At 41.0% G+C, this 144,179-nt stretch overlaps 2 protein-coding genes across 4 annotated transcripts; one reads left to right on the top strand and one right to left on the bottom strand.

The window, feature by feature from the left end:
• Positions 1-41,336: 41,336 nt before the first annotated feature.
• On the bottom strand, positions 41,337-115,042 carry ERCC6 (ERCC excision repair 6, chromatin remodeling factor). 3 transcript variants are annotated; one of them, XM_025989770.2, is made up of 21 exons: positions 114,908-115,042; positions 109,478-109,928; positions 107,539-107,659; positions 105,315-105,426; positions 100,846-101,563; positions 85,454-85,579; positions 80,125-80,283; positions 72,957-73,092; positions 62,925-63,095; positions 62,302-62,478; positions 58,021-58,137; positions 54,164-54,259; positions 52,138-52,350; positions 51,589-51,699; positions 51,041-51,160; positions 50,457-50,551; positions 48,769-48,914; positions 47,985-48,683; positions 46,290-46,494; positions 45,629-45,707; positions 41,337-44,515 (listed from the first exon to the last, which is right to left on the bottom strand). In XM_025989770.2, exons 2-21 carry the CDS (start codon positions 109,912-109,914, stop codon positions 44,096-44,098), a joined length of 4,458 nt encoding a protein of 1,485 aa, XP_025845555.2. In that variant the 5' UTR covers positions 109,915-109,928; positions 114,908-115,042; the 3' UTR covers positions 41,337-44,095. The 3 variants fall into 3 exon arrangements, with proteins under 3 accessions (XP_025845555.2, XP_072595391.1, XP_025845562.2); XM_072739290.1 differs by having other exon boundaries at positions 105,315-105,693; positions 114,908-115,008; XM_025989777.2 differs by lacking the exon at positions 85,454-85,579.
• A 4,923-nt stretch (positions 115,043-119,965) lies between these two features.
• Positions 119,966-120,302, top strand: LOC112913177 (thymosin beta-4). The gene has a single exon (XM_025989787.2). It carries the CDS (start codon positions 120,042-120,044, stop codon positions 120,174-120,176), a length of 135 nt encoding a protein of 44 aa, XP_025845572.1. The 5' UTR covers positions 119,966-120,041; the 3' UTR covers positions 120,177-120,302.
• Positions 120,303-144,179: the final 23,877 nt, after the last annotated feature.

Consider the following 144,179-nt stretch of genomic DNA (forward strand, 5'->3'; position numbering starts at 1 on the left):
CATATTGAAAACTGCTCAAAAAATAAAGTCTATTTTTTAAACCAAAGGGGAAAAATGCTGAAAGCCATGCCCAGCACATAGCGATCACTCGGTAAATACCAGCTATGATGGTTCTACCCTCATTACTATCTATTACTGGCCTGCCACTAACAGCCCACTAGGGGACACATGCCTGGGGAGATCTTACCTGGTGCAGCTTTGAGTACTCATAGATGGCACAAACCTTTTCTGGTTGTCTCCAAGACGAGCCCACCTTGGGCCAAAGCAGCACCACCCTGGGGAAAGCATCTCTGTGGCTCCTCATCCTACCTATCTGCCAGTCTGCCATACTTGTTTCCTTATATTTTTTCCTCCTTCATGCTTCATTGTCAGATTTGTTGAGCTGCACTCAGTACACAGCTATGTGACTAGAAAACCTTTAAACTGGATCAAAGGTATTTTATTTGGCTAACAAATTTTTTTTAGGAATTCAAATGGATTCCCCTTAGACTGAGCATGTCAATCCTGCTTAGCCACAAGCACCACTATTCCACATTACTTTCCTCCGGGTCACTTTTTGCATTTGTGTGACTAGCCTGGTTCCTGCAGGCATCTGACTTTCCTTCCTGACATAGATTCTATCATAATTTTCAGATTAATAACGACTTCTTGTCAAGTGTTAGGATGGGAGGGGAGACAAAGTGCATAACCTCTGGAGTTCCTGGGTTTAATTCAGTCCAATTCAATAAACATATATCTAGTATTTACTCTGTGCTAGGTACAGAGGACACAAACCTAAGCTTTTGGCCTTGAGGGCAACCCCTAGAGTTTCTGGCTAGGAAAGGAGATGAGATGGCAGGGAGAAAGGAAACTGGCACTACCTGGTACCATACAAAAATCCACTGGATTCACTGGGCCTTCTCTCCACTGTCCTAGAGAGCACTCTGGAGGGGCAGCTCTCAGAATACAGCCTACCTTCAACTGGGGGAGGGATCCCCACATTCATGTATCCTCATGAAGCTTTAGATGGAGAATTATCCTTCCCCAGAGCCCACAGTCTCCCCCTCTGTCCACAGGGTTCCAGGGGTCTTGACAGGGCTCAGCATCAGCCTTCAGCCCCCTTCTTCCTAGTTCCAGATACAGTGAGAACATTGGAGGAGTAGCTCACACATCAGTCTGGGATATGTCCTATAGGTGCACCAACAGTTTCAATTTCTAAGATCCCAACATGCATGACTACTCTGATGGATCCACTGGAGTCATTGGCTTGGAGCAAAATCATTTAATAAACAGTTAGTTGGTAAGCTTAGCTGACTATTATTAAAAATGTAATAATGAATTGTGAATAAGAAAATGAAACCAATCCAAGAAAATCTCGAATAAGATACAGCCAAAAATAGAAGAAAGATCGTAGTCTCCAAGCCTGCATTATCTCACCAATAAACCTAGGAAAAATAACTTTCAAGGTCAGCTCTTTGGTGCAAAACAATTCTCCAGAAGAATGAAATAACAGAGCTGTAGAATGTGGAGACTGGGAGCAGAGAGAGAACAACGTGCAGTTAGCAACCAGGAGAAGCATGACTGGAGGCCAAACCTCCCAGCCTAAGCCCAGCGTTGTTTGCTACACTCTTTTTAATAAGACATGCTTCTCTTGAAACAAAAAATACAGTCAATTGCCCATGCTAAGTGCTCAATAAATGTGCAGAATTTAATTGAAATGACTATTGAAGAAATGAAATAAGTTTGCTACATGAATGATTAGTAAACATAATGAATGCCTTCCAATTTCTAATAGACTTGAATTATGTAAACACCTCCAGTGGGAGGGGAGAGTTTTTGATCAGGTGGACTGGTAGTCAAATTTGGCTTCTCCCTAAACCCCTCCTTTCCTTGTCTACAAACTGGGATTGACAATGCCTGCCCTGTGGTTATCTGTCCCAGCCATCAGTAGCTCCACCCCCTGTTCCCTCCCCCCTACCCCCCCCACACACACAAAGTCCACACTTGACAAGTGTGACTTCTCTGTGATAGCTTTGCAAACCTGGATTTGTTGTCAGACCCACCCTCTTCCCTTCGACCAGCCCACTCCCGTCCACGATTAGAACCCACCCCTCCCGGGCCCTGTCCCCAACCTGCCGCCCCATTTTTCTACGTGAACTGTCTGGTTCTCTCTTTGTGAGTTGGTTTGCCATCACCTTGCCTAGCATGACCAGGCCACCTATGTACACACATGTACATTTCTCTGCACACGCCAGTAAGGCACTCACTGCCTCCTCTTTCTCTTGCTGGCCTCAGCTTCATCCAGCAGCAGACTCTCAGAGTATATTTAAATCCCAACATAAATATTTATTGAGCGAAATTGACTGATGTCTGAGCAAGGCCAGTGCTGGCAGTGCCCTCTCAGCTTTGGTGCCATGTAGCCTACAGCACCCCACAGGCCAGCCAGGTCAGGGGCAAAGCTCAGCACCACATACTGAGCCACACTAGAAGCCTCACTGTTCACCTGTCTATTCATTACTTTTTTAAAAATTTAAATTCAATTAGCCAACATATAGTACATCATTAGTTTCAGATGTAGAGTTCAATAATTCATCAGTTGCACATAATACCCAGTGCTCATCACATCATGTGCCCTCCTTAATGCCCCTCACCTAGTTGTCCCATCCCCCACCCACCTTCATTCATTTCTTTGTTCATCCCACAGATAACTATGGAGTACCAGTTTTGGGCCAAGTAACCTTCAGGGAATGTACCTGTAAACAAAATTCCAGAGACTCAGGAGATTAGTGTGTCAGGAAAGCCTCTCCTAACCATTGTAGCAGAGTTTGCCAAAGCCAGGTCTCCAGGCTTTGCACCCCTGGAGAGGACTACCCTCACAGCCCCCCAGCAGCTTGGCCCAGGAAGTCCCGGCCAGAAGGAATGAGCTTGGGGAGCTGCAGGAGGGCAGCTGAAGCAAGGGATGGACAAGACCTCACCTTTGCTGGGAAGGTGGAAGTCCCCAGCACAGCCCCCCAGATGTCCATCCTGTCCATCCCAAACATTCTGTTCTCCTTCACATTCCTTCAACAGATGCTCGCTGAAAATCTTGTTTCTGCCAGCCTTATGCTAGAGGCAAAAGAAAAGAGATGTCTTTTCTTTCACTGTTCTTTTTTTTTTAAGATTTTATTTATTCACGACAGACACAGAGAGAGAGAGAGAGAGAGAGAGAGAGAGGCAGAGACACAGGCAGAGGGAGAAGCAGGCTCCATGCAGGGAGCCCGACATGGGACTCCATCCCTGGCCTCCAGGATCACACCCCGGGCTGAAGGCGGTGCTAAACCACTGGGCGACCGGGGCTGCCCTCTTTCACTGTTCTTAAAACCTTTATTATGTGTGTGTGTTGTTGTTTTGTTTTGTATTTGCTAATATTGTCTCTCCAAGGTGATGCCATGAAGGTAGAGAAGAGGTCAGCCTGGGCTCATCATGATATGCTCAACACTTAGCCCAATGCCTCTTACCTAGTAGACATGCAGTAGAGATCTGTTGGGTGCATAAGTGAATAAGGCAAGATCTGTGGGCTCAAGTCTAGAGGGCATAGACATGAACAGTCATTTGGCAATCAATGCCTCTCCCTGCAGTGCAGTCTTATGTCCTTCGATGCTCTCTGGGACAAGTTGGGACATAAATAAGTACATGAATCAAGAGCCAATCAATCATCTCATCTCTCTTGTATCTCTTACCAAATGATGCTGCAAACCTCTCAGCAGTCACAGCGGTCACCTCCAAGATGGTCATAAGTGACTTATAGTTTGCAGAGCAAGGTGGACACATAGTCCAGTCTTGCAAGAAAAGCTACAGCTCTATGAGAGCACTGTCTGAGGCTGCTTTGCCAAGCTTCACTCACACCATTCCAGAGCCTTCTGTCTCCCCACTGTACATTCTTAAGTAGTATAAGGGATATGGCATTCTAGATACAAAATCCCTGTTGCTGCTTTCCAGATCTCGAGTCATCTGATCTTTTTGAACATCAATCTCTCCATTGATAAGAGAAGAGAAATGATTCCCATCTCATTTATGGGGACGCCTGGTTGGCTCAGTTGAGCCCCTCCCTTCAGCCCAGGGCATGATCCTGGGATCAAGTCCCACATCAGGCTCCCGCATGGAGCCTGCTTCTCCCTCTGCCTATGTCTCTGCCTCTCTGTGTGTGTGTGTGTGTCTCTGTGTCTCTCATGAATAAATAAATAAAATCTTAAAAATAAGTCGTTTATGAAGCAGTAAAATGCTCTGTGGATATGGTGGTAGCAGCACAGGTGGTCTCCCTTTCATAATAAAGCTAAAGGGGGGGGCAGGAGAGTGAGTCACAGCCTTGCCCTCCTGCTCCTCTGTCAAAATCCCACCATGCTTTTGCCATTTTCTGGTATGCCCATTCCCTCCATCTCCTCCCTTCCCCCCTCCCACTCCCTTTCCTCCCCTCCCCATCCCCACAAATCCTGCCTCCACCTGGCTAAGCCTATGCTAAACTCCGCCCTGCCTGTCCAAGTGTGGCCTACCTCCTTCCCTCTCTGCTGCAGAGTGGTTAGGTAGGGGAGATGAAGGTGGGGGAATGGGTTTAGGGGAGGGGAACCCTCATTTCTTACTTGATGCAGTTTGTTCACCAGGCTATCACTATAAGAGTTTTTCTGTTTGACCAGAATTGATATTGGCTTTATTTTACATTATTTAAAATATGAAAACAACTCTACAGAACCCAACTGGCCAAGGTCCAGCCCCTGCCCCTTTGTAGCATCTTGCCCCTTCACACAATGGTGATTTCTGTCTGACTTCGGAAGGCATCTGACTCTACAGCCCCTGGATAGATTTTTAAAAATAGCGGGCTTATGGCTGACTTGCCTTTTATTGTGCTCTTCAGAAAAAGTTGTCTAAAGGAAAAATCAATCGATCAATAAATTAAATGTTAAAATGTTTTTTTTAAATAGCACATAAGACAATAAACTAAAACCATCAATAATGTCACAACCTAAAGATAACCATTATTAACATGTTACTATATGGTTTACGATATTTTACATGAATTTCTTGCACGCATACTTTTTAAGGGAAAAAAATGGGATCATACCATTACCGGTTTTTTAGTTTCTTATTCACTTAGCAAGAGATTGTGAATATCTTAGCACGTCCTTGAATGTTTCACAATATTCTTAGAGGTTCTAAACATAGTTGGGACATATGTCCAGGTACTATACTGGAGACCTCAAATAGTGGCTGAAACAAGACAGTTTATTTCCCTTTTATGTGGACATCCAGTCTGGTATGGTGGCTGGGCTCCAGGAGGTGGTAAGGTTTTCCTTAATGTGCCTTTTCCACCATGCCTTGAGTGCAGCTCTTGCCTTGATGGCCCAGGAGGACCCCTCCCCATATCTGCAGTGCAGCCACCAGGGAGAATAAGTAATACATCCTTCGTGGGAGGGCCAGGGTCTGCAGGCTGCACCTGTTACCTCTGCTCTCACCCCATGAGCCAGAACTATGGCCACACCTGGCTGATCGGAGACTTAGAAACAGTTTTTATTTTGACATCCATGTGCCAGATAAATACTGTAGGCTCTATCATTATGGGGAATAGATATTGGGGAACAACTGTCAACGTATTGCCACTATCTTATTTGGGGGACTATTGTGGGATATCCACACCTATTGTCATTTTCTCAACATAAATTTTCAGTAGACAAACTGTTTTGATCAAACAATAGGGATATTTATGTTTCATAAGCATCATTCAAACTTCTTCCCATTTCTGCGAAAGGTCAAACTTACTTAAATGTTTTTCTTTGTGGCTTCCCTTTTGCCTTGAGCACCCTTCAGGTCTCCATTGTTTAAAAGGGGACCAGCCTGCATGGGTGTTAAACATCAGTGAGCACAGCCCCCAACTGAAAACTACATCCATTCACTCCCTTTAATCAGAGGTAGCAAAGTTGGAGCCAGGCCAGGTCTCAGGGACAGTCTGGAATGTCAGATACTCCTGGTGAGAAGTCCTGGGCCAGGGGATGGAAGTTTGGGTGGAGCCCCTGATCCCCTGGACAGGCTTTTAGGAGAAGAGCGTGGTTGGGGACAGAGGTGCCAATCAGGAAACCCTAGGCAAAAGGACAGTGGGATGTGGGCTAGAAAACTATGCAGGCAAACTGTACAGGGCATAGCTCCTTCCTCTTCAGCAGGAAATACCACTGAATCAGCTTCCTGGCCCATTGGCGATGAGCCCCTCCCAAAGCCTCTCAGCCCCAGCCTGACCGGTGGTCTTCCCACTCTTGTCTTTGCCCTTCTCTCTGTCTGAGAAGGCTTCAGGCCCTGACCCGCATTTCATCCACCCTCAGCTCAAAGTCATCTCTTCAAGAGCAGATTTCCAGGGCCACCACAACCTTATTCTCCCCAACTCTCTACCCATCCCCTGTTTTAACTTCCTTTTTTAGCCATCAATACCTTCTCACAAATTTTAATGGTATGTGCTTAGCGTCTCCCTGCTAGCATGCAAACCTAATACGCATCCAGTGTCTAGAACGGTACCTGTCACACAGCATTTTGCTGACTGAAGAGCCCCAGCTCATTCCCAGCCTGGACCAGCTTCCAACAGCTCCTGGTCCCCTGGAGTACCCCCAGGCAAGACACTCCACCACCAGAAGAGTTTGTTGCCCCTGAGAAATGCACCTTCTTGCTACAAAGACAACTTCTCCTTAATTATCCTGCTAATTATAAGCCCTGTAGTCCCTGCTCTGCACCGCCACCACTGCAAAACTCATATCCTTATGAAATCCAGGATAAACAAATCCAATATATTTTGTTTTAATTATTGCTGTTTAATGGGCCATAATCAAACTATGGTGAGGGTGCACAAAAAGAGATCATTTAGAGAAGGCGCCGGTGCAGAGCTGCTGGTGAGTGAGGTCCTTGCTGTTCAGATTTCATTTACTGTAATCCCGGCTGCCTCCTGGTGCCCAGAAACCCATCACTTATTCATCCCTCTTTGCTTCTGGCTCTGAGCCCACCACTCCAGCAGGATGTCCGCCCTCATGGAGAGCAATCATAAACCCAGGGACCACAGGGATAGTGGAAGTTCCCCATGGCCCAGGTGCCTGGATGTGTCACCCCATATTCACAGAGGCAGTGAGCAACTTTCAAAATAATTTCTGACAGGCTAACAAGCCACACACAAAAGATGTCTTTTTCTATCTTCTCTCTTTCTCCCTCTTTTTCAATGATTTTATGGGGTTAAACAGTTTGCCATACCTATATTGCTTATATTGTATTGTATTTCTTTTGGGGTTCTTTTTTTAGGGGGGGTCTTCTCACTCTGTGCTTGTTTTTCTGTTGGAAGTTTCATAATTTTTACTGGAGGATTAATGATTTGTAAGAGCTTAATGCAATTAAGATTTTACTCTTCTGTTTGGCATCCACTTTGCAAATGTTTTTCTTGGTTTAACATGCGCAAGTGGTGTTGTGTTCACTCCCCCAACAATCTCGACCAATCTCTCTGCATTTTGGCCTTGGTGAGGGCAGAGGTTGTCTCTCAACAGCCCACATCACCACACACAATGCATCAAGTCATGGGCAGGCAGCACCCTCACTTCTCAGAGGCCCAAGAAGGGAGACTCCCCTCCTCTCCAGCCCCCAGGAGGACCCCAGTCTAGCTCCTATCACCCCTCCTCCATCCTACACTCCCCCATCTGGCTTTTCCAGCCTTAGGAAGTGGAAACAGTCTATTCTAGTCCCACATTCAGGCTCCTGATTCCATTGAATCTTCGTTTCTGCTTAGGAGGAGATGGGGGGCAGGGGGAATCATGGGAAACAGTGAGAGAATGAAGGGGAAGGGAAATATCCAGACAAAGGACACTGAGGAGCCCTCAATGCACCTTGCATGATGGCTTGTCCTCACTGTGCATACTCATGGAAAGACTCCCCCACACTGTGCAGCCAGTCAGCAAATGGAAGAGTGGAGCCCCCTTTCAGCTCTTGCTGTCTCACAGGAAAGTGTTTGAGGGTGATATTGTGGGGCACCGAGGCCTTATGAGACCCTAGGCTCTACAGAGCCACACTAGCCCTCAAGCTGGAATCCTGGGAAGAAGGGCAAGGCCCCCTCACACAAGATTTCCAGGGGGCAGCCTGACACTGGTCCTGAGCACACAAACACTTGGGGGGCACAACACAAGACAAGTTGAGGACTTGTTTGGCTCCTAACTATAAATAGGGGATTATTTGAAGACAGTGGGTGTTGTGTGTGCTGCCATCTAACCAATCAATAATCTGGACCAGGCTAGAGGGGCCGAGACATGCCCCCAGGTGTCCTGCTGTCTGGGCACCAGTGTGATGCAGTAGCACCAGGCTCAGGAGGTCTGCTAAGGAGTCCATGCCTTTGTGTCCTGCAGATGGCCAGTGCTCCCAGACTCCTTCCTGAGCAGCCGTGTTTTCGCTGCAGGATCATGAGGCTTCTGTCTGAGGTGGGGTTCAAGGACACTGGTGGCTGACAGACTCACAGAAGGTGGGATAGGAGGCTAAAACCAGGGCAGCCTGGGTGGCTCAGCGGTTTAGCACTGCCTTCGGCCCAGGGTGTGATCCTGGAGACCCAGGATCAGGTCCCAGGTCAGGCTCCCTGCATGGAAACTGTTTCTCCCTCTGCCCATGTCTCTGCCTCTCTTTCTCCCTGTGTCTTTCATGAATACATAAGTGAAATCTAAAAAAAAAAAAAAAAGGGAAGCTAAAACCACAGAACTGTGTAGAGACTGAGCTGGGGCAGGGTGAGGCACTGCCAGTAGCCCCCAACCCCATCTTGATTGACTGGTAGGAAAGTAGCCAGGGCTGGACACCTGGCTCTGCAGCTCAGGAGCTACACCCTGTCTCCAGCAGGCCCAGCAGGCAGGACTGCTTGGGGGGTGTGAGGGTGATTGGGAGAGTGGGGAGGGACCAAGCCCAGGGGGTCTGAGTACTCCTTCCACAGCACCCACTCCCCTCTCACCTTTGAGAGCTCCTGTTCATTCCTCTAGACCCATAGTTTTCAACTGGGACGACTTTACTCCCAGGAGACATTTAGAAACGTCTGGAGATGTTTCTGGTTGTCACAACCTGTTGGGGTGAGGAGTTGCTACTGGCATCTAGTGGGAGACCAAAGATACTGTTAAACTTCCTGCAATGCAGAGGACTCCCACACACACGACCAAGAATCACCCATCTGGCCCCAAATGTCAACAGTACTGAAGTGAGAAACCCTGCTCTAGACCCAGCTTGCTCATCCATCCATCCATTCATCCAGCACATATCCATTGATCGAGTGCCAACTGTGTACAGCCTTAATGGCCACTCTGCTGACATGCCTCCCTTACCCCAGAAACACATAGGCCCTGTCTCTTTCTCCTCTCCACCCCATTATGTCCCCCACACCTTCCTTAAGTAGCAGACATGTCCCAAAAGCCAGCTCTGTGCCAGGCTTGGTCCTGCCGAAGAGGGTCCAGTGAAACCTGTTCCTAGATGCTCCCAGCCTGGCTAATCACCATCTCCTCTGCCACCTTTTATGTGAATAGTGTTTATTTCATCTCCTTCACTACAGTCTCTTTACTTTTTATTTTCTTACTGTGCATTTACTCCTTGAGAGATGAGGCATTCCCCCACTCTTTCTGGATAAGGATGCTGCTATTCAGAAAACTTGGAGGACTCTCTTAAAGTCACACAGCCAGCTGGCCAGGGGCAGAGCCGGGTCCAAACATAGGACTTTAACCACATTCTCGGTGTGCAAAGGACCAGAAGCCAACCGCCTTCATCTTTAGGTCTGCAGGACACAGAAATAATCCTTGAATGGGATGTTAAGTTGATGTGGGAACCCCAGAGGTCACTAGAACCTCATCTGTACCAGGAAGGAGCCCACAACAGGTTGTAAACAAGGCCTAGAGATGTCCCTGTAACCCCGGCCCTCCTTGCTTCCCCTGCCAAGATACGTATCTCCTCTGGTCAGTGTTCATGCTGCCCAAATCAGAGAGCACATCAGCTTTGTTTTAAAAATAGTTGTTTCTTCTCTCACTAATACCTTCACTGTAGAAAAGGTAGAAAACATAAGTGAGAAGAAAACAAAAATTGCACAAGATCTCACTACCCAATTTTGTAACCAATTTTTTTATCCAGTGATGTTGTGAACATCTCGCTATGAACATCATTTTCAATATCTTCTCCACAATTTAGACAGAAAAATGGATGGATGGATGGTGGATAGGTGGGTAGATGGATGGAGGAAGGAAGGAAAGAAGGCAGGAAGGCAGGAAGGAAGGAAGGGAGGGAGGAAGGAAGGAAAGGAGGGAGGAAGGGAGAAAGGTAGAAGGGATGGAGAGGAGAGGAGGGAAGGAGGAAGGAAATTCTTCCATTCACCAGTTCCTCATAGATGGACATTTAGTTCATACCTATTCTTAAATTTTCAAATAAATGGTTTCTCCTGGATAACATACTAAAGAATTTTCTGGCAGGAGTTTCTTCTTTCTTCTTTACTTTCCCTTTATCTAAGCTGCAACATACATTTACAATGGACCACAGAGAAGACTTACTTCTCTCTTTTCACAACCTGATTGACAGTGGTAGCTTACCAGGAGGCAAGGTTCTTGTTCCGATTTCATTAAACCTCTGGTGATCTCACCTGGGATCCAGGTGAGTGTGTCAAGAAGAGAGAGGATCAGAGACATCTGCTTTACCCCCACTCTGTCTCAGCTGCACAGGGATGCAGGTGCCCTTGGTGTGTTGGCTGTGCAAGGTCTCAGCTGTTCCACGACCTACTTCCCTAAGCTTCATAAACACTTTGCTGACCCACCTTCTAAGGCTGACTGCCCCTCCCATCCACTGTCCAGCCAGCTGGGGGAGGGGAAGGCCCCAAACTAAGACTTAGGACGCAAGCAGTGGGGGAGATGAGGAAGGCAGGGAAGACATGAAACTCTTCCTCCTGCTTCCTCCAGACATGGCCTTGCAAGAAGAATGACTACAGAAGCTTCCAGTTCATTAATTATTGATTCAGTACTATCAAGGGCTGACTCTGTGCCCAGCCTGTGTGGTCCACAGGGACCCAGCAGTGAATGACCCTACAGGAGAGGATGACACAAGCAATAACAGCCACTGCCAGAATGAAACCAGCTACCCTTTCCTCCCCAGGCAGTACCATTCCCAAGTCCTTGGCTAATCTTAGTGAGGTCAGTCAAGATTTAACTTCACCTTGCAAGTGGATAAACCAAGGCTTAAGGAGAATCTATGCCTCATCTGTCACAAAGGGAATTCAATGCATTCTTAGACAAGATCTGGTGCTCTAGGCTTCCAAGTGGATTTTTTTCTTCCCATACCTGCTTCCTGCTCCTACTACTCAATAGAGCCAAGTTTGTACCAGGGTGAAGCCCCAGGAGGAACTGCCACCCACCCCTGCCTTCCTGGCAACCACAATTCTCCACCAACATGTCTGCATACTGCCACAGCACACTGTGTCTTCTGCTCATTGAAGTAGAGGAAGCTGACAGCATTGAGCTTGTTGGAGACAGGAGGGGCTGGAGATGTTGGGGCTCATCTTATAGTGGGAGAGGAAGAACATGAAGGAGGTGTGATTAGAAGAATTGATCCTGTGTCCCAGTGGATCGACACACTGTCTCTTGCAGTAGTTGACCTGATAGCTGGAGGGCAGGATGACCCAGGCCCTACTAGCGGATATCCTGGAGTCCACTTAGAGGATGTGCTTCTGGCAGGCCACTGGCCCCCTCAAGCTGTCTCTTACACTCTGTAGCCACCGAGGTGGCCGATGGTGATGAGAGAAGGTGGCTTCTGCTGGGAAACCCCCAGAGCTGTGGAGGCATGTTCACCTAGCCCTGGCCTGAGCCTCACCTCCCTGCACCTGACCCTCAGCCTCTCTCTCTGTTCCCCAAGGGCAGTAAGTACAGGTAGGGCTTTACCTGTAACCAAGACTCTTATTGCCTGTCTAGTGCTGGCCCACCTCTTGCCTGCTGGGCAGCTATAAGCAACAGTCAAGAGTCATACATGATCCATGTATTTTATCCACATGCTGGAGTCCAAATGGATAGAAGTTAAATAGGATTTTCCCACAGCCATACCACCTGGGTTCAAATTCTGGCTCCAGTTCTTACTAGCTGAACAGTGTTTTGTGTCTCAGTTTCCCCCACTGTATAATAGCAATCATGATAGCATACACCTCATAGGCCTGCTGAGAACATTAAAGTCATTTGACTTGGTATGGATGAGCTTAATTAAATAATTCATTCAGCCCTATAAGACCCCAAACTGACCTCAGTTTCTGTAAAAGGAAATGAAGGTTAGAGTGGATGACTAGATTAACCAAGTCATCAGAAGGTAAATGGCAGAGCTAGAATTTGTACCCATGTTCTTAACTACTACATTATACAGCGGCCTCCTGGTGCCTCACTTTCAGACACGTAAAATGCAGACAGCACCACCTCTTGGCAGAGTTTTCATGCTGATATGATCAAAGAGGGGATATTGAAGGGCCTTGTAAATGCACAGTGCTGCCCACGCACTGTGGCCAGGCAGCATAACAGTGCTGCCTGCTTGATGCCGGGGCTCTGTGTTGCCCTTGGGCCGGGCCTCCTTCCTAGCTCACCAAGGCACCTTCCTGTCTGATGTCTCCCCTGCCTGTCACAGGGGCCCTGCGACACCCAATGCACTGTCAACAGAGCCTCTTGCTTACTCAGGCTGAGTGTGGTTCGTCCTCACCAGCCAGCAGGGCCAGGCAGTCTCCCTGAGAAGCTTCTTACCCCTATTGTTGATGTAGAAAACCCATTCCCTTTCCTGTCCCACTCCTGGTCAATCTTGCCTTACCTACACTTCGGCTTGTGGTCAGGACCAGAAAGCTCCAGGCTAAGGCTTTTCCTCTGAATCCAGGCAGTCACCAGGCAACACCATCCAAGTGCCAGGGGCCAAACAGGTAGGGGTTAAACAAGATGGTCCTTCAGCCACACTGCCTGGGTACAAATTCTGACTCTGACTCTCATTAGCGGAGTGATTTTTTTTTTTAATGGTTAACATTTACTGGGAACTTACTATGTGCCAGACACTTGATATTTTATTAGCATTATCTGAAACCAATCTTCCCAATAGCCTCAGAAGTAGGAACTATATTCATCACCATTTTGTATATAAGGAACTGAAATTTACAAGGTATGTAGAGACAAGTAAAAAGTCCTTAATATGTACCAATTTCCCTAAGACCAACCAAGAGAGCAAGTCATGGTTTTCTGCTTAAACAGACCTAAGCCAGATGTGTATGATTTTAATGGAAAGACAACCCCAATAAACCATTTATCTTTGAAGATGAACAATGGAAGATACCTTAAATTCATGCAATCCTACATCCAACACACAAAATTAGGAAAGCAGAGCTCAGCATCCATGGCCACCATTACAGGCTTGAATTACTGTAGCACCAAGCAGCTTTGCCTCACTGAATAGTATTTTGTGCCTCAGTTTCTCCATCTGTGCAATAGCAACAAAAATGGTAAAAACCTTAAAGGTCTACTGAGAGCATTAACTCATATGACTTGGTATAAATGAGCTATTTTCCTTAGCCTTATCCAACTTTCCCATGAGCTGGGCATTCTCAGTATTAGTGTTTTGGGGGGTGTACTCCAAAGTGCCCTTTGGTGTTTAAAAATAAGTCCATGAAAAAATAATCTGGGGCTTTTCTGGCTTCACTGATTCATATTCCCATGTGATACGGGGACGCCTGGGTGGCTCAGCAGTTGAGGGCCTCCCTTTGGCTCAGGTTGTGATCCCGGGGTCCTGGGATTGAATCCACATCGGGCTCCCCACATGGTGCCTGCTTCTCCCTCCACCTCTCTGCCTCTATCTCACTCTGTCATGAATAAATAAATAAATAAATAATAAATAAATAAATAAATAAATAAATAAATAAAATCTTTTTAAAAAATAAAATAAAGTATGATACAACAAATCCTGGGTTTACTATTGACTCTTTCTATAAACTGTCTCATATTAGTAACCCAAAATTTATTTTTTTTAAGATTTTATTTATTTGTTTGACAGAGAGAGAAAGAGAGCACAGGCAGGGGGAGCAGGAGAAGTGGACTTCCCATTGAGCAGGGAGTCCAGTGTGGGACTCAATCCCCAGGACTCTGGAATCATGGCCTAAGCTGAAGGCAGATGCTTAATGAACTGAACCACCCAGGCACCCCCCAAAATTTATTTTAACTGAGCACTTTAAAGCACTGTCACAGGTGCATCTGGGTGGTTCAATGCTTCAGCGTTTGCCTTCAGTCCTGAGATCAAGTCCTGCATCAGGCTCCCTGCAGGGAGCCTGCTTTTCCTTCTGCCTATGTCTCTGTTTCTCTCTCTCATGAATAAATAAAAATAAATAAGATCTTTAAAAAATAAAGTAAATAAAGCATTACCATAAGCCCATTATCTTTCTGTTCACGAGGACAGACTTAATACAGAAGAAAAACAATACTCCAATAGCAATGAGCACATATAGTAAGTACTTGGTTTCTAAATAGCATTCCCCCACTAAAACAGAAGCCAGATTGCAAATGCTATGTAACTTTGAAGTTATTTCAGAATAAAAAGTAAAAAATAAAAGGGAGAAAGAGAGGGATGCCTGAATGGTTCAGTCACTTGAGTGTGCCTGACCCTTGATTTCAGCTCATGTCATGATCTCAGAGTTGTGAGATCAAGCCCCACATCAGCCCTGCTCATGTTCATGTGTGTGCATGAGACAGAAAGAGAGAGAAACAAGAGAGAGAAGCAGAACTCCTCAGAGAAGTGGCTGATTCCAGCTCACGCAGGGAAAGTATACTATAAGCCTGAACCATCTTGCTGTGCCAGGAGGTAAGGAATTAGCCAAAAATGATGGGAATATATCAAAAGGCCACAAGAGCTCGCTTAAAGCAGCTTCTGGCCAAGACTGGGAATATCTGAGCATCAAAATAAACGAGGATACTAATGGATTATAATCTACTGAACAAAATAAAATTCTATGAGTCCATTCTGCTGTAAATAAATACATAAGGAGTGACAGCTCTTCCTTCCAGTAATGCCAATAATAAATGTAGAGGGAATGGCAGAGTTAGACCTTCTTCTGGCAACCATCAGAGTAATCATGGACTCAGGCAAACACATTAATGAAGGTTAAAAATATTGGGCAAAAGTTTGATGAAAAACAGCTGCATAATCTCAAAGAATTTCTTCACATACAAATTACTAACTAAGCTCAAAGAGAGGAAAGAAAGAGTAATGCAGAGTGGAGGAGCCCACTGTCCCAAGGTGGTCGAGGTCAGCATGACTCACACAAGGGCCAGAGGCTCCTTGTGCCTGCCTGTGCCATGCACTGAGGGGACACCACACCACCTCTGCTAACAGTGCTTCACCAACCCTAACTGTGAGGAAGCACACCACAGGCCCCAATAGAGAAGTTCTGCAGAGTTCAGGCTGGGGAGGCTATGAAGGCAGAGGAAAAATGGGACTTCCCAGTTGAAGGAAATTAAAAGGCTGGAGAACCCCAGGCAGTGTGTGGTCCTGGACAGGCAGGCAGGAGGAGCTGCAGGGAACAGTGTGGGACAACTGACAAAATTTTAAGATGGACTTTGTATCAGGTGATGGTAACATATCAATAGGAAATTTCTCGACCTTGATGCATATCCTGCAAATAACTGAGATATTTTTCTTTCCTTGGGAAAACCACACTGAAATATTTAGGGGTAAAGGGTCATGAGTCTGCAACTTACTCTCACATGTTCAGGAGCAAAAGTGTGTGTGTGTGTGTGTGTGTGTGTGTGTGTGTATGTGTGTGTGTGTGTGTGTGGAGTGCACATATGCAAACGGGGCAAAAATATAAACACTTGGTGAATCTGGGTCAAAGGCACATGGGAGTTTTCTGCCACTCTCATAACTTTTCAGTTAGTTGGAAATTATTTCAAAATAAAAATATTTTTAAATTAAAGGTTATTGTGTGCTGACTCGGATCCTCTGCTTCGGGCTCCCCTGAAAGAGTGAAAAGAGGGCACTGGCCAACAGGCACCCTGCAGCTCTGCAGCCGTGCTCGACCTCTAGGGAGCTTGAGCACCCCACCTGGGGACTGAAGCCAGAGGAGCCCGGGCTTTGGGTTGGAGAGGGCTGGAGGAGAAGCATCTGAGACAAGGCATCCAGAGGAGTGGGAGTAGTGCCGGCACATCATAAGCACTCAACGGTGCTGCATCCTGTGCCCCCCCAAGCCCCTCCTTCCAAGAGAGTTGAGGCTCTGCCCCTTTATTGTCCAGGGGACATCCAGCACCAGCCAGGGTCAGAGGCAGGTCCCAGGCTGAAAGGAGGCTCCCTTGCTCCAACCCTGGGGTCAATCTCAGGACTTCACAATCTAACACGTGCTAACATGGCAACCCCATAGTGAGCGGTGCTCAATTCCTGAAAGAGGAGAAAAGCTGCCCTTGGAGCTATTAAGAGATAAGACCCAGATGCCAGGAAATGCCACAGCACTGACCACCAGGGAGCTGGCCTCCTCATTTCTGGGAAAGTTAAGGGCCACTGACCTGGAAATCCTTCCAAGAAACTAATCCAGAATGAGAGGGGAGAAAAAAAAACCTTTGTGCCTGGAAATGCCCATCAGTATTACTTGTAACACAAGATGCTAATGATGACCCATCTACCTGATACAATATTATGTGACCAAGAGAATTCTTAACATGAGAAAATAAGTTAGTGAAGACATCAAATGAAAATATAGTTATAAAATATAATCTGCTGTAAAAGTCATGAGAGAAAAAGACTGGATGTGACTACACCTAGTTAATAGTTGCCCATAGAAGTATGATTATGGATATTGTTACTAGTTCTTCACATTTTTCATATCTTCCAAAGTTCCTCCAGTGAGCATATGTCTCCTTGTTACCTATGAAATAAAGTTTAGTCCATTCTCCTCATTCCAGGCCTTCTACGATTACTTCTAACCCACCACCACCACTCACGTCCCCGTGCAGCCCTCCCTATCCTTCTCCTAGAATACCTTTCCTTTCCTGCCTAGCAGCACCTATGCACATCTCAGGGCCAGTGTAGATGGCAGGGACTGCTACAGGGACACTGCCTGATAGAAAGCCATGGAATGAATGAGTACAGTATGCCAGCCTTGACAACAGCTCCCTTGGATTCCTGTGGCAATCCATCCACCTGTCTCTTGAGACTCTTACCAGGACATTGGTTTGTCCTGTGTCTTGATCATTGAGAGCCCATCTCCCCTAGGATTAGGGTCTCTGAGAACAGAGTCTTTACCCTTAGAGAATGGATTAATGGTACACACGGTTGGCACCCCATAAGCATGACCAAATGAGAAAGGAAGAAGGAGAGAGGGGGAATAAGGATGGAAAAGAAAGGTGCACTTGGGAATTTGCCAAATTCACCTCAGAAACAGAGTGCCTACCCTGTGCCACCTTGATTCCTGCTCCTGAAGATGCCCACCCTGTCTTTCAAGAGACCCTCCATGGCTTCTTTCCCCCTACAGGCTCCCCACAGGCCTCCCCAGTCAACCAGAGAGCAGGCCATTCCCTCAGGTAGGCTTCAGACCAGGAACTTCCGTCCCAACCTGACTCTGGGCCCATGGGCTGTGGGCAACCTCAGAGCTCGGGGAAATTTATTTGGATAGGCCAAGGCTGGTTGTCCCTTTACAGACATGCTCTCTCCAACTCAACTGGGATGAGTGCAGAGAAGCTTGCAGTCTCCTAACCTATCACTGGTGGGTGGCTTCCCCAAAAGCCCCACTCGCCCTGTGATAATTGCTCTACTACACTTGCTCCTCTCATGACTACATCCAGGCCACACACTTTCATAAGGAAACCCTCACAGAACCTCTCACCCAGCCCTAGAGTGCTACGTAAGGGGGATCCTGGAAGTCAGCCTGGGCGCCCTCTTCTCCATCCTATCCCTCACCCAACTACCTCACCTCAAGCTCCAGAGAAAGGGAAACACACTCAGCCTCTCAGCTCTTCCCAAGAGCTCAGCACAAGTGCTACTCACTGCACTGTTGAGCAAAACAAACGACCATAAGGATACCTTTAGTTCAGTCTTCTGGAGGTTCCCTTGGCTTCTCCATGCACAGTCAGCCCTCATTTGGGGATATAATCAAACCAATATAATCAAACCAAACCAAGTTTCTGGGCCCTGGGTTTCCCTTACAACCCTCACCACTAGCCCAGCCAAGGTCATGAGATCCAGCCCGAGTGCCACAGGAAATGGGACTGCAGACACCACGTCCTTTCTCTGTCCTCCAAGCACACTCAGCTCACATTGGCGGAGGCCCATGGGTATATGAAATAGATGCTGAAACTGTGTTGGGGCCACTCACTTGAAGGAGTATATCATGTGTGGTTGGAGGAGATGAAAGTGTCTCAGAGCAATGGGACTCTTCTGTCTTTCTTTTATTTTTTAACAAAGAAATATATGTATATGTTTTAAAAGTCAAATACTTTTCTAAAGCTGGTCATTAACCAAATGTATGCTATGCCTTGACTGCGGTGGGAATACATAGGTATACATATGGTTCTTAAATGATTAATCCTTACTTGCGTGTTCCTAATGCATAAAGAGGCATCAAAAATGGAAGCTCCATGTGCAAGGACAGAGCTGGCTGGTTGATGACCTTCCTGGGGAACCCCCACTATTTGGAGTCCCCTTCATCCTGAAGGATCTAAAAAGTGGGGTCTTTTCTCTTGGCCACTCAGTTTTTCCAGAAGAATCTGCCAATTTCCTGACTAGGGGATGAAATCTGGCTACTGGGATTCTGGGCCCAGGATGTAGAAGGTGGCTTGGCTCTCACCATCTCTACAGTCATCAACTTGATTTCTATCTTGCTGATGCCTCTGTACTCCCACTCTCTGCTGTGCCTGGTGCCCAAAGCCCACAACTCCTCCAGTTCATTTCTGCAGATGGTCAACATTCCTATACTTCCTGGGTAGCAGAAGGGATCTGGCATTTCCAGACTTGGAAGAGATTCTGCTGCATTCAGCCTCCAACCAGCCCTTGTGCTTCTAACTCTGAGGCTCTCTGGCCATCCTCAGCATATTGTCTTCCTCCCCCTTCAACTTTATTCTGCTAAATCACTTACCCTCCCTCATCTACATTGTCTTTTGAAAATATGTCTCAAAATGCTTGATGACCCAAGTGCCTGGGTGTGTGGGATAGCCAGGATTCAGCTCTGTCTTTGGAATGGCAACTCTTACTCATCATAGAACAGGCAGAGGAAATGGCAGCATGGGGCAAAGTTGCTGCACTGATGTTCAATGGTGCTGCTGAAAGGAGGCTCTAAAAAGAGGGAAAGTCACTCACTTCCTGTATCCTCAAATTCGTCATCCTTCTGTTAAGAAAACCTACATGCAAAAAAAAAAAAAAAAAGAAAAAGAAAACCTACATGCAGGCTGTGAGGACCAAGAGAGTGAAGGGACATCAATGATGAATGAAGAATGGTGAGTGGAGGTGGATGAAAGGTGGCAAATGGAAGTGGAGGTGATGGTGGTGGATGGTGAGTGAAGGTGTGTGGTGGATGGTAAATGGAAGTGAATTAAGGTGGAGTGGAAGTGGATAGTAGATAGTGAATGGAGGTGGATGGTGGTAGATGGTGAATGGAGGTGAATGGGAGATGGCGAATGGAGGCTGGGAAGCTCTTTCCTATCTCTGAGCAAAGGAAAGACTTTTTCACATTCCTATAATTTTCATATCCACCTTCTAAGAATTTTTTGCTCCAATCCATTTAAAAGAGTAGGGATTTGGGGATAACTCTCAGAGAGCCTGGTATGAAGGAACAGAAAGAAGATTATATTCTATATTCTATATCCTAGGATATGTATCCTATAACTAGGATAACTATACCCATCTACCCTAGAGGATAAGTTCCAAAATAACTAATCCCCAGAACTTTGCTCTAACCCCTAATTAGGTCCTAGGGATATATCTGGTTGTTATCTTCCAAAATATAGAGAGAGTAGGTGGCTCTCAAAGTGAGGTCCTCAGTCAGAAGCCTCAGCACCACCTAGGATCTTGTTAGAAAAGCAGATTCTAGGCCCCACCCTAAGTCTACTGAATCAGGAACTCTAGGGGTGGGGCCCAGCACTCTGATTTAAGGAGCCTTCCAGGACATAGTGATACCCACCCATGTTTCAGAACCACTGATCTCTAACATGCACACAAATCATAGAGATCTTATTAAAATGCAGGTTCTGAGGCCTGAGGCCCTGTGCAGAATTCTATCAAGTTCCTGGGTGATGCCAATGCTGCTGGCCCAAAACTTCACTTTGACTAGGATGGCTCTCAAAAATATAATCTGAGCCACAGATTGAATCATAAATTTTCTAGTAGCCACATATTTTTAAAATAAAAGGACATAAATTAATTTAGCTAAATGATGTTTTCTTTTTAAAAAATACTTTAAAACATTATTATTTCAACATGTAATCTATATAAAAATGCTCTGAAATATTTTATATTATTTTTACATTGTTTCCATATTTACATTCTTTTTCATATTGTTTTTGAAGTCTTTTTAGCTTGAAGCACATCTCAGTGGACACTGGACTGGCTACATCTCAAGTGTTCCATAGCCACATTTGCCTGGTGACTATATCTTATAAAGTGTAGCTATAGATGCTTTTCCCACAATCCCACCCACACTTCCTCCTCTAAGGATCCACCCTGGGATGAAGACGTGTGTCCACAAGTCACTTTACTGATGACTTCCCTGTGGGACTGTCCCTCATTAGAGCGAGTGTGCATTTCACTTCACTATTGATTTAATATTTAAAAAAGATTCATACTTGTATTTGGAACATTTCTGTTGCTCATCAGAGATAATTATTCCTATGCATTAACATCCCGCAGAGAGACAGGAGAAAACTCATGGTGCCCGCTCAAGCCAGAGAGCTGGAACTGAGACCACTGCACAAAGCTAGGATTTGCAGCAATGTGGGGCCTACGGTGAAAGGGGAACAAGGAAAAGTCTGCCCAGCAGCATAAATGAGACCAGGGTAGCTGGGATGTGCACAGGGGTCTAAAGTCCGGGGCAGGCTGGGGAAGAGGGAAGATTCTCCCCAGGGAAAGTAAAAACCTAAGCTTACATCACACATAGGTTTGTAGTCCCCAGGTACACAATCAGGGAAATGTGGAAATCCCTAAACTGAAAAATTAACATGAGAATTGGTTATGATTGGGTGAAACCCTAGGCATTCTAGAGGAAAACAAAAGCAAAACCAACGGGATGAGCACTGGGTGTTGTTATTCGATATGTTGGCAAATTGAACACCAATAAAAAATAAATTTATTTAAAAAAAGGAGTAATTTCCCAGCCCGAAGATTCCCACAGTCAATAAAAACAAATGAGGGGGGATCCCTGGGTGGCGCAGCGGTTTGGCGCCTGCCTTTGGCCCAGGGCGCGATCCTGGAGACCCTGGATCGAATCCCACATCGGGCTCCCGGTGTATGGAGCCTGCTTCTCCCTCTGCCTGTGTCTCTGCCTCTCTCTCTTTCTCTCTGTATGACTATCATAAATAAAAAAAAAAAAAAAAAAAAAAAGAGGGCAGCCCCGGTGGTACAGCGGTTTAGCGCCGCCTACAGCCCACAGTGTGCTCCTGGGCACCTGGGTTCGAGTCCCACATCGGGCTCCCTGCATGGAGCCTGCTTCTCCCTCTGCCTGTGTTTCTGCCTCTCTCTCTCTCTCTCCCTCTCTCTCTCTCTCTGTCTCTACGAATGAATAAATAAAATTTTAAAAAATGTTTAAAAAAATAAAAAAAAACAAATGAAACTCCTGCTATGTAGTTAGTCCCAATTTAAGAATTCCAAAATATACAGGGAATAAGACATGATGAGTAAAAATTAGTAGGAATGTCAAACAAGAGGATTAGCCTCCCCACCCCCACCAAACTTGAATGAGTAAACCATTAAAAAGTTTATATGTCGGGATCCCTGGGTGGCGCAGCGGTTTAGCGCCTGCCTTTGGCCCAGGGCGCGATCCTGGAGACCCGGGATCAAATCCCACGTCGGGCTCCCGGTGCATGGAGCCTGCTTCTCCCTCTGCCTGTGTCTCTGCCTCTCTCTCTGTGTGTGACTATCATAAATAAATAAAAATTTAAAAAAAAGATCTTATAAAAAAAAGTTTATATGTCAGACTATTTTAAATGATTAAAGAGATTAGAACCCTGTGAGAACAAGGAACTTTGAAAAGATCAGCTAAGGAAAAGAAAACAAAATAAAAGATTTATAGATGTAAGTCACTGAAATTAACAACTCAATAAGTTAAAGAGCAAGTTAAATCCTTCTGAGGGGAGAATGAATGAGGGGGTGGCGGCCAATCTGAGGAAATCACCAGGCATGCATCACAGCAAGAGAAACAGATGAAACCCTCTGAGGAGTTCAAGACTTAGAGACTAGGATGGGAGAAGCCGACACACATAGATAAGCATTCAGGAAGGAAAGCATGCGGAGGAGGGAGGAAAGGCAATTTTTGAGAAGTTCATCATTTTTAAGAAATTATAAAAAATGATCACTCCTCAGATTGAGGAAGCGCAGTAGTCCTTAAAAACAAAAATTTAAAAAGAACTCATGGTTATATCTCACTAAAAAACATTTGAGAAGAAAAGACAAAAGAAAACCTATAGAGCAACCAGAGAGAAAAGACCAATGACATTGCAAGGCAATGATTATCTTTTTTTTAATATATTAATTTTTTATTGGTGTTCAATTTACCAACATACAGAAAAACACCCAGTGTTCATCCCGTCAAGTGCCCCCCTCAGTGCCCGTCACCCATTCACCCCCACCCCCCGCCCTCCTCCCCTTCCACCACCCCTAGTTCGTTTCCCAGAGTTAGGAGTCTTTATGTTCTGTCTCCCTTTCTGATATTTCCCACACATTTCTTCTCCCTTCCCTTCTATTCCCTTTCACTATTATTTATATTCCCCAAATGAATGAGACCATACACTGTTTGTCCTTCTCTGATTGACTTACTTCACTCAGCATAATACCCTCCAGTTCCATGCACGTTGAAGCAAATGGTGGGTATTCGTAATTTCTAATGGCTGAGGAATATTCCATTGTATACATAGACCACATCTTCTTTATCCATTCAGCTTTCGATGGACACCGAGGCTCTTCCACAGTTTGGCTATTGTGGACATTGCTGCTAGAAACATCGGGGTGCAGGTGTCCCGGCGTTTCATTGCATCTGTATCTTTGGGGTAAATCCCCAACAGAGCAATTGCTGGGTCGTAGGGCAGGTCTCTTTTTAACTCTTTGAGGAACCTCCACACAGTTTTCCAGAGTGGCTGCACCAGTTCACATTCCCACCAACGGTGTAAGAGGGTTCCCTTTTCTCCGCATCTTCTCCAACATTTGTTGTTTCCAGGCAATGATTATCTAATGGCAGGGATCTAAAGAGCATGAGAAGAAGCCAGAAGACAAGAAAAGGATATCTTTTCTTGAAGAGGATATCTTCAATACACTGCAAACACATACTTGTTAACCAAGCATCCCATGCTCAGCTGAAGAACCATCCCAGAGTGAGGTGAAACGGTAATTTTTATTCAAGCAGAGTATGCCATTTACACTCATTCACTTGCTCCCTCAGAGAGGACTATTTAGGGATGTGCTTCCAAAGCAAAAAACTGGATCTAGAAGTAAGGAGAGAGATGTTTCCAGCAATAATAAAGAAAGAAATGAGTGAACTCTATGTACATGTAAAGGAGCATAAACTATACAAAGCAACACTATGCTCGGTGGGCATCACTGGAAAGAAGGCAGACCTGAAAGCAAGACAAGGTTCATGCAAGTCAAGGAAGAGATACAATAACAGTTCAAGGGTCCTGGGGTGCTTTTATTTTTCAGAAAAAGGATAAAAATGCTGATTTTTTTTAGAATGCATATTTAACTTTTTTTTTTTTTTTGCATATTTAACTTTTAAAGAATAGCATTAAACTGTATAACTTCCAAGTAAATAAAAGTTATAGGGAATAACAAAAAAAAAAGTTAAAGAGAAAAAAAACAATTCACAGAAGATAGAGGACAAAAATGAAGTTGAGGACTGAAACTAAGCATAATAATAATAAATCCCAAAAAAAGATAGAAGTAAATATAGATTTATTAGCAATCTCAGTTATAAACTGACTATATTTTCCCACTGAAATACAACAATTTCAGATGGACTTTTTAATACAGCTATACGCTATTTTATAAGAGATGCAATATTAAAATACAAGGAAGATGAAAGAATCATGAAACAAGAGCCCAACTCAAGACATTATTTAAAAGAATAACAGGGTAAAACTCCAAAACTCCAAAAGAAAATGACTTTAAAACCATGTTCATTTGAGGAAATAAGTGAAATCGAATCTCTATCTCAGTCCATACATAAAAATGAATTCCAGATGGATTAAGTACTCAAATGGCAAAGTAAAATTTTTAGCAGAAATTATAAATAAACATCTTCCTGAATTTACAGTAATTAAAGATTTTTTTAACAGGAGACAGCAAGCACTGGCATTAAAATTTTTATAAGTTTGACTGTATCAAACTAAGAATTTATGTTCATCAACAAACACCTTAAAGAGAAAGACAAGTTACAGAGTAGGAGAGCAAATTTGCAACATGTATAACCTACACCAGATTAGCATCAAGGATATGAAGAACCCCTACGAATTAATGAGATCAAACAATCCAATAAAAATGAGCAGGAGAAAAAAAAAAGAAAGAAAACACATATTGAGAAATGTTCAATATCATTTGTGAATCAACGATCAAGGGAAAATCAAATTAAGATTGGGAGAACAGTGCCTGGATGGCTCAGTCCAAAGAGCATGTGACTTTTTTTTTTTTTTTTTTTTTTTAGGATTTTATTTATTTATGAGAGAGACACAGAGAGAGAAGCAGAGACATAGGCAGAGGGAGAAGCAGGTTCCATTCAGGAAGCCTGATGCAGGACTTGATCCCGGCACTCCCGGATCACGCCCTGAGTGAAAGGCAGATATTCTCAACCGCTGACCCACCCAGGCATCCCAGCATGTGACTCAATCTCGGGGTTGTGAGTCTGGGGTATGGAGATTATTTAAACAAATAAAACTTAAAAAGAAAAAGATTAAGGGGAGATTTTACACTCATTTGATCCACAAAGACTAAGAAGTCAATAGCATTGGCTGTTGAAAAGGGTATGAATCAACAGGATTTCTTATACTTTGCTTGAAAGGGTGATTTTTGGAACAATTGATGTAATTGCATTCCTGGTTATGTCCACTAAAATATGTCCAAGAGATGGTCTTACTCATGTAATACCAGAGAGCATATATCAGAATGTTGATAGCCATTGTGTTTATAATAAAAAGACGGAAATAACTGAATGCCTTTTAATAAATGAATAAATTATGGAATATTCATCAAATGGCGTATCATACAATGGTGAAATTGAAGAAGTACAGCTATATGCAGCAACATGGATGAGACATAGCAGCATAATCCTGACTTTAAAAAAACAAGTCCCAGGGGCACCTATGTGGTTCAGTCATTAAACATCCAACTCTTGATTTTGGCTCAGGTCGTGATCTCAGGGTCATGAGATCAAGCCCCATGTTGGGCTCCACACTGAGCATGGAACCTACTTAAGATTGTCTCTCCCTCTCCCTCTGCCCCCTCCCCTGACTCCTGACACTTACCATATGCTGCTCTCTCTAAAAAAGCAAACAAACAAAAAAACAAGTCCTGGAATATTATGTACTGCAAGATGCCCCCCCTTTTTTTTACAGTAAGAGCACCTATAAATAAACAATGTACTTTTAAAAATACACACAAATACAGAAGGAAAAGAAGGAAAAGTACAAGATCCAGAAGAGTGGTAGTCAGTTGGAGGAGACAGCTGAGGGAAGTAGGAGGAATAAATGGGTAGATGTGGACTATTGGAGTTGTCCTTTCCCTCATGTCAAGCAGTGGGCTCCCACACGGTTATTATGACATACATAAACACAATAAAACAGGCCATGACAGGATAATGATGAGCATCCTGAGCCAAGAATTCTCACTTATCCAATTCTGAGCACCTGAGGTCCATTAGAAAGCTAATAACATAGTAATCAAAGAAATAATAGAGAGAATGACAAAATCTAAAAGCTGGTTCTTCGAAGAGTCTAATAAAAGAGACAAACCTCCAGAATGGTAGTGAGATAAAAGGAGGAAAAACAAAAAAACAATCTTAGAAATATAAAGGAACACAATCAGTCAAAATGGAAATAATCATGTGAAAATAAGATGAGTAAGTTTTTGCCAATAAACTTGAAAATCTGGATAAAGTGAAACATTTTCTACAGAAATATAACAATAAAAGTAACATAAAAGGAATGAAAATGCAGAATATATTTGTATCTATTTCTTTAAGTAGAATCAATAGTTGAAACTATTCCACAAATACAGACATACATAGTAAAACAGGTGGGTTCTTCCAAAATTTCTAGGAATAGATAACCTTATGCAAATTTCTCCAAAGAACTGAAAGAGCAGGAAACCTCTCCTAACTCAATATATGTTCTAAATGAGAATAGTACATAAATGGAAAGTCTTACGCCAGATTCGTTTATGAACACAGATGCAATACCCTACATAAAATAGCGGCAAACAGAATCTAACAGTATATTCAAAAATAGTAGCAAAGTAGGATTTATCACAGGAACATAATGACAGCAGAGCAGTTTGCTTTATCATATGAAAAGATCGAGGGAAGAAATAAAATAACAATCATTGATTGTGATAATACTCAACATCCATCTGTGATTAGGATCCATATGGAAAAAGATAGAATTAGATTCCTAGCTCACATCCTCCACAAAACAAGTGATTTTTTTTGAAGACATGAATATGAAAAATAAAACTTTAAATGAAAATACAGATGATTTTTATAACTTTGGGGAGAGGGAATGATTTTATAAACATAGCATAATATACTCAAACTGTAAATAAAGAGACTGATAGCTGAAAACTTCTCTGATAAGAGATACATCATACAAAGTAAAAACACAAGCCATTCAGAGGCAACTTTTGTAACATACCAATAAAAGATATCTAGACTATGTAAGTCCTAAAATCAGTAAGAAAAGGGTAATAGAAATAAGCAAATGATATAAATAGGCAATTCACAGAAAAGGAACTTGATGAACAGTATCTTGAGCAAACAAAAAGTTGTTCAATCTTTCTAGTAAAGGGAGAGATGAAAATAAAACAATGAGATACAATTTCAATATCTGTCCATTTAAAATACATTTTATTTATTTTTTTTAATTAATTTTTATTGGTGTTCAATTTACCAACATACAGAAAAACACCCAGTGCTCATCCCGTCAAGTGTCCACCTCAGTGCCCGTCACCCATTCCCCTCCAACACCCGCCCTCCTCCCCTTCCACCACCCCTAGTCCGTTTCCCCGAGTTAGGAGTCTTTATGTTCTGTCTCCCTTCCTGATATTTCCCAACATTTCTTCTCCCTTCCTTTATATTCCCTTTCACTATTATTTATATTCCCCAAATGAATGAGAACATACACTGCTTGTCCTTCTCCGATTGACTTATTTCACTCAGCATAATACCCTCCAGTTCCATCCACGTTGAAGCAAATGGTGGGTATTTGTCGTTTCTAATCGCTGAGTAATATTCCATTGTATACATAAACCACATCTTCTTTATCCATTCATCTTTCGATGGACACCGAGGCTCCTTCCACAGTTTGGCTATTGTGGCCATTGCTGATAGAAACATCGGGGTGCAGGTGTCCCGACGTTTCGTTGCATCTGAATCTTTGGGGTAAATCCCCAACAGTGCAATTGCTGGGTCGTAGGGCAGGTCTATTTTTAACTCTTTGAGGAACCTCCACACAGTTTTCCAGAGTGGCTGCACCAGTTCACATTCCCACCAACAGTGTAAGAGGGTTCCCTTTTCTCCGCATCCTCTCCAACATTTGTTGTTTCCTGCCTTGTTAATTTTCCCCATTCTCACTGGTGTGAGGTGGTATCTCATTGTGGTTTTGATTTGTATTGTGAAAATGTCAATGTTACCCAGGGCAATTTACACATTTAATGCAATCCCTATCAAAATACCATGGACTTTCTTCAGAGAGTTAGAACAAATTATTTTAAGATTTGTGTGGAATCAGAAAAGACCCCGAATAGCCAGGGGAATTTTAAAAAAGAAAACCATAGCTGGGGGCATCACAATGCCAGATTTCAGGTTGTACTACAAAGCTGTGGTCATCAAGACAGTGTGGTACTGGCACAAAAATAGACACATAGATCAATGGAACAGAATAGAGAACCCAGAAGTGGACCCTGAAATGTATGGTCATCTAATATTCGATAAAGGAGGAAAGACTATCCATTGGAAGAAAGACAGTCTCTTCAATAAATGGTGTTGGGAAAATTGGACATCCACATGCAGAAGAATGAAACTGGACCACTCTCTTTCACCATACACAAAGATAAACTCAAAATGGATGAGAGATCTAAATGTGAGACAAGAGTCCATCAAAATCCTAGAGGAGAACACAGGCAACACCCTTTTTGAACTCGGCCACAGTAACTTCTTGCAAGATACATCCACAAAGGCAAAAGAAACAAAAGCAAAAATGAACTATTGGGACTTCATCAAGATAAGAAGCTTTTGCACAGCAAAGGATACAGTCAAAAAAACTAAAAGACAACCTACAGAATGGGAGAGGATATTTGCAAACGACATATCAGATAAAGGGCTAGTTTCCAAAATCTATAAAGAACTTATTAAACTCAACACCAAAGAAACAAACAATCCAATCATGAAATGGGCAAAAGACATGAAGAGAAATCTCACAGAGGAAGACATGGACATGGCCAACATGCACATGAGAAAATGCTCTGCATCACTTGCCATCAGGGAAATACAAATAAAATACATTTTAAATATGTGTTGCCACTTAACTAGATTTATTCAATGAACATAGGTAAATGTCCAAAAATGTAAGTTTTTCGCCATGGCACAATCCTACAACAAAACCACTCACAGTGATTCAACTGCCTTGGCATTTGATAAGTGAATTTGTTGATGACTGGCAAAAATGACCCCAAGGCCACATAATGAAGAGTCTCAACTCAGAATTCCTGAGTATGCAGGTCAAGGGAGGAGGTTGCCGCTGGTTAGATATGACATTATTTGCCTATTTTTCATTTAGGAATTTGCTACAACAAATAAAATATGTACCTCCTTTGAGTTACAAGAAAAGAGATTACTTAGCACCATTCTGTAACCATGAAATGAAGAAATTTTCTATGATTAAAAGAACAAAGTCTTTAAAAAGAATATTAATCATTTCTATGTGCTCATCATAGAAGCTCTATTTCTGAATTTAAAACATTACTCAGTATTTGCTTAAGAATCACATTTTGGCAATATGGCTTTGTCATATTAAAGTTCTACTAGAAAAACTAAGACATCTTTTAATGCTGTTTTAACATCAAAGTAAAAACAAATAAAATAGATACCCTTTTTGGATGTATAAATGTCTTCTAAACCTAACAAGTATTGGCAAGGGTGAAGCTCTCATAAAGTGCTGGTGGAAGAGTAAATCAGTATGACTATAGGGAGCACTTTGTTAGTTCATAAGACAAACTGAAAATACAACCCCACAACTAGACGTCTGTCTTGGAAAAGCCCTTGCATTTGTGCACAAGGAATCAGGGACTATGCTGTTCACAGTATTATTCCTGATTATAGCAAAAAATGCCTATCAGTAAGGAATTAGATCACAATGGAATATTATGCAACAGTTAAGATGAACAAACGAGCAATGCATGACCAACACGGACCTAATCTCAAGAGCATAGTGTGTGAAAAAGTAAGTTGCACAAAATATGCACAGAATGACACTATTCTGTTTAATATTTTTTCTAAAAAAAATACTCTATTAGTGTATGGCTAGATATATAATCAAAGAATAAAAATATGTTTGGAATAACATATGCCAACTTTAGAAGATTAATACATCAACATCAGGTATCTAGTTACTTCAGGGAGAGGAAGTGAAAAGGAATTGAGATGGTAGGTTCCTTTTGTCACATTTATTTCTTTAAGAAAAAAAGATCTAAAACAGGTTTTGTATAATTTTCATATTGGCAAAAGCTGGGCAAAATATCATTTAATTCTGCCTTCATGAAAGAGCATAACTTAAAAGGTATGTTAAAAAGTGTAAGTAAAAGAAAAAAAAGTGTAAGTAAAAGGTACTTCACTGAAAACTAGTAACTTAGAAATAGGGGAAATCCAGAGGAGAAAATCACCATACAAATGAATATTTATCCTCAGGAATGAGAAGCTTGACAAGGCTGGGAGCCAACGTATCTGAAGAAACAGGTGAGCCGTAAGGCAGGGAGTTATCAGGCTGGAAGGAGGGGATGCAGTTGGAAGCCCTATTAAAATACTACTTTCCCATCTTGACATCTTAGTGTGTTTGAGGTTCCAAATTGTGGTTCTTAAATGGAGGAGGAAACCTCCTTTTTAATGCAAATTAAAATTATTCTAAAATGTGACTATTATAAAAACACGATTAATGAAGAAGGATTTTAAACCCACTTTGTCCTCTTAAAGGCAGAACAGTTATTTACATCGTTCCTCTGCCTCTTTTCCATGATGCAGACCCATTTTACAGGGTGTACAATTGTGTCTCATGATTTATTAACAGTAAAATGTGTTGTCCCGCAGGTGCCAGGGTCTCTGCAGCCATTCTCCCAGGGGGATGTTCCGTGCACTCCCAGTGTCACCCAGGGCATGGGTTTTCCATTCCTGGGTGCCCCGGGTTTAGCTCTGTCCCAGCACCAGCAGTCTCACCAACTCGAGTGCAGCTGTATGAAGCTGTTTTCCTGATTTTGTGGGTTTAAAAATGGAGCTTTGGTGGTTTTGATGACTAGTTTGGACCCATGAAAAAAACCAAAAGGAGATGAGCCGGCAATGCAAAAGAGAAAGGAAGAAGTGTAAGAGCGAGAGCTGGTGCTCTAAATTTGAAATAAAACCTCATTTTACGAGATAAGCCAGGAAAGTGTCCAGAAGTAAGGAAGGCCCAAGGTACCGCGGTCCCTTTCAGGACCATCTTCTCCCACCCTAGGGTGTTCGTATCCAACAAGATTGCCCTGGAGGTATCTGCCTCTAGGGGCAAAGGGCGAAGGAACTAAAATGAATAGTCACAGTTGCAAATGTCTAACTCCCCCACACCATTTCTGCCCAAGGCAGAAGAGTAACACCCCTATTTTTCCTTTTTTTTTTTTTTAAGATTTTATTTATTTACTCATGAGACACAGAGAGAGGGAGGCAGAGACACAGGCAGAGGGAGAGGCAGGCTCCATGCAAGGAACCCGATGTGGGACCCGATCCCCCACCTTCAGGATCATTCCCTGAGCCAAAGACAGATGCTCAATTGCTGAGCCACCCAGGAGTCCCAACCCCTAGTTTTCCTAATTTGCATGGATATTTTCCAAATTACAGTTAGAGCCTAAGGTCAAGGTTACCAGAGCCAGTGGACCACACACCGCTCCAGCTTCCTCCCTCTTCTTGCCCCTAGTGGGCCAAACTAAGCAGGAGTGACCTGGTCCTCCCCGATTGCCATGAAAAACAAAAAGGAAGCATGTTTGTAGAGGTCCTTCTGTAATGCTTACAAGGTTGAGGGTGCCACATTCTTTGTGAAAAAGAAAAAGATAAATGGTGGTGGCCAATATTAGAAACAGAGTTTCTCAAACCAAAGTACAAACTAAGGTGCTGCCTTTTCTCCCACTAGAAGCAGAGGGTTCTAACAAGCAACTTGAAATTCTTGACAGTGACAATACTAATGAGATGCATTAGTTGCAAAGATGAATTTGTTTTAAACTCAGGGCGATCCAAAGCAAAAATCTAAATTGAAGCTGGGTTCCAGCCTTTTTTGTCAAATCTGATATTCACAATATAGGTAAAAGAAATATGCAGAACAAAGCTTTTCAAATCTGAAATCTACAATACACAAAAGAGGAAATATGTAAAATATAAGGTTTGGGGCAGGGGTTTCCAGCACTCTTGTTGAGTTGGTCTTACTAGGGGACAGGTGGTCATAGAACTATGAAGAGCTTCTTCTGTTAAAAGGGACTGAGATTACCTGTCTTGTTAGATTCTTCACCTCCAAAATTTCATTTCTATGTTTAGTGAAAAATATTTTCCATTTACTCTCAGGCTACTTGCTCAGCAAAATGAAATTTTTATTCTCCAGAAAAAAAAATTCAAAATTATACTCCAACCAATAATTTGAGTATTGAAACATATCCAATAGACTAAAAATGTTAGTGACATTCTTCGCCTGTAGATAATTACTTAGTTTGCATTCACTTCAGACACTTGTGCCAGTGGAGGTATAAAATATCCCCTTGGTGTGCCTGGCTCATCACCTTCCCTTCCCTCTCTGCATAAATGAAGTCCCAGAGATTTAACAGCAGAGGACACTGAATGGGAAAGTGAAATTCAACTTCTGAAAGAATCTTTCCCACTTGGGCAGTAAATTAAGATTCAGATAAAAAATATGTTCTAAAATGACTCTCATGAATTAAGTGTTAATACACTTAGGTTAAAGAAGTTAAAGCAGAGTCATTATATGAAGACTGAATCAAATGGTAGACTGAGCGTAAATGCTTGACACTCTTTCCCAACAAAATATATATACACATATAAAAACAGTCATATATAGTTGTATTAGATATATATATATCGATAAACATTGGAAAATGAGTAAAGGAAGGCCACTATGAATCAGAAATTATGAAGCATCTCTGAAGGGCAGACACAATGGAATGAGAAGGCAAACTCAGATGGAACAGGTGGTGGCTGCCAAGGTGGGAGTGGCCGGGCGCTGAGCCCACGGGCAGCAGGAGGTCACTGGAGTACCAAAACAGCAAGCTGCAGCGCTGGGGTTCAAGAAAATGAGTTGGCTAGAAGAAATGAAAGGAGATTAAAGATAATTAACATACTTGAGGGATAAGAGAGCCTAATGCATTCATGACCAAGGAGTAGACTATTAGGAAAGAAGGACCAATGACAAACTTTAGAGATGAACAATATATTGTGAAATTAAAAGAAACATCAACAATCAATTTAATGAGCCTAAGGACCAAAGTGAAACATTCACCCTCTTGGGCTGGCTGAGAGACAGGGGCACCCAACCGGGCGGACATCTCAAACCGGGTCAAAATGGCTCATCTTCCCGCCAAGGCAGCCCTGACCACCGCCTCATCTCCAGTAAATCGAAGCCTAGACAGGAAACCCAAACCTTCCAACCAGGACTTTCCAGCCGGGGACCACCCCCATCGTCTGTACTATCCCCACCCCCAGCCAATCACCTAGGGACACGGTGTTCCCTTGCCTAATTTGGCAAGGGAGCCACCCGGATCCGGACCGGAACCAATGAGGCTTAAAACCCCACACCTCAACCCCCCCCCCCCCCCACGCCCCCAGACTCGGGCCACCTCTCCGAGGCACGGAACCTCGCAGGGAGCGCTCCCCATTAAAAGCACTTCATTTGGGGAATATAAATAATAGTGAAAGGGAATAGAAGGGAAGGGAAAAGAAATGTTGGGAAATATCAGAAAGGGAGACAGAACATGAAGACTCCTAACTCTGGGAAACGAACTAGGGGTGGTGGAAGGGGAGGAGGGCGCGGGGTGGGGGTGAATGGGTGATGGGCAGTGAGGGGGGCACTTGACGGGATGAGCACTGGGTGTTTTTCTGTATGTTGGTAAATTGAACACCAATAAAAAATTAATTTTAAATAAATAAATAAATAAATAAATAAATAAATAAATAAATAAAAGCACTCTGGAACCTACTGCCTGGCTCTGCTGTTTTTTGTTTTTGTTTTATTTTGTTTTGTTTTGTTTTGTTTTTAATTTCTCCGCCATTCATTTGGAAAAAGCCTAACACACCCAAAGGTTTCAAACCCAAAGTTTTACAAGCATTCCATCAAATGTTCATATAATTCCCAGGTGGTATGAACTCCTCTTAGAACAAGGTGAGAAGTGTGTCAATTCATTTTCCAAAAGCAGAATAACCTTTACACACACACAAGTGTACACGCATAGAGAGCACATCAAAAAGTGAGAGAAAAAACTATAGAGCAAATTCCCTTATAAACCAAAGGGTTACAAGCAAAGTATTAGCCAGCTGAACATTAAGGAGGGCATGTAATGTAATGAGCGCTGGGTATTATATAAGACTGATGAGTCACTGAACTCTACCTCAGAAAATAATAATATGCTATATGTTAATTGAATTTACTTTTTTAAGATTTTATTTATTCATTCATGAGAGACAGAGATGGAGGCAGAGGCATAGACAGAAGGAGAAGCAGGCTCCATGCAGGGAGCCCAATGTGGGACTCAATCCCAGGACCCTGGGATCATGACCTGAGCCAAAGGCAGATGCTCAGCCGCTAAGCCACCCAGGCATCCCTGTTAATTGAATTGAAATTTAAAAAAAAAAAAAAAATGAGGAGTGTTTGAGTGGCTCAGTTAAGCATCTGTCTTTGGCTCAAGTCATGATCTCTGGGTCCTGGGATTGAGCCCTGCATCAAGCTTCCCACTCAGCAGGGAGTCTGCTTTCTCTCTCTCCCTCTGCCTCTCCTCACCACTCATTCTCTCTCTCTCTCTCTCAAAAAAAATATATCTTTTAAAAATTGCAAAAACAAAACCAAAGCAATAAAACCCCAAAGTATTAGCCAGCAGAAACCATCAATATATTAAAAGCAAAATATATCATGACCCAATTGGGATCTCCCACCTCTAACCCAATATTGAGAACATCCCCGGAATGACTGAATGAGTTGATTCAACAAAAACTAGATCTACCGTATTAATCCACTTCAGAATGTTAGCAGATTAAAGAAAGTATCATCTCAGTAAATGCAGAAAATGCAACTGAAAAATTAAACATTTGTTCTTAATAAAAACAATTTGCAAGCTAGGAATAGGAATAAAAGTTCTTAACTCATTAAAAAGGGTCAACCAGAAACAGCGCAAATATGGTTAACATATGGAAAGTGTTCCTCATTCAAGTAGGAACAAGACACACTAATCACCATTCCTGATTAACACTGGGCTAGAAGAACCACGTAAGTAAGAAAATAATAAGAGGTAATAGTATTGAAAGGCAAGAGACAATCCTGACATTATGTGTAGATGATATTTGGAATACCTAGAATATATGAGAATCAGCTGTCAAAATCCTAGAACTATAAAGATAATAGTAACAACCACACAATAATAACAGCTAACACACACAGCCCTTATTTTTGTGCCAGGCACTATTGAAAATCCTTTATACTAACATGACTAAACAGAAAATGTCATAGTTTCAGCAATGTAACAGATAGGATCACCTAAAAGTCTTTGGAAATAAGAAATGTTCTATGATGTAAAACCAGAGCTCTTTGCAAAGTGAACTGCCAGAGCCCACAACTGAAAAAGAAACTGAAAAACAGGGGCACCTAGGTGGCTCAGTGATTGAGTCTCAGGGCATGATCCAGGGATCCCGGGGCGGAGTCTGGTATCAGGTTTCCAGTGGGGAGCCTGTTTCTCCCTCTGCCTGTGTCTCTGCCTCTCTCACTGTGTCTCTCTCATGAATACATAAATAAAATCTTGAAAAAAAGAAACTGAAAAACATAGAGTAGTACATGCTTACCATAAAGTGCTGCTTCTGAAATCTAGAAGTTTGGATTTAACACCAAAGCATGGATGAGAGACCAGGAGGCAGAACAGGACCCCTATATATAGCTCCGATTCTTAGAGAAACAAAGGCTTCTCCTGGCATAGAGAAACTTTTCTGTTTGAGTCCAGATTCTTTTTTTTTTAAGATTTTATTTATTTATTCATGATAGTCACACACAGAGAGAGAGAGAGGCAGAGACACAGGCAGAGAGAGAAGCAGGCTCCATGCAGGGAGCCCGACGTGGGATTCGATCCCGGGTCCCCAGGATCGCGCCCTGGGCCAAAAGCAGGCGCCAATCCGCTGCGCCACCCAGGGATCCCTGAGTCCAGATTCTTAGTGGGGAATTTTTTTCCCTCATACCTCACCCCTACACCTGCCCACTGAGAATTTATAACTATATGCTCACATGGGGTTCAAATTTACACTACCATGTGATCCAGGAAACTGCAAACCAAGAAAATAACACAAAAATTGGTCCCAGGCTGGTAGTATCAGAGGACATCAGCAAATGCGAAGCCACACTGGTGAGACATGGCTTACACCCACAGATAAGTCAGTCCCTCTGAAGATGACTCACATCCAACACTGCAAGCACACACAAAACAACCTACTATGGGGGAGAGCCAACAGACATAACACGGAACAGGATGAATACCAAGAACCCCAGCCATCACAGTAATGAGATGGAGATTCTAAAACAATGGTTTAAAATTACTAGCTGGAAGAGAAAAATTCAAAGAGAAAATTATTGTGGAACAAAATCAGGAAGTTTTGGGGGTGGGGAGCAACTTTAGAAATCAAAATTATAGTTTTAAAACTAAAAATACAGTTACAAAATTAAAAAACTAAAAATGCAATGGATGAATTAAATAGAAAATTAGAAAGAAAGAGTCCCAGAAGGATGGGAATAGAGAAAACTGGGGAGATGCACATTCAAGGAAATAATCCTACAGTTTTCCAGAATTACTGAAAGATACAAATCCTCAAATTCAGGAAGCATGAGATTCATGTATGATCAAAATAAATCCACACACATCAAAGCGAAATGCAGAATACCAATGACAAAGAGGTGATATCCACAAAGGAACAACTTGGAAAACTTAAACAAAATGCACAGTTTTTCAGAAAAATGCAACTTATTGAACACCTGGAAACATTTTAAGTACACAATTCAGTGGCCTTTAGTACATTCACAATGTTGTGCAACCACCAACTCTATTTAGTTCCAAAACATTTTAATCGCCCAAAAAGAGATCTGTGTACATATTAAGTGGTCACTCCACATCACTCCCTTACTTACTCCCAGCCTCTGGTAACTTCCAATCTACATGTTTCTCTATCGACTTCTTGTCTATTCTGGACATTTTATATAAATGATCATACAATTATATTTAGGATCATACAATTATATTTAGTCTTTTGCGTCTGCTTCTGTCACTTAGTATGATATTTTTGAGGTTCCAGCCATGTTGTAATGTGTATCATGCCTTTATTCTTTTTCATGGCTGAACAATATTCCATGGTATGGGTATACTACATTTTACTTATCTATTCATCCATTCTTCTTTACTGTTTTCTTTTGCATTGAATGAATATTTTGTGAAGTAGTATTTTAAGTTCATTCATGATTTTTTCACTATCTTTTTAGTTATTTTTTTCGAGGTTGCTTTCAGATTTAGCATATACCTCTTATCAGGATCTGTTATAGTTTTTTTCTAGCTTAATTCCAATAATATATAGAAACATTACTCCTATATTGCCTTCTCATTTTTTTGCAGCATTATGGTTATACACATCTATTAATGTTGCAAACCCAACATTACAGTGTTGTAACTATTATTTTGTCACCTGTCATCATTTTATTAGCCTGTTACAGCTTTGCTCCCCTCACCTCCTTTGCAGTTATTGGCAACTGTAGTTACAGATGTACTACATTTCTGTATGTTATAGGCTCAACAATACACTATACACATATTATTTTTTTACAGTTGCTTTTTTAATCAGCTTAGAGGAAAAATATGTATTTACAATGTATTTTATAATAACATGATTACTTTTACTGAAACTGTTTATGTAGATTTGCATTACTATCTGAATCCCTTGCTTTCAGCCTGAAGAACTTCTGTTAGTATTTTTTATTAGGGCTGCTAGGAAAAACCATTCTCCATTTTTATCTGGAAAGGCCTGTATTTCATTTTTGAATATTTTTACTGGATATAGGATTCTTGATTGATAGGTTTTTTCTCTTTGAGCACTTTGAGAGTTATCCCTGCATTCTAACCTCTATTGTTTCTTCTGAGAAGTTGTTAATCTTACTGAAGTTCCCTTGTAAATAATGCATCATCTTTCACTTGCTATTTTCAAGGTGTTCCCTTTGTCTTTGATTTCAGAATGTTTACTATGATGTGTCTGTGGGTCCCTTTGTGCTTATCCTGCTTGGAGTTCCTTGAGCTTCATGGAGATTTCTCAAAAAACTTGGGAAGTTTTCAGCCATTATTTGTTTATTTTTCTTCTTTCTTTCCCCTCTCCTTCTGGCACTCTCATGCATACATTGGTGCACCTAATGGGGTATTGTTCTTCTGAGGCTCTGTACATTTTTTCTTCATTTTCTTCCCTGTTCTTTGGATAGCATCATGATCTCTACCAATCTATCTGCAAGTTGGCTGAATCTTTCTCCTGACAGTTCAAATTTCCTCCTGAGCCCATCTAGTGAATTTTTAATTTGTTGTACTTTTTAATTCCATAAACTTAGTTTCTGCAACTTGGAGCTGGAGGGAATGAAAAAGGCTAGCAGCATGCCCCTCTCAGTGAGATATTGTATCCCTTGGGGACTGCTGAAGGGAACCTAACCCTTCAGGCTAAACCCACCTGGAATACCGTATCTGTCATCACAACTGAAGTGGGAGAAGGCAGGGAAAGAATGGATTATGGCTAAAGAATCACAGATTCTTGCTGTTTTTAACACGATTTAGTAGCTTTTCTTGACTGTCTCTTCATTTGCAGTATGTCCTTAGGATTATTTCCAGAAACACTAAAGGATTTGGGGGGAGGCGGATGTCTTTTAATATTTTGCCCAGTTATTTGCCATTCTGCTTTCTGAATGGCAAGTCCATGTAGTTCCTCACACCGCCATTATGGAAGTGGAAGTCTAAAAGACATTTGATTGTGTACTTTATGACACTAAGATATCTAAAGGAGAAAACTACACAATTAAATCAGTGGTGAGGAAAAAGCATTTAATAAAACTCAACACTGGATTTAGGACTGGAAAGGGCATTTCCTTAACCTGATAAAGACCATCTGCTACAAAATAACAGCAACTGCATAGTTAATGGTAAAACTTTATAAGTTTATCTTTCACATAAGAAATAAGACAAAGAGGCCAACTGTTGCCATTTATATTCATTACCATATTGGAGGTATATAAAGTATGTAAGTATTGGAATAGAAGAAACGCAATTGTCATTATTTGCAGCTGACATGAATGTTACATGCAGGACAATTTATAGACTATTAGGATTAGTAAAATAATTTAGCAAGATTGCTAGATACACACCAATATGTAAAATCAACAGTAGTCTTATGAACTAGAAAATGTCTTTTAAATGTCATTTACTATAGCAATCAAAACTGTAGGATAGGCATAAATGTAAGATGTGCATGACTTTATTATAAGGGGAAGATATAGTGGAATTATGTCTTCATAATAGATATGTATTAAAAATGCCCTACCCATAGATGAGAAACTCAAGATCATAAACAATCCTCCCCAAATAATCTGTATAATTACAATTTTGAAAACAAGAATCTAAATGTGACGTGATCTCAAAAATTTACATGGAACTAGGAACTAAGGCATTTTTGGAAGATGAGGGGAATCGTTCCACCATATGTGATAGCCAATTATAGAGTTACAATGATTAAAACTGGGTCATTGGCAAAGTTAGATAACTGAATCAATTTAACAGAATATAGAGCCCAGAAATACTCCCATAGTTACATGAAAGTTGGATATAATCATAGAAATAGCTTCACAAATCAGGAGGGAAAAATGGGATATATTTTTTTAAAAAGGTGTTAGGAAAAATAACTTTCCATATGGAATTTACAAGTGAATTTATGAGAATGTAATCATGACCTTGGGTTAGGAAAGGACTTTTAAATAGGGAAACGAAACATGGAAAAGACTGAGTTCAACTATACTTGATTTAAAACTTCTATATGATAAATGACATCATATGCAAAGTAGATACATGAATGTTCTATTTCCCCACATTCTTATGTAAGAAAGATTCCCCCAACCAAAACTAAAAATCTATAAAATACCTGGGAATAAGCCTAATATGAAATGTGGCAAGACCTTTATGAAGAGTCATTAAAATTTTATCAAAGAATATAAAATACTTTAGTAAAATGAGACCTATCATGATCCTAATGGGAAAAAATTGTATTAATTTGAATAAGTCGATTATCCTCAAATCAATGAATAAACTGATGCAATCCTAATCGAAAGAGCAACACAATCTTAGTAACATAACAAACTGATTCTAAGATTCACCTGGAACAAGAAATACACAAGACAATGGGGGCAGAGGCAGGAAGGACTAGGAATCTGACTGTAGACAGCAAAACAGTACAAAGTCAGTCAGTGAAGAGTATGGTTGGGAGAATAGACATCTGGATCCATTGTCCAGGAAGAGACAACTTAGCATACAATAGACTTGACATTTCAGACGGAGAGAAGAATGAACAGAGAAAAGAACAAAGAATGAAAAGCTTCAATAATAATTGGGATGATTGCCTTTTCATTTTGTTTGGGGGGAGGGACCCTCAAATATTTATAAGCAATTATAAAACTAGACAAATGTGATGTGCACAGGCAATACTCAAAAATACCTACAAATGGCCCCAAAACATGCAAATGTTTGGTTTTATAAGTAATCAGGGAAACTGAAGTTCAAACAAGGTATTTTCAACTACAAGATTGGTTAAAAACAAAACAAAAACAAAGATCTCTCGAGTTTGATGGTTGGCAAGACTGTGGAGAATGGGTCTTCTTATGGAATGTAAGTGGAAGGAAGCAGTTTCATTACATCCATTAAAATTAAAAATCTGTCACTTTTTCACTATGTGGAATTTAAGAAACAAAACAGATGAACATAGAAGAACGGAAGGAAAAATAAGATGAAAACAGAGAGGGAGGCAAACCATAAGAGACTCAACTATAGGAAACAAACTGAGGAGGTGGATGGGGGGATGGGGTAACTGGGTGGTGGGCATTAAGGAGGGCACTTGAAGTAACTTGCACTGGGTGTTGTATACAAATGATGAATTACTGAATTCTACCTCTGAAACCACTAATACAGTATATGTTAATTAAATCAAAATTATAAAACCTTTTTAAAAAATTTTAAAATATCTGTATCATTTTTAATCCAGCAGCTCCGTGAAGGTAGAGATATAATTGCAGGGATGAAAAGATGTCTTGTATGTAACATTAAATGAAAAGCTAGCTGCAAAACAGTAAGGATGATACAAATCCCATCTACATTAAATCACATACATAAAGCAAAGCTAGTTCGGTAATAAAAGAGACTCCAAAAGACAGTGGTTTAAGCAAGTCAGGAATTTATTTTGGTCTTAAATAACAGGTAGAAGGAAAGCAGCTCAAGGCTGGCAGGCCAGCTTCTCCAGTCTCAACACACCACCTCTGTAGCTTCCATATCACTGCTTAAGCTCCCCCTGGAATCTCACCCAAAAAGGAGCATACCCCACTCCCTTATTTAAGGGCCCATTCTGGAAGTTCCACGTATATCCCACTGCCCAGTCACGGGGCCACAATTAACTCTAAGGGAGGCAGGAAAGTGGAGTCTTCAGCTGAGCAGCCATGCATCCAGGTAAAACTCCAGAACCTTGTTAGTGAAGGAAGGAGGTGTATTTGCAAATACATGGCAAACAGCCTGAAAGAACACACACTGAATAAAATCCTTATCTCTGGAATGGGAGCAGGAACAGTGAGGAGACAAAGTTACTGCCTGAAATTTTTAAAACAGTGATAGTATATTCATGTATGAACTAAGGAAGTCTTAAAATTTCACAAAATTTAAAATCCTTTACTGTAGCTTGGTACTAATATAACACGCTAACTACATTAAATCTATCTACATTGTACAAAGCTTTTAAAGTTCCAGAAAGTGGATTCTATCTAAATGAATAAGTTACTCTATCATCTATCTATGGTAGTTACTCTCTACCATCTTCCTCTAAGCCTATCTACCTTGGAGGCATGATGACAATCTTGATACATGTCCACACTGAGACACAAGCAGGGCAGCAACCTGCCCAAGGTCTCAGCATGTTGGTGGCAGAGCAGAGACACAAACTAAGGTGAGGACCACCCTGCTTTTACTGCATCATAGCTTTTGATGGTATTTTCTATTGGATGAGAAGCCTGCAACTTCTCTCACTCAGTAGAGTTCAGATTTCAGACAGAAAGATAATGAACTGCATTCAATCTGAGAATAGGGGGAAAGCAATTTTCTTACAGGCTAATGATCACAAAAATAAAAATAAAAAAAGAATTTCCCAGAAACAAAACAGTCATGAGTTTTGACTCCCTCCTGAGCCAAATTCTCAAGTTTAGAATTTATTGAGCTGTTTAAAAATCCCTTCTATGACTTCTAGATAATGACAGCAAACAATAATAGAATCTTCTTCCTCTAATATATCACTCTAAATACAGAATAAAATGAGTAAGCCAGAATTAAAAAAAAAGCAGCAGAAAATCCTGGTGAGAATCATGACTCTATGACACATCCTGCCTACAGGGAGGGCTCTTTGGCCCAAGCTATTTAACAAAATCTCAAAATGGAGAGGTAAAACATAAATCCTCCAACCAGAGCGGCATGGTCCCCAGCAGAGGCTTTTCCCAATCCCCAAATCCAAATCCCTTCTCTCTGGGTCACAGGGAAGAGTATACAAATATGGACAGAGCTGCTCATCTGCAACATAAGTAAACGGCTTGGGAGGAAGGTAAGCATGATACAGAAAAAGCAGAGCGGAAAAATAGCATGCGAGAGAGAACCCAAGGAACAAACTGCACTGGAACATCTCTAGAAAAAATTTAAACAATGTAATGAATTTAAGAAAACAAGACTTCAGAGCTGATAAAACAATAAGGAAACAAGAAAATCAAGGCTAAGGGAACAAAGTAAGGATCAAAACAATACCATCACAGAACTATAAATACATAAGCAATAGCCAGAAAACAGCTGAAATTTCAGCCAGAAAACAGCTGAAAACCAAACCTCTAGAACAGGAGAGTCACAGTGAATGCAAAGGACAACTGGAAAGAATATAATACATAAGGAGAACAACAGTCCCCAATACAAAGTAATCAGCATCCGTAGAAAAGCAAATAAATAAAATTTAAAACACTCAAAGTCATCTCCCTGCGGGTCAGCAGAGAGCACGGGCCCCAACAGCGGTCACTACAAGGCAACCATGGCATGTTGGCTGTGGTCTAGAGTAACACTGTGTGCATATGTATGTTGGCTGTTTTGTTTTTTTGTTTTGAGGGGTTTTTTTGGCTGTTTTATTTGTACTTGCCTTTGGTTCTGCTTAAGTTTTTGTGTAGTTTTTTCAAGATAATAAATTTTATTTTCCTAAAACCAACACTCCCTGTAGCGGGGGAAAAGATGCCCTTTGTTTAAAGTAAAGCCATTATAAGCTGAGTACACTAAACCTTCTGCAAGTATAGGTCTCCTCATTTATTACCACGCTATTTCATGCCTTACTAATGAAAATATGTGCCGATTTATCAGTACCTTAAAAGGAAGACCGTTTAAAGGCAATTAATATATTTAAAAGACAAGTCTGATTTTTTTATGGGTAGCAAATGATAAATTTAAACATTTAAAAGCTATGCACCAAACATAAATATTTGTTATCAGATACTGGTGAACTAATTTATTGAATAGGTCTGACTGAACATAAGACATGTTTTTAGCACCAATAAAAAGAATTCTTGAGATATCTGGCCTACAAACATCTAAATGAACAGCAATGTGCTCTCTGATGGCATCTTTTGGATAAAGGAACAAATGCAATCCAAGGATTAACTGTTAGGTCCCTGATTTTATAATGCATTTAATTCATGGTGTCAAAATAAAAATACCAACCCAAGTATTTTTAAAACTTTTAAGTTTTGGAGATGAATTTCTTCTTCCTTAAAGTTTTAAATTATGAGGTAGATATCATTCAAAGTAAACATCAAATGATGCCAACTTGTTGACGAACATGATAATTAATCATAGGATTAATAATCAGAAATTTCCATTAGGAAACTGAGAATTTAAAAAATAATGTTGGTCAGCAGTATTCTGGCTTAAGTTTCCAAATTCCTTCACCACTAGAAGTTCTATGAAAAGTACATAGATTTCTCAACAGTTGTCGAAAGACACAAGACTGTGAGGCTGACAGCTTCGATTCAAACTCCTGTAGTATCTCCTGAGTGCTTGCCTGGCCATCCACACGGGCCTGAAAAGCAATGAAGTTTCTCATTTCCACCAGCAGGTCATCGTGTTCCGTGGTGGGGGGTGGTGGAGCAGGAGCCTCTTGGTGTGCATTTTCACTTTCCAGCCGCTGTGGCAGAATCAGGTGGTTCCTAGCTCTCATTTTAGCCAACAGTGAGGATGAAGGGAGAGCCCCAGGTGAAGACTCTGTATCTTCCACTTTTCCACTGAAGTGCTCAGAAGCATTATCCTTTCCATCTTTTCTTGGGACACCATCCTGGAGAAAGAAAACCACTGCAGTGACACACCAGCTTCTAGTTCATGCTCTCACTATTTTCCCAAAGGCCCTGAGGAGCCATAAACACTTGAGCCCATGGCAATGAGGCTGCCAGGAAGGAAGGAGATGCCATGGAACAGAAAGAGACAGGGAGCAAGTCAAGCACTGAAATCTACCCACCATTAAAGAACATTTCTTTAAAAAAACAAATCCCCCAAACTACACTCTTCCCTGCATCATCATTCTGTGTGGTGAGAGGTGGGGGGCAGGGTAGGGCACTGAGCCTCCCTTTGGTGGGAAAGCCAGTTCCAGGAGGCACGGGTTCTGCAGGTTTTTCCTGTCCTTCCCCCCACACCAGGACACCCTACTCCAGGCACTGTGGGATAAGGAACAATAGCAGAGCTGTTCTTCCTTCTCTTAACTTTTACATCTTTTGACACTTTCTCATCTTTTGCCCTAAAACACCACCACAATCTGATTTTTCTTCACTATCTCTAATGTTAAAAGAACACAACACGGGAAGCCGAAAAAGGTTCTCTATCCCTAAATGTGTTCATATTAATCTAAAATAGGAGTCTGAACTTGGGAGTCTTCAACTTTCATCAGTAACATAACCACTGAGCAAAAAAGACCGAAGAGAGAGCAGTGAATGATAGAGTTTGCTCTAGTCTTTATTCAGTGAAGCACTCAAGGCATCCGGGGGTTTACAGGACAGGGAGAGATGGGCACAAGGCTCCAGCAGCCAGTTAATACAAACAACATTCCAGGCGGTTTTCATGACCTTCATTCTAGAGGGCAGTGCTCTGTGGAGCTGGTATTCACCTCTGGATGGAGCAGGTTGCCTGGGCAGCAACTCACACATCACTTATTCCCTGACTTTCAGAGAGCAAAACAGAGATTCTGCTATGGAGTTGGGTTTAAGACTTTGTCTTTTACAAAGCTGTCTGGCTCTTTCAGCTTCAGATGAAAGTGCTTCATTAATCAGAGCATACAACACAAATACCAGGTGTCATTATGCCAGCGGTTTTCCTCATATCCCCATCAGGTTAAATTTTCATGGCAATTCAGTCAAATAAGTCTCACACCCAAAAATTATCAAGGCTTTCACATTACCTGGCATTTCTCCTTTGACGATGCTGAAGAAGGATGCTGCACAGAGAACTTGGAATTCCTTTTCTGACCAAATCTACTCCTAAATAAGGAAAAGAATCACACAGTAGATAAAATGTTTGCTTTTGTGATTGAGAGACAAAATTTCCCTTTCAACAACTTAATCTTCTCCTGGAAAAATTTTCTTCTGCATGATTATTCTTCCACAGCCATGCCGCTCATTCCCTTCAATTTTTCTCCTTTACTCTCCTAGGAAGAGTCTCAAGTCAGAACCTCTCAATAACTTGTTCAACATATGATGGAAAGTACTGTCAAATTCGAGATAGGGAATTATTCTAAACGAGCATACCAAATAGCACAGTAGTTACTGACTGCTGAACAACGGCTGATCATCTCATTAAAGTGTAATCACTACTCTGTATCTCTTATTGTTAACATCATCTCTTAAACAAAACAATACAGTTTTCTCCCTGAAAACTCAGCTTTGGAGAGCAGGGGACAATGTAAGGAAGAACATAAGATTATAAATGTTTTTTGCCAAGTCACGCAAATCTGGCTGACCTGACCCCTCCCTGAGAGATTTTCTAGCACGCCTGCCCTGACTTTACTGCTAGCCTACATGGTCTGACCTCCTCACATGCATGGCAGAGCAGTAATGTCTTACTTTATGCCTGCTGGTGCACCAGAAATGCCCCTATGGCCCGTCCAGGTGGGAACACCAGACGATGCCCCCAGACATTGCTGACGAGAGAGCCTCAGCGCTTTCAGAGCATCCTGGGCCACTCGGTTGGCCTCTGCCTCCACCAGCACATAATCTGGATCAGCTCCATCCATGATAGCATCATGTCTCATGACACTGTGCACACCGACTAGCAAGAACAAAGGAAACAGTGACATATTATTTCAGTTTGTATATTTTTTCTTCTGTATAATCTAATATATTGTGGGTAGAGAAAAAATACTGAACACTTGTAGCTATTTGCCAAGTTGACTATTATGACCCAGGAACGTTATAAATGTGATCACCACTTAGCCCTCATCACTACCCGACAAAGCACGAACTATTAACTATCCCTGTTTTATAATAATTGAAGCATAAGCCTTTGTCAACACAACTTCAACATCCTTGCTATCTGGAAAAATTTAAAGCCTTCTATTAATCAATTCTCTATTGAAGGAATAAATATAAAAATAGAAACCAGAATTATAAAATTTCTAAAAAGTAATGATCATGAAAATGCTACTTATCAGAATTTAATGCAGTTTATCTGGAAAATTCGTAGCCTTAAATATTTGTATATCAATAAAATGAAAGAATAAAAACAAATGAATTAAATTTCCAAGTCAAAGATTCTTATAAAAACTGAGCCAAAAAACTCAACAAAACACAACAAAAACAAAAGCACAAGGAATAAAGATAAAAACAAAAATAAGAGAACAACCCTAGATCTAATTAATAAATTAAAATAGTTTATTTTTTAAAAAATCACAAAATAGACAAACCACTAGCTTAACCTGACCAAAAAAGGGTTGGTGGAAATACTAAAAGTCAGAAATGACAAGGGAGAAATTATCTTGAAACAGAAGCAAATTTTAAAAAATTATTATAAGAATATTTTTAATGCCTCTGTGCAAATAAACTTGAAAACTAGACAAAAGAGATCATTTCCTAGGGAAACAGGCTAGTAACAGCAGGAAGAGTAGAAAGTCACCAATAAACTTTCTTATGGTAAAGTATCAGGCTCAGATGGTTTCTATCTGAAATGCCGTAGAGAAACCTGGCCTTCCCACACCAAGAACCACAAATAGTGATCTCTGGTAACTCAGGGCCATCACACTGGCCGGAACAACAGGCCGACACCCCCAGGAACAACTAAGCTGTGCTGGGCTGCTCCTCCCCAGTCCTGAGCAACTGTTGAATCTGCTTTCCTGAGTTTTCTCTCCCTTGACATTAGCAATCTATTAGTGATCAGCTTTTCTATTTCCAGAGTGCCTACCTCTGGCCATGCCTCTGCCTCTCCCCCATGACTGTTAATCTCTGTGGTTGAAAAATCAGATAAATACAGCATGTACAGAACCTTCCTATTACTCACTACTGTTCAGATAGTACAAACCTACTTAAAGCACTGCAGCCTTCTGTATGTGGTTATAAGTCAAAGTTTCAAATTCCTCTAGGTCTTCAGAAAAGACAGGTGAATACTATTGTCAAAATGTCAATACAAAATCTGAATTTTAGAAGAATAAAATACCTCCAGCTGAGAGCCCACTGTGCCCTGTGAGTAAAGTCTGCCACTGCTAGAAATGGCCTACTCCCCACCTGTTCCCAGCACACCTGTGGCAAATTCAGCAAAAACATTACCTGACTTTTTGAAAAGCTTTTCTAAGACATAATCATCATTGCTCTGTTCACTGGTCTCACTCTCAATTTCACTGTCCTGCTTCTGGTACCGTCTTTTCTTCACCAGGTGTGGAATTCGGGTTCCTTCAAACCTGGCATCTCTACAATGCTTAGTGTTCTTAAGCTTTGACTTTGGCCTCTGAAGTTGCTCCAGGGTCTCTTCTTCCAGCACACTATGTTTTGTTTTTGACTTGTGCTTTGAAAAATTATTTTCCGACTCCTTATTCTCCTGAAGAGGTTCTGTTTGAGCCTGGCAGCTTTCTCTTCTGTCAGAAAGACCTTGCTTTTCATGGATGCTTTCCTCACTAGATAGCCCATCCATTTTGCTAGTTCTTGGAGAACTGGAACAATCCACACGTCCACTAGTCACAAATTCCTCTAGTATAGGTACTGCCTTTGTCTTTTCTTCAGGTCCACCACTGCCAGTGAGATTCCTAGGAGTTTGGGGGGCATCTTTCAAAGGATCGCCTTGATCAGAAGTTATTGCATTTACTCCAGCTCCTTTAGCTGTAAATTTCTCTTCAGATGATGTGGTATCATTTGTGGATGCATTAGAGTCAGGGAACTTACTGCATATTGGAATATTATGGTCTGCTCCAAAGGCCGGTGGAAGTTTTCTTTTTAAATGGAGTTTCGGAGTCTGAACTTCTGAACCAGTTCCTGTAAAGGGGTAAAACACACTCAAGTTATATTACATAATTCTTCTGTAATTTATTACTTTAAGTTAAATTATTTTATGTAATACCTGCAAAAATAGCACTTGTTTCAGTGCTCTGGGATGCACCAGGACTCGTCAGAGTGAACAGCTCATAAAGATCGTTGGACTTGAAAAATCGCCTTTGCTTAGGATCTTTCAGCACTCTGTTTGTCAGAAACTGCTTGAAAATTTGTCTAAAAAGATAAAAAATTAAACTGATAAAAAACAATGTTTAGCTGTACCTCAAAATCCTAGTTATAAAACAATATGAAAGGTATGATAACTGTAGCTGAAAAAATATCTAAATCATCCTCAAACTTTTCACCTTGAAAAATTACAATTCAGAAAGTACATAAAATATCAGGTGGTCCCCCACGCTTTACAGAATTTAAATTACAGAGTATCTTATTATTTATACCCAGGGAGCTTTTTCAATCTCCAATATTCATCACATGTCAGGAAACACCTCTCTACATACAATCATGTGACTCACAGCTCCTCTGAGGTGGAAGGAGTTGGCTTCCTGGACTGCTGGACCAAAAGTCCCCTGACCTACCTTTCTGAGGACCCTTCTGTGATGGGATTCAGGAAACTTCTTACCTGGGCTTTACAAAGCTTTCACTTGAAGCCATTTTACCCACCTTCTGCCTGCTGTTTCATACTCTATACTGAACCTCTACACCACTGTCACTCCTGCCCAGACATCCCTACAAAGCAGTCTCCCCCACTATTCCCCCCAAGGCTAAAGCACATCTAAGGGGAAGCTCTCCCTCACAGGATATAGCTAGTCTCTTGTCCTCTCAGAATAAGAGCCTGAAGAACACGCACCCTATCTGGGAATGGCCCAGTGCATGGTGGTAAGCAGGGAGCCTCAACTGAAAAGCTGGGGTGCAGCTCAAGAATAAAGTCTTCGGCAGAGGATGGAGAGAAGATGGCAGTGTCTCCACCCCACTGTTAAAGGGGCCCTCGCCTAAACACCTACACATTGTACAGAGGGATGGAGAAAGAAACAGGCATCCTGGTCAACCTCTCGCTCAGGGGTATTTGAGCCAAAGATCACCAGGCTACCCATGCTGATCACAGCTGCAATGGTATGTGAAAATTCCATCAGGTATTTCAACTTTGTCACTTCTTAAAATTTTTCTGAAAAAAAGATGGTTCACTATAGTGAACGATACATTTCTCTTAAATAACAATTAAGATGAAGTTCACACATAAGTAGTCCTTGATGTTTAATAAGGTAGAAAAATGATTGGGTTCAAAGATATTTTTTAAAAACTCACAATAATAATAAATTTACTTTAACGAGAAAGAAAAAAAATACAAAAACAAAACAACAAAATCCCCATATATCCTTTAAGTTATAGTAACTATTGCTCTAAGATGAAAATACTTTTTTTTTAAATCTTTTTTTTTTAAGATTTTATTTATTTATTCATGATAGTCACACACACAGAGAGAGAGAGGCAGAGACATAGGCAGAGGGAGAAGCAGGTTCCATGCAGGGAGCCTGACGTGGGATTCGATCCCGGGTCTCCAGGATCACGCCCCGGGCCAAAGGCAGGTGCCAAACCACTGCGCCACCCAGGGATCCCTGAAAATACTTTTTTAGAGCAATACATTTTAAAAATTCCTAGCTCAAAATCCTGGTGGCATACTTCTATATCTACATCCTGCACACGCTACAGCCAGGACAGCAGTCTCCAGTCACAGAGCAGGCAGGCATCTGTACTGACCGGTGGTAAATCTTTTCTTCAATGGTACCCGCAGTCAGAAGCCTGTACACCGTCACCTGCTTCTTTTGGCCTATCCTCCATGCTCGCTCCCGGGCCTATGGCAGAGAGATACATCTCAACAAGTGCCCTTCCCAATGACAAGCACCCTTCCCAATGACAAGTGCCCTTCCCAAGGACAAGCGCCCTTCCCAATGACAAGGGCTGCAACTAAAAGAAACAGAGACAGCGGGGTGCTTCCTTTCCTTGCCAAAGCTAAAATTCTAGCTAATGACACTAAATATAGCTAAGGTGTACTAAGGAAGATAAACAGGCAGGTGACAAAGACATATTTAGCCACCTCTACCTAAAAAACAATGTGTTTATTTGTACTTTATGCACTTTCTTTGTACCCCAGATGTAGTGATGAATACTACAGATAAACTGCTAAAGACTCTTCCCAACTATGAGGCTAGACAGGGTCTTCCTCCATGCCGAGGCCTAGGCAACAACCAAAATGGGAGCCCTATGCAGAAACGGACAGGGGCACCAAAGGCCCCTCCCAAGTGCTGGCCACTCAATTGTATGTCACTCACACACTCCTTTACCTGTGTATCTGTGCTTGGGTTCCAGTCGGGATCATAGATAATGACTCTATTAGCCCCTGTCAGGTTGACTCCGATGCCACCCACCCGGGTGGTCAGAAGAAACACAAATATGGATGTGTCCTAGAGTAAGATGCACAATATCTGGTATGCACATTTAAGACTAGTTACAGCTCTTCACTTCTATCTTTACATATTCTGCACATGGAAACCTCTTCCCAATACAAGGGATGGGTTATGTCCTAGAGACTGCTGGTAGGTCAAGATCCCATCTCACAGCTCCTGTTTTTAATACCAATTATATTGGCAATATCTCAGAATTGGCTTTTCAAGAAGGAATACACATTCTTTCTTTACACACACATACACATACACATACACATACACACACACATACACACATATCTAAGAATACCCAGAGTTAAAAGCAGAATGTCTCTCTTTACCTGCTGCCCGTCCCAGTATAAGCAGGGCACAGGTGGGTGAGGCTATTCTTCCTTCCCCTGCATGGAGTAGCACTATTTGACTTTACTGTTAAATTCACTTGTTACCTCATTATATCTTGTAATCAGTGGTTGTCTTGAAGCTATTGCAGTGGTACCATCCATTTTGAGGTAAGAATACTTCTGGGCTCTAAGGAATACTTCAAGTATGTCCAACATCTGTTTGGGAGAGGGGATAGGGGATAACAGTTTAAAAATCAAATATAAACCTCCAGTGAGTATGTCCACATTTGTCTAAATAGTCATGCCTTCCCCAATAGGTTTAAATTAAAAGGAGCTTCTTGCTTTGAGGCAGATAAATATTACTACTACAAGAGTATTTTTGGTATTTCCTTACTATTAATTCTTACAGGGTATCTATCTGAGATCAAATCCAAACTTGCCCACACCCTAGAACCACATGGTACACCTTTCAAAAGAGTCAGCTTCTGGACACCAACTCTTCAAGCTCCCAAAGAGATTTGTAGGCTGCCACTTCAGTATCAGCAGGTGAATTTGCTTTTAGAATGATTATTTTAGATTATATCCCATTTTCTTAATAACTGGTTATAAGTCTTAAAAAATCAAATTGTTTCTTTACAAAGTCTGTATGCTCACTTGTCTTGACTGAGAAAATAGCAATACTCGTTGACCCTGCTTGTGCCATATTTTCAACAAGGACTCAACTACTATCATTTTCCCAGAACGTTTCCAGTATCCAAATTGATCTTCTTCTTCGTCATCTGGAATAGCTTTGAGATTCTTCGGGCCTCCAGAAAAAAGATCAGGATGGTTGCAGATTTTTCTTAGGGCTACAAGTCCAGAGAAAATCTATGGTATAAAAGAATTATGTGCATTTGGATTATAACATGTAAATTCTTGATAAGGGAAGTTCTCTGGAAACAAAAACATTCTATGGGACCAAACATCTACTGTTCATATTCAATTGCTGATGGTTTCTTTTCTCTCACTAGAAAGAAAGATATGCAATTCACAGCATATAAAAAAATGACTCATCTTCTATCTTAAAAAAAGTGTAATGCCCATCTAAATTTGGAGAAATCAGGCAGATGACTTAGCAAATGCATTCAAATACTACACTAAGTACTCCTCACTAAAAGTTCTGTAGTTTAACATAAGTCAGTGGTGGAAGTTTCATCTACCTATACATTAGAATATCAGAAAACATCTGCATGGGAAATACACAAATGGGAAAGATATGAGGATGGTTCACCCAGCAGAAGGGCACAGGAGACCAGGAGGGCCTGCCCTCCAGACCCCAGCATGAGGGCATCCTTCACAGCTTCCCAAGTGTGACTCAAATCAAGTTCATGTGTACAAAAGCTCACGGAGAAAAAGAATAAACGTAAGTTAAGCCAATAATCAAAGAGTATGGTAGTTCTAACTCACAAACAACACTTAAATAATTAAGAATCTAAACAAATCAAGAATATTTCAGAACTCCCCCAAGAATCATCTGTAACTCCTCTGTCAACCTCTAGATCTGTGCTTCCAGTACAGTGGCCCCAAGCCACAGAGAGCTAATCTAAGTTGAGATGTGTTACAAATGTAAAATATTTGGGAGATACAGTTTTTTTAAGAGGTAATAATATCGCATTCATAATTAGAAATTTCTGATTATGTATTAAAATAACATTTTTAAATATATCAGGCTAAATAAAATTCATTACCAAAATTGACTTCACCTGTTTTTCTCTTTACCTTTTCTAATGTGACTATTAGGACAATTTAAAAATCATACATGCAGCTTACATTCTGTATCCACAAGTCAGTGCTAATCTAGACCAATTAAGGCTTCACAACTTGGAGGCGCATGAAGATAATAAGTTAAGGGCAGACTTAGGAGAGCTGAGTCAATGTGAATGATTTAAGAACCTCCCATAGAGGTCAAAGATAGAATGAAGAGAAATGGTAAGCCATGGCTAGAACTGAAATGACTTCATTGGAAGAAAAAGATGCGATGGGACCCAAGCAGCCATGCTACTCACAGTCATCTCTTTATCAACCTCTGTGTATAAGTAGGAGAGTGTGTTTCAGAGTATAGTGCTTGATACTCAGCTGTACCTCCAGTGAGAAGAGACCCAAGACTAAGGAAGTTTCGTGTGTCTAATAAATCACAATTCATACTTTAGGATCCTGAAGCACAAAGAAACTGAATAGTTCATATGGAGCTTCAAAGTATATGCTGATTATAAACCTACTACATATGCTTACTGAACATACCAACATCTATTGCTGAGTATTGCCAACAACTAAAATTTAATTACTTACACAAATATTTATAATAATAATTCTTCCTTCATGCACCTGCTAACCCCAGCAGTCCAGAGCCACTTCCCTGTATTCTGCATAGGACCATGCATCCCTGCAGGACTCACCGCTACAGACCTGCTAAACCATGTGATGTGGGGTTCAAGTGTAACTGTGCTGCAATACAGGCAAAAAGACATGTGCTCAAATATAACTGCATTCTCTTACTTTTGGAAGGGCTTTGAATTAAGTGATTGTTCACACCCAAATGTTTCCATGAGTTACCAGTGAAATATGACTAGTACTAATTTCCTTTCCTCCCCTGCTTCCTGACTCCACAATTCATTTCTCCAGTTTCTGTTATTTAGCTGACCTGCATGTCTCCATTGAGAATTCTGTAAACTTCTTTAGAATCGATAAAATTTTGGTAGACTTTATGTTGCTCCTCTGTAAGACGGCAAAATAAGACCTATGGAGGAGGGGAAAAAAGAAAAAAAAAAAACTCCACAGAATTAAAAAATAATAATAATAAAATAATTAAAATATCAACAAAACTTTCTAACCAAAAAAAGCACAATGTATACAATTTTAACAATGTACCACTTATTTTAAAAAGCCAAAACAGTGCTACATCTCAGAGCTAAACAAGGACATAGTCACCCCTTCTCAACAGCCCCTCCACTTTTTCTGTCCATCCACCTTCTGGTCCCCACCCACTATCCCAATAGTCCCTGAAGACTGGTTTCCTTCTCACAACAAAGTTCAGGACCAGGTGCACAAGCCCTTCTCCATCCTAGCCTCTTAGCACTCACCACCCATGCCCCTCACCCACACTTCACTTCAGCACATCTGACAGGGACCCTGCCCTCTCCTGACTTGCCCCCTTTCCTGGAGGTTGAAGCACAGGTTCCCAAGTTTACCTGACCTATCTGTGCCCAACTGTGTCTGTTACTCCATGCCAGAATGTTCCTTGACCTTCTGCCTCTCAATCCTCCTCTCTTTCATGTCCACTGCCATCACCTCATGGCTTGACCCTATTCCTTGGCTAGTCATAAACCCAAGATCTTATCCTTTAGCTATCTCTTTGCCACTCACTACATCTGCCTTGAGGACTTCCAAATGAAGAATGACTCAAACACCTGTCATCTCTGTTCCTTTATGCTAAGTGCTGAGTGCTGCTGGAGAATACCACTCCTCTGGGCAGTGGCCTGCTCCTGGTCTCCAGGGGAATTTTCTATGTACTCCTTGCTCAGTGCATTCTATAAACCCAGAATGGCTGTGACAACACTCCTCATTCTCCCCAAGCCACCCACGCACCTACTCACCTTTGTCTCTACCTCTACTTAAAAACAATCAAACGGGGACAGCTAGGTGTCTCAGTGGGTTAGATACCTGCCTTTGGCTCAGGTCATGATCCTGGGGTCCTGGGATCAGGCCCCAGGTACAGCTCCCTGTTCAGTGAGGAGTCTGCGTTTTTTTTTTTCCCTCTCCCCTGACCCCCCGCTCATGCAATCTCTCTCACACTGTCTCAAACAAATAAAAATCTTAAAAAACAAAGAGACAAAAATAAAAACAGAAACTGAAACTATCAGTCATGATCCTCTAATTTTCACTCCGTAAAATTTATGCACTTTATCCACCTCACTTTGTTTTCCTTTATTTTCAAGGGAACACCTAGCTCCCTGTTCTGGATCTAGGACAACCCTTGACTTTCATACCAGATCTGAAAACCCTCACTTCTTCCTCTCAACAATGATCCACCACCTTAGACTCTTCAAAAACTGATGGCTGAACTCCCTGAAAGGATTACATATAATTATCATCCCCACATCCTTGGCTTTCAGCCTCTCCTGGTCCCAGCACAAGCCTGGAGGGCATGTCTGCTGAGAAAGTGCTGTGGACAAGCTCAATAATGACTTCCTAGCAGCCAGCCACACTGAGCCCCTAGGCCTCATGATTCCACTTCCTCTACCCTACCACCTGCCCTTCTGCCTAGGCCTCCTGTCCTCCCAGGTAGCCCCTCCTGAAACCATATCCACAACACTGCAGCTTTTCTCTGCATGTTCTATGTATGCACCTTGGGCAACCTCATCCCTGCTCATAAGTTTCACACCTTCCCTGATCAGAGGTCACAACTACATCCCCCCTACAACTCTCCTAAGAACCCAAGACCCATTTATAACTGCCTTTTGGGCAAGCAGATGTGCCATGGGCACTTCAAATGAACCGAATAAAACACAACTATCTCTTCCATGCTCTGTCCTTTTAAAGTATCTGGCAGCAGATCCAACCCAACATCTAAACAGGAAACCTGGGAAGCACCTGCCAGCCCCACTACCCTCTGCAATTCAGGCTTACCCTCCCCTCCATGGACTCTGGAAGGACCAGCTAACTCATCCCTTTGTCTCTGTTATCCTTCCTCTCCCAATGCTTTCATATGCTGCTGGAGTAATCTTTTGAAAATATGAACCTGAGTATTTCTATCTCTTGATTTCTTAAATTTGTTTCAGTCTTTTAAATACAATGGCAAAAGAGAAAAGCCTTTCCTCTGTTAACCACAAGGTTAACTGAACTAATTATTCACCACATGCTTAGTGTCTGCAAATCACTGTTTCAGTTCTTACATAGCACTTTAAGGTGAGTAGGACCAAGTCCCATCCCCAAGCAGTTCTATCTAGTCAAGTGGGATCTTACAACTTTTGTGTGTGGGTTTGCTGGGGGATGGGGTGGGTGGGTGCAGCAGGGTGGAGACCAAGGTAGAGGGAACATGACATGCTAATGGAAAAACAAGTGGCACATGTTTGGAAAACAGGAACTGTTTCCAAGCCATTTGCCTTGGCTGCTACATGGATTACAAAGAAGAGTCATTCTGGGACTCCATAGTGAAAATAAATTGGTGCAAATGAGCTAAATTAGGATTCTTGATGGGCAGAGGGATATGCAGGCAGGCCAGTAGAAAGATGAGCCTTGGAAAACTAATCCAGTAACACTGTGCAATACGGAATGGAGTGGAGAGTGCCAACGGCTGGGAAACCAGTCAGACACTGGCTGCGCTAATTTATGAGGATGTGGAGCAAAGAAATGAGAGCAGGAGTAAGGACAAATAAAACAGCACAATAACAGATGAATCTGGAATCAGACATAGCAAGAGCACTGCAGCCCAAGATACTGATGGGAAAAGAAGACTGGTAAGGGGAATGTGAAGATCAAGGGTTTGGGGGTAGGGAGGTTGGGGACAGGGATACAAGCAGCCTTGGTGACACATCTCCAAGATCCTTTCTAGTCTCACCATTGAGAATCTACAATGTATTTACTTTTGGATGTTGCAAAGAGGGTGCAGTCATCTGTTGAGATAACAGAACACTACGATAAGCTTTAAAAGGGTGTCCCTTTTACAGCTTAGGTTAGATGACATCACTCCTTGGCTCAGTATCTCCATGAAATGCCTCCTCACTCCCGGTAAAATCTGAAGTCTTCACCATGACCAGTAGGCCTTGGTGATCTAGCCTCCTTACTGACTTCTCCCTCCATGGGCTCTCAGGCCACACTGCCTTCCCTGCTGGTCCTTGGAGGTACCAACAACCTTCCATTTCCATCGACCTGGAATACTCTTCTTCTGAAACCAACCATGATTCACTTCCTTTACGTTCTTTAGGCCTTTGCTCAAATGTCTGTTTATCAGAGAGACTTCTCATCATTCCTTATAAGAAGCCCACTTCCCCAAACCATGGCCCTACATGCCCACAGTCATCTCTTTATCAACTGATATATCCTCTTACCCTGCTCATTGATTCCTCCACATCACTGCTACTTGCCATGTGTCATATGTGTCTATGACTGTCTCTCCTCAAGAATGAATGTGAGATCCATGAGAGTAAGCAGTTGCACTGTTCACTACTATCTCCCATGAACATGACTGGTACCCGATTCGGAACATGAATGAGTTGGAGGGTTTGACGAAAATGGAGAAGTTCAAAAGTGCAGCTGCAGGGATCTCTGTGTTAATAAGAGAAAGATCAAAGCCTATAGACCAAGGAAGAGTCTTGCTCAGGGCAGATGCGACAGCAGGCTCACCTGCCACAGACAGGTATATATAGATATAAACCAGCTGCCCTGTAGCACCAGCAACCACACCTGTTAGCCTCACCAATTCTGCATGTGAAAAGCACGTGTAAACAGACAGGTGCACCCATACATTAGGATTGGTTTGATAATTCCTGGATTACAGACCTGTTCATTTTTATCTGGCAAAGAAAGGCTCATTTTGACATCTGACTTCATTCTCCGAAGCAGGTATGGATTTATGGTATCTCGTAAGACACATGCACATTTATAAGCAGTTTTAACCTTTAATAAGAGAAAAGGGCAAACAATTACTTATGTTTGATAGATGCATTTGTTCTTACCTCTCAATTGATTCCAAGGTTTAAGACAATTTTAAACCTTGCCCCTCTAATGACCTATGGTTATACAAAATTGGCTGGGAATAGTTAGAAAATGGTTTGGAAAAATAAGAATAAGTTCCATATACTCCAGATGGTGGTATCTTTCATAAGATATCATCAGTAAAAAAAAAAAAAACTTACTAACCAAAATGTATAACAAAAGAACTGGTAATTTTGTGCCCTATTCCTCCTCCATACTTTGTTTTAATAACAATTATGATTATGATTATGATTATACTGTTAGACCCTAAAGTAGAGATTTCTTTGGTTCTCGACTACCCTCTAGGGAAAAAACGGCTTTCAAATAAATCTGTTTATAATCTTGCATTCTCCAAAAGCTACAAAGGAACTGCTGCACTGCAAGACTGCAGATCAAAAGCTAACTCTAGGGGAAAGCTGCAGCCATGGGAGCAACCAGATAATAAGCAGGGATTACTGCCCACTGGGGACTTGGGAGAGTAAGTTCAAGAAAAGCCCTATGATCCCAGAAATGAAAGGTCACTCTACCCTGAGATGGAGCATATGGTTCTGTAATGGAGCATAGCCACATGAGATGGGTATTAACTGTACGCAGAAAAACAAAGACCCATAGCTCAGGAAACACTCCCTCTGCAATTCACTTAAAGGCAAACAAAGAATTCAATAAATTATTGATACTTAAAAAAATCTAAATAGGCTTAACAACCTAGTAAATTAGTATTTAATGGAACAAGAAAAATTACAACCAAAATCTAAATTTAACAAAGTTAGCTGCAAAATGAATGACAATAAAAAGAGCTTGACCATAACAGAGAAAACTCCATGTTAAGAAATTAACATAGTAAAAAACATTTTAAAATAAAAAACAGGATTTACTTGGAATAGCAAAGAGTAACAAGTTCAATTAATCAACAACTTTTAGTTACAGGTAACTTAATAAACGTATCATTCAGACAAAATACCCTTAAGATGATGATCATATTATGGTTTGTAATATAGAGATGAAAAATTTCAAAATTTAACAAGACCTTACAGTCCTACCAAGGAAGCAAGTACACTGTTTAAATTCTTCCTAAAAATATATATAGTATGTTAAGGGAAGTCTCTACATCTCCACCTCTACCCACATTTCTCTCCCCCAGAAGCACGAGTGAGCTGGACAATAATGCTGGAAAACCAGGGCTGGGGTGATGAGTGGCCTGGCTGCCCCTTCCGACTCTCTCTCCTGTCTGTACCTCTCTGGATCCTTCTGCCACTCCTCCCTGTTCCTGGCCCACTGTGGTGAACTCACAGAGGTCAGAGCTCATAGTGGCTAGGGATGTGACACCCAATTCTCCTTCAGAGGAAGAACTAAAACTCTGGAAAGAGCTGGGGATGGGACAGTAAGGAAGACTAAACACCAGCTTCAGCCTTGCTGTCCAGCCACATTCTCAGTCCCTTTCCTAGGCAATCCTGTGCTTCGGGCAATAAAGCTGACCCTCTATTTACTTCCCATCTGCCTTGTTATCTCTCTGTGAGTACACAAAAGGTGGGGACCCAACTGTATTCCTCTTAACTATCACTCCCAGCTCCCCAGTGCCATGGAAACCTAGCTGAGCATGCCTGTCCTTCCTTCCTATTCCTGACAAGGCAGAGTAATAACCACTCCCCAGTTGTCCCTGTCCCAGAGCCGAGTGACCTTAGGCCAGTCACCAAACCACTGAGTCTCAATAACCTTGAGCAAGAAATGGGGAGGTTCTTTTCAGTTCTAAACCTTAAGCTTAACACGCAAAGCCAAGAAGCAGGCCACATTCTTGGCGGTTACAGTTCTTCCCCCTTACCCTCCCTCAGCCTCATGTAGTCATCTCTCCCCTAGGAAGCCTTTCCTGACTCCCACAAGCTCTGATATTGAATATCTCCCCTGATCATAGTCCTCATTTCCCTGTACTATGATCATCCCACTAGAGGGGGAATGCTATTCAACAGAAGGTTCTGATTGGCAGCCACCTCCCATCATTTTAGTCCCAACCTGACATAATAAATATCTGCTGACAGACTATCTTCTTGGGATTCAGTAACTTATGGCAACCATGGACTTAAACAAAAAAACAAATATAAAAACAAGAGCTCTGTTATAACCTACAAAGGGAAAATGGGTAAGTACGCAGACTTCTGAAACAAGGATGTCAGTGAAGAAAGATAACATGTTTCCAAGGTCTCCAAGTCTCTCACTAAAAATGACTTTAATTCCAAAGGAAGGGGTCAACTTTGAAATCTGGTAAATACCACCATTTAGAAATTTGGTAAATACCACCTTACCCAAATAACCAGACACCACTAACTATTACCACCAAGGAAGGAGAGGCCGACAGCTTATGCCTCCAGATGTGAAGCACTGAAAAAGACAAGTCACAGAGCATGGAAGACAAATTCAAAGCGAGGCACATCCTACAAAGTAAGAGGCCTGTAGTTTGGGAAGATCTGAAAGTCATGAAAGGCAAAGCAAGAATATAGAAACTGCTGCAGATTAAAGGAGGACTAAAGAGACAGGGCAACTACCAGAACTCCTGGCAAACATGAATGCCTAGAGACTAGACCTTGGTGCTCAACTTCTTCCTGATTTGGATGTTTCTATGTGGTCAGGTAGGGTGATATCCTTGTTCTTAGGAAATACACACCGAAGGGCTGGGAGGAAAGGGACAGAATGTCTACAACCTGCTCTCCAATGATGCCCGAAAAACAGTCTAAATCTGTGTGCACATGCAAAGAGTGAGGAAAGAAGAGGGAGGGAAGGGAAGATAAAGCCAATGCAGCAAATGTCAGCAAAGGCTAACACCTGGTGAATCTAGGGAAGAGTATGGGAGTTCTTTTTCTAATTCGTGCAACTTTCTAATTCGTAAAACTAGTTCAAAATAAAAATTTCTCCAAGACTGGTATAAATGAAGGACAGTGGGAATTCAGTGGAGGAAGAGGCTTATATAAAAGTTAGTTACAAATCATTCTACCTCAAAATGTAAAAGCTTTTAAAATGCTTTTTGATAATCCCCTAATTTTAAAATTCTTTCATTAAATATTTGTAAACATGGAAATGTTTCTCTTGGTGGATGGCTTTATTTCTGAGTTGGTCATGACCTGGCGGGCACAGGCCCCGTCTGAGGGCTATGCCCCTCACCAAGGCTGAGGCCTGCTTCCAAATGCCACAAACTGCCCTCAGGTCAGCCCCCTGATGTTCCTGTCTGTGACACAACTGCTTTCTGCCAGTCACCCAGGTCTAAAACCTTAGGACTCAGCTCTAACAAGCTCACCACCTCCACCCCACTTCCTTTATCTTATCAGCCCCCACATCTTGTTTGTTCTGCCAAAAAAGACCCCACTTGGAACTTTTTCTCTCTATCCTCTTTCTCAGAGCCACTACCCAAGTCTGGGTCCAGGTCTTCATCACCCTCACCCCTAACAATTCCTGCAGGTGTCTCAAAGCCAGCCTCTATCCCATCACCACCTGCAGCCTGAGTGACCCTCCGAGAGCAACCCTCTTGCAGCCTCCTGCTCAGCTGCCTAAGAGCCTCTGCCTCCCTTTCAAGACCCCTGTTTCTGGCATCTGTACCTTCCCTGCTACCCTACAAGCATCTCTAGTAATAAATCAGGCATGTTTCTTCACTGCCCGTGGCCACACAACATGGCTATGTTCACACTGCTGCCCTAATCTAGAATGCCCCCGCTCTTCTTGACCTGTTTTCCCAGAATCAGGTGAAGGGACACAAGTGTTGCATTAAGTCCTCTCTGAACAACTCCATCTTCCCTAGCTTCCCCTTTTCTAAGTTTTTATACAATCTTATAAGATACACTAAATTATATAGTGTCCAGAACTGATTCATTCTTGTTTCATAATTTCTGACTGCTTTTGAATGCTACACATGATTTTTTTTAAAATCATCTGGAAAAATATGAGCTGTTCAGCAAAAATAATTTTGTGACATTGGGCAAATACCAGTTTACAAGTTTGGCAATTTCCCTTATATTATAAATGACCTGGCTACAAAGTATAGTATTTAGTAGGAACACTTTAAATATTAAAATGCCTAAAAGTGTTACCTGCCTAATACGTTACCTGTACTGGGGAGGCATTTGAATATCCCCCCATGGTAATGGGGACTGAGAACTGCTCCATGAACACGGGCAATGTGCCTAATTTTCCTGGGAAGATGAAGTCAAAGAGCGACCACAGCTCCCGGAGGTTATTTTGCATTGGTGAGCCAGACAAGATGATGCGATGAGGGGTACGGAACTATTTGGAGGAAAGAAAACACTTTTTTTATTAAATTCACTTTTCAAGAGATGATCACCATCCCTAACCCAAAATATTCCCATGCAATCTTGTTATTTAACACTTTTACATGTTGTTTTAGTCATGTCCAAAATGTAGACACTTTACATAGAAAAGACAAATAGGGAAGGATTTTTCTTGTTCAAACTGAATACTAGGATTCAGAGTTGGATTTGGTTACATTCTAACAATTGATCTCTAGAGAGACAGTCAGTAATGCGAACAATCAGAATTTTTAAAACCATGATTATGTACAAGAGTAAAGAACTTTCTGCATTAAGGCAAAACATGTATTTCAAACTCCTTATGCAAAGGCACAAGAATCAGTAAATGTGTTACTAAAAGCAGAGTTTATTCTCAAGTATCATTTTCCACGTGGAAATCTCCCTTGTTACAAAAGGCCATACCTGTTTGCAAGCAAGGGTGACAGCAGCATTTGGATTTCGAATTTTGTGTCCCTCGTCCAAGATCACATAGTGCCAGTCATGCCTGCTAATGTCATCTTGCATCAGCCGAATGTAAGAGTAAGAAGTGATCAAAATGCCATGACAATGAGCAATATCTCGAATTAGTTTCTCCTAAAATCATGATAAAATAGTAAAGGCAGTTTTAAAGAAGTTCATTTAAATGAACTAAATGAGCAGAATTCTTTAAACGGCAATCTTTCAATGATGTAATGTAATGCATTTTTAAGATACGTATACAAACATAATACATAAAATTACAAGTCTACACTATCAGCACTGGAAGTTCACTTTATGTTTCATTAATCTGTAACTGGTAAACACGGACTACAGTATCTACTGTTAAAGGCAGGGGGAACCTCAAAAGAAAACCAGAAAAAGTTATAATATGTAAACACTTATCCAATATTTATCTTTCTAAAATAACCTGTGTCAATTCTTGTTAAACTTAAAATAACAAGATATATGGGAAGTGATTTTTTTTTTTTTTAGATTTTTATTTATTTATTCATGAATCACACACAGAGTCAGAGACATAGAGGGAGAAGCAGGCTCCCTGTTTGGAACTCGAGCCTGGGTCTCCAGGACCACGCCCTGGGCTGAAGGCGGCGCTAAACCACTGAGCCACGGGGGCTGCCTGGGAAGTGATTATTTTTAAACCAGAAAAGAAAATGAGAGAAAAGCCAGGGAGACAAGAAAGACAAATCTGGGTACTCTATCGATGCAGAACACTAATTCCAAGAGGAAAGAATAGAAAAAGATATAAAAGCAATTTTTTTTTTAAAGACAGAAAAAAGTTCTGAGGAGAAACAAGAGTGTATAGAGCAAAATGTAATGAAGTGTCAGGCAGAAACACTGAAAAGACACCAAGCCCTAGGCATATACCTACTAGAATTCCCAAAGTAAAGAAAATGCTGCAGCTTCTAGTCAGAACAAAACAGAAGAAGAAAAGATTCCCTTCCGAGGAAAAAGACTCCAGACGAGTTGGACATCTCTTCTATTACACTAAAATTGTCAGAAAGCAAAGAGAGAATCTTTCCATAATTCTAGGGGAAAAGCTTTGACCCTGGAGTTCTACACTGATCCAAACCAGCAATCATGCTTGAGAGAAAAAATAAATTCCACCTCCAGACAGGCAAAAAACAGAAAATAAACCAGCAAGAGATAGGCTAGTTACAGAATGCTATATATCCAGCAAGTACAGGGGTGTGGTCACTGAAAGAACACCATCCTTGTCCAAGGGCAGAAGAAAGTGTCTCTGGAACACACAGCATGCTGCAGAACAGTAGACAGCAGCACTCCCTGACTCAGAATGCTCATCACAGAGAGAGCACTCCCAGTAGCTCCCTGAAAAAGGACAGAGGTCCTTCTTACTGAGGAGGAAACTGTAATAATATACCAGGTCACAGAGCTGGTAAGGGATGGAGTCATGATCTGAATGTAGACAGGTAGCCAACTCCAAAGCTAGTCTTAACTAAATATTAGGCATCACTGCCTCATACTTAACAGCGAAAGAAAAAAGAAATTAAGGGAAAATTACATGTAATATGTACATAAGTTCTTAAAATAAATTATAGGTATCTTCTGCTTTTCCAAAGTTCAGTTAGGCCACTTCACTTTTACGGGAAGACCCACATTAGTATTTGTTTTTGCCAACCAAAAGAAAGCCAAAGAGGATTTACTCTTTTATGAAGAAAGGTAAAAGCAAAAATAGCGTTCAGTCTTTGTTTTGAAGAGAGCCATTAGAGAGGCAGCACCCCCCCAGCATGAGAGTGGTGCCACCAAGCTTCTTCCCCAGGAACTACACTTGGCATCTGGGCAGCAAGCGCTGCAGCTTTGAACTGGGTCTGTGAAGCATCTGTGCATTATCCTGATTTATTTTGTGCATGTTAGCAAGATGTGCCCTAAGGTATCAGAAAAGCCTAAGAGAGATTATTATTTGGGTCTAGGAATGCTAAAAAACTTTTCCATATAAACTAACAGTAAGTACTTCTTTACTTGAAGCCATTTCAGTGTATGAAAGGTTTTATAGGAATGCTCTACTTTTGGATAGCAGGGAAACCTGTATTAAAACAGCAAGCAAATATTAAAACATTGTTTTAAATATTAATTAAACCATTAAGAATAAATCTAAAATATAAAAACAGATATATTTTTAAGTGTCACTATAATTCCTGTTTAGTTTAACAAAACCTAGAGCAAGAACAGGAGAAAATAAAAGTGTATTTTTATATTAAATCCCGCCCTGTCCAAAGAGCACAGGTGACAGATACCATCCACTTGCTTGCTTTATTTATTTATTTATTTATTATTTATTTATTTACTTATTCACGAGAGACACAGAGAGAGGCAGAGACACAGGCAGAGGGAGAAGCAGGTTCCATGCAGAGAGCCTGATGTGGGACTTGATCCCGGGTCTCCGGATCACACCCTGGGCCGAAGGCGGCGCTAAACTGCTGAGCCACTGGGGCTGTCCATGTTCGCTTTTTTAAAAACCAGAAAAAGAAAATGTGAACAACCCTGTGAAAGAGAAACAGGATGGATTGGTGAAAAACAAGCCTGTCTACTGATCCATAGCTGCTACTTCAACGTAAATAGGAGACAAGAAATAGACTGTAAAAAAAAAAAAAAAAAAGACTGTAGTATTATCAAAACCACTCTAGGGGAAAAAAGTAATAGAAAATAGAAAAAAAATCAAGAAAAGAGAAAATACAATAAACAGAAAATATGAGAGCTGGTTTCAGACTAAATGTACCAAGAGTCTCCACAATGATAGTGGGTTATTAGCAGCGTAACTTTCCAGTGGGTACACATGGCCAGACTCTTGGATCCAAACAAGACTGGCACTGAAAGGTGAAAATATGGGAATTACCCAAGAAATGAGAACAGAAACAGGGCAGGACTAGAAATACAAATATCAGACAAGAGGAACTGAAGAGAAGAAAAGAGGAATATTTTATATCTTAAATGAGATAACAGACACAGGAGGAGAAGCCACGCACCTTTACCTACCAACAAGCCCCGCAACAAACCAGGGGTGCAAAGCCCTCAGAGCTGTGCTAAGAAGCAAGACATCTACCGCCTGCCAGAGTGTGACAAACCAGTACAGAGAAAATAAGATTAAGGAAAACAAAAGGTCAAAAATTAAGATACAAATGGATGTGAGCACCACCATCCATGAGCTCCTTTTTTAATAGCTATCAGCAAAGTTTCACAGAGAATACTCATTCTTTACACACCACTGAGGCTAAAATCAAACTGAGTGATCAGTAAATGCAATCTGCTAAAAAAGGAAAATGAGAGAATAAGATAAAAACAAAATTTAGTGGACCATAAAAAAAAAAAAAAAACCCCACAAAGCTGGTAGAACTGAAAAAGCAAAAAACAAACCACCTCACTGCAAAAACCAAACCAAAACACACAAACCTCTGTAAGCACAGAATCAGACACACAGCATGAGAATGTCAAAAAGAGCACAACCCAGATGTAGACAATACACAAATGTACATTCTCACAACTACCACCAGTGAGCCAAAAGCCTGAACATTTGGACACAGGACAACTGTTTAAAAAATAAAGCACCAAAATGAACCCAAGAAAAATGAGACAAACTTATCAGACCAATTACTAAAGAACTTGAAGAAGATGGTATGCTCTTCTCACCAAAAGCCAACCAGACCCAAAGGGTTTCCTGAGCAATACAGGAATCCATTCTATTGTTTAAACTATTCCAAAATGCAGGAAAAGACAGGATGTATTTCACTTCATGACTATAAGGCTAGCAAAACCCTGTTTTCCAAAGTAACAGATGCAACACACTTACGCATGTACTCCCTACTAGAGACCTATTACTAATAAAACCTAGCCATATATTGTATCAACCTAATAAGGCTCATCACAGGAATATAAGAATAGCAAAATATCAGGAAACCTAATGTAATAATTCATATAATCATAATTATAAAAATTTTATAAAATTCAACATCTTCAAAAGTGATTTTAATATGCTAATAAACTAGGATTGGAATATTTAATTCAACAGAGTATAAAAGGGTATGACAAGAGCCAAAAAATTTTGAAAGAGAAGAACGAAGAGAGAAAAAAGACTTTCTCATGTCATACTACACTCAAAACTTCCAAGTTCATAAAACTGCTTTAGAGAACAACTATAGTACCTGGCAGGTATTAAAGGTTCAATGGAAGAGCTGTATTATTATTATTATGACTACTACTTCGCCATCCTCCTAGTCAGTTTTCAATATCTGCACAGTACTACACTGAAGAGCATACCTGACTAACCATTTCCCAACTCCGTACTTTATGGTGAATGCAGAGTAAAAACCTCAGGGCTCCCAGCTTTACAAACACACGTAGGTTTCTCCTGGGACTCCCTTCCCTCTGCTTCACCCTGACTACACTGTTACTCTACCACCACCAGCCCTGCCACAGCTACTAGTGCCCAAGAAGAAAAGCAAGTTGTCTCAAGATGCACTGCTCCACCTTGAATGCCTCATCCTGCAGGTCCCGTGACTTTCAGAAGCCAGAGCTGATGCTAATAGCTCCCCTGCATCTAAGTTTTCCATGGAGCCCGTGGACAGGCAGCCGCCACAACTCTACCTTATTTTCTCCTCCAGGAACACAATGGTTATTAGAAGACCCGAGAGGGCAGCAGACCAAAACCAAGAATGTCCGAGCCCAACTGTCCTCTAGGCCTGGAGCTCTACGCATGCACAGAGAGAAGAGGGGGATGAAAACAACTACAAATGCTTGGGGCTTCAAAACCAGCAGAGGTCAAATTACCATCCACATGTATAAAATGTCTACTGGGTGATAGCCAAGCCCTGCAAATGTGGGTCCACCTGCTCAGGACCCTGGAACTCCGGTAACTGCTGGATGCACAGACTCGCCATTGGCCATTCCCTGAAACCCCCCAAAGAATGCCATCCTGACCTGGATTCTGGATGTCACTTCACCACACCTGAACAAACGAGATGCCAAACCTCACAAACACACACCACTGGCGCCAAATTCAACTTCTTTTCCATGTTTAAGGACTGAAGTTTACTTGGAAAATTCTGTAATGTTGAACCATTTCTACCATATTCAGACAGATGGAAGATGATGAATAAGAATCAAAAAGATACTTTTATAAGACTAAGAATTTTTTTTCAAGCATCTCTATTGAAAATTAACTTCCACTTAACAGCCACTGGGCAAAAACACCATCTAAGACTTTGTTTTCACCTGATTCAATCTCAGAATTCTGTAACTGCCTAGACTAGTTTCAATAATGGTGAATTGTTGATTATGGACATCTCTATCCAAATACTTAAGACAAATCATCTCGGGCGGTTTCAAATTAAAAGCTTGTAAAATATGTAACCTCTCCTAGTTTTTGCAATTAATAGGGTACATCTGCAATTAGCCTGACTTACTGAATGCAGTGCTGTTGTCATTAAAAGATGTCTGTGAAAGTGCTGCTGTTATTATGGGGGCTCAGGAGACCAATCCCTCCTAGAGGGCAAACAGTGGACTGGTAGAAAACAACAGCCATAAATCACACTGTCAGGCAGCAGGGAGAGTGGAGAGGAGCACAGGCACATGAAGGCCATTCACGGTAAACACAGCACGGCAGCTTCCCAGGCAGGATTTACTGCACCTGTAATTAATTAAAATTTCCTTCAAGCTAAATCTTTAATAAACAAGGATTTGTGCTGACAATGAAGAAAAAAAGGGCTCCAGCAACATAATTTTACAATATACCTCACAGAACAAACACAACATCTATCATTTCTTGTATCAGGTGTATACACCGTCTCTAAAGTTAATAGGAATTATATCACTTTGTGTTATAATTTGTGTACTTGGAACGGGTCTGAAATATTTAGGATGCTTGAGGGACCATGTGGCCCTTTTCTACTTTTATTTGTTATGTTTTTACCTGACTCCCTTCCAGCTCTTTAAAAAGCCAAGTCCTTTGACTCTAGTGTTCTAGAAAACAGGTCTTTTTAAAGAACTCATAATGGCAGTTTCATCAAGCAGCCATGTTTTCCTGTGTTTTTTTCTTTAATCACACCTTGTGTTTCACAAAAAGAATTTTAACATGCTATTTCATTGTTTCCACCTGGGGCCAAATGCATCTGACTGTGAGAAAAAAGGTCTAGACGTAAATGCCCGCAAACATATTTGATAAAGCAAGTGTGAACCTTTGACCTAGAAAGTATTTATACTGAGTCAGAAATACCAGAGCATCCTTTCTTTTGCCTACTGAGAATAGGTCTACAGCATTCTTTGTTGCTAACAGCAGGAACTACCTGAGTAAATGTTACATGCCAAGGACGACAATACACTTCTCATGCACACCTATTACCCCAACAATTAACAAAACTACCAAAAAATACTCATTTTTTTAGGAGATCAAACTAGATTCACAGAAGCTAAGTGACTTGCCCAAGGTCACAAAGCTGTAAAATGGCAAATCCAAGACTCAAACCCTGGTCTGGTAATGACAAAACCTATGCTTTGGAACCTTTAAGCTATTGTTGTATTTCCCACTCACGCCTCTAAACGCCCCAAGTTTGTCAAAATGAGATAAAATAAAACTCTTTGAATTACCAAAAATATTCCACAGAATTACTGTATCTGTAGGATACAGCAAGAAAAGGTGGGAGAGACAAAGTGAAAACTGTTTCAGAATATAAGCAAGAAATTTCTCATTAAAACAACTTCTAACAAACTAAGTAAAGTGTCCTTAATAATTAAATAAACTTCATAACAGTGCTAAAGATGCCACCATCCACTGTGAGTTATGGGATAAGTATCACAAAACTGCCTTTTATTATCTTTACAAATATTTTCTCTCCCCAAGAAAATGGTTAGCTTTTCAAGGTCAGTTAAAAACATCACATCCATTTTTTCGGAGACTTAACAGCCTCAAATGCAATGTCATGTTTATGGTTACTCAACAAATGTGTGTTAATCAATTCATGTAGCAAATTTCTCTATGTTATAAAAAAGGGATCACAAAACATAATGAGAAAAGGAAAATCTTAGATTGCCATGAAATGAGATTTCAATTGACCATTAAGAGGAGATCCAGAAGACTGAAAATGTCTTTATCTGACTTGATTGTTTGGGTTGAAAAAACTAGCCACATATATTTCTGCATGGTCACTGGGTTTGCATTTGGTAATTCTAAATTATGCTGTCAATCAAAGAGTATTAACAAAGATAATACAGGGTCACATGCGAGAGAGGTGGGAAGCCAAAAGGCAACACAAGGAAGAAGAATGACAGATGTGTTCCATTCAGAAATTGATCATCTGATGTCTGTGCTCTAAGTGAAGATTTTTTTAATTTTCAAAATTATATGTCATATCAGCTACGACAAAGACAATCTATTTGAATAAGCAGAACAACTCTTGAATTACTTTCAAGTTTTCTTTTTTAAGATTTTATTTGTTTGTTTATTTATTTATTTATTTATTGAGAGAGAGAGAGAGCATGCACGCACAAGCAGGAAGGAGGGGCAGAGGGAGACGCAGACTCCCCAGTGAGCTGGAAGCCAGACATGGGATGGGGCTTGATCCCAGGACCCCGAGATTGTGACCAAGCTGAAGGCAAATGCTCAATCAACTAAGCCAGCCAAGCACTCTACTTTTAAGTTTTCTAAAGAGAAATTCGCTTCCATATTTGCTCTAGCACTGAATGTCCCTTATGCCAGAGCACCATTATCTGGACAGGCTAGTGGGCAGAGAAAGCTCCCCCACGAAGAAAAAGAATCTTAGCTGATAAGAAAAAAAAGGAAGTCAGAAATTAGATGCTGGCTTAGGGACCAGCACTGACAGAATGTTTGAACTACGATTAAAAAACGAACTCTACTGCAATCTAACACATTATCTGCAAATCAACAGGTACGCATGGGGTGGTGATGAAGATCTTCACGAACAAATATTAAAAGAAAGGAGCAAAGGTATTTGAATCCAGCAGCTAGAGTTCTGATCTTGGAAGTGTTACTAACAAGGTCTGTGCAAAGGATTTAATGTATTTTCAATGTGTCCTCGATACAAATAATAAACAGATACTAACAATAATAAATAATAAACTATGTTTCTAAGTCAAGAGTATGGTTTGTAAGATGCAAACAAACATCTTTTTGGTTGTTTGCATAACAACTTACAACTTTAGAGATCTGGGATACTTTATAATGGAAAAGAAATGGTAGAGTTAAGGGTCAAAGGAAGAACACAAGTCTACTGCTTTTCCTCAAAAGTTAAATAAGAAACAAGTTAAGGCCCTTGGTAAATGGTAAAGCACCAGAAAAATTATGAACAATCACATGTATGCATGTGTTTGCATGTGCAAAACCACCTCAGAAGATGGAATCACTGCAAACAAAAGTGAAGTATCTATTCTCTAAAGTTCTGCCCTCCAAACAAGGAAGCAAGTCTCACCAACAGAGATATTTCATTTACATGAAGATAGTTCTTCAGGTTATAATAAAAGCGAAAATGCAGATAAGCTATGATAAAGGTGCAAGTGAGTATACACCCTTCAGTAACCCCAAAGAAAATAAAAGGATAAAGAGGAACATACGGAAAATGTGCCTTTTCTTTTCTTTTTTTTTTTATTTTTTGAAAATATACCTTTTAAAGAGAAACATCCACTAATGAATCCTGCAGGATTTTGTAATACAAAACACCAAGAAATGTCAAGAGAGATGGAAATGAATGAAGGCAACAACAACGTTTTATACGGGTGACAAAAAGATAGTTATGACAACTTAGTTTGATAACAATCTAAATGGTTATCTTCATGCTGTTTTGTTTTGATCATGGCATTAACCCTCCTTCATTAATTATTTTAACTCAGTTTTCCATTTATCATTTAAAATTAGGGCAAAGTCAGTTGGTTTTAACAGCAGCTAGTATAGCAAGATTCCATCTCACCAAAACTGAGCTACCAAATTGTATATACTCCTGATTCACTTCTGTCAAAAGCTCCACCTACTCATGATCCTGAACAAAATAGGAGTTTGGAGGAAAGGGGTACTGGGCAAAACTGAAGAGACAATGGAGTTTAGGGGCTCACATGTGTCTAACTCTGTGAGGCAAATACTCAGCTGCTCTTTTGGGTGCACTGCTCTCCTGGGGGTACAGAAGAGTTCACTCAAAAGCTACAAAGACTTGGGAAAGGAAGAACTCATAACTGCCACTTCGTGTCAATAAAGTAACCTGCAAACCCAAGGTGAAGATGTGTAATTAGTAGCTACTCAGCAAATGCTTATGGAGCACTTTACACTGCTTACAGTCTAGATGGTCAGAGCTGAGAACTAAAAAAGCATAATACAAGCTCTCTATGCTACCCATTTGAGCACAAATAAACTTTAATAATGTGACTAAAACTACAAATGAGTGAAGAAATTCAACTCTCAAAATACAGTGATTATGCTTACATGTTAGCTAAGGATTCAGAGAACACAAAGCAATTTAACTAAAAAGCAACAACACAAATTAGGAAATTCTCAAAAGGGCCGGTTATTCTTTGTTCATTAAAAATATGCTGAAAAGCATGTTAACAAATGCATTTGCCAATGAGGAGTTATTATATTACACTTTCTTAAAACTGTGGAAAGCCACTAAAAGCCCGAATCCCACTAGCTAACTATTAAATAAGCCTCCCGTGTATGGTCCCAATCATGCTATCAGGCTTGTGGTGCCCTGTCAGTGCCCAGTTGTGTTTTGCTGGACAACAAACATGTCTTAACAACACTATGAACAGTTAGAATGATAAAGCCTATATTCATAATTGTTCTGAAAATACAGAACTCTAAATTAAACCAGTAACAGTAAGTAAATGCACAAAAGAAATACAGGAACATACATTTGAGCAATACATGGATCAAAGGAAAAACAAATATGTAAAAGAAGTTTAAAACCAAGCAAACTAACTGGTACTGAAGTATTGTAGTGTCACCTTTTTCTGTGTATAGGAGCCAGTTTCATGTAGAATTGCCACTCTGAACGGAGGCCACCAGGTGTGAAATTCCTTCACCCACTGATGCATCACTGTCGTTGGACAGACAATTATAGTCGGACCCAATCCCTTGAACCTGCACCCAAAACATCCAAGAAGAAAACACAACCATGAATGACAGCATATGGATGATTAACCACCAAAGACAAAAAAGGAAACAAATAGATAACAGTTTTAAAAAGAAGAGCTGAGCTATAGAAATTCATTGATATTTTCTTTAAAGAAAAAGCTAGTGAGATTAACACCTAGTAAGTGAAATCTAGAATTAAGTAAAAAATAAATAAGTAAAACAAAAATTACGTAACAAAAATACTTTCCTTTCCTCTTCTATTTCAGGTGAGAGGAGACGTTATGTATCTCTTCAAACACAAGAGAATCTTACAAGTTTTTGCCCACAAGATTTCAGTCAACCTCCCAGCCCTGGGAAGAAATGCTAGAGTGCTCAGGGGTTGAAGGGTTGGCATGCCCATGGCAACATGGATACCAGTAGATGCCAACAACACCTACAGTCTGTCTCCTGACCATTGCAGTCTGCTTTCATAATACTGTGCTGCTCACTTCTCCATGTGATAAACACTCAAATGGAGGGCCATGACAGTGACCACTTCCCCTAGAAAGCCCATGCCAAGAGTGCAGCTGCACTGTTCTTGGGGAAAGCAGCAGAGCACGACAAGGAGCACAAAGCACTACCCAGCGAGAACCTTAACAGCACTCCCAAAGACACATTTATATACCGGGATACCCACTGGAGCATTATCTGCACTGTGGAAAACATGGGCGCCACCTAAACATCCATCAAGACAAGGGATGAACAAACCATTCCATTTCTTTAATTCAGCACAAGCTAGTCATTAGGAGCACTGCCTGGGTCTGAACTCCAGCTCTGCACACATTAACTGCATGATCTTGGGCACAGGTTAAGTAAAACCTTTCTGAACCTCAGTTTCTTAATTTTGAAAGAGGAGTAATAATAGTACTGATCACATAGGGTTAAATGAAGATTTATTCAGTTAATACCTTTAAAGTGCTCAGAACAGTGCCATACCAACAAATATTACAAGGGCTTGTTAAGTAAGATAGAATAACACAGAACCATTAAAGTCACATGAAGAATATTTAAAAACCTGGAAAAATGCTCATAAGAAGTCTTTTAAAAAACAAAATGACTTCTGCATTCACTCCAGCTCACTTTCACATAGAGAGCCAGTAGATTGGTCATGGTGGCCACTTCATCAACATTCATCTCTCCCTCTCTCCTTCCTAACAGAACCACGATTTTGTGCGGGTGTCCCCTCTAGCTTCCCATACATATACTTGATGGGACTCTGACCATTGTGTGGCTGTGGCAAGACAGGAGAAGCAGGAACCCAGGCTCATGCACAGCTGTCAGCACACAGTACCACTCAGCGTTGCTTACACTTCCACTCAGGGCCTGGTAAGACTGGTTTGCTCAGTGTAAGGAAGGATTTCCATTCTAGGCTGGGGGCGGGTTTTCTCTTTCAGTCTCTCCTACCACATATGAACAAGGAAATATAGCCCAGCACCTGCTGGGCAGATGGGCTACAGGGCAAGGAGATCTTATGACTACAAGGAGAACTGACCTTAGGAGAAAACTGAAGTCGCTGGGTCCCTGACGACATCACTGAGCTGCGGATCACACTGTGTCTACTGCCCACCTCCTCTGTATTCCTAAGTGTATCACGTATATTGTGAACATGACTCAAAGTAAGTTTTGCCTACTTGCAGCCCAAATATCTTGATACATTGCACACCAGGGTACTGACTGAATGTGTACCACCCTGCCCTCCTTCCTCCCATTACAGAACAAGTATCCCTTTTCTCGTCTAACTTTTGCCTGTGCCTAGGAGTCCACACCCTACGACATCAAGACTCTCACCACTGTGTCTACTTCATCCTCCGTCCTGCTGGGAATCGGGCGCCAGTTGGTGCACAAAATAAAAATCAAGCCAAAGTCAAACTATGGGAATCTCTTTAGCACTAGACTCACACTCAGCTCGCGCTCCAGGAGGCAGCTTGGAGCCAAGGCTGACTAAGGATGTTGAGGCCTTACCTGTCACTCATTCTGAGGCAGAATCACGGCCACTCTTCCTCCCTCCCTCACCTTTTTCTGCCCAACAACGATGCTGAATATCTGAAGCTAGATGTACACTGCACATACTTTCCTTATGCTATCTCATTAATTCCCATAGTTGTAATTACTCCCTCTACACTGATGACACCAAATCTAGGTCTTCAGTCCATATTTCTTTCCTGAACTCCAAAGTATCACATGCATGGATGTCTAATTGCTGGCTGGTCTCTCCACTTAAATGCTCCCACAGCACCACACATCATCCTCCCCCACCTTGCCCTCCTCCCATGTTTACAAATCCAATAGAAAGAACTGTCACCCACTATCCAGGTGCCCAAATTAGAAATCCATGCTTCATCACTGATCTGTCCTTCTTGTTCTCTACCATACCCAACCTACAGTGAGTTCATGTCATGTCTACCTCCTCTGAAAGGCACCCTGGCTCTCCATCTACACTATTGATACTCCAGTTTTGGCCACTATCACCTCACCAAAGTTGCTGCACTTTTTAGCAGAGACATTTCAAAAAAGCAAAATCTGAATATCTCATCCCTTTGCTTGAAAGACTTTAACATTTGCCCACTGCTCTTGAATAATCTACACACCTTAAGCTGGCCTAGGAGACCATAAGGACTGCCCTCTGCTCACCTCCTCGGCCTCATCTCCCTCACTGCCCCCACTCCAGCATCAGCCTTTGTGGTTCGGCACACCACCTGCCAGCACTATCTTCAGTTCCTACAAAGTGCACGTTCCTCTGATCTCTCCACATCCCCCTTGTCCCTTCTTACCCTCTTTTTTTTTTTTTTTTAAGATTTTATTTATTTATTCATGAGAGACACAGAAAGAGAGAGAGGCAGAGACACAGGCAGAGGGAGAAGCAGGCTCCATGCAGGGAGCCTGATGTGGGACTCGATCCTGGGACTCCAGGATCACGCCTTGGGCCAAAGGCAGGCACTAAACTGCCTAGCCACCCAGGCATTCCCCTTCTTACCCTCTTATCCTAGCTGCCATCTACCTGTGCTTTAGCTCTGGACTTCTTTTACAGTCTTCCTTTATCTCCCCAGATGGGTAATGATCCTTCCTTGGTATAGCAATCCTAGTTAGGACCCCATACTAACCCTACCATAACATGTATTATTTATATTGGAATAGATCCCTCCTAAGCTCCTTGAAGATAGGCCTCTTCTTCAAACGCCTAGCACAGGATGTAATTAATGAATATTGGCTTCATTAAATGAAAACATTTTCTTAAAGGTTAGAAAATATACTGAAATGTTAAAAGAGATTATTTCCAAGTTAGGGAATATGGGTAAATTTCTCTTCTTGATACAGCTCAGTAAATAATTTCTGAGCTTGAAAAAAAAAATTTGTAAGTTAGAGTAAATCACAGTGCTTGAAATATTAAAAATAATCTGCTGCACAACTCAAAACTATCTGTAGTTCTACTATAGAAACAAGCCATAACTGAAAGGCTCACCCTTACATTCCAAAGTGAGAAAATGCCTCCACCCACTTCTAAATCCTCTTACTCTTCAGCTATAGCTGCTGCCCCTGCCCCTTTGCGTCCACACTAAGGGTTCAAGAAGTAGAGGCTTGCAACAGACTTTGACACTTCCCAAAGAATTCCCAAGCCAGGCTCTGTTCCTCACTAAGGGCAGGTCCCATGCAGGCATCCCCTCAAGCTCCCTGGGGAGAGCATGACTCTGTTCTGGCCCCTTCCATGACAATATTCATTTCTAAAAGGATTAAATGCACCAGCTTCTTTATATCCTCCATGTCCCCAAGAGTTACTATCAATATGCACTTAGCAGGGATTAGGAAACAACCAATCAAAACCTGTTTAAAATATTCACAAAGTCACTTTCAAGTAAGCATAAATATATACACACGCTTTACTCAGTTATATAGCATTTTTTTTTCCTTTTTATCACATGCTTTCTGCAAACGGCTATACGGATGACTCACGTTTTGTCATTTAGGGCCAATATTTTATTCTAACTGAACATCTATCTGGCATTATGATGGCCTTTCGTTTCTGCCATTCACCCTCTATTAGAAGACTATGGAGGTTTTCACACTGAGTGGAAAGCCAGGAGCAGACCTAGATTGCTCCTGAACCACAGGAAGGGCAATCAAATCCATTAACAGTCACATCAACTGAACCACCCTTTTCTAACCCTCAAAACCAGTGAGATAAGCATAAGAAATGGCTAAATGTACTAGAGTGATTAGCATCAATTACCAAACTGGCTAAAATTCCTTTCATCTTTGATTATCATTGATTATCTAACAAGTTCAGGACAAGCCCATAGTTCCAATGGTCAAATACTTCAATTTACAGGATGGAAATCTGCTATCCACAGGCTAGAAATTAGCAGGATTTAAAAGGAAAATATTTACCTTTAAAAGTTCATTAACTTTTGCAAGTCATTTATTTGTAACCAGGAATTTACCAAATGATATATAAGACTTTAAAGTATTAACTGCAATCTGAAAGGTCAATAATTTATTTCGTCATCATTAAATTCAGAGGACCTATCAATATAATATGAATGGCCAGGGGACAGAATGAACCAGGAGCACAACGACCAGTGTAAATTTTTACAATTGCATGTAATAAGCTTCTCCCTCTTTTAAAAACAAACACACATGCGAAAACATGAAAAAACCAAACTGAAAAAACCTCTGTACCATGAAATTTCTTCTTGGTATCCCAGAGACTTACACTGTTTCAGTCATCATGGACCATAAAATTGCATCCCAAAGACCATCTCAAGTTAGGGCCCCCCAATCTACAGCTTGAAGAGGTTCAGAGAAAATGTAAATAGCCAAAATGAGTGACTCACAGAGAACTTCATTTGACCATCTATTTTTCTTTAGAATATAAACACAGAGAAGAACTCCAAGCTCATCTAGTTGCAGAGGTGGACACGTTATAAAAATGTGAGAAAAACATGACACAATTTGCTCTGGCACGTGGAAGTGGAGGGGACCAAGCTCCCCAGCACACCTCTGTTCATAAAGAGCCCGGCTGTTTGGCTGACACAGAACTGCATTCTGGGATGCCATATTTCTACCAATACTATTTTAATAAAAACAATCTGGGCTATAGTCCAACATGCCACACTATTTCATTATGGAAAAGAGGATATGAGCTTTGATAGTTAATTGATTACAGCTGCTGCTCATTATTAGCCCTGCCTTCACTCCTAGTAGGATTGCTACCACTCTGGAGAGCATGTTTTAATTTTTAGATCAAAACTACACTGCAGGGATGACTTGAGTTTCGTAGACCCAGAGTATTAGACTCCATACAAGTTTCATGATAATAGGTAGGGAAGGAAAGATAAGAGACAGGAAATAAGAAAATCTGAGAAATCATTTAAGGAAAGAAGGACAGTCCTAAAAACCATCTGGAGCAGCCAGGGGCATTCCAGTTAACCAAAAAGAAACAAACAAAAAACAGCCATATAGAGATGCAAAGCCAAGCCAATCAAAGAGCTTATTTAGAACAGAGAGAGCACTTTTCAAAATATTAAACTAATGACACTAGTAGATATGAAAACACTATATGCTCATTTTCAGCTCTGACTTTTCCCTTGGGCTGGGATGTTTTCATGCTCCCAAGCAAAACATGTAACAGAATTCTAATATATGAAGGAAAACTTCAGCTTCAAAAACATCTGTGTAATAAAAAAATATTTAGTATTTTAAAATCTCCATATGTTTTTTCCCTTTCCTACATCATATAAAATATTCCTACAATATTTTAAAACTTCATATGCTCCTCATGAGAAGTGTGATCTGTTAAATTAATGGAAGGATAAAAACAAAGCACTATTGGAAGATCAAAAAATAAAGTTCTTTACTCAATAGTTTATGGTTTGCATTTGGCTCCATACTAAACGTTTCTCTGAGGATAAACCAGAGTGCAGGACAGTCACTTTCTACAGTTGCTGACATAAGGCACATTGACACCGTGTTAAGGTGTCTCGAAACCCTATTTAGTGAGTATCTGAGGTTGCTACAACAAAACCATCTGGAAAATTTCCTGCTGTTATTCATTAGATAAACCTACTGGAATCCAAGGAGCTCTCAGATTATCTGGGCTCAAGATTAAATACCCTACATAATTTGCCTAGTATTATTTTTACCAATACTGATTTACATAAAGCCAATTTACAGCTTCAGTATTGAAATAAATGCTCACTGTATTTCAAGATAAAATTATTTCAATCCCAACATACTGCATTAACACAGTTTAAATGTTGATTCTTTCTGAATACCACAGCTTTAATAGTTCATTTACATTCCTAAGAAGAATAAAGATCACAATCTAAGCATAATTTTCTGTCATTTTAGGCAGTCATTTATGCTTTGGCTTTACAGTTGATATAAAATTCTTGAAGATTGGGAGAGGGAGAAGAAAGCATAGTGAACAGACAATTTCATGTAAAAAAACCCAACAAACAAACCACTACCACTATCTATAAATGCAATAGCATGTACTGATTATAAAAGAAATTCGGGAGAATGGTTTTTCCAAAGCTCCAACTTTCCCCATGAATAGATGTACTTACTGTAATGCTCACCTGGTCTCCTGCCAGAACAAATATTTTAATGTAAAATTTAATAAATGGAACTAAAGGTATTATGCCCAATTTAAAATTCCATATTGTGTAAACTATTGATATTAACATAATTGAGTTTGTAAACAATCCATTTGTAGAAGCTAACCTTAGACACTGTATTGACCCAAAATATCTAGTGGGGCTCATCTGCAAAATGAAGCATCAATGCCTGGAATTCATTAAAAGTGTTACATGTTTAATTTCTCCTGCCCTACAGCTCCATTGTCTCGTAAAAATTTTCCTTTGATGTCCCCCACTAAAAGAATTAAAGGAATATTGTAATTGAAATGTCATCAATAATTCACAAGACCCTCCTCCACAGCAATACATCTGATGAAATATTAATTGAGCTCCACAGACTGACAGTCTGCAGAGGAGCACTTGCCTGTAATTTGAACCACGAGTCCTGATCTTGCTGTAGCTCAGACCTGCCAAGAAGGCAATTATCTGGATGGTCTTGCCCAATCCCATTTCGTCTCCCAGAATTCCTCCTGCCTGCTGGCAGTGCAATTCCCACAGCCACCTAACACCTGTCTGCTGGTACCTACAACAACAAACACCAACAAGAAAGAGAAAATGGCAAATGGTGGATAATACAGATCATAACAGAAAGTACTCATGAATTAATCATTTGGCTAGGTTCTAGTACCAGTCAGAGAAACACGCCGGATGTGTGTTTTACATGAGTATTATATTTATAAGGTCATACATTTTTTATTATCTAGGCATAAAATCACAAATTTTTCTTTATAGAACACGTTAACACATTTCTAATTAAACTGATAGATGAAGTAATTAGGGACTATTTCATTTCTTTTTCAACATTAGAAATAGCTTAGTAAACAAGCATAAATTATCTTTTATTCAGTATCTTTCCAGAAAAATATCTCAAATATTTTTAGTTACATAAAGTTCCAATAATTTTTCTATAAAAAAGAGGCATTAACTTTTACTTTTTCTATCTGAACAGCATCAAAAAGCAAGACCGAGAACAGAACAATTCATAGCATATACTGTTGAAAAGTCACTTGATAATTACATTATCTTTTTATAGGAAATATTTAATTGAATTTTAAAGCCATAAATAAATCTGAATAAAAGGACTGCTCACAAAATTAGTACATGATGGATGATTCTCTCATATTATTAGCAGATGCAAAAAAGAATAGTTTAAAGACTCAATAAGGGATCCCTGGGTGGCGCAGCGGTTTGGCACCTGCCTTTGGCCCAGGGCACGATCCTGGAGACCCGGGATCGAATCCCACATCGGGCTCCCGGTGCATGGAGCCTGCTTCTCCCTCTGCCTGTGTCTCTGCCTCTCTCCCTCTCTCTCTCTCTCTCTGTGACTATCATAAATAAATAAAAAAATAAAAAATAAAAATAAAAAAAAAGACTCAATAATACAAAAAGTCTTTTTAACATTTTAAAGCAGAATTTGATTCATAAATACAAATTATCATTATCATAAATATGAAAAAATCAGAGCTATTACAATTTTAAATAAGGAGTACAAGACAAAGAAAAAAATTATGTTCTCAAAAAACGGTATTTTCCTTTCTCCATCAATGGTATATTTAATCTACAATCTAAAAAATGAAGCTTAAAAAAAGGAACAATGCAAGAAGCATTTCAGAAAGTAAAGGAAAGGCAACATGATAGAATGGTATAAAAATTATATGCCAAGTTTAAAAACAAATCTAAGGCAAAAACTATTTAAAAGACAATGAAGTCTAAAGTTTTGTTTTGTTTTTTCCAAAGAAAATACCAGGGCTGATGAGCTTCCCACCTTATACACAGGTGGTTTTGTTGTTGGTTTACTGGCCCAATATTTACTTCATTCAGTATGTGTGGTGTATATACCTAAAGTCTCATTGTGGATTCTAGTCTTTGTTGAGCTAGTTTTATTTAATATCTTAATTATGTATTATAATTAACTTTTCCCCCAGTAGTTTGCAAATCGATTCCAAAAGCTTACCTCTAGCTGTTGCTGTTACTATCATATAAGGGAAACTTTGAGAATGTTGCTGCTTATTAAGTTTGCTAATATACACACTGAATATGCACCCTGAAGAAGAGGATTAAAAATTAAAACACAGTAAAGTCTAGTATCGATAAAAGATCATTAAATTTAGGAAGGACAAGCTCTATTAACATGGTATGTAATCAAAGAATAATGGCTACCAACTCCTTAAGAAGCCAACTGCTGTGAAGACAGCTGGCCAGGTGGTTTGGACATAGCCTCACAACCACCCTGCATAATCAACCCATTATATAGTAAGGATATGAAAGCACAGAGAGGTTAAGTAACTTGCCAAAGGTTACACTGCTAGGAAAAAAATGAGCAAGCCAGAACCGAAATCCAGAAACTCTTCTAAAATGACTCCACTTTGGAGATAATCTTGACCAGCAGTTCTCCATGGGGAGTTATTTTGCTCCCCAGGGGACCGTTGGCAATCCCTAGATTGTCATTTTCGGTTGTTACAACTGGCAAAGTACAATTATAATCTAGTAGGCAGAGTCCAGAGCTGCTGTTCAACATCCTACAATGCACAGAATGAGTAATCCTTACAACAAAAGAACCATTCTGTCCAAATTGTCAGTTGTGCTGAAAGGAGAAGCCCTGATGTAGAATAAAAGCTGATTGTGAACCACTACACTGGACCAAGCTCAGCTGTGAATAAAGAGGTAGTTCAAAAAACTGTTAAATGATCAGAAGCACTTAGATACCAGTTAATCAACCTCCTTTTACCGAGGTGGAGAACAACTACAGGACCAGCTCCTCCAGGCAGAGTAGGGACCAAAATTTCCCAGTGACCATTCCAGTGTTTCACCCACTATACCACACCACCTCCTCCCAACATGGGTCCAACAGCTTTCTCTGTCTGGAGCTAATCAACTCAAGGTGGGGAAAATCTAGAGCAGCACTTGAGAAGTCATCAAAGGAATAAAAAGTGGCAACCTGCACAGTATCCCAAAGAGAGTTTGGGAGAGCATTAAGACAGCTGCATCCTATGTCATCCAGAAGAGGCAATAATAGCATGATGGGTGTTTTCTCATCTACAGATGTAATCTCCAAGGGCATAAACATAACATGTTTATAAAATTATTAACACTAAAGAAACGTTTTAAGAGAAAAATATCTACTAGGTGGCCCTGTAAGTCACATTACTACATGGAAATCCCCAACAACTGGGACACTGTGCAAAGATGGCAAAGAGTGGCTCTTTCTACAAAGGCCATCAGAACTGCACTAGCATACTGGCTGGTAGGCATGTATCACTGGATGAGGAGGAGTTAGGGGGTCTGGGTTCTGGTTTCAGCAGTACCACTAACTGACTTAGGTTTTGTTGCTTTAATTTCCTAATAAATGCTGTAAATAATTACATACTTTAAAGCGGGTTACAGAATTGTTTCCAGAACTTTTTTTTTTTTTACAAACTATTGTACAATAGTAAAAACTGATTATACACTGCTTCCCCCATGAGACTGAAGTATCACAAAGTAACCACAGATAATTGGTGTATCTTGGCATTGTCACGCTAACCCAAGAAATTACACTTGTTAGTGTGGCTAAAAGTAAGGTCAAAAGATTGAAGTTTGTCATTTGATTGCTAAATGATCCAGACAAATGCATTTGCTGGGCAAACTTTCAAAATAGAACTTTTAAAGTTAAACATCATCTTGCAGAAAATAGCACTTAAATGGATAATTGTACCTTCTGAGTCCCTTGTGTACAACTATACCCTGTTAATTTAATTCCACAGAGTGCAGTAAATAGAGCAAAAATATATCTATGGCTTAAAATTAAACTGGCCTGGCTAAAACTTAATCATAAAAGAAAAATGGAGACTTATCACCCCATTAATTTTTTTCATACAGAAAAGGAACAGAAGTTAGTAATACTTAGGAAATATTAAAAAACCTGTTTTTGAGAAATGAGAACAAAATACTTTCCAAAAATGTGCAATTAAGACTCATTAAAATAAATAAACATGTATTTACATTAACTACTATAAGGTTAATAGTCAATACACCGAATACTATATACTCTTAGTAAGCAAAGTTTGGTTCTAGTAACCGTGAAATTTTTTAAGCAAAAATCTCACACACAGCAATGCACATTCAATTTAACTCTTGAGGATAATTGCCAACTCATTATATATGCAGAAATATTCTTCTTTGTTAAGTCGATTTAATTTATAATTTGGGTATTTCTTTTGCTAGAACAACACTGATACCATTTGGCCTGTTCCTTAATAAGAAATCACTTTAAAGAAGATAAAAAGAGTTGTCAATAAATGTTGTTTGCATACCCTTCCATAGTTAATTCTCATCTGGGAGAGGCAATAAACAAAGTAGCCACCCCTCTGGACTACAAAATGATTTGTCTACAAAAATTACTAGTGACTCAGATTTGAATTTCTACATAGGTCGGCTCTGTCCAGTTATGGCAATCCAACCAAGACACTTCACATCTTTAGGATTTCAGCTTTCCTATATATTCAGTGGGATAAAATAACTACTCCCAATTCCTTTTGCTCACCCTCCCCTCACTGAGATAAAAATTAGAACTATAATATATGCCCTTTGAGAGGAAATATAAAAAGCATGGTTTTTTTGTTTGTTTTGTTTTTATTCAGAGAGAGAGAGAGAGAGAGGCCGAGACACAGGCAGAGGGAGAAGCAGGCTCCATGCAGGGAGCCCGATGTGGGACTTGATCCTGGGTCTCCAGAATCACACCCCAGGCTGCAGGCAGCGCTAAACCGCTGCGCCACCAGGGCTGCCCAAAGCATGTTATTTTAAAATAGACATCTTGCACGAGTTTAAGGCATGGCAGACACCCAACTCTATGAAGGAGATTAAACATAATTGTCTCAAAGAAAGTTCACATCCTGCACCAACTACCAAGTGATGCTACTAAACAGAAAATAGCTACTGAATGGTTTAACTTCCTATACGTATCAAGAAGCCTTCCTAAAGTATCTTGTTAAGTAAATCCCAAATGTGGCTCAGCATGTATGTTCACCATGGGAGACTGGCCTGGGCCATGGAGCCTACAGGCATCTAATACACAGCTTCTGGTTATCTGGAACACTAGGCTACTCCATATAAGAAACACAGTTCCAAGTAGCAACTTAATGCTGAAGGTGTTTGCCTAGATCTTCTCTTTTGACATTAGAACAACATCTACATAAAATATTTAGATGCACATTTAGTCAGCTCAAAAGTATTATACCCTTAAGTACAATATAAAAAACTCAAACTATTCTCAATAGTTTTTATTTCTCCACAGAAGTAAAAAAACATAAACAAACAAAAAAAAACCCAATATTGATTTTAATATACAACTCTTCTTACTTACTTACTTCATCTGACTTAAGAAATTAGAGGTTTGGTCCCTTAAAATTACTAAGAACAAAAAAATTAATTCAGTGTAGATGGCTTTTAAATGTGTTGCTTTTTGCCTGCTGAGACAAGTCCACACAGATCCACCAGCTTACAAACATGCCCCATGCGCACTTCAGTCAATTTATTATCATCTACTTCTAATGAGCAGCACGTGGCTAAAATTTCATTTGATGGTATCTGTATTTGAAATAAACTGCTGCAAGGACCTTAAGGGACCGCAGGTTACTACTGTGTCATATCTAAAATATTAATTTGTACACAATGGCTTGATGACAGATATAAAGGAAAGAACACATGGCACATACTTAAAAAGCTTTCTGAACAGAAAACCCGGCATTTTAAAATCGTCAAACTCAGCATCGCTCTCCTCAGAATCATCTTCGAGCTTCAGACACTTCTCTTTGTCCTGCAGCCTCAGCTTATTCCATTTCCTACCACGAAAATAAAAACCATGTTTCCATTATTTTGGTTAAAAGACAGGTTAAAATATATTTCTAAATAATGTACAGGAAAAAGAGGGAAATCAGAATGGTCTTTTAGCTTTCTGCTACACCATCATTACCCAAAACATTGATATTCAAAGAAAAATAATTCTCTTTTCCTTCCTTCTCAATTCAATTTTTTATTTATTTATTTATTTATTTATTTATTTATTTATTTATTTATTTATTTATTTATTTATAGATTTACTTTTTATTGGTGCTCAATTTGCCAACATACAGAATAACACCCAGTGCTCATCCCATCAAGTGCCCCCCTCAGTGCCCATCACCCAGTCACCCCCACCCTCCTCCCACCTCCCCTTCTACCACCCCTAGTTCGTTTCCCAGAGTTAGGAATCTCTCATTTTCTGTCTCCCTTTCTGATATTTTCCACTCATTTTTTCTCCTTTCCCCTTTATTCCCTTTCACTATTTTTTATATTCCCCAAATGAATGAGACCATATAATGTTTGTCCTTCTCCGATTGACTTACTTCACTCAGCATAATACCCTCCAGTTCCATCCATGTCGAAGCAAATGGTGGGTATTTGTCGTTTCTCTCAATTCAATTCTTATTTGAATTATTACAGCTACTTTAGAAATATTTCTGTAAGGTCTCATTTCATTACCAAAACTACTTGTGCCTCTTCTGGCATATCCTGTGGGGAAATTTCTCTGCTACTTCCTAAGATATATGAACTTAATTCTAGAAAAGACTCAGTGAAAACTTCAATATAAGTATCTCCAAAATGGCAGTATAACAAAAACAGATTTATAATTATTATTTCTGTGCAAAAGATATGATGGTCATAGCATAAGCGAGCATAGTATCCTGAACACAAAGCCAATTTGGGGTCAAAATTCCTATGTATCAGATTAACATATTGTTTACTTAAGTGGGGGGCATCAATAATACCAAAAGACTGCTAAAGTAAACAACTTAGGAAAAACTGTGTTCACTAAATAAAACCTAAACTATAAACTTAGTAATATGATGCTTTTCAAGTATAAAATGAGTGTTTATATCTCAGAGGGGTGATGCCATGTATGTATACCAGAAGAAATGTCTGAAGATCTGAAAGTTTTAACAACACACTAAGGTTGTTGGGAAGGTGCAGTCATTTAACCAGACTAATTCTGTATTTAAATAACTATAATGGACACTGGTGTCATGAGTTTGTGTGTATGTATACACACACACACACACACACACACACACAAAACTCAACAGTCTCACATTCTATTCACTTCCAAAATAAAAGAATGACCTTTCTCAGTATGCACACAGCTCACAATGGGAATTTCACAAAATGCTGGGAATGGAATAAAGCAATACAGATAAACACCTTCAAAGTAAAAAGCTCCCAGGAAGGGAATGAGAACAGCAGCTTGTATAAGAAGACATTTATCAATCATCGATTATGTAAGAATACAAAGAGAATGTATGGGGGAAGGTGAATGAGCACATGGAAGGATAATATCACACACACTGACCAGTTAGACCAATGGTATTTTCCAGTATCAACCACCGCCAAATATTAAGACCAAAAGGCAACCCCATCCAGGTAGCTGCTGGAGGCCCTTAAAGCACATTCTCTGATAAAGTCTTGCCTTTGTTGAGTATGTCAACTCTTCAAGAAACAAAAGGAAGGGCTATCTGAAATTTAACTGTGATCAGTAAGGAAGAAGTAGCTGGTGATCTGAAGCGGCTTCTTAGGGTACTAAGAGTGCCTATAAATAAGCCCTGTTGGTAATTTCCAAATAGCAAATATAAGAGGCAGTATATAGCCAAGCCTAAGAAAATAGCTGTCATATAACCATGAGATACTCTTTTTATATAAAATATTTGATGACATTTTTGTGCTTAACTTCTAAAGGCATCTCTTCCTCTCTTATTTTTCTTTCTTAAAAATTATCTTCATGCAATTGATGAAATTAAGTACCTCTCGGTGGCTCTGTCTGCTATTCTTTTGAGTTTCATATTATCTACAAATTTAGTTAAGTGCAATGGTATACAGCAGTGGTTCTCAACCAAGAGCAATCTGGCCATCCTCCCTGCCCCTACAGAGTAATTTGACAATGTCTAGAGACATATTTGGTCATTACAACTGCTGTGGGGAGGGAGATATACTACTACTAGCATCTAGCAGGTGGAGACCAGGGGTGCTACTAAACATCTGACAACGTACAAGCCAGTCCTCCACAACAAAATGTTACCCAGTCTCAAATGTCAATAGTGCCAAGGCTGAAAAAAACCCTGGTATATAAGTATATCCACTACTGGAACTTAGAAACCAAAATGATGAACATATATTTTCCTGGTGTATATATCTGGATTCTTGTTACCTACTATCTGAAATTGAGTAAGCAAGCAATTTCACATAATGAGATATTCCTCAGTATCCAAATTCCTTACAATCAGAACTCAAAACCAAAACCAGAACTACAAAACAACCGATACCTGTATTTAGTAAACTTATGAATAATACAAAACTCAGAAGAATCACAAAAACTACCATATCCCCTTAAAAATACTCCATTCTGCAATTATACAAAGATAATTTTACAGGAAGAAAAAGGAAAACACCACAAGATACTGGTTTTAAAAGTCTGGCATAAGGTCACTAAATATTTTACATAAAGAGTATCACATATTAAACTCCATTGACAGATGATAGCTATTTCCTCAGACTCAGCCAGTAAGTCTTTGTGGCTCTTCAATTTCCCACTGCATCACTCTGCGTCAACAGGGTTTCATCCTCCTCTTTCTCCTCCCTCCTAAAATGTATAGGCGTTATGTCACCACAGAACACAGCACCTAGGAAACCACAAAAGCCACTACAGAAATGATTGCATTCCAGGGACTTCCGCTTCATAAAGATGAAAAGAGCTGAATATTTATTCAGTTTGGCTAAAGGATGACTAAAGGTGGTAGGGAAAAATCATTATTGCCTACAAACATTTGTACCATTGTTAAGACAAATTGCCCCAGTAGAATCATATACACATATTAAAGACAGTAAATACCAACGTTATAAAACCACATGCGTATGTGGCTCAGGCTAAAAGATCCTTCTGTTATATAAAGCAGTAATTCCTCATGTGGCCTGTAGCCAAAATAGACCTCGGACCATCTAACCAATGCCCAATGAAGCAGTGCAGGACCAAGTGCCAATGGACAAGAACGCCGCGGCAGACTAGAGAGGCAGAGGAGTGCCAGATTCACCTGAATTGAGAGAAACAGATGCCTTTCCCATCCTAGATGCCATCAAGGGTCTTTAAGTTGCTCTCTTTTGTGTGCTTAACCTGCTTGTCCTGCAGCCTGGCAGGCTGAGCAATCTGTCTGGCCAGCAGGTGTAAAGGGATCTCCGTGCTATGAATAAACTGGGTTTGACGCATGGAATAAGCACAAACCAAAATACAAAAGTGCACCCAGATGGTCTAGAATCAAATCCTGACTGCAATTTATCAGTTCTTTAACCCTCAGCAAGTCACTTAACCTCTGCAGCACCTACCTTTCCTCAAGTGTGAGGTGAGGAGAACAATGGTGTCTACCCACTTCCCTAGATTTAGGGAAGATTAAATAAGGTGCCACATGTAAAGCACTTAGCATAAGCCTAGAATATAAGTACTTAACAAATAAATACACTGTTATACGTAATCATGTCTGCTTACTGAAATCCTCACACAAACCTGCATGCAATCCCCAGAGGCCAGTATATTACTACATTCGTGTACAGAGAAGAAGTGGAGGCAATATATAGTACAATACAATCCGCTTGTGATAATGCAACACGCTGCAAGGGTTTAACAGAACTACCTAAATATGTACATTTGAACAAAAACCATGTTTGTGAATCAAACGGATGCTCAGAAAATTATGATGACTAACATGATCACCATGAGTAAACACAACTACCCATCAGAAGGTATCTACTGGAATACCTTGATTTTAAAATTCTGTGATAGATGTGTATGCAGGGAGCTGTCATAAAATATGGCTGCTTTCTGTATAAGAGTAACAAAAAAATAGATACAGAATGACTTAAAATTGGTTGGGGGTGGGTCAAGATTAAGATCTGGGCCCCAATGATTTAAAATCTTAAAAATCAGATATGGACCCAAAGTATCTCAAATCTGTTATTTCAATAAATAACATAGATAATGGATTTTAAAAGTGGAAGGGGGCAGGAAACAGTCCATTTTTGGAAAAGAAATAACTTTTTCATGTTTTCTATACTCTCATTTAAAAACCTCTGCACATATCATAGTCACAGCTGCAACCACATAAAAGTAAGTGGGCCTGGTGTTCCCTGGCAGTTTTTCTAACTCTTCACAAGACTGCCATCGTCAGCCCGCTAGCAGCTTCACTGGCAGCCACTTAAGAGAAGAACCCAGCAATAAACATAAAGTTAAATTCCAATCAGATGCAGGCAGAGAAAATGCTCCCTGGCTTTGCTACATTCATGCAAGAACAAGAACCTGGCCTGGGATGTGAGGCCTGGGGCTGAGACCACAGCAACGATCTGTCAGAAGCAACGGGGACCCAGGGCCAGGCTGCTGGCAACAATGCACAGCATAATCAGTTCAACTATACCAGGAACAACACTTCCTCCAGTTGCCAGGGCACCTCATCAATCGAACCCTAAGAATACACCTGAGAGCTAGCTGCAGCCAATTTAAAGTTAACTTATTTTCAAAGAAGAATTTCCAGAACGCCAAAGATGTTCAAAATATGTAAGTGGGAAAACATAGCTAGCTGTCATTATGCCACTAGCTTGTAGTGCCATCCTTCCTGTGCCATCTGCATTCTTATACTGTCCCCAACTTCCCTCCCACAAACATAAACATCTACATCCCCCATGGACCCTTCAGAGCTCTGCTCAAGCAGTGCCTCCAAAGGAGGAAGCCTCCTCTGATCAGCCAGAGTTAGGTGTCCTACCCCCTGGTACCTTCCCAATCCACGGCTGGTGTTTCTACTAGAGCGCTCACCAAGTGTCAGTACCATTTGAAAACCCTATCTCCCCCATTAGACTGGGAGCCACCTGAGGCAAGAGACTGTTTTTATAGTCGTTTTCACATCCCTAGAGACCAGTAAAATGGCCTACCTTAATATAGATACTCAGTACATGCTGCATGAGTGAATGAATTAATGAATGCGGTTCAGAATCGGGCTAGGGATAAGGAAGACATCAGGGACAGATGCGTGGCATGGGAATGGTCAAAGTGGGTCATTCAAAAATGGGTTCAAGAATTGTCCCGTTTATCTCATTTACAGCCTACCTCCTGCTGCATTCCTCCTCTCTCTAATGTATGATGTTAAGGTACTACCCCCAGATGCATCCACTGGACAAACATGGTTAAGATCCACAAAGAAATGAGGCATGGCAAGGACGGAATCAGAGAAATTCTTTAAATCGACCAGTAAAAATTTTATAAGTTATTTTCAAGTCTTGAGTTCTGTTTTTCGGGTTTTCCAGTGGATTCACTTTGCAACAAAACTGGGTTTCTGCACACCAGCCTTTGGGAAGAATCGGGAGCCCTGAGTTTGGATCCACGTGGAAAGGGTGGGCAAAAAATTCAACTTTTTTTAATGAAAGAATTCATCTTCTGACAGGGGGAGGGGGGTAAAAAGCTTAAACTAGCCCTAAACAACACTCACATTACTAGAAAGGAAATAAAGTTTTTGATGGTCCCACCTTCATCTTTTTCTTTAATCCACACATGCAATAGTCACAGCTGCAACCAAATAAAATGAAGCACATTATTCACTGGAAAGAGTTTCTAACTCCTACAGTTCCTCAGACTTTGGTGGCAGCCACTAGAGGAGAACCCGGTAAAAGACACTGATTTCAGATAACACTGAGAAGTGAAAACCAGATGTGGGCAGAGCGCTACATTTCAGGTCTATAACTGGCAAGGGGAGATCTGAACTTTAGAAACATCATTCAACATCACTGTATTTGTCTCCCCGGCCACAAAAGGAACCAAGTAAGAGGTTCGCACAGCACTACATGATAATATAGGTCCTATACTCTTTGGAAACTATTTTTTGTTTACACTGCATACATGTCAGACACTATCTCACAATTAATTATTGGCTGGAGATTATACAAAAAAGTAAAATTGGACATTTTAGTTAATTGTAGGTTAAATACAAATAAAAAAAATAACAACCGTGAAAACATCTACTGCAATCTTGGGCAGGTAGGAGTTAGACATACCCCCCAAGTCTAGAAGGCCATTGTGCTAGTCTACCCATGCCATCAGCCAAGATTATCACAGTCCACTTGGGGATAACGTTCTACACATCTAGGTCAGCAAGGTGTGTGGAAATCAAGCCTTACAAGACACAACAGAATGATCTGAACACTGACCTTAGAACAGAGAAAACCATGAGGAACCAAAGTGTAATCCTGACCTACCCACACTTAGAATTGATGACCATGCTGTGAAGTTTGAAGAATGCCCCCTGGGTAGAAGTCTAGTGCCCCCTAGTGTAAAGGAGAAATTTTTATTTCTCCCCAAACAACTACTGATAATGTGCTCATATTTGTACAGATATTTTATCACTAAGTGGATCTTATCGTATGAAAAAAAAGTATAATAGGTAAGAAAACCTGACACCAACAAAACTAAGTATATAATAGCTAATATTTATTTGGCTATCATAACAATTGTTAAACTGCCTTTTACTTTGGAAAGAGGACATCTTTTCATATATATCAATATTCATAGGCTCTTATTCATGATTCTCACAGACCCTCCTACCGGCTCAATGAAATCTTTCAGTAAATGTTTTCAGTAATGCCACTAGGTAGTGGGCATGCAAATAAGAATAAGTAATATTTATTGACTGCCTGACATATGCCTAATAGCTTAGGAATATTATCTTTTGTAATCCTCATGCCACCCCTGAAAAAAGTACTGCTATAATCCCTATTTTACAGATGAAGAAATGTAGAAAAATCTCATAGCTACTAGATGAGACTTTGACGTTCAATTCCATGGCTGTGATTTCTAACGCATATGTCACATATCACCTCCTAGGTAACATTTGCTAGCTCTGGACTAGCTGTGTTTTGAAATTGAACATACAAACATCCATACCATGTATATGTTTTTTTAGATTTAGAGTCAGAAAACAAATAATAACAATAAGAATAGGTACTGATGTTCACTATGTGCTGGACACTGTTTTAAGCAATTTACCTGTATTGATTCATTCATTAATTCAATCCTTACAGACCCTATGAGGCAGATACTATTTTTAATCTTTTTTCAGTTAGAAGTAGGCAGGGAGAGGTGAAGTAGCCTGGCCAAGATCACCAACATGAAAATTCAAACCCAGATAATCAGCCCCCAGAATCTGTATTCCTGTTACATAATCTTGCCTCTCAAAAATATTTTTAAAACTCCCTAAAGCCACCTCTTTTCTTATAGTGCAAGCCAAAACTCCCTAAAGCCACCTCTTTTCTTATAGTGCAAGCCAAAGAGTAAGTAATCACCTCTTTAATCACTGTACAATGAAAACAATTGTACAAGAGCAAACCAAATTCTAAATTTGTCTCAAAAAATGTCCCTACCTATCTCAACTCTGCAGAGTCAAAACTACTTCTTCACTGTACACCTGCAAACTTTTTCCAGTAAAATCAGCTAAGCAATTCTTTTTACTACAAATAGGGCTGAACTAACACACTAGATACATTTTATAAACAGACAAACCAATGTACTCAACTGCCTATACCATCCCACAAATATGGCAAAAATCTACCTAATCAATAGGAATTGTCAAATACGAGTAGCTTCAGATCATATAGTAATAAAATGAACACATACACTCCAAAACTGCCTGGAATTCAAAAGTGACCAAACTGCCCTGCTTTCATTTTTACACTGCAAGGGCCACCAAGTCCAGAGTTCAGATCTGCACTGTGAGGAAAAAGTCACACACCATACAGTTAAATCATTCTCATACGGTGTGAAAATTCAATCTCAGGATCATTCTCCGTTTATTGCAATATCCATGAAAGAAATTCTACAACAGAAGCACAATGAGTACAATTTGATTTTTAAAAATATATTCAAGGCACCAAGCTGGGTATTTAATATAGTTTGCATTTCTGTAGTGTGATAGGTTTTCTATTTCAGACAGCTAAGAATCCCTTACAGATTAGTCTAATTTGCTAAATTGAGATACTCAGTGTTTTACTTTTCTTATCTGCCTTTTTATGGTCTATCTGGGTGGACTTAATTGGCACATCTTAGCAGATGAAATACCCTCAGTTAGCAGTCCAGATCTCACAGAGTAAATGAAGACTGATGCAGACAATTATGCACTGGAGCTGGAATAAGAGGTGCGTGCAGAGCACGAAGCAGAATTAGTCTTCATTTGTGTCTTAGCTTCGTCATTTAAAAGAAGCCAAGATTCTAAGAAAACTCTTTAAGGGAGCAACTTTTTCTTCTCTCTTAAAAATATAGACTCCTAGAGCGGCGGGGGGGGGGGGGGGGGGGGGGGGGGGGCGGGGCGGATAAGAATATATGTTTATTTCTTGAGAAATTAACTCCCAGAAACTGATGGTAAGAACAATCTTCAAATCATTAGGTTTCCTGATCAAATCTAGATTAAATTTCTAATAAATTCAGACTTTGGGGAGCAAATTATTTTTTTTTAAAGTGACAAGCTTGGGACGCCTGGGTGGCTCAGCAGTTAAGCGTCTGCCTTCGGCTCAGGGAGTGATCCTGGAGTCCCAGGATTGAGTCCCACATCAGGCTCCATGCATGGAGCCTGCTTCTTCCTCTGCATGTGTCTCTGCCTCTCTCTCTCTCTCTCTCTCTCTCTCTCTGTCTCTCATTAATAAATAAATAAAATCTTTAAAAAATAAAAATAAAGTGACAAGCTCTACAATGTAACTTGGCCTTTCCTATGTGGAACCTTCCCAGATGTGCTAAATCGTCATCCAGTGCAAACAAAATCCAAATGCAGAATAAATGAGACAACCCCAGTACAAAGGGAGCCGGCTCTCGGCAAAAGAGGCTCTGTGAGCACAATAAAATGGAGGTGGAACAACGAGGAGTGGTTCTAGGAGGCAACGCCTTCAGCGGCATTTCAGGCAAGGAATGAGACCCACAAAAAGTGTGGAGGTGGTCCCTATCAAGTGGCAGCAGAAATGTGCTGCTGAGGCAACAGCGTTCTTAGGCTATCCCACTCACCAAGCTGACGGATCACTTCTGCGAGCCCAATCCACCTTCCAGCCTCTTCCATTTATGCTATCTTGGGCACATTATGTCAGCTTTCTAGGCTCAGGTTCCTGTCTCCTCAGGGGTTGTGAAGATTAAACCAACGAGCCCATCTTACATGAAGCACTGCCAAGTAGTATGCATTCAGTGACACCAGTTATAGCTGTTCTCATAGCACCTCCCTCCACCCCCCACATGCCAACCTCACTCAGGCCATCAAAGCCTCCAAATTTCCAAGTCCAAGAGAGTTTTTTCATCATTTATCCTACTTGGCTTGACCCCTCTAAGCATCTGAAAATGCTGACAGCCTTTCTCTTTTCAGTCTCTTTCTTTTTTTTCTCTTCATGTATACAGCCAAACCCTCCAAACCAGGATCCAACTCACCCCTAGCCACAGCAGCACCAGTGCTCAATGGGAAGGACAAGAGAGATACCATTTACCAAATGATTAAGCCTTGCAGTGTGAAGACACTGTGTAAGATTTACATAATGAGTGGAGTCATGAGAGCCTTTTTAAACTCAAAATTAGTCATATAAAATAAAAAAAAAGGACAGAAATGAAAAATGTTTAAGGTTTAAAGGTATTTTATTAAATGGATTAGAAACCAGTTACAGCAACAGACATCATGACTATAGATGCAGATTATACAAGACATGAGGCAAATTCTATCCCCATCCATACCATACCTGTCAAGTCTTCTAGACTCCCTACAATCTCTCCAAGTCCCCATTCAGTTGGCTTAGGTTTAGGGTTTGGTTCCCATCACAGTGAGGTGGAAGCAGCTTATGTGCTGATTCTTGGCACCACCTTGTGGTCACATCTAGATATTGCACATTCCACAAACGGAAAATGACATTTACACAACAACCCTGTCCCGGCTTCAAATCCCAGCTCTACCTCTTAACAGTGAAATCATAGGCAAGTTGATCAACTTGAATAAGATATGATTAAGTGTCTCAACAGCTTACCATAGTTGTAATAAATGAAAGATATGTAAGGATCAAAACCTGGAATAACAAATAATATGAAAAATAAAGGTGTAGGTAGTTTTTTTTATCTTAATGTTTTTCTAATTTCACTAAAAGAAACCACAAAGAATCACCAAAAGTGCAAAGTGGGGAGTGTGGAAAGCCTTCAAATCATTCCCAGGCAGCAACTCAAGTCGGTTTCAGGCTGTGATCTCAGCAACCTTGCCCTGAGTACCTGATAATCTGAGAAAACTCAGGTACCACCTACTCAAGAGTCTGTTTCTGAACTCTACTGTGTTTCACTCACTGCTGTGGGAGTGGATTTGGAGGGGGTGTGTAGATTTATTGCAGTAGCAATGCCAAGCTGACTCTGGGCTAGAGCAGAGGGAAAAAGCATTACATTTTCAAATCCCAGCATCCTTACCCACAGTTTTTTCCAACCACCTCAAGGGCTTCCTAAACGGAAACACAGTAAGGGCCTATAACAATGAAAAATGCCACCAAACTTGCCTCAGAATCAGCGGGAGCTCAGTCACAGCACACATGCAGTATCCAGCTCCTCCCACTCCTGACTTGCTGCCTCAGACACTCTAGGCTGAGTCCTAAAGATGCTTTCCAGGTACTTCTGAAGCATATGCTGCTCTGGTGAGAAGCAAATGATCTATTATGTACAGCATATAGCTGAATGAACTAACCTCAAAGTTCCTCTTCAAGCCCTCCCCTACATAAACACACCTGTGCAGGGAATGTACAGAGGATTTTAGAGAAACATACACAAACTGAGTCTGCCAAAAGCCACAACCTCAAAAAGGAAAAGAATATATAAAATCTATTTATACACATCAAATAGTTCCCAAACTTGACAGTGCATCAGAATACCTAGAAAAGCTTTTTAAAAACTACTGCCTGGTAACCTCATGCTAGACCTCCCAAATCAGCACCTCCAATGGCAGGGCTCCCAAGTGGTTCTCCTATAGGCTGGGAACCTCTGCTTTAGTCTCTGCTCACTGCCATGGAAATACAGCCCATTGTGTAGCAACTTAAACAATAATGTCTGGCAAATAGAAACCGAAAAGATTTAGGGCATGGGTTTAAGTCAAATGATAAACATCAACCCTAGCTGTGCCAGCAGGAGACAACACTTGTTTCGAAGTGCATCCTCTCACTCAGGGTGCAATCTGACCTCTACAGCCCAAGTCTGACCCAAGCAGTGCTGACTGCTGCTGAAGAAGGAGGCCAGAGTTGGCAACAGTTTGTTTCTGCTCTATCTGAAGGTTGTCAAACAGCTGTCATGAATGCTGCTGCTATCCCCTGAGGCCCCTGTGCTCATGGTAGACATCGCTAACAGACTGCAGCACCCTTTCCCGGAGAGTCCAAACAGGGCCTCAGTCTCCCCCAAAACAGACTACCACTGCCCAAGATGGGAGCTGTCTGGCAAGACAAGGGCTTGCAACCTGCCTGTCCTATAATGGACGACCTAGAAACCAGGCATCTCTGCAGACACAGCTACCACACCACTATACAAGGAAATCTAAATGAGAAATGAGGTGCCTCCAAAGCAAAGCAAGTATTTTCCTTTTCAATAGCCTGCACCCTAAGATCTATTTCGACATATCTAAACTACCCAACAGACAAGGCCCTGTGCTGAGATGAATCTCCTCCATGAAGTCTTCCCCAAATATCTGTCAGAATTCATTATTCCCTCACTCTGCTTAGGGCCTATTTGTGCCCACATCTCCTGGAAGATGGCAAATTCCTTGCCAAAAACCCTAGTATCAGTCCTAGAGTGCACAAATGTATTCAAGCAGTGAGAACAAAGGCAAAGCAATGGGAGGTACCTCATATCTCATCTGGAAATGAATCCGAAACACTGAGGTACAAGGACTGCTGATCTTTGATCACCTGGAGGGGAAAGGTGCACATATGAGATGTCTGGTCTTCTAGGCCACCCTGATGTGTTCCGGCTGTACAGACTGGATAAGTGACACATAAGCGTTCACCAGGGACGCCTACCACTCAAACGCTGAACAAGTGTCACTCCTATTAAGTCTTTCTTTGGCTCCTGGAGCTTCTAAGGCCCTAGCTTTCTAGAGCAACAATGTATTTTAAGAAAACCTAAATCTCACAACTAAGAGCAATACACTGATAGAAACTCTGCTGCTATAAAATGAAAACTAAAAAATAATGGATGCTTTCTAGGATCTGCATACCAAGGAATGAGTAAGAACGGACAGAATATGTACTTCTAAGAACTGGTTCATCCACCCTGGTACATTATCAGAAGTATAAAAATCAGGGTACACCACTAAGGAGACAGCTTCCAAATGCAACTTAGTACAGAGACAGAAGCAAGATACAAATGTGGGAAAGGCAGAAAATACCGGGGCAGTTTAAAAAATGGGTAACACTTCCAAGACTGATCTGGGGTCTTGGGCGAAGTCAGAGAAAGTAGGATCCTAAGTGCCATTATTCTATTCCAGAAAAGGTTAAGCTGTAGAAAAGGCTTGTGAGGAAATTCCAACTTGAAAACAGTTAAAAAGAAAGATACCTATTTGGGACAAAGCTAGAGAACTAAAGAAAAATCTGTGACGCTCCAGCTAAGAGAATAAAGGGGATGAGACATCTAGGAATGACCTACTTTCACCTCTGAGTTTAAATGAGCATTATAGTTAATAGGGCTATAACCAATACAAGTTCAGTAAAAGGTGCTTGGCCTCAGTAAATATTCCTAAACTCTAACCATAAAGAAAAACTCTTTTTCTATGTTGCAAACTCTATGGGGTTTTATTCTGATCATCTGTCATCAAATCACTGTTAAGATAAGGAAGCCTGAGTCTTTTTTTTCCTCACTCAAGGGAATACCATTACAATTTCAATCTGTATACAAAGATCAGCAACAAGAAGTAACAAAATAAAAAAAGTAACTGCCAGTTGTTGGTAATAATGCTTCTCAATCTCAAGCATTTTCTTTTACCATCCCTCAATCCAAAGAGTACCAAAGGAGATGTAATACAAACATTTCAATGTGCTATCTGCAGTTTAACAGCCTTAATAACTATGGCTATAAAATTTTAAGAGCTACAGTATTTTGGTGGCAATTAGAGTTATTGATATTTCTGAAATTCATTTGAGATTTTACTGTAACTTCAGCAAAAAACTGGCTTTGATATGGCTTTGGAGATAACTGGTCTACAATCTTGACATTATTAAGAAAAATGTGTTCCCATGAATTTAAACTAAACTGATATTTAAAATTCAATCAAAATAAACTGCTTCTGATCAACACACTAATATACTTAAAATAAATTTAATATTGAATGGGAAGAAAATATTTTTCCATTTACAATCAGTATGTTGAGATTAACACTTTTATTAATTCTCTACAGTTAGTTAAGGATGGACACCTGGGTGGCTCAGTGGAGGAGCATCTGCCTTCGGCTCAGGGCATGATCCCAAGTCCTGATTGGACTCCCTGAGAGGTGCCTGCTTCTCCCTCTGCCTACATCTCTGCCTCTCTCTCTGTGTCTCTCATAAATAAATAAATAAAATCTTTAAAAAAAAAAAAAAAAAACAGGAGACTTACACTGCTCAGGGTTCAAGAGCATCCAGGAATATTCCTCAAATGGCTCTGCACATATTAGATGTGTCAAATAAAGTTAAAGTTGCAATGAGAAGTAACAAATGTAAGCCACTCCTTAACTATGCTACATGACTACCACGTGTGAGTGTAACAGCTTTTAAGAACTGATTTAGGTCATAGGTCCTCAAGCTCTGTGTGAAAAGAATTATGCCACATCTGCTTTTAAAGGTTAGGGAATGTATGTGACAGCTGGAAGTGGGTCATCAGTTCTAAATAACAGAAGGAAGGGCAGCCCCGGTGGCTCAGCGGTTTAGTGCCGCCTTCAGCCCAGGGCCTGATGCTGGAGACCCGGAATCGAGTCCCATGTCGGGCTCCCTGCATAGAGCCTGCTTCTCCCTCTGCCTGTGTCTCTGCCCCCTCCTCCCCGTCTCAAATGAATGAATGAATGAATGAGTAAATAACAGAAGGAAAAGATATTAGGACAGTGTGTATTCACGAAGGTCAGTGGAAAGCTACAACAAACAATAAATGAGGTCTCCCTACAATGAAAACAAAAAACTATTGAGCAAATACTTAAAAAGTAATCTGATAAACAGATTCCCTTTCCCTTGGACATTCTTAGTGCTTGGTAAGCTCATGTGGGAGATCAAAGATGCAGCAGGGTCTTGCTCAGTGGGCACACCAGGTAGCTTCAGTGTATAGACCGTTTTTCAGGGCTCACAAAAATAGGTGGCAATGGACTTCCTAAAGAGACACAATCACTTTCCCTTTCATTTTATTTGCATCATCCACTGAGAGAGTCATGGAAAGAAAACCCAAAGTCAGTGTTCAGCAACAAAAATGAGAATGAAAAGGAGGGGTACACTATGCACATGAAAAGCCTCTCTGGCAGCATGACAGGAGTTTGTAATTCTGCAGGTGACTATTTTCTCAAGACAAGGAAGGAGGGATTTAAGAAAACAAGCTTATTCTTTCATACACTAAAGCTTTAATCTCCACTACTTTATGGAGGAAAGTCTTGTATAATTACTTTCCTGCTTCAAAAGAAAAAAAACCACCATCCAGCATATATCACACAGGCCAGCCTTTTCGTTTTCCTGACCCTGGCTATAGCTGACCTGAGTGTAAAGGCATAGGGGTTCACACCTCGGTCCTCTGCATGCCTCTTGCCCTGGCCCTTCCCCTAAACGTTTCTTCTGAGACTTGCCCCAAATCTGAATGAGATAAAGAAAAGTTAGAAGCATTTGGAATTAGTTCCCCTAGAGATTCAGGCACTCTGCTGGTTCTAGGAGGCTAAGGCTGCAGGAAGTCCAACCTTTGGATAAACGGGTCTAACACATTAAGCTGAATCTAGAGTTCTCATGTAATAAACCTGCTGCCTGAGATCAAGCAAGTAGCACAATCTGTTTACAAACTCTGCAGACTGACCTTAACCGCTGCTTATAATAATCTTCGTCTCCATCATCTCGGCATCTCACTACCTTCCGACCTCTTCCTCCACAGGCAGCTTCTGCTTCTTCCCCAGAACTTGGGGAAAAGTCATCCTCGTTCTCCTGCACCATTACTTTTTTCTGCCGTTTCCAGCGCTTGAGCATGGGATTCAGTTCATAGTCTTTGTCCTCCCCAGTCAGCTTGACCCCCTCTGCCTCCTCCAGCTCCTCCTCTGTGGGTAAGTACTCAGACTCTTCACCCTCAGAATTGCCCTCCACCTTCAGTCTCATGTCAGACTCCAAAGTTTTCTTTCCTTTGGGCAACCCCACTCTCCCCTGGAAATGAAGAGCTCTTTTCTGGAGCTTCTTGATGTGCTTTTTCAAGCGCTTATCTGTTTTTGAGAGAACTTTGCTTTGCTCATTTGATTTGTTTTCATCGACTGTTGCACTCAGCTCAGAAGCGACCGAGGCTATGGCTTTTCTAGCTGCTCTTTTATTACAAGCTTGCTTCTTCCTCTCAAAAGACAATTTTGCTTGATCTGCCAAATACTTTTCAAAGCCTGATGCTTCATTGAGCATTAGTTTTCTAGGCTTTTTCTCCGATTTCTGAGGAATCTGGGTTCCAAAAGGTGTCATCTGGCCAGTGCGTATGAGCTCTTCCCAAGCAGTCTCCTGAATAGGCATGAGCATGCTGCCAAGACAGGATGGCCCCGGTTCTGAAAGAGAGATGACAATGCATTGGGCACTAGAATAAACCTTTCAGAGAGTACGACAGAAATAGTCACTTCTTCAATAAACAGCACCTACAATTCTCACATTTTTTTTTTAAGATTTGGGGGGGAGAGGGAAAGGGAGGTGGGGGAGAGAGAGAGAGAGAGTGTGCACAAAGAGACACAGGGTAGAGGGAGAAGCGGGCTCCCCTCAGGGAGCCCAATGTAGGACTCGATCCCTGAACTCCAGGATCAGGCCCTGAGCTGAAAGCAGAGCTTAACTGCTGAGCCATCAAGGCATCCCTAACTCACATTTTAAAAATATACCATGGATGGGGGTGCCTGGATGGCTCAAGCTGTTGGTTTTGGCTCATGTCATGATCTCAGGGTTGTGAGATCAAGCCCCGCAGTGGGCTCCACAATCAGTGCAGAGCCTGCCTGAGATTCTTTCCCCTCCCCTCCCCTCCCCTCTCCTTCCCCTTCTACTCCTCCTCCTGCTCACACGTGCTCTCTAAAAAATAAATAATAAACATTTTATAAAATCAAACAAATAAAAACATACCATGGATGTACTAAAGTATACCATATATAAAGAACAGAATAAAATTTGTTATAGCATTCATCGTGCCAAATTCAATATACTCCTATTCAAAAAGGTAAATTCTCAATAACTTTTCCTAAAATAATGCATTATAAATATACTCTCTGCATCCAAAGACAGATAAATGTGTCTGTTTCCTTATCAAAGCGTAGCCCCAGAAGAAACAATCTCCCAAGTTTCCGTATCACTTCAAATACCAGCATCCACACGGAACTTAAATTCAAGAGAACAGTAAAACTGCAAACATAGAGTCAACACGTTCCTAAATAGGTAAAACATAAATGTTTGCTCTGCCTGCCCAATATAATAGTCACCTTGTGGCTATTTAAGTTGAAAATTCAATTCCTCAGATGCACTTGCCATATTTCAAGTGCTCAGTGAGCTGTATGTGACTAATGGCTACCACAATGGACAACACAGACAGCATTTTCATCACTGCAATCAAGTCTTCTGGACAGCACTGTGTTAGATGTGCAAACTGACAGAACAGGGGACATAAACTGGAAGTTAGGTCATGATAATATAAAGTCACCCAGAAGTCATCCCTCTTTCATTAGGTGAACTTAACCTCCAGCAACATTACTTTACCCACAGCCAAAATACCAATGTAAGTAAGGCCAAAGAGGAGGAATCCATATTCTAAAATCTACATTTCTTTTAGTACAGTAATATCACAGTTTTTCACTAAATTTGCAGTGAAGAAAAATACACATCAGAAATTACACAAATATTAAGTGTACAGCACAGTGAATTTTCAGGAAAAAACATACCCATACACCAAGATCCAGATAGAGAATCAGAAATTGCTAGCACCACCAGATGCATCCTTCATGGTACCCTCCAGTCTCACACCCCATCCAAAAGAATGGCTGGCCACACTATTAACACTACAAACAAGCTGTACCTGGCCTTGAACCTTAAGTAACATGGAAATGTTTGTATACTTGTGTCAGTTTATTTTGCTCAACATTATGCTTGAGATCAATCCTTATTGTTGAAGACAGTGGCAGTTTGTGAATCTTCATTGCTGTTAGTATTCTATCATCTAACTACAGTATAATTTTTCCATCCCACTATTAATGGACATTAGGGTAGTTTCCAGGTTTTAGCTACTATGAATTACATTGCTATGAATATGCCAGTACACATTCTTCAGTATTACATTTATACATAATTCTTTGGGTATGTTAAGCTTTAGCAGACACTGCCAAACAGTTTTTCAAAATGGTCCTATTAATTTTAAGTTTATATGTTTGAGAGTTTCAACTGGTCTACATTCTTGCCATTCTAACTATTCTGGTACATGTGTAATGGTACCACTTTGTGATTGTAATTTGCATTTCCTTACTAACTAATGTACTAGGGCAACTCTTCACTGATTTATTGACTTTCTGAATTGTCTCTTTTGAAGAAAATGTTCAAGTCTTTAGCCCTTTCCCAAGAGTTCTTTAATACACTCTGGATTCATGTCCTTCAATTAATGTATGTATTGCAAGTATCTTCTCCTACCCTGCAGCCTGCTTTTTCACTCTCCTAATGCTATCTTTTGAACAGAAGTTTAGTTGTGATATAGCTCACTTACCAAATCTTTTCCTTTACAATGAGCATCTTTTGTGTCTCATTAAGTCTTTGTCCCAAGATCATGAAAATACTTTCATAAGCTATATTCTAAAAGCTTTGTTTTATCACTCACATTTATATTTCAAATCTATTTGGAATGTATTTTTGTACATGGTATAATAGGTTGAGATTCATTTTACCTTCAAGTGAGTTAGCCCAGCACCACTTACTGAAAAGATACTTCTTCACAGCACTGTATTGCTATACCTGTCATAAGCCAAATGACCACATATTGGGTGGATCTGTTTGCTGGATCCTATATTTTGTCCCATTGGTCTATTTGTCTTTCCTTATGCCAATACCTCACTGTCTTAATTACTATAGCTTGATAACAGGTCTTGATATTTTATTCTTCAAAAGTAACTTTTCTTGGCCCAATACATTTCTACATCAATTTTAGAATCAGCTTGTTAATGCCCCTACCCTCACCCTATCCTTCCCACCCCAAAATTTCTCCTTCAAAAAAGGAAAAAACAAAAACCCACTGAAGTGGTCAGAGGGCCAAAAGGAAAACCAGGAGCAACTAGAATCCTGGAAGGCACAGAAGTATCTGCTGCTTCAGACACAGAAGTATCTGCTGTTTCAGACAGGCCAAGTGGAACAAAAATGAAAAAGGGCTTTTGGAACTGGGGAAGTATCTATTAATCCTGGGCAAAGTTTTACTAAGGAAGCAAGAGAAGGTAAAATGCAGCAGCAGGTTTTAGGCAGCCAGACAGGAATGAGAAACATGGCACCTCACCAGCAGAAAGTCTCAGTCACAGGCCCAACAAATTCTGAGACTGAACTTTATAAATCTTTCTCTCTAGTATTTTTTTCTGTTACCTCAGTTCTTCATAATAATTCTCCTATGTTACTAAATAAACTTCTGGAGCTAGCAGAAAATATTTGCTTGGAAAGCTTAAATGCTAAGAAGCCTTAATCAACATTTCAAGTATTAAATGACTGAGCAGCTACCAACAATTTCCAAATACACACCCACACATACACATAGACTACAAAGATATTTCATTTCAGAGCTTATGCATTTTCTCAAAAGGTTTTCCAAAAGACATCCATCCTAAGCAGTAATAAAAACAAAATCAGAGTCACACTATAACCTGAATGAAGATACCTTTTCTTAAATAACAGAAGTGATGCTTGGGAAGCTTGCCAAATACATCCAAAAAATGTATGTATAAGCAATTCTATGAATGGTGACTGATGATGCTGGGCATAAAAATGTAATTTGATTAAGATGTTGTCTCTGCAGAATTAACTATGCAAGAATGCTAAGCTCCCTAATTTATTGAGTATAATACCAAATGTGCACCAGTAGCCTCTAGTAGATTCAGTTAAACATTTACTTTCATTCTCCAAAACCCCCTTATAACTTAAGAGATTTGGTTCTGCAGGTGTAGAGAATAAAATTTTCCTAAGTCTGTTTTAAAACTAAGGCAAAGAAACAGATTTTTCTTAAAACCCAGGCCAGAACTAAGGAGCTAAAGGCATCAGGCACCAATTCAAGAACAAAGAGACACTGTTCCCAAGTATCCTCACCTATATCCTCCTCCTCCAGATTGGCATGATCTAGCTCAACTTGTACCTCCACTCCTCCAAGGATGGCCTGGAGACGTTTTTGTTTTGCTGTGATCTTCTTTAGCTGTTGTTCCTTGAACGATAAATATTGAACACAGAAAACAGCAATGAAGTGATTTCTTTTTAAATACAAAAGATAAATTTAAAAACTTTAATCAAGAGCAAAATAGGGATGCCTGGGTGGCTCAGCGGTTGAGAGCCTGCCTTCAGCTCAGGGCATGATCCTTGGGTCCCAGGATGGAGTCCCACATTGGGCTCCCTGCATGGAGCCTGCTTCTCCCTCTGCCTCTCTCTCTCGCTCTCTCTCTCTCTCTCGGTGTCTCTCATGAATAAATAAAATCTTTAAAAAAAAAAAAAGAGCAAAATAAAACAAATTCTATGTTACTATTACTATAGAAAAACTTATTTGAGCAACTGCCACTTTTCTAACAGGATGTAGGCCCAAAAGCATTTTCATCAGGCAGGAATCCCTGTCCCCAACCACTCTCCTGGCTAGAGACATTGTCTTCTATGTGCCTGAGCACTTAAGTTCTCATGTATGGACTCTCCACTAACGTGGGAGGTGGAACTGTTCTCCTTGCTTTTCTCCATTACGCACTGGGTCAAATATTAAACTTTTGTTTCTGACCTTATCAACTGATGGGCTATGAGGTCAACAGGCTATGAGGATAACAAACAAACACAAATGTTAAAAACTTGAAAACGTCAGCCTCCTTTGATAATCTACTATATTTATGATTATCCTTTACAGTCCTTTATAGTAGTCTCCCCAATCACTAGGCTTTAAAAGGAATATACACGTGGATATACTACCCAGCTCAGACCCCTCTTTAACTCGTCTCCCTCCACATCACCAGAGTTCAGCTATGCAAACATTCCTAGGGCCTCTCCAATTAACTAGGCTTATGGTACCTGGTTCTTCTTCCCAAGGTCAAGAATGTTTAAACACCAAATATGAGAGTGAGATAAGGAGAAATGCTAAATATAAATGCCATGTTATACTAAACTGCAATTCCTTTTCTTTCGGTCTTTCCCTCATAATCTCATTTAAACAGCCTTTCTAAAAAACAAACAAAAAACAGCCTTTCTCTCTGAATAGTCTATCTCTAACCATCAAAGGGCTATTTTAGAAAGACAGAAATATAGAATTGGCTTAGACTAGTACCTAAAATGGCCCAAAGTCTGGTCCTTGTTGCTCCTTGAAACCTCTCAGCCCACCAGAAGCCCGAGGTCAGAGGTCTCTGCATGTTCATTCACACGCTCCCACAAGAGGCCAGATGTCCTCTCTTTGCTCTGGGGAAACCCCTGTGGCCTGAAACCACTGCAAGCTCTGACCTTTGGGCTGTTATTCTGGAGGTGGGTGATAGAAGATGGGATGGCAAAGATAATGGACTGGTGAGTGGAAAGCAAAAGGCGGCATTGAGTCTATAGACATCAGTAGTGGAAGTTAAATAAAAGATGCAAGGACTCTACCCACTGTAGTGCGTCAACTGTCAGCAGAAGGATATTTTCAGATAGCAGAAATCAAATGATCAAAACTATTCATTCCTACCTACTTTGCTATGTTTTCAATAAAGCATACATAAATTCTAAAAAATGTTTCAAACCTCATAAAAACAGTGTCATAAGTAACAGATATTCCCTACCCTGAAATTGCACAACCCTAAGTGCAGACCCATCAATGTGGCCAGGTGATAACCATACCTAAGAAGAGTGAGCGTGAGTGCGTGAGTGAGCGTGAGTGTGTGATGGCTGTAGCAACAGGAAACATTGTGTACATCATCAGGACAAGCAGGAGCTAAGCAAAAAAAAGAAAGTTCACACAACACAAGAGACTGATGAAAGGCTAGTATGCCAAACAGGAAACTAAGCTGAGAAAAAAGAAAAAAAAAGCACAACAAGGAAGACTGTAATTATAAACATCAAAAAGCTGGCAAGCAAAGCCAAAAAGGGAACCTTATCTCAAATGTGTGTGTATGCATATGTGTATTTTAAAAGATATTCTTTAACAGAAGATATTAAAGGGAAGCAACTGAAATATTAAACATAAAAAAGGAACTCAAAGTTTTCTATTATAGATTTTTCCTTCCTGTCTTAACTGTTCTTCAGAATATTTCCCCAATATTACATGTACAGAAATGATGACTTTTTTCAAAAATGCAATACTTAATACATTTGGAATCACCTTATTATACTTCTGTCGTTTTACAGAATCTAGTTTCCTGTTGACATTTCTGTTGGTGGCAGCTTGAGGACTAAGTTGTTCAATAATTTTATTGATTTGCCTTAGGGATGTCGTACATGACCTGAAAAATAAAAATAAAATGTCTATTTTCTACTCTGGTAACATTTTGTTATAGTGTAACATGAAGACAGAAATGCTACAAAGATGTCCATTTACTTATTATTAACTAAAAGATAAAAGAAACTAAACCAGAATGCAAATTCTTGTTGGCCACATATACAACTCGAAGGGTTATTAGAAGTTTAAGATAACTGCTAGTGTTTTCTTTGATCTGGCTGGTTGAAATCAGCACAATCTCATTTGTAAGCTGTTTCATTCATTCTACAAGCATTTTAAGTGTCTGCCTGATTCAAGAGATTGTACTAAAACAATGTGCAATAAGTTGTCCTCTTAGATGAAAAACAATGTACGTAGGTGGTTTGAGCTTTATTTTTTAAGATTTTATTTTTTAGAGCAGTTTTAGGTTCACAGCAAAATTGAGAGGAAGGTACAGAGACACCCATATATTGCTTCCCCAAACACAAACACCATCCCCCATTATCAACAACCCACAGATGGTTTTTTAAAGCCCATTCTGGAAGTTATCTGAAGTCTGGAAAAGTACTAAAAATGCTGACTTTTTTTTATATGTCAGGTATCTGTGACAACTGGAAGGCTTGCTGTAGCATAATATTTTATACTGTAAAAGAAAAAAAAAAAAAACTCTAATACAATGCTCCTAAAACAGATGACATAACTCTCAATTTTCAAAACACAAATTCAGTCTTGACACTTGTATAATTTGCTGTTTGTACCCTTTGTGGACTTCAGGATAAAAGATGTTATCAATGCATTCTAACCACGTGTCACCATGGAGCTAGTGTTAATCTGTGTGGTAATTCTGCAGCACTCTGGTGTCACCTATGTAAGCAGTAGGCACATTTCCACAGTCAAATGTAAAGGTGTGTTCCTTATGAAGGGTCAAGTTCCTCACACCTGAAGATCAGACTACAAGTATTCCAGAATACCTGCTACTTAAGAGGCCAAGAGGACACACCAGGAAGCTGCTGGCAGAAAACATGTCCTTTAAGTTCCAACAGCCATTTGTACCACAGTCTCCCCGGCCAAGGGTAGCCAACAGCTCATTCTTCCCTCCTTTCCCCTCCTCCAGCCATTCCCATCTGAGACTGCACCATCCTTCCATCCATCCCTTTCCTCTTTCCTGCTTGCCCTGACACAGCCTAGAACAATGGCTAAGACAGGGCAGACCGGCAATAGGGAATGAGCTGAATCTTCACCTGTCCTGCCCTTCTAGCCCACGTCCAGAGCCTACTTCTCTAACACACAAATGACATTTCCATGGGACTTCATCTTTCTATAGTCACAAGTAGGACAGAAGAAAGGAAAAGCAATGAGTTGTTTCTCATTATTTCTAGAAATGCAAATCTGAAAAATTACCAAAAGACTGAGACTTGGTTTAGACACAGGAAACTGGAAAGAAACTACAGAACAAGAGAAAAATGGGAGGAGGGGCGATGTGGCGATGTGTTCCTGGTATCTCAAGTAGGACACATCACACCTTTGGGTACACTCTGAAAACCATTTTGTGCACATGCTTATGAATTCCAGGGTACTCACAACAGTACTTCTCTCTAGGACATTATGCATAAACAGGTTGCTATGAGCTGGCATGAAAGCCTGACTACAATGTTCAATGTTGCTCCTGAGGGAAAGGGCTAGGGTTCACACACAAGGGTGAGAACTACCCTAATTGCCTCCATCTTCCAAATAAGAGGTTCTATAAATCTCCTAAATTTCTGGAATACTACAACTACTATCTGAATTTCTCCATCACATGTAGACAAAAATTCTGCAACCAGAGAAGATGGTCCACACTCACGTGAGATCATCCAGGACTGATCGATACTCCTTCTCCACATCAGCAAGTTGGGCTGCACGGCTGGCCTCATGAATGGCACTGTCCACCTGCCGAAGCACACCCTGTTCCAGCACGTCCTGGTCATACACATCCACACCTAACCCCTGCAGTTCAAGGGCCTGTGCACTTGGCTCCACCGTCTGTATCTGATGTCTGTCGATATGCAGCAGGGCTGGCCCTCTCTTCGGAACTTCCGATGAACGCCCCTCGGCAGAAGCAGATGGTCCATTAGCAAGAGAACAAGAGGGGAGGCTCTCCTCCACCTCCATATTGCCATCATCTTCTTGCTTGATTGTCATTTCTTGTTTATCACTGACACACTGACTTTGCTCAGTCTTGCTGAGCAAACAGTCTTGCTCCTGAGTTTGACTTGAGTGGGAGATTCTTGCATTTTGCATCCTCTACAGATGATCTAAAAAGAAAAAAAAAAAGTAAGAAGTCAAATTTTGGTTATAAAGAATTGATATTTATATAGTTTCTTAAAACTTTTATAATTAAAGAATGATTTTTTAAAAGATCAAGTAATAATCCTCCAATGAGAAATTCAAGTCTCCAAGTATTACTTTTCTTAAAATGGCATAAACTATATACATCTTCTTGAGTTCTGATAGTAAATAAGAAAGATTAACCAAAGGAAAAAGAAGACAAACAAGAAGAAAAAACACAGTATCAACAACAAAGGACATTTGGAGAGCCAGCTAAGAAAAGTGGCAACCAAAATCTTGACTGACACCCTAAAAGTCTCCTCCAAATCAACTGAAGTCATTTGACTGCTCTACCTTCCAAGTTAACATCTTCACTGCACTATGGCACCAACGATTCACAATACAGCAGCATGATCAACTGTGATATATGAATTTAGTGAAGTAAGGAACAATTTTCTGTATGAATCCGACCCTAGAAACTTTTAGGTTGAACGTTTACAAAAACTCTGAATGAGACTTAGTATCACCACTAAAATCTGAATCTGAGAAAGATTAAATACTCTCAAAAATAACCCCATTTCAGGACCCATGGGTGGCTCAGTGGTTGACCGTCTGCCTTTGGCTCAGGGTGTGATCCCAGGATCCAGGATCAAGTCCCACATAAGGCTCCCTGCAGGGAGCCTGCTTCTCCCTTTGCCTATATCTCTGCCTCTCTATCTCTCATGAATAAATAAATAAAATCTTTAAAAAAAAAAAAAAAACATTTCAATGTACAGTACAATTTCCTGCCAATCAGGTTGGCGAAAACAGGCTGGGCCTGATAATATCCACTAAAGACATGGAAGATCCCCCCTCACACAACACCAGTGGCAATATAAACTACTAAAACTCTTTGGGAAGGCAATTTAACAGTATCTACCAAGACTTTAAATGCACATGACCAGGTATCTATACCAAATATTCACATATATATATAAGCATGTTCACTGTAGCAAGTCAACAGTTTAATAAAGGCATTAAGTATTTCTAGGAACCGTGATATGAAAATCTTGTAAACTGAAAAAATAAAATCACATAATATGAACACATTTATGTTGGATTTAAAAATGTATTCTGCATCTGTATGTATGGAATGCATTCAAAGTGATCTGGAGATATACACTAAATCTGCAACCCTTAGGGAGGAGGAACAAGAAGAAACAGGGACGAAAAGGAAGCTTTCACATTTCACTCCACATACTCTCAGAAGCTCCTTGAATGAAAATGTACTCGCTGTGTTGCCTGTATAACTCTATCTAATAAATACATCAAAAAGCAATGCAATAACCAAGAGACAGCCTTGCTTTTTAAGTCAATAAACTAAGATTTCTTTCATCACCAAAACTTTATTTATATAAAAATACCAGAAGCCCCACTGATTTCTCATTAAATAAAACCATCTTGGCAGCCAAGCACTAGGATACAAAAATGCAAGAACTTAGCACCATCCCTTCCAGAGTAGCTGACTCTCTAGAGGAGAAACATGTCAATAAGAAGAGCAAGGCAGGTCTGTAGAAGAGGCACGCACAAGAAGCCACCTGGAAACAGAGGAAGAAACAATGCAGTGAGTCTGGTGCTAAAGAAACATATACAAGCTAAGATCTGAATCCCCGGCCCAGAGTCTGATATACAAAAGATGCTTCACATATGTTGAACAGAAGTAAGTTTAGAGAAGAGTCTAAAATAACAAGTCTGATGTGGACAACTGAGTCACTCGTGAATTCAGTGATAAAAATGAAAATCTCAGAAAGGAAGCAGATGGGAAGCAGAAGGAGGGGCTGGTAGAGAGCTTATTAGCCACAGGTAACATGTCCAGCATGCAGTCCGAAATGCAAATCTGGGCTCAAGAAAAAAGTCTGGATGAGATGTGGATGCAGCCCAAGGAATCCCAAGGCTATAACAAGTACCAGAGATCCTTTCAGAGGGTAAGAAGAGGCTAACACTGCAAAGGTTAAAAGTTAACCGCAGAGTAAAAAGTTCCTCCTTTCTATGGGCCTTCTGATTATTTTCAGAAGAAAGGATCAGCTTGGTGCTCTATCATTAGGTAGTCGGCATTTTCTTTCTTTCTTTTTTTAAGATTTTATTTATTCATGAGAGACACACAGAGAGAGAGGCAGAGACATAAGCAGAAGGAGAAGCTGGCTCCATGCAGGGAGCCCCTATGTGGGACTCGATCCCAGGACCCTGGGATCATGCCCTGAGCCAAAGGCAGACACTCAAACCACTGAGCCACCCAGGCATTCCTAGCTAGCCGGCATTTTCAACACAGTGGGCAGGATTCTGGCTCAGAGCCTTCATGATAGCTGGAATTTAACAACTCTGTTTTCATTGTTCTTATTTGTATGTATACAAAGATTCCTCTCTTAGTTAAAAAAAAAAAAAAGACATCAATTCAATCAAAAATCTTAATATTGCAGTACAAAGACAAGACTAAAATAATGTTTGGTGAAAACTTCTAATACAAAAGGAGGAAGAAGGAATGGTTAAAAATGGGAAATGATACGGCAAATTCATGTAAGGAAACCAGAAGGGGAGCAGTGAATTTGGAAATTAGCAGGTCACTAATTACCTTAGTAAAAGAAGTTTCAGTGGAGCCATGGGGGCCAAAATCAGACAGTGAGGAGTTAAGTGATTTGATCAGGAAATGGAGGCCACAGGTTGGGTAGCCTACCCTCTAAGGAACCTGGCTGGAAAGGAGACATGTGGAATGATAAATGTAACAATGAAGGGGGTTGGGGTTGGAAAATTAGGTCAAGAAAAACTACGGAAGCAATAGGGGCAAGGAGATGTATACGGAGGTAACCTACAGAGACAAGGATACAGATGCTGAGGAGAATAGGTTGTACAAGACAGCAGGGACCAAATGCAGATGGAAACAGAAGACACATCTTTCTCTGACCCTGGCAGAAGGATGATCTTCATGAATCTAAATCTTTAAGGAGGAGAGAAGCTAAAGTGGACCAAAGAGAAAATATCCCGAAGTCTGGGATCTTCGGCATCTCCTGAGTCAAGGGACGAAGTTGGGATGGAGGCTGGAGAAGAGTAAGAATCTGGAATAAATGTCCTATAGAAGGGAAAAGCCAATGGGGAACAAACACTGGTGACATAAGTGTGGAGCCCCCCAAAACCACAAACTGACAACAATCCCCAAGGCTATACAATTTCCTCCTTCCGTAATTACCAATCCCAGGGGAAATGTCATTGTTGCGGTTTTTTGGAGAAGTAGCAGGACAAAAGGGCATGGATACGTGGATGCCATGCTGAGGAAGAGAGTAGTTTAAGTAACTGAACTCTGGGTCCAGCTGGACAGATTTAAACAAAACAAAACAATCCAGAACAGACTGGGATAGGAAGGGAGGGAAGGAGAGAGGAAGACCAAGAAGCCACCCGGTGTGACTATGGACCAAAAGGCAAGTCTCCTGGGAATGAGAGCTGAAAACCAGGAGGTTCTTATCAGAAGATAAACAGTTTCAGAAGTGAAATAAATCATCCATTCAACAAATATTTGAGAGTTAATTATACCAAGCAATGCACTAGGTTAACTAGTTTTTGTCGCCATAGAGCTTAGAGTCCCCTGGGGAGACACACACTTTAAGAACTATATACATTTAAACGTATTTACAATTTTAAATATGTATATTCATGTATAAATTATACACACAAATGTAAGTATGGTAACTGCTATAAAAATACAGGATTCTTAAGGCCAAAGTAACAGAGGAACCTAATTGACAGTGCAGAAGTAGGTATGAGAAAGGAGGTTTCTATGATAAAGTAATATCTGAGCCAGTATCTGAAGGATGAATAAGGTCAAAAGTGGAATGAATATTCTGGAAAGGAACGTGTAATGTCTAAGGCTAGTAAAAGATGGTACACCTGGGAAAATGAAAGGGTGGAACACTGGGAATTTTTTACTTTATCCTACATGGATAACTGAGTTAAAGCTGCTGATAAGGACTCCTTTCATTGTGTAAATCTTACAGAACATCTTCTAACACTCTGTAAGGTGCAGTCCTCTGGGAAAACAGTATCTTCACTGTCCTCTCCTTTGAGCACTGGGGCTTCTCCTAGACGAGCTGGATTCTAGTTTGCAGATTTGGTTGTACACATGCCTAGCTGAGGAGGGAGTGGGGCATAAGTGAGGATGGAGGGGTAGGTAAGATCACAAAGGACCTGGGAAAACGTGAACTTGGATTTCATTCCCATTGCAATGGAATGATTTTTAAGAGTTTTTTATTTATTTATTTTTTATTTTTAAGAGTTTTAAGCAGGGTGATGATGGCATGACCCATCTCATGTTCAGAAGAGACCACCTGGCCTCTGTATGGATAACAGATCCGAGGAAGCAGCACAAGGAGATGATGGGAGACATATGGGTGAGAAGTGATGGCCACTTGGAACAGGGTGACAGCAGTGCAGACGGAAGCTACGTGGGAAATCAATGTCACAGCATTCGTGTACAGACTGCTCGATCTTCCTTCACACGTTCCCATTTGACAATGTCAATGCCCGAAGTGCCTGACTCGTATCCACCCCGATCCTCCCCTTCAAGTAACTGCAGTATTCTAATCTAAATCTAACAGGGCTGCGCCGATCCCGATCCCGATCCCGATCCCGATCCCGCGCGCCGGCGCCGACACGAAGCCCAGAAGTTGAGGTTTCGCGGCGGGCCCGCCCGCTAGCCTGCGGCCAGCCTGAGGCTGGGACCCGCCGCAGTCCCAGGTGAGCGCCGTGCGCGTCACTTCCGGCCGCAGGTGCGCCAGCGCTGACGGCGCGCGCCCATCGCGAGGGCCAGCTCCCGGGCGGCCGGCGGAGGGGCTCCCTGCAGGCGGCCAGACACCCGAGGCGACGCCACCGGCGCCTGCAAGTCCCAGCGGGGCCCAGACATCCCCCGCCCGACCTCCAACCGGGCCGCCCCAACACTCACCCCAGGGCCGCGCGGCCACCCGAGCGGAAACGCAGACACCACGGCCGCCAGCAGCTGAGAGGCCGGCCCGGGGCGGCCCGGCGCATGCGTCTTCGGTCCCCGTAAGCACCGCCCCAAGCGTGACCCGACGGGCTTGCGCGGCAGGACCAAGGCGCATGCGCCAGGCCGACGGGACGAGCGTGCCCGAGCACGTGATCTCTAAGGAGGCGTGTGGCCCCGCCTTTCTGCCCGCGCGTTTTGTGTGTTGTCTGGTTTTGGGAATTAAAAGCTACGTCTCCAGGAAGAGAGAGAGAGGTATGCCGTGAACCCCAAAGAAAGCAGGGTTGGAGAAGGGAGGTGGCTCGGACGTCACACTCCAGGGCCCACGCACGGCGGACGCTGCTGCCCCCCGGCCCCTGGCACGGCTGTTAGCGCGCCGAGTGGAGACGGGCCTGTCGCCCTCTGCCGCCCGCCCCGCCCCGCCCCGCCCCGCCCCGCCCCGGCGCGTCCGGGCGGGGATGGGGTGGGGGTGCAGCAGGCCTGCGTGACTGAATCCATCGGATCGGGCCTCCTGTCAGAGAGGTAGGAGACATTTTGAGCCAAATGAGAACGTTTTTTGGAGCTTTTGAAGAAACAAAGTATCCACACCTATGTTGACCGCAAAGGGAGGAAACCAAGCTTTACCTGAGAAAGGAGTAGCCCGTGATGGGTGCCAGGCTTACCCAAAAAGGCAGCTTCTCAACCCGGGGATTCCGGCGCTGCAGGACGGGGATTGCCCAGGGGATTCTTCCAGCGCCAGCTCCGGAAAGTCCTCCGGGAGTCGTAGGACTCAGACAAGGTCTCTGTGTTCTGGGGGGTTGCTGGGTTTGGTTTGGCTTTTTAGGAAAACATCTTGGGCCTGGTAGGGAAGTGCCTTCCTCATCTTAAAGCCTGAAGTGGGATAACAGGAAAAGGGGGCTAGGAAACTACTGCGTAATGGTAATACCACGATGTCTCTCCTGTTAGCACCAATCTACATTGGCCTCAAGTCATCCTACACACACACACACAGTCATCCTACACACACAAAAAATGTGACTTTGTCTTTTTTTTTTATTGGTGTTCAACTTGCCAACATATAGCATAACACCCAGTGCTCATCCTGCCAAGTGCCCCCTCAGTGCCCATGACCCAGTCACCCCAACCCCCACCCACCTCCCCTTCCACTACTACTTGTTCATTTCCCAGAGTTAGGGGTCTCTCATGTTTTGTCACCCTCACTAATATTTTCACTCATTTTCTCTCCTTTCCCTTTATTCCCTTTCACTAAATTTTATATTCCCCAAATGAGTGAGACCATGTAATGTTTGTCCTTCTCCGATTGACTTACTTCACTCAGCATAATACCCTCCAGTTCCATCCACGTTGAAGCAAATGGTGGGTATTTGTCGTTTCTAATGGCTGAGTAATATTCCGTTGTATACATAAACCACATCTTCTTTATCCATTCATCTTTTGATGGACACCGAGGCTGGTGAGTTTTTCCTTCTAGTCATTTTGCTCAGTGCAGAGTGGCCAAAAACAAGTTGTACTTGATAGAAGTGCAAACTCTTCTCACTGTAGCACTACAGCTGTTCTCTCTTTAAATCTCAGACTGAATTCGTAGGTTTTCAGGATGATTTGACAGTTATCTAGATAAGTTGGTGGGGACAGGTGACTTGGGGACCCTACTCTTCTGCCATCTTACCTCACCTCCTAACTTTGTTTTTTAAAAAGGAATAAAGAATTCTAGTGATCTCCTGGATACAATTATTGAGAATAGAAAGGCATTGGTAAGATATTAGTTTTAATGCTTGAATTTGAAAGCTGTTTCTCCCAGATATACAGTGGCTCCCAACCATTTTGAGAATGAGGTTCCCTTTTAAATATGCACTATCTTGCTGAGCCCCCATGTATTAATCAGAATTTGGACAAGAAGTAGATGCTACACTCAAACTACAGGAGAATTAATAACTTCTACAAAGATGTGTACAGGATTAAGAAAACAACTCAGGATGGCACAGTACCCCTGAGGCTAGCAAGACTTCAGGACCTATTCCCTTACATTATGGGCTAGATTGCATCCCTCCAAATTCAACTGAAATCCTAACCCCCAATACCTCAAATGTGACTATATTTTGAGATAGGATCTCTAAAAACCCCAAAAACCTTTTATTAAGTTAAAATGAGGTAATTAGGGTAGACTCTAATCCAATATAATTGGTGTCCTTATGAAAAGAGGAGATTGGGGCATTGGACATGCACAGAGGTAAGACCAAGTGAAGACCATGTGAAGACCATGTGAAGAAACAGCAACCGTCTACAATTCAAGAAGAAAGGCCTCAGAAAAGACCAGCCCTGCCAACCCTTGATCTCAGACTTACAGCCTCCAGACTGTGAGAAAATAAATTTCTCTTTTATAAGCCAGCCAATTTGTAGTACTATATTATGGCAGCACTAACATGAATACACCATCCCTGGGCATGAAAGGGTAATGGTAAGACATTGGTTCAGAAGAGAATAGTTGAATGAAAAAGACCAATTGAAATGTATCAACCCATGATCACTCAGTGAGAGGGAACTGGGGAAATAAACACCCCGAACTCACTACCCTTCTATTATTTCATCTGTTGTTGCCTCCCACCAGCCAGACTTACTGACAGCCAGAGGGCAATGGAGCCTGTTGATGCCATTCTGTATAGATCAGCCTCTTCAGGCCTCGGTTAGGGTTGAGAGAGATGGAGAGTAGGTTTGGAGCATCAAACTGAAAAGATGCATTATACCCTACACAATTGTATTCATCCTTTTAGTATCCCTTTAGTGTAGAAAATGCGCAATGAAACAGTCACCATTAATTCAGTAAAGCTTTTTAGATGAATTTGTATTTAGTTAATTGAAGTATCTATGTACTTTCTCTAAGCCAAGTTTCCTCTGACCTCTGTGGCCTGAAAGTAGCAATGTCACATTAGCAGCAACAACTTAGATTTTGATGATTCCTGTGCTTACCTGAATACCCCAAAATCCCTCTTTTCACTCATGCCCTTATGAATGGAATATAGTGCCCTTATAAAAAGAGGTCCCGGAGATATCTTTCACCCCTTCTGCCATGTGAAGACACAGCAAAAAGATGACTGTCCATGAACCAGGAAGTCAGCTCTCACCAGACACCAAATCCATCAGCATCTTGATCTCAGATTTCCCAGCCTCCAGAATTAGGAGAAATAAATTTCTGTTGTTTCTAAGCCACCAGGTCTGTAGTAGTTTGTCAGCAGCCTGAATGGGTTAAGATAAATTATAAGCAATTACTTATAATATTCATTTATGAACTTCAGTGTCTGAATGTCAACTAAAACCTCTCCTCTCCCCCCCCAACATCCATTCAGTCCCCAAGTTCCATCAGTTCCACCTCCCCCATAGATTACACATCTATCCCATCTTCTCCATTCCCTATGTTCAGTTTTCTTGACTGTTGCAACCAGTCTCCTAGCCCAGTCTTGTTCCCTACCCATGCACTTGGGTGAGGATTTCAGACCCTTTGGATCATGTCTCTCCTTTGCCTCAGACCGACCTCTGCAGGAAAAAATCCAAACTATTTAACATATTATCCAAGCCATTTTATTATCCTGCCCAGTCTGATTTTTTCTATATCATTTTTTGTCCTCTCAAGATTTAAGGAACTATTTACTATTCTATTTGTAATGTGCTGCAGTCATCTTGAACTGGCTAGCACCATTGTGTGCACCTCTTTCCAACTGCCTTAGTTTGCTCAGGCTGCCATAACAGAATACCATGCACTGGGTGGCTTAAACAATAGATATTTATTTTCTTACTGTTCTAGAGGCTGAAAAGTCTAATTAATCCTGGTGAGGACTCTTCTGGGTTCACAGATAGTTATCTTCTCACTGTCCTCATATGGTAGAGAGAGTTCTGGTGTCTCTTCCTTTTTTAAAAGATTGATTGATTGACTGATTGATTGATTTGAGAGAGAAAAAGAGTGAGGGTGGGGCAGAGGAAGAGGAGAAAGCAGACTCCCCACTGAGCAGAGATCCTGACTCGGGGCTCTATCTTAGGACCCCCAAGATCATGACCTTAGCCAGAGGCAGATGATTAATCATTGAGCCACACAGGTGCTCCTGTCTCTTCCTAATCACATAAGGGCACCAACTCTAACAGATTAGGACCCATGCCACCCTTAAGATCTTATTTACCTTAGGTACTTCCTAAAGGCTCTATCTCTAAGTACAGTCACATTAGGGCTCCAACATACGAATCAGTGGCCTCACATTGGTAACTTGAAATTGACCACGTGGGAGTATATACTACAGAAACAGACAAATTCTATGAACCAGAGTTTTTGATAGGAGGGGGACAGTTTATTTTTTCCCAGCATATTGCTACTTGTTATTCTCAGGCCTATATGACTTTGCATATGGGTCTCTCTGCTTGGATTTCTCTCACCCATTCCAAAGTTTCTATTTTCTGAAGCTTTCTCTGATCCTCTAAATAGAATTAGGCCTTCGCAGCTCCTTCTGCACCCCAAACCGCATCTCTTCTATGGTACTTATTACTTTGGATTTTAATACATTTTACATAACAAGGACTTTTAAAGCCCTAACTGTGGACCAGGTTTTGTCCTGAGAGCTTTAAAAATATTAACTCTCTTAAATATGACCATAATTATCACTGTGCTTTTACTTTCTATTTAGTGTTCAGTGTAAGAAACTCTCTCCCTACCTCTACAAAACAGAAGGACTAAGTTGATTCTCATTTTTCAAAACTTCAGGGTAGTGGCAATGCCCCAATTCCGCTTCCTCAGAAACATGGAAAAACTGAAAAAACAAAAAACAAAAACAAAAAACAGAAATAGGGGCGTCTGGGTTGCTCAATGGTTGAGCATCTGCCTTCAGCTCAGGTCATGATCCCCGGGTCCTGGGATCGAGTCCCACATCAAGTTCCCTGCAGGGAGCCTGCTTCTCCCTCTGCCTTTGTCTCTGCTTCTCTCTGTATCTCTCGTGAATAAATAAATAAAATCTTTAAAAAAAAAATATGTTGGGATTCGGCAGCGACCGCAGCACAGACCGGATCCCTCTCCTTTCTCCAGCTCGCTCATTCGCCTCGCTCCGCTTCCTCTGCAACCATGTCTGACAAACCCGATATGGCTGAGATTGAGAAATTCGATAAGTCAAAATTGAAGAAGACAGAAACGCAAGAGAAAAATCCACTGCCTTCAAAAGAAACGATTGAACAGGAGAAGCAAGCAGGCGAATCGTAATGAGGCATGCACCGCCAATATGCACTGTACATTCCACATGCATTGCCTTCTTATTTTACTTCTTTTAGCTGTTTAACTTTGTAAGATGCAAAGCTGTTGGATCAAGTTTAAATGACTGTGCTGCCCCTTTCCACATCAAAGAATGGAGAACTACTGACAACAAAGGCGCCTGTCTTTCCCATCTGCCTGGCTGGCTGGCTGGCAGGGAAGGAAAAGAACTTGCATGTTGGTGAAGGAAGAAGCTGGGTGGGAGGACAGTGAGATCTAGAGTAAAAAACCAAGCTGGCCCAAGGTATCTTGCAGGCTGTCAAAATGCAGTTTAATCAGAGTGCCATTTTTTTGTTCAAATTATTTTAATTACTGGAATGCACAATTTTTAATATGCAAATAAAGTTTTAAAACGTGAAAAAAATATTTTGGAAGTGCATTGAACACTGTGCGAAACTGATAAATCTAAAAATAGAGGTAAAAGCATATTATTTAGAATTATGTTAGCCACCACTACAAAAAGTAATGTTAAATATAGGTTGAATAAGTGAACAAATAATTTTTAAAGCAATGAATATATAACAATGGTTATATGGTTCCATTGAAATATATATGTGTGTTTGTGTGCATGTGTGTATACAGGGGGAAGTTTGGTGTGGAGATGAGGAATAGTGTCCCTACTTTGGACACCATGACATTCTGTGCCTTTGCCTCTCTTTAGTCTCACTGTTTCATATATTCTGTCCAACTTTCTCTTTACCCTGACTTTTTCTCAAATCCCTCCCAGATTAATTTTGGGCACTGCTTTTTTCTATAATCTTTTAGGGTCATTACAGAATCATTACATGGGTAATCATTACATTAATTTTAGGGTCATTACATGGGTGATTACAGAATCAACAAACACCTTACTCTCCAAAGCTGATATATAAAAGTAAAGAACAAGAAATCCTGTCATTTGCAACAACATGGATGGACCTAGAGGGTATTTTGCTAAGTGAAATAAATCAGACAAAAAAAGGTAGATACCATATGATTTCACTTATATGTGAACCCTTAAAAAACCATGAGAAAGCAAAACAAAAACAGATTCATTCATAAAGAGAACAAACATGATTGCTAGAAGAAAGGGGTGGATCAAATACGTGAAGGAATTAAGAAGTACTACTTCCAGTAACTTCCAGTAATAAAAGAAGTCACGAGGATACAAAGTACAACACAGAATACAGTCAACAATATTGTAATAACTTTGTATAGTGACAGACAGATGGTAAATGATGTAAGAAAGAACATTGGGGTTTGAAGCCATGGCCAAGAAAGAATTCTTGAGACGTCTTTGCTGCAAAAAGGTGATTTTATTAAAGCACAGGGACAGGACTTGTGAGCAGAAAGAGCTGCCCTGGGGTCATGAGGAGTGGCCAATTATATACTCCCAAGTTGGGAGGGGTAGTGTAAGTCTCTAAGGAATTTTGGAAGCAATGTTTCCAGGACCTTCAAGGGGCTAGCTATTGTTGGGAAAAGGTCATTTATTACCGTCTAATAAAACGTTAGGAGACCCTCCCATTTATATTGGTGGGCCATATGCTTGGGGGATGATTGCCAACACATATCTTGGAGGATTTAAAAATAAAGGAGATTTCTAAAGGAATTTTTATATGTTAAAGTAGATGTGCAACATCCTGGGGGTCAGACTAAGATTGGCTTTTGCTCAGAGCAAAGTATTAAGATGGAGACAGTCCCTAGAGGAATGTCACTGCCTGTTTCAGGGATTTGTGAATGGGCTGTGGGTAGCAAGGAAATTTAATTTCTCTTCTGCCTTTGGTTCCCACATCAGGAACTTCACTTAAAGTGGAGAGCATTTCATATGGTACAGAATTGTCGAATCACTATGCGGCACAGCTGAAACTAATGTTATATGTCAATACTTCAATTAAAAATTTAAAACAAAATAAATAGGAAAGAATTAAAAATAGATATGTATGAGCAAAGGTCTGCTCAAACTTCAGGAAAAGGTACAGGTGAATCTTAGTAAGGCTTCACTATTTCAATCTAATTTTATTAGTAGTAACCAGCATGGTAACCGACATTTGCAGTTGTACCTTAAGGAGATTTTGAAGGGAATTATGGTGATTCTGAACACATGAGAAGGAAAGTTATTGCAGACCTAGTCTTCATGAGTGGAAACGTACTGAGAGTATGAACATAAAGAATTTAGCAATAGTAAGTATAACCTGAGGATGTGGACATGTTTACAGGATATCTATTTCCAGATAAAATTTGTACAAAGAAAGTGGAATTATGTGATCTTAGTATCCTGTACACTATGTGGCAATTCCACCTCTTCATTCATTATCCGTGCAGCTCCCTTTGAGCAGTCACCTCACGGAGAAGGCTATTCAACAAATGGCCACTAGAGAAAGCAGAGCACCCACAAATCGGTTTGGGTAATTTCATTTTAGCAGATGCATTTTGTCCAGTGGCTACTATGAGCCAGGTGTTCTGTTGGATATGGGGAACACAGAGGTAAACAAGGCAGACAAGGTTCATGCACTCATAAGACTTACATTCTTGCAGAGGAAAAATAAATTTATTAAGCAAAAAAAAGATGAAGTAATAAAAAAAGTAGCATCTGAATAGGGGACATTTTGACTGCAATCTGAATGACAAAAGAAGGTTACTATCAGTATCAAGTAGAAGAGGATTCTTGGCAGAAAGCAGTAGTGCAAAGAGGGTAATATAGGCACAAACTTGGCAAATTAAAGACTAGAAATTTGGCCACTGTGACTGAAGCCAAGGCAGTTAGAGGCTAGATATCTAGAGTTCTGTACGCTAGGCATTCAATTTAGATTTTATTCCAAGTGCAAATCAAATCTGTTGTAGGATTTTAAGTAGGAAAGTGACATTGTAAATTTACATTTAAAAATATTTGTTGGGGGGGATCCCTGGGTGGCGCAGCGGTTTGGCGCCTGCCTTTGGCCCAGGGCGCGATCCTGGAGACTCGGGATCGAATCCCACATCAGGCTCCCGGTGCATGGAGCCTGCTTCTCCCTCTGCCTATGTCTCTGCCTCTCTCTCTCTCTCACTGTGTGCCTATCATAAATAAATAAAAATAAAAAAATTAAAAAAATAAAAAAATTAAAAAAATAAAAATATTTGTTGGCCTAAGGACCATCATTTAGATCAATGGAACAGAATCGAGAGTCCAAAAATAAACCCATATATCTATAGTCAATTGATTTTCTTTTTTAAAAAAATATTTTATTTATTTATTTATTTATTCATGAGAGAGAGAGAGGCAGAGACACAGGCAGAGGGAGAAGCAGGCCCCATGCAGGGAGCCCGACGTGGGACTCGATCCCCGGTCTCCAGAATCATGCCCTGGACCGAAGGCAGGCGGTCAACCACTGAGCCACCCAGGACCCCCCAGATGATTTTCAACACATGTGCCAAGACCATTTAATAGGGAAAGAATAGACTCTTGGTCTATTCTTGGTGATGGGAAACTAGATATTCACAAGCAAAAGAATGACATTGGAATCAACTTCACACCATATGCAAAAATTGACTTAAGTGAGCAAAGACCTAAAGAGCTAAAACTATAAAACTCTCAGAAGAAAACTAAGGAGTAAATCTTCATGACCTTGGATTTGGCAATGGATTCTTAGATATGACAGCCAAAAGATGGCAACAATGGAAAAAATAGATCAATTGCTCTTCATCAAAATTTAAAACTTTTGTGCACCAAAGGACACCATCTAGAAAGTGAAAAGGCAACCCACAGAATGGGAGAAAGTATTTGCAAATCATTTCTGATGAAGGACTAGAATCCAGAGTATACAAACAACTCTTCCAACTCAACAACATGAAGAACAATCAATTAAAAATGGGAAAGCCATCTGAATAAACATTTCTCAAAAATTTATACATAAATGGCCAACAAGCACATGAAAAGATGTTCAACATCATTAGTCCTTTCAGAAATGCAAATAATCATATTAATTAGTAGTTGCAAGGCCTGTGGGAATGGAGAGTTGGACAGTAATTGCTAGAGTACAGATTTTCTTTTTGGAGTGATGACAATGTTCTGGAATTAGTGGTAATGGTTGCACAATTTTGTGAATAGCCTAAAAAACACTGACTTTTACACTTTAAAAGTGATTTTTATGGTATGTGAATGATAATAAAACAATTTTTAGGGGCACCTGGGTTGCTCAGCTGTTGAGTGTCTGCCTTCAATTCAGGGCGTGATCCTGGGGTCCTGGGGTCGAGTCCTGCGTTAGATTCCTAACAGGAATCCTGCTTCTCCCTCTGCCTGTGTCTCTGCCTCTCTCTGTGTCTCTCATGAATAAATAAAATCTTAAAAAAAAAATTTAAAAATAAGCTCTAGTACATTAGGGCTTGAATTCTTGTTTTGGAAATCTTGTAACAGCTGCCATTATAAAAAGTCAAAGGGACATTAGATTAACTCAAGACACGTGAGTGAGGTCATCCTAGGCCATTCAGTCCCAAGTGAGACCTTGACTTTTAACTGACCTCCGGGATCAGCAGAGCTGACCCTGACTAGAGAAATTCCTCACTGATCCATAGAATTTGAAAACCAATAAATATTGACTGTGTTGGGGTGCCTGGGTGGCTCAGAGGTTGAGTGTCTGCTTTTGTCTCAGGTCATGATCCTGGGGTCCTGGGATCAAGTCCCATATCAGGCAAGGAGCCTGATTCTCCCCCTCTGCCTGTGTCTCTGACTCTCTTTGTGTCTCTCATGAATAAATAAATAAAATCTTTAAAAAAATATATTGACTATGTTAAGCTCTGTGTTTGGAAATACTTTGTTATGTAGCAAAAGTTAACTGAGATGGAAGGTGACCCAGAAGACTGTCAAAATGCTCAGTGCCAGAAATGTGGAAGACAATGAGACAAATGCTTCTCCTTTCTTAGGAGCCATCACACCAGAGGGGACGTGCCATTTACACAAAGGCACAGGCAGCTCACAGGTCACTGCATTGTCTCATAGAGAGCAAACACATCCATAAGGACTCCAAAGACTGCACAGATGGCTGACATTCAAAGGAGATGCAGGAATGAGCAAGCAAAAAGAGAGCAGGTGGTCCTTAAGTGAGACCCTTCTGTGTACTGCCCTATGAGCACAGACACCTGGGGCACAGAGGGGAGGTTGGGAGGGAGGGAGGTCACATGCTTTCCTCTGCTAGTAGCCCACTGCTTCGAAAGACCTGGGAAGAGAATCATAACACTCAAATAACGTGAATATTTACCTGAAAGGATGCAAAGGTTTTAACCCCACATTAGAATACTGGCAGATGTGACCTAGGTAATATTGTCTGGCAAGAGACCAACTTTTCTTTCTCCCCACTTTCAAGAATGGGAAAAAGAACCCAAAAAAGCAAACTCGATAGTAATGGTTATCAGAGGGGGGAAAAATCACATTTGTACATTGCTAGGTTAAAACTGCACAATTCAGACTGTTACCGTCTTTCATTTTTCTCTCCCTAATATTTGGTGCTAGCCATGTGCCTAGCTCTCAGAAAGCAGAGGAATAAACATCTGAGTGTTTGCTCATGTCCTTCTCCTTTGTGGTGATGGATATTCAACAATCCTCCATGATTTAGCTCAATTCAGCCCTTTCATAAAGCTTTCCTGAAACCTGACTTCAGGCTGCAGGAAATTCTTGTTCTTTGTCCTCAATTCCAGCACAGCACTCCCCAGACAGCTTTGTAATTGGCTGGGTCAATGTCCATTTCCCCAGATCTCAGCTGCTCCCACAACCTTGACCTTTTCCTTCCAGGGACACGGGATGCCACTCCCAGGCTTGTCCTCTGTCCCAGAGCCACAAGAACCGTCAGGTGTACAGATAAAGAGACATGACCACTACTCCCTCACAATGCATCAGCCCCTTAGGGACCTCAGATCTCAGAGCCTGTAGCTGTTCTCAGGTCAAGCCAAGTGGGGAAGCTTCAAAAACGTGCCTCCTCCAGTCTGACAGCGCCCCTACCCACCACCCACCTCATTTCTGTGAGGTCTGTGTTTAGAGACCCACAGATTCCTCAAGATGCTTTTTAAGACTTCCTGCTTTTTGCTAGCAAATTGTTAATCAGTTTGTGGCAGCATAAATAAAACTAGAGGTTTTAATTAAAACTAGTGAATGAGTGAGTGGAGACCAGCCTGGCCGCTTTGCTCTGAGCCTTGAAGCAGTAAATAATGAAAGTGTCACACAGTAAGTGATGGGTTTTAGCAGAAGTGTAGGGCCAACAGAAATGAGGCCACAGAGAGCTCCTCCCCCCAGGTGCAATTTCCAAGTCGGTAGAATCCCCATTTTAGTGTTAACGAATTCTGCAGAAACTGCCCAGTTTTCTGGACATTCCAGAAAAAAAAAAGGCAAGATCAGAGTAGCATGCAGGATGCCCATTCTTTGCATATCCTTGGCATGCTTTCACAGGGCACTACTTAATGTCCTGATCCTCGCAGAGGGGAGCAGGGGACACCACAGACATTTCTTGGGCTAGAATCTGGAAATCTGACATTCTCAATGTGTAGGACATAAAAAGATTTGTTCTACATCCCACTTGACTTTCAAATGCTCTGTAGAGATGTATATAGATTTTTTTTAAAAAACTATAATTATCTGGGATCATACCTGAACTCCATGTAATCATAAAGTTCCTTTTGCACAATTTTACTAAGGACATGTAACGACCATGTGGGCAAGATAAGCCAGGAGTTTCCTTGACAGCATTTTAAACTCCTGACCCAGTGGCAACAGCCCTCTTGGTATCCACATCTCGAGTATAACACCTGCATCAATCTTCACTGTAGCTTGTCAATTTTAAGGTGATTCCACATACAGGTACAAGCATGGTACTATTTGTTTGCATCTGAGTGTGGGTCTGCCCAGGTACTTGCATGTTGAAATGAATACGATTTTATTATGAATAATAATAATTTCCCTTTTATTTTACTCAGTAGGGCATTATACCAATTAAAAAAAAACTATGTATAGGAGATATGAAGAAATATTTGTTATAGAAATGGGTGCATTGGATCAGATGAGTTGGAAAACCACTGTTTGTGCCAACATGTGAGTATGACAATCGTTGAGAGAACTTTGGAGAACCTACTCTCTCACTTCTCTTCTCTGTCCCCACTGCTTCATCAGCTCTGATTCACGTTTAAGGGGACTCCCAGAAGCCATTTCCAAGCCCCTGAAGCAGCTCCTCATCCTGAGCAAGTTGTGCCAGGTCTAAACAATCCGTCTGGCTAGCTGCCATGCTCACTTCTTTCCCCAGCTCTCCCCCCACACACCGTACACCCCTCCAGCTCCCGTGAGTCTTGCAGAAGCCCATAAGTGTTCCTTATTTGGTTTTCCTTATTCTTCCCACTCACTATTATGTCCAGGGGTTTGAGGCTATGAAGGTAGGGATCCCAGACCTGGCCTGGACACCAGGACAATGTGATGGTTTTCCCCACACATTTCTGAAGTATGCTGGTTTATACCCGTGTGAGGTTATGTTATATGACACTGCTGACATTAAAGCAGGGAGATGTTTTATATGGGCCTGATAAGATCAGCTGAACCTTTTAAAGGTAGAGTATTTTCTTTGGCTGGTGGCAGAAGGGAAAGTCAAAGATTTGCAATGTGCCACTGCTGTATGGAAGATGGACGGGGCCATGTGGCAAGGAATGCAGGTGATCTCCAGGAGCTGGGAGCTGCCCCCAGCTGACTTCTAGCAAAGAAACAGGGACTCTAGTCTTAGAACCACAAGGAACTGAACTCTGCCAACAATAATAACATGCATGGAAGTAGATGTTTGCCCCAGCGCTTCCAGACAAGAACTCAGTCCTGCTGACACCTTGATTTCAGCCTATGATACTATGCACAGAGTCATACTCTCTTGGTCATGCTGGGCCAGACTTCTGACCTACAGAGCTGGGGGCTTATGGTGGGTGCTGTTTAAGCTTCTAGAAATTCAGAAATTGGTTTTTCAGTGATAGGAAATTAATGCAGACAGGCACTATTTTCCTGAGGGCAAGAGAGCGAGATATTTGGAAAGGAATCTGAGAAGTAGTACCTGTAAGGAGTTCAAGCCAATCCCTGGCAGAGAAAGAAAGGACAGGGCAGGGACACAGTCAGAGACCAAAGGCCAAGAAGATTGAAGGTCTAAGTGGTGGTGGCAGGGGGAGCCAGCTTAGTGTGTACTGCATTGACAGGGTACAAGTAGCAGTGTCAGTTCTCTTTAAAATGTATATATATACACACACATACATATGTCACATATTATATATAATAAATAAACATTTTTATTCTTAACTATATTATGATACATATATCAGCTTTGTTATATACAAGTCACCACCAAAACTGTAGTAAGAAAAACCCAGGGGATCCCTGGGTGGCTCAGCGGTTTAGCACCCGCCTTCGGCCCAAGGCGTGGTCCTGGAGTTGCGGGATTGAGTCCTACACCAGGCTCCCTGCATGGAGCCTGCTTCTCCCTCTCTCTGCCTGTGTCTCTGCCTCTCTCTCTCTCTCTCTTTCTCTCATGACTAAATAAATAAAATCTTAAAAAAAAAAAAAAAGCTCAGGAACACTGACAGACACTGTCAGACAACCATTGTGACAGACAACATTGACAGACAACCATTGTGAACTTTGGTTTACATCATTCGGGTATCTATGCCATATGGAGGTAAATAATTTGACATAATAATTATAACTAATTTTAATCGATGGCTTGCCATAGGTCAATACTCTGCAATTAGTTACACATGGTAACATTTAATTTCCACAACACAGGAGTACTTATGTATTCATATGTACTGATGAGGTAAGTATAGTTCTTATCCCCATTTTACAGCACATTCACTGAGGCCCAGAGAAACTGACTCATTTTCCTGTGCTCACCCCGCCATAAGCCCGGATTGGAACTCAGGCCATTGGACTCCAGAAGCTGTACTCTTGACAGTTACCTCTCTACTTCCTCGTGTGAACAGGATTTTATGATGGATGTGATTTTACAAACTGCTTTTCTCAGTAACAAGTCATGGGCAGTATCCTAAGTTGGGTCCCACCGGTAACAGGTGCTAAGGCAGATTTGTGTGCAGGAGACTTACAGGGGATGGAGGAAGTGAGACTGAGCAGAGGGGGAAACTGGACCACAGTGCACTGTCAACACAGGCCTTGGTTTATTCTATGTGGAGCCTTGGAATTGGGATAGCCTTCCAGATTGAGGCACAGGGGCACTACATTTTGCCTTTTCCCAAGGATGCAACACTATTTGTGATTCACTATCTTGCCTGGAGATGGGAGGCAGCAGGTTCAGAAACTCCTACTTCGCCCCCTCCTGTTGGAATAGCTCTTACTCCACAGGCCAAGAGACCACTGTGGGCATTTCATCAACCACCAAGTATATGCCTCCCAATTACCCATTTGGGGGTTGGAGAAGTAACCACAGGGTGGGTCTGTGAGGCTTCCACAAAAGTTGTTAGTTCAGCTGACAGAAGCTACTTTGTCTAATGTCTACTGACCAATTCATATACAGACACAGAGAGGAGCCTCCATGCCACAGCTTAAACATCTACAAAGGGCCGGTCTATCCCCAGAACTCTTGGGGATTATTTCTGCCTTTCCTGCAACTGCATTTCCATTTGATCTGTTTCCCTCTGCCCAGTTCCACTTTCCTCAGTTCCACACTGTGCAGTTACCCAGAGCACTTCCCAATAAACTCCCTCTGACTGAGAGTCATGGAATCACAACCTAAAACACTCATATTCAGGAGTGGTTCAAGGAAGCAGACTCTAAAATAGTATATTAGGATTATATCACCCACAGGCTGATGAGGAGGGACCCATAACTGAGTTAGGAATAGACAGCTCCTAGCATGCCAAAGCAGTGCAATTGTTAAAACTTATACCAGTCATACACTGGAATAGGGCAATGGGAAAAGGATACTACAGGTGCAATGTCTCAGGCTTCTGGGAAGGTCAAGAGAAGTAATGGTCATAAAGAAATTAAATTGGTTGGCTCTACTAGGCACTCAGATCACATGCTCACTTGCTGGCCTATGGCTAAGTGTTCAGTCTCTACTAAGACCCCATAATAGGCCAAGGGCGGTTTCTTAAAAGGAGAATAGTTATCTCTGGAGGATTGGCGGGGCTTTGACCCCAAATCCCAAGGGTCTACATTTCAATTCACCTATAGGGACCTGCCAAAGTCTCCAAACCACATACCTATCTGCCACTGACATTTCAGTTATTTTAAAGACTGGATTTTAGGAAACAGAGTAGATAAGCATGGCACTTTTTTTAAAAATTTGATTCATAGCTTCTCCCATGCTCCATAAATAATACTTTAAAAATACAGCATGATGCTTTTATCAGTGTGAGCATGGATCACACCATGTTATAAGGCCTGCATATGTGTTCCATTCTTACCCGGCCTGAAGACAGGGATAGAAAGAGTTCATTATACCCTCATATCCTCCCTGCCAAACAAAATGCCTCAGACATGATTCTGTTTGGTGTTTGTGAGATGGATGGGAGGCTGGCACATAGGGTCCCTACGGGATCTGCCAGGGTTTCCTTCTACCTCCTGGCTCTAGCACACTCTTTTTTTTTTTTTTTTTAAGCACACTCTTCTTAGATTGGAGCAGCAGTTCTCAAATACACATCAGTATCATGGATGTGGTCATTAAAAGCAGATTCCCGGACTCGCTTCTGACCACCAGAACTGGGATCCCCAGGAGTGGGCTGGGAACAGGCCTGTCTCCAGCTCCTCGGCACCTGCCACATACTGAGTGGCAGCAACCGGAGCTCCAGACCAGAGGAGGCATTTCTGAGTCCTCCACCCTCAGGGAAACTCCTCCCCACCTTCATTCTCATTCTCACTGTGACCTCTTCCACATTTGGTTATTTTCTTTCCTCACACTTATCTTCCTTTTTTCACAGCAGAATGACTACTGTGAAGTCCAGTGGTAATATTTTTCATAGTTACACTGTCTCACATTTCCCACTCAGGAAATGTGGTATTTTATTTGTAGCTGGCTGTTCTAGCCTGAGGTGGGACAGAACTGATATAGGTAAGGATCACAGCACAAAGGTATAGAAGTCAGCAAAGGTCCCAGGATAAATCCTAACTTCACAAAATAATATTCAACAAAAGAATGTGAAACCCTCTCAAACAATTAATGCCTTGGGATTGCAACTTTAATCTAAATTTTTTAAATCCTGATTGACAATAGGAGTTGGGAATCATGGCCAGTGTGATATGTGTTGTTTTCTGACCGATAGAGGCGTGAGGCCTTTGGTCCAGGGGAGAAAATGCCAGCTCAGCAAGATTCCAAAGTGGAAGCAATTTGGAAATGGCTTGGAAATAAGTTCCCTGACCAAATGGGCTAAACAAACCCAAACCAGAGCTTTTTACACAAATGATTAGAAATGAAAGCAAAAATTTCATCAAAGCAAAGGTGTGCATGCAACATATTGGCCCCTTGGTGTCATTAGAAGGAAATTAATATGGAGGGCCAAAGAGATGGAGTCTGCAATATGTAATGCTCCAGAGACCTGCTCGTGATTTTGTCCCTAGTGTAGCAGAAATAAATGCTCCCAGCAAACTTTCAGGGAAAAGTAAGACATGTGCATAAGTAAGATTCATCAGACCTAATGAGTCATCTTTGACATCATAAAACTTGAAAAATACAAGGTTGTAGCCTGTCAGATCTTTGCATGCTCAGAAGAAGCAAAATGAGGGCTGCCCAAGTACACAGCTGTGGGCAGCTCTTGAGCACATTGGGCCTAGCAGAGCAGAAGAAACAGAAACATGGCTCCATTGGGGGATTATTGAGCTACTCCAGAGACTTGGGGTGGGGTGCTGGGGTGGAGAAAATTGAAAGTGTGGGGGCTCATGTACCTTCTGTAGTCAGGAACCACTTTTCTTCTATTCAAATGGAGTTCCTGGGGAGCCTGTGTTTCCATCCAAACACACCATCCACCAGGATTTCCTGGAATGCAGCAGCTCTTTCTGAGAGACTAGGGAAAGAAGGGTCACAGAGCATGGCCAGGACAGGACCTCCACGGGGCAGGACCTTCAGAAGTCTTCAGACCCCGAAGAACAGTGTTTGGTGTGGTCTTATGTCTGCCCGAGCTGCCAAGAATTGGAGAATCTGCTCGCATTTGGCATCAGATCCTGCTGGCTGCCCCCACTTAGATTAGCCCTGTCTCTCTGCGATGCACCCATACCTGCTCACGCACAGCCGCAGCCACAGCTGTTGCTTCCCCCGGGCCTGAAAATCTCTTCATGTCTCTCCCTTTGCAGCTTTGATTATGCCCAGACTCAATCAGGGAGAGGCTGAGGGCCATGTCCTTATAAATTACAGGCCCTTCTGGGGGCCTCAGGTATACCACCTCTGCCACCTTTAGCCCTCAAAATACCAAACCTCCTCTTCAGGGAATCATGGTTGCATGGCAAGCCAAACCATGGCTTCTTGACCATACACTCCTCCAGGTACTTCCTGGGTTTGAAAGCTTTCTCTAAACACCCAGAAAGCTGAGATCCTCCCTCCCTCTGTCGACCCATTCCATGTCAACGGTGGACAACACCCCTCCATCAGTCCTTGAGAGTCCCTCATGGTGAGAACCTCTTGAAAGAACAGCCAATCCTCTCCACAGTGTACAGCCAGGTTCTTTGGGAGCAGTGTCCTCCCTTCAGGGATCACACCACATCACGTCAGCACTGGCATCTGACCAGCATCCAGACCTCTCCAGTCCTCTGCACACACTGCCAGTCTTGCAAGATGAAGCTAGATGTCTGGCTTATTCCATAAATCTTAGCTGCAGGACTCAATGTTCTGGGCACACAGCACCCCACCCCACACACCTCGAGTGGTGGATCCCGGAAATCCTTGGCAAGGGCATCAAATATGGCCTACTTTCCTAGGTATGTGCATAGTCCCTGCCCATGCATGCACCTAGAGGAGAGGTTACTGGGATCCTTCCTCATGACAGCCATTGAATATATGAAAAGACATAGACTTTGAGGCCATGACAACCAGCTTGGCCTGGTATCCTGGCTCAGCCACTTATATGTATCCTGGGAAATGAGTTAATATCTCAGAGCTTTGGTTTCCTCACCTTTTACTCATTCAATGATTATTTACCATTCCTATTGTGTACCTGCTCCATTCTAGGCACTGAGGAGACAGCAGCAAGTAACAAAGTTGCAATATCTGCCCCTCTGGAGCTGAGCAGAGAGGTCTAAGATAGAAAAATAAGTTTGGAAGTCTTCAGGACAGGATGCCTAGGTGGCTCAGTCAGCCAAGTGTCTGACTTTGGCTCAAGTCATGATCTCAGGGTCCTGGGATGGAGCTCCACATCAGGCTCCCTGCTTTGCAGAGAGTCTGTCTCTCCCACTCCCCCTCTGCTTGTGCTCTCTCTTTTGTTCTCAAACAAATAAATAAAATATGTTTTTTAAAAAAGAAAGTCTTCAGGATGTGGATGGAATATGAAGCCATGAGATCAGATGAGAGCGCCTGGAAGTAATGTATAAATAGAAGAAGATGAATCCAGCTCCAGAACATCCAACATTTACAGGTCAAGCAAGAGAAATCAGCAAAGACGACTGAGAAACTAGGGGAAAAAATGGGAAAGAGAGAATGTCACAAAAGCCAGGAAAGAGAGTATCTCAAGAATCAGGGAGTAGTCCTTTGTGTTTATAGCACACACTTCATAGGGCCAAATGGTAGGGTATATGCAAAAGCACCTATGGGCCATGCCTTGAATGTCTACCTTTTACTATTAAAAGTAAATTGTTGTCTACCTCCTGAGCCTGCTTCTCTCATGAGGCTCTTGTGGGCCACTGTGTCCCAAACTGCTTTTATAATGATTTTATGATTTTATAAAAGGAAGAGTAATCACAGCACTGTTTCCCTTGGGAAGTCCACTAGAAATTACAGTGATCATTGGGTAGCAAGAAATTTTCAATGGAATGGACCCAGAAGGATTAAATGAGAGAGAAGAATGGAGAGAGGAATGAATAGTCTGTAAACATCATGCCTGAGAACCAGAATTTTCACCAAGGATGCAGAAAACAAGTTTTGCCAAAGAAAAAGTAAAGGATTATTCTAAACCTCATTAAGACACTGAGACTAAACATTAGTCCTGATTGCACATTGGTTGATAAAACAATTATCTATAAACAGTTATCTATAAAGCAATTGGGTTGACAAGAGATGTAACTTTCAGACCTTTTGTAACAGAGCATACAACCTGAAACCACTATTTCAAAAAGTAAAATAACCCAGTAGTTTCCAAACATCTCTATTGCTTCTCCATGTCTTGAACAAACCACAAGAAAAGTCTCACAACAACCATAAGCTTTAAATGGTTGACTTGTGCGTGTGTGTGTTTGTGTGTGTGTGAAAGAGAGATAGGGAAATGCAAAAAAGGAGTCAAATTGGGGGATAAATTAACCTTTTGAAGATCATATTGCTATGTGAAATACTGTATAAGATGTTTCTGTTTAAATCTTTCTTCCTTCCCTCAATCTCTCTTTCTATCTCCCGCTCTCTCTCTTTCTCTTATGTCTCTCTCTCTCTCCCTCTCTCTCCTTCTCTTCCTTAAAGTACTATTGGCCTTGAAATTTGACATTACAAATACAGCTCCACTTTGACCAAGCAAAGTCCTACATTGTATCCCCTAAACTAAGTAAAAAGAAAAGCCAAATAAATTGTGCAGATTATTTTGGATTCTCATAGATCCCAAGCTTACCCCAAGTATCTGATCTGTTTAAAAGTGCCAAGGCCAGGGATGATTGGCTTGCTCACTCAGAAGAGCATGATTCTTATCTCGAGGCCATGAGTTTGAGCCCCACATTGGTTGCAGAAATTACTAAAACAATAAAAAAAAAACTCTTAAAAATAAATAAATAAATAAATAAATAAATAAATAAATAAATAAAAATAAATAAATAAAAGAGCCAAGGCCAAAGACAAAAATTAGTAGCTGGTTTCTACCTCTTTCTGATGCTAACCTAACTACCACCCTGGGAGGAAGCACAGAGGTGCCTGTGGAGCAGCCCCACCATATCAGGACTTCACACAGACCTTACACTCTCATGGCCTTGCTCCTTTGTTTTGCTTCTTTATTAAATACCATAGAGCTGCCTGGTTAGTTCCTATGCCCATGTCAACTCTCTGACTGGGTCTAGATTAGCTCTTTCTCTTTCTCTGCCATTACACTGGACTCTAGTGACTATCCAGTGTCCTCTAGCCTTTTCCTAGTCTTCGGTTTTCAGCTTTGTCACCCTGTATTGGTCCTCAACTCAGTTGTACCATGTTCTGCTTTTAGTCAACCAATTATTCCCTAACCTACACACAGCACACCATCCATCCACCACCCCTGCCCATTTGGTGAACATTTATTGATCACCTTCTTTTCCAGATCCTATACTTGATGCTGAGAAGTCAGAAATAATGAGGAAATAATAATAAAACAAAACCAGATTTTGAGAGGAAGTAATAAAGACCCTATTTATCTTCCCACATGGAACAACCAAAAATCCAGTCAAAATATATGAAACAATGGATTTCAGCACACTGGACACCAGGCCATGAAATATAGAGGTGGCAAAAAATCAAGATGAGCCCTAATACTGCCTCAGCTTTCCACTTGAGAGCATTTCCAGGCTGTGATACAAACAGGAGGAACCAACACAGAACCAGAAGACATTTGAGAACATGGAGCTGAGAGTCTTGGACAACCAAGGTAGCTAAAGTTTAGAGGGCAGAATACCAGAAAAGAGTCAGGACCACAGAGACTTACAGACTTAGAGAGTCTCCCTTGAGTATTTAGCAGAGTATTGATCAGCATGTTTATGTAAGGAAATTACTCAGGACTGGGAAAAGAGCCATCTAAAAAGATTAGAGGTAACAATGCCTATGCTTACACAGTGGCTGGAATATGCTTGTTCCTACCAGGCAGACTGGAAAACCTCATAATTCACAATAGAAGTACTCAGAAAGTCTTGTCTCATAATGTCAAATAATTTACCCAAGACTGGATACTGCTCCAGACCCACCAAACAAATTATAAATCAAAACTTAAAGAGTCAAACTGTCTCCAAGTAAATTATACTGCATCCCAGGACAAAGCTCAGGAAGATTTATAATAATAAAATATATTCATATTCAACAAGGCAAACTCATAATGTCTGACATTCAAAGATTACCAGACATCCAAGAAGCAGGAAGACATGATCCATAATTAGGATAAGGAACTTATAAAAATACCCAAGTTAAATTCCTGAGATGAAAATTGCAATGTATAAAATGAAAAATACAATGGATAAGATTAATGGTAGAATATAAATTGCAGGGGGCAAAAGATTGGTGAAGTTGTAAACATTTTAATAAAAGCTATCCAAAATGAAACAGAGAAAAATACATTTTAAAAATGAACAGAGCAGCAGTGAGTTATAGCACAACTCTAAGCAACCTAATGTGTGTGAATTGAGTACCTGAAAGAACAGGAGTAGAAAACATTTGAACATTTGTAGTAGAAAACATTTGAAAAATAATGGCTAAAAAAAAAAGAAGAAGAAAAATAATGGCTAACATGCAGAAGAATGAAACTAGACCATTCTCTTACACCAGATACATAGCCAACAAGCACATGAGAAAATGCTCCACATCACAGGCCATCAGGGAAATACACATCAAAACCACAATGAGATATCACCTCACACCAGTGAGAATGGGGAAAATTAACAAGACAAGAAACAACAAATGTTGCTGAGGATGCAGAGAAAGGGGAACCCTCCTGCACTGTTGGTGGGAATGTGAACTGGTGCTGCCACTCTGGAAAACTGTGTGGAGGTTCCTCAAAGAGTTAAAAATAGAACTGCCCTACAACCCAGCAATTGCACTACCAGGGATTTACCCCAAAGATAATATGCAGTGAAAGGGCAGGATACCTGCACCCCCAATGTTTATAGCAGCAATGTGCACAATAGCCAAACTGTGGAAAGAGCCTTGGTGTCCATCAAAAGATGAATGGATAAAGAAGCTGTGTATATATATATATACAATGGAATATTACTCAGCCATTAGAAACGACAAATACCCACCGTTTGCTTCAATCGTGGATAGAACTGGAGGGTATTATGCTGAGTGAAGCAAGCCAATCGGAGAAGGACAAACATTATATGGTCTCATTCATTTGGGGAATATAAAAGATAGTGAAAGGGATTATAAGGGAAAGGAGAGAAAATGAGTGGGAAAAATCAGAGAGGGTGACAGAGCATGACAGACTCCTAACTCTGGGAAATGAACAAGGGGTAGTGGAAAGGGAGGTGGGCAGGGGTCCCATCTCCCTTTCCTGACTGGGTGATGGGCGCCTAGGGGGGGCACTTGACAGGATGAGCACTGGGTGTTATGCTATATGTTGGCAAATCAAACTCCAATTAAAAAAATGTACAAAAAAAAAAAAACAAATAAAGAAAAGTAATGGCTGAAAAGTTTCCAAACTTAATGAAAACAGTGAGCCCACAGATCCATGAATCCTACCAAACCCCAAGCATAAGAAATATGAAGAAAACAACACCAAAGTATATCATAATCTGATTGCTCAAAACCAGTGCAAAAGGGAGAATCTTAAAAGGGAAAAACTTGTTATGTACAGAGGAACAAAGATGACTGAAGATTTCTCTTTGGAAGCAACGAAAGCAGGAGCACAGTGGAGGAATATTTTTAAAGTACTGATAGGAAAAAAAAAAATAAAGTACTGATAGGAAAAAACATCAATCTAGATTTTTATACCCAACACAAACATCTTTCAAAGACAAAAGTGAAATCCTTTTTCTGACATAAGGAAACTTAAAGAATAGAATCATGAATAGAGCTGCAGTGTAAGAAATGTTAAAGGAAATCCTTCAAACAGAAATAAAATAATACCAGATAGAAATATGGATTTATAAGGGCACCTGAGTGGCTCATTCAATTAAGCATCTGACTCTGGATTTCAGCTCAGGTCATGATCTCAGAGTCATGAGATCAAGCCCCGCCTTGGGCTCTGGGCATGGAGCCTGCTTAGGATTCTCTCTCTCCTTCTTCCTCTGTCCCTCCAATCCCTCACTTCCATGTACACACTCTCTCTCTTTATCAATCTTAAAAAAAAAATAATTAATTAATTAAAAATGTAAAAAAGAAATCTGGATCTATACAAAGAAACAAAGAATATCATAAAAGGTAATTTTATGGGTAAGTGTGTAAGACTTTTTATTATTTAAATTGATTTAAAAGATAGCATAGTTTAAACAAAAATAATGATAATGTGTTATATTTATAACACATGTAAATTAAAGTGTATGACAATAGCACAAAGCTAGGCGAGAGTAGGTACACTCATAAGGTTCTTTATCTTACATGTCAAGGTTTCTCAATCCCTCCAATGTTGACATTTTGGACCAGATAATTTTTCATTGTGAGGTGCTGTCCTGTGCATTGAAGGATTTTTAGCAACATCTCTGTCTTCTACCCACTAAAGGCCTCTAGTGTCTAGATATTCATTGCCAACTGTCCTCCCGAGCACAAAATAGCTTCAAGTTCAAAACCAGTGCTCTGTGTGAAATGGCTTAATATCACTTGAAGGTAGACTATGATGATTTAAAGATATATACTATAAACCCTAGAGCAACTACTAAAATCACAAAACAATAAGTTAATAGGCCAACAGAGAATATAAAATTGCATATTAGAAAGCACTCAATCCAAAGAAAACATGAAAAGAGTTAAAATGGAACGAAGATAGAATTCACAGAAAACAAATTATAAGATGATAGACGTGAACTTAACCATATAAAATAATCATATGAAATGTAGGTAGTTTAAGCATTCAATTAGAAGACAGAAATTGTCAGAATAGGTGAAAAAGCAATAGAAAAAAAATACATACTAAAAGAAATACACCTTAAATATAAAGACAGAAAAAGATTAAACATCAGAGTAGGAAAAAAAACATATCCCAAGATAACACAAGTCAAAAGAAAACTTGAGTGGCGGTGTCAACACTAGACAAGACTCCAGGGCATGTAATATCAGGGGTGGAGAAGGTAATTTAATAAAGAAAAAGGGGCCAATTTATGAAAAGACCAAAATGACCACAAAATTCATGACCCTAATAAGACAGCTTTAAAATATATTGAATAAAACTAACAGAACTTTATTGAAAAATAGATAAATCCACATTATAGTCAGAAATCTTAATACTCAGAAATGTTAATATCCCTCCTTCAAAATTATAGAACTGGGGCCCCTGAGTGGGTCAGTAAATTAAGTGTCTGCCTTTGGCTCAGATCATGATCTCAAGATCCTGGGATCGATCCCCACATCATGATCCCCACTCAGCGGGGAATCTGCTTGTCCCTCTCCTTCTGCCCACTCCCTCATTCTCTCTCTCTCTCTCATAAATAAATAAATAAATAAATAAATAAATAAATAAATAAAATATTTTTAAAAATACTTATAGAACAAGCAGACAGAAAACCAGTGAAGATACAGTAGACTTAAACATTCTCAACCAATTTGATCTAATTGGCATTTATAGAATGCTCCACAGCAAAGTATTCATTCTTCTTGAGTGCTCATGGAACACTTACCAAGACATTCAGGTCTATAAAATAAGTCTTAGTGGAATAATCATATTTCTTTTTTATTTTTATTTTTTTAAAGATTTATTTATTTATTTATTCATGCGAGAGAGAGAGGTAGAGACACAGGCAGAGGGAGAAGCAGGCTCCATGCCAGGAGCCAGACGCGGGACCCGATCCCGGGACTCCAGGATCGCGCCCCCGGCCAAAGGCAGGTGCCAAACCGCTGAGCCACCCAGGGATCCCTGGAATAATCATATTTCTAAAGTCATCCAATTTAAAACTACCTTCTACCTTAGTCCCTACCTGTTCCAGACTAGAAACTTCCAGGAAGCCTGGAAGATGAGGTAGGTATAAAGAACGTATCTTCAATATCTTCTAGTTCTTTACCCACTACCACCAATGGCTAGACTATGTTGAACCAAGAGGGACAGATAATTAACGGAAGGCACAAAATGCCTGGTCATCTAGTAAAAGAGGCCCCTGGATACCAGATATATAATTGCCAATGTGTTCTCTCACTGTGGTTTGTGTAGGTTCATTGATGGTACCTTTATGGGGAGGATCATCCTTTTAAGAGCCCAACAAGGGTATGAAGAATTATGGCAAAAAGAAAAAAAAAAAGACTGGAGCCTTGGAATCAGGGATGGCATCTCATTTTTACCTTCCTACAGACTGGGAACCCAGGTGAGATGGGGACCAACCTTCAATTATGAAACGAGGGCATTCATTCTCAAACTGTGGTCCCAGACCAGCAGCTTCAGTATCACCTGGAAATTTGTTAGCAACTAAGTTTTGGAGTGCATAGCAGACAGAACTGGAAACTCTAAGAGTGGGGCCCAAGTCTGGACTCAGGGAAACTGTCCATGATTCTGTCATATTGCAATAGCTGCCCTTTCCTGGGTACTCAGAACAATTCATACTCTCCACATCTGAGCACCTATCCCACAGCTTCTGAGCGCCATAGCCAGGATCTGGACCATAGGAGATCCAACATGATACCAAGGGCTCTTGGTCAGTAACAGTGCTTCCAGTCATACCTCCAAGGACCCACAGGGAGTAGGGTTTAGCACCTCCCTCCACACCATTCTGCTTAAAATCAACCAGCTCAGCCGCTTACAGCAAAAAGCATTTGTTTCTCCTTTCAGGTGGTGAGCAACTGGGATTGGCTAGGGTTGACTCCAGACTAGGACCAATGCCACGGGGGCACAATCTTCTCAAGGAAAAAGCAGAAGCAGAAGATTCTAAACTACATGATGCAAGCATATGAAAGCTTCTGACCACAGTTCCGTTGGCCAAACCTCACCCAGGAGGGGCAGAGAAGTACCCTCCTACAGTGAGCCATGACAAGAATGTGTAGGGCAAGACAGGTGCATAAATAGCACCATGTAATACAGAATTCAACTAAGAGTTAATCTTGTCAACCCCTCTAAATTTTGGGACTATGTGAACAGACTGTATATCACATACTTTTATTGACCCTCACTCTCACCCCCGGCACTTAACTCAGTGGTCTGCTCATGGTGTGTTAGTGAAGGTAAAAGATACTTTCAGACAAAGACAAATGAAATCCTGCTTCTTTATTTGGAAGACTCACTTCCTCATGGGCCTTCAGGTACATCTGTCCTCTGAAGCCCAACCTCTGACCTTTTCTAGTAGCATTAGACCCTCCCAACACCTCATGGTGTAGGCTGGAGATGACCTATGAATGATCATGGATCAAAGTGGAAACCTCTGAACACAGAAGGGTCCCAGAGCAACAATCCCCAAGTCATTTTTTTTTATCATACTGTCACTTTACACAACATTTAATCCCTTAAAATAATCCTCAAGAAAAATAAAAAGGCTTAGTCATCAAATAAGTATAGAAGACACTAAATTCACTCATTAAGGTTTCCAAGAAGTTCTACCATCCAAATCCAAACTTGTTTAGCTTTGTTTAATGTAGCGCAGGACCCTGTTCCTCATCCTCAATCTGAAATATCTTCAAAAAATGATGTACCCACAGCCACAAATTGAAGCACTTAAGGAATTAGAAATTAAGGAAACCAGGGGAACCCTGGGTGGCACAGCAGTTTGGCGCCTGCCTTTGGCCCAGGGCGCGATCCTGGAGACCCGGGATCGAATCCCACGTCGGGCTCCCGGTGTATGGAGCCTGCTTCTCCCTCTGCCTGTGTCTCTGCCTCTCTCTCTCTCTGTGTGTGACTATCATAAATAAATAAAAATTAAAAAAAAAAAGAAATTAAGGAAACCAAAGTCAAATTTCAATAACTAAATAGTTAGGCATTGGGTGGGGGTGAATGGGTGGGGGCATTCACTGAGGGGGGCACTTGACGGGATGAGCACTGGGTGTTATTCTGTATGTTGGCAAATTGAACACCAATAAAAAATAAATTTATTATAAAAAAATAGTTGGGCATTTAGCATCAGCATATCCCCAAGCCCAAATAAAACAATGATACTTCTTGCTATGATAGGCCATAGGAAATGCCTTGGGTGGGCTAAGCACAGGTGGGAAATGATTCTCCCTTTCCTGGATACAGGTGGACCGTAGACTATACCTTTTTCTTAAGCAAGGCAGGCCAAGACCTCTATGTGTCTTCTGAAAGAAAAGTAGTCTATGAATCTGCTCTGAGGGAGGACATGTATCTTCTGTTTCAGATATTTGAAAGCCCCTTTCCTTAAAATCCCTACTTGTTTTGTTTAAAGAACAGCTTGAATGAGTTATGTATCACAAAGACATGATTCATTTTTGAAAACCTGCTTGTTTACTCTTTTGATACATTTCTTAAATAAATTGAGGGAAAGAACTTACTTCTTTATGTCCAAATAGAACTAAGGAGATATCGATCTAACAGCTGTCCCCATGAACCTACAATTTTGCCTCAGAGACAGTGTTGCTGGTCAGAACAATCCCCACCTTTTGCTAAAACAGCTACCTAATTTTCCTTAGAGTGGTTTGACTAAGGCAGCAGGAAAACCCAATAGGTCCCTCGACCCCATCTCATTGACAAACAAACCCTACCAGCTCCACAGACCAGTGCCAAGTGTGTAGATTGTCTCTGAATCCCAGCTGTCCCTACAGATAATGCCTGAATGTTATATGGTGCTGTGTAGATCTGGGCACACAGGGGTGAAAACATCAGATGACACTTGGTCTCCAGATGGTCTACTATTTCCAGTTCAAGGAGAATGAAGCATCAGAGTATAGTCTAGCCTTGAAAGAAACAGATACAGCCAAGGTCTTTGCAGATCCTAAAACACCTAATATGTGCCAGGGGCTTTACAGACCTTATCTCACTAAATCATCAGGAAATGGAATATCAGTAACTTGCCCAAGATCACACCACAAGTGGATAATTCTGAATTCAAATCTAGTTTTTCCAACTCTGATGATTTCAGATTTCTTGGCTCATCTTAGAAAGAGGTCATTTGGGATGCCTGGGTGGCTCAGCAGTTGAGGATCTGCCTTCAGCTCAAGGGCATGATCCTGGGATCTGGGATGGAGTCCCACACCAGGCTCCTTGCAGGGAGCCTGCTTCTCCCTCTGCCTATGTCTCTGCATCTGTGTGTGTGTGTGTGTCCTCATGAATAAATAAATAAAATCCTTAAAAAAAAAGAAAAAGAAAGAGGTCATTTCATAATCCAGAAATTACCTACACAAAGCAGAATTATTTTGACCCCATCCATTTACCTTCAGCTACATTTTGGTCAAATTTCCTTGTAGGGGAGATTATTATAAATAGTCAACACAAAATACAACAGGTAAAAAAGCATAGACAAAAAATTTAACTGATTAAGTAATTGATTAACCCTCTCCCAAAGAAAATTCATGGAGGTAGAAGATATATTGGTGAAATTTTATACGGATTATTAAAGCCCCATGGATAAATAAAATCTTCACTGAGGAATTTACAAGGAAAAGGCTTCATCTCTGAAATACTTTCAGTGAAATAAACATTAAAACCAAGCGCCAAAAATAAAATAAAATAAAATAAAATGAAAAATAAAAAAAATAAAACCAAGCGCCAGATGAATGGATGCATAATTGACACATCAGAGACAGAGCATGTCATTCTCAAGAGTAGCCAGACAGTGGCAGCAAAGACCAGTAATGGAATCAAACCGGCCAGTGGTTCTTCAGGTATGGTTTCAGAACCAGTTTCCCATCTGGGAAAGGGATAAGATAATTTCAGGCAAGGGCAAACAAAGCCATGCTGAGAATTTGTTAAAAATGCAGATTCCCACACCCACTGAATCAGAAACTGGTGGGGCCTAGTACTCTGCGTGTTAACAAGCACTCCAGGTAACTGATGCCCACTCAGGAAAACTGTAGCCAAACATGAGTCAGTTTTCCCCTTTCCATGTGC

This window comes from Vulpes vulpes, chromosome 15, assembly GCF_048418805.1.
Source record: "Vulpes vulpes isolate BD-2025 chromosome 15, VulVul3, whole genome shotgun sequence".
Classification (NCBI taxonomy): Eukaryota; Metazoa; Chordata; class Mammalia; order Carnivora; family Canidae; genus Vulpes; species Vulpes vulpes.

Coding starts and splice junctions, on each gene's coding strand:
- LOC112913177 (XM_025989787.2), top strand. CDS start 120,042: ATGTCTGACAAACCCGATATGGCTGAGATTGAGAAATTCGATAAGTCA.
- ERCC6 (XM_025989770.2), bottom strand. CDS start 109,914: ATGCAAAATGCAAGAATCTCCCACTCAAGTCAAACTCAGGAGCAAGAC. Junction 63,096..72,956: donor GCTCCTATACACAGAAAAAG/GTGACACTACAA, acceptor TCATGATTTTAG/GAGAAACTAATTCGAGATAT. Junction 44,516..45,628: donor CGTCAAAGGAGAAATGCCAG/GTAATGTGAAAG, acceptor TTCTTTCTCCAG/GATGGTGTCCCAAGAAAAGA.